The sequence below is a fragment of the Harpegnathos saltator genome, unplaced genomic scaffold (genome assembly GCF_003227715.2).
Source record: "Harpegnathos saltator strain DR-91 unplaced genomic scaffold, Hsal_v8.6 scaffold376, whole genome shotgun sequence".
Classification (NCBI taxonomy): Eukaryota; Metazoa; Arthropoda; class Insecta; order Hymenoptera; family Formicidae; genus Harpegnathos; species Harpegnathos saltator.
Window position 1 is genome coordinate 218,389 of NW_020230179.1, and position 144,179 is coordinate 362,567.

At 40.7% G+C, this 144,179-nt stretch overlaps 9 protein-coding genes across 23 annotated transcripts in view; 4 read left to right on the plus strand and 5 right to left on the minus strand.

Annotated features, from left to right (window-relative positions):
* Positions 1–19,512: 19,512 nt before the first annotated feature.
* Positions 19,513–31,255, minus strand: LOC105192098 (U8-agatoxin-Ao1a). 2 transcript variants are annotated; one of them, XM_011155978.3, is made up of 3 exons: positions 30,890–31,255; positions 22,618–22,699; positions 19,513–20,762 (listed from the first exon to the last, which is right to left on the minus strand). In XM_011155978.3, the coding sequence occupies exons 1-3, from the start codon at positions 30,972–30,974 to the stop codon at positions 20,600–20,602; spliced, it is 330 nt and encodes a 109-aa protein (XP_011154280.1). In that variant the 5' UTR covers positions 30,975–31,255; the 3' UTR covers positions 19,513–20,599. The 2 variants fall into 2 exon arrangements, with proteins under 2 accessions (XP_011154280.1, XP_011154281.1); XM_011155979.3 differs by having other exon boundaries at positions 19,513–20,735; positions 30,890–31,254.
* Positions 31,256–45,824: 14,569 nt separating this feature from the next.
* On the plus strand, positions 45,825–47,045 carry LOC105192105 (uncharacterized). Its single transcript, XM_025300555.1, has 3 exons — positions 45,825–46,046; positions 46,296–46,437; positions 46,626–47,045. Exons 1-3 carry the CDS (start codon positions 45,825–45,827, stop codon positions 47,042–47,044), a joined length of 783 nt encoding a protein of 260 aa, XP_025156340.1. The 3' UTR covers position 47,045.
* A 3,207-nt stretch (positions 47,046–50,252) lies between these two features.
* On the minus strand, positions 50,253–53,094 carry Nf-YA (nuclear factor Y-box A). Of its 3 annotated transcripts, none has more exons than XM_011155976.3 (5): positions 52,944–53,094; positions 51,773–52,076; positions 51,553–51,689; positions 51,161–51,334; positions 50,253–50,854 (listed from the first exon to the last, which is right to left on the minus strand). In XM_011155976.3, exons 2-5 carry the CDS (start codon positions 52,062–52,064, stop codon positions 50,759–50,761), a joined length of 699 nt encoding a protein of 232 aa, XP_011154278.1. In that variant the 5' UTR covers positions 52,065–52,076; positions 52,944–53,094; the 3' UTR covers positions 50,253–50,758. The 3 variants fall into 3 exon arrangements, with proteins under 3 accessions (XP_011154278.1, XP_011154277.1, XP_011154279.1); XM_011155975.3 differs by lacking the exon at positions 52,944–53,094 and adding an exon at positions 52,160–52,925; XM_011155977.3 differs by lacking the exon at positions 52,944–53,094 and adding an exon at positions 52,160–52,924 and having other exon boundaries at positions 50,255–50,854; positions 51,571–51,689.
* Positions 53,095–54,010: 916 nt separating this feature from the next.
* On the minus strand, positions 54,011–56,038 carry Lamtor1 (Late endosomal/lysosomal adaptor, MAPK and MTOR activator 1). Its single transcript, XM_011155974.3, has 5 exons — positions 55,834–56,038; positions 55,510–55,586; positions 55,241–55,330; positions 54,693–54,891; positions 54,011–54,592 (listed from the first exon to the last, which is right to left on the minus strand). Exons 1-5 carry the CDS (start codon positions 55,876–55,878, stop codon positions 54,503–54,505), a joined length of 501 nt encoding a protein of 166 aa, XP_011154276.1. The 5' UTR covers positions 55,879–56,038; the 3' UTR covers positions 54,011–54,502.
* A 108-nt stretch (positions 56,039–56,146) lies between these two features.
* On the plus strand, positions 56,147–58,242 carry LOC105192094 (vacuolar ATPase assembly integral membrane protein VMA21 homolog). 3 transcript variants are annotated; one of them, XM_011155971.3, is made up of 4 exons: positions 56,147–56,344; positions 56,429–56,517; positions 56,617–56,722; positions 56,883–58,242. In XM_011155971.3, the coding sequence occupies exons 2-4, from the start codon at positions 56,503–56,505 to the stop codon at positions 57,020–57,022; spliced, it is 261 nt and encodes an 86-aa protein (XP_011154273.1). In that variant the 5' UTR covers positions 56,147–56,344; positions 56,429–56,502; the 3' UTR covers positions 57,023–58,242. The 3 variants fall into 3 exon arrangements, with proteins under 3 accessions (XP_011154273.1, XP_011154274.1, XP_011154275.1); XM_011155972.3 differs by having other exon boundaries at positions 56,147–56,250; positions 56,426–56,517; XM_011155973.3 differs by having other exon boundaries at positions 56,147–56,250.
* Positions 57,048–66,524, minus strand: Hsc70Cb (heat shock protein 70Cb). 2 transcript variants are annotated; one of them, XM_019845521.2, is made up of 12 exons: positions 66,409–66,524; positions 64,732–64,930; positions 63,847–64,203; positions 63,431–63,752; positions 63,089–63,344; positions 62,882–63,012; positions 62,468–62,739; positions 62,127–62,234; positions 60,394–60,516; positions 60,017–60,256; positions 59,634–59,924; positions 57,048–59,541 (listed from the first exon to the last, which is right to left on the minus strand). In XM_019845521.2, exons 1-12 carry the CDS (start codon positions 66,522–66,524, stop codon positions 59,356–59,358), a joined length of 2,601 nt encoding a protein of 866 aa, XP_019701080.1. In that variant the 3' UTR covers positions 57,048–59,355. The 2 variants fall into 2 exon arrangements, with proteins under 2 accessions (XP_019701080.1, XP_011154271.1); XM_011155969.3 differs by lacking the exon at positions 62,127–62,234 and having other exon boundaries at positions 59,356–59,541.
* A 1,713-nt stretch (positions 66,525–68,237) lies between these two features.
* LOC105192092 (caseinolytic peptidase B protein homolog) lies at positions 68,238–71,736 on the plus strand. Its single transcript, XM_011155968.3, has 10 exons — positions 68,238–68,824; positions 68,929–68,981; positions 69,378–69,567; positions 69,814–70,061; positions 70,162–70,252; positions 70,341–70,548; positions 70,659–70,791; positions 70,868–71,080; positions 71,165–71,462; positions 71,537–71,736. The coding sequence occupies exons 1-10, from the start codon at positions 68,500–68,502 to the stop codon at positions 71,680–71,682; spliced, it is 1,905 nt and encodes a 634-aa protein (XP_011154270.1). The 5' UTR covers positions 68,238–68,499; the 3' UTR covers positions 71,683–71,736.
* Positions 71,737–74,077: 2,341 nt separating this feature from the next.
* Positions 74,078–112,084, minus strand: Sytbeta (Synaptotagmin beta). 5 transcript variants are annotated; one of them, XM_025300551.1, is made up of 10 exons: positions 111,708–112,084; positions 98,997–99,317; positions 80,808–80,862; positions 79,979–80,213; positions 78,800–79,054; positions 77,011–77,106; positions 76,610–76,883; positions 76,298–76,531; positions 76,015–76,182; positions 74,078–75,584 (listed from the first exon to the last, which is right to left on the minus strand). In XM_025300551.1, exons 2-10 carry the CDS (start codon positions 99,264–99,266, stop codon positions 75,414–75,416), a joined length of 1,758 nt encoding a protein of 585 aa, XP_025156336.1. In that variant the 5' UTR covers positions 99,267–99,317; positions 111,708–112,084; the 3' UTR covers positions 74,078–75,413. The 5 variants fall into 5 exon arrangements, with proteins under 5 accessions (XP_025156336.1, XP_011154268.1, XP_025156334.1 ...); XM_011155966.3 differs by having other exon boundaries at positions 74,079–75,584; positions 78,800–79,036; positions 111,708–112,082; XM_025300549.1 differs by having other exon boundaries at positions 74,079–75,584; positions 77,011–77,109; positions 111,708–112,078.
* A 4,220-nt stretch (positions 112,085–116,304) lies between these two features.
* Positions 116,305–144,179, plus strand: part of LOC105192090 (uncharacterized) — a 49,458-nt gene continuing 21,583 nt past the window's right edge. The window contains exon 1 of one of the 5 annotated variants that reach the window (XM_011155964.3): positions 116,305–116,814. The gene's annotated coding sequence lies outside the window, so the exon portion shown is untranslated. The other 4 variants (XM_025300556.1, XM_025300559.1, XM_025300558.1 and 1 more) reach the window with 4 other exon arrangements.

Sequence of the window (144,179 nt, forward strand, 5' to 3'; positions counted from 1 at the left end):
TACACACACACACACGAAGGACCGAATAGAATTTCCGCTCGGCTCGGCTCGGCTCGACTCTCGGTAATTCAGACTGCGGCGTACGTTGTACGCGAAGCGCGCATCGTGCAATTAGCAGCGGCGTGCCGCCACGCAGTAATCGACGAATCAATAAGTGCGCCCGCCTGTCACCGGAATAAACTGACGATCGCTTCGCGTCGGAAGCCACCTCGGAAAGTGCGCTCACTTCCGCACGAGGCGTTTTAATTAATGACTTCGGCGCCGCTGTCCGCGTCGCGTCGCAGAAGGCGTGGCGGCGCGGTACGCAGCCTCGTCGCGGTCCTCTGGTAATTATGATATCCGCGCCTCGGGCGGGGGGAAGGGGGGAGGGGTGAGGGGGGCAATAAACCGGCCTACGGTTACATCAAACATGACATTTTACTCCGCGACATGATAAGGTCCAAGTGCGCGATCCGGATCCAAAGTCGCTGCAAGAGAAGGAAAGTTATCGCGGGGAGAGAAATGGAGAGTCCGCGTGGGCGAGAGAGAAAGAGGCTGGCGAAGGGAGAGCGAAAGAGCGAAAGAGCACAAGAGAGCGAAATCGCAAAAACGAACGATCCGATGTCGCGATAAGTCGGCTGAATGAGCCGGGTGTGAAATTCGACGCGCCACTTTTTACCCGACCGAGCGCGGCGCGTTTTGCGGCGCGGCGAGCTGCCTTCGTGGCTAATTACGCGCGGGGGGATTATCCCTCCGCGGAAAGTAATTACCCGTTCCGCATTACGACAGAGTGCAGGTTTCGCGGGATTAAACGCGCGGTAATCCCTCTAGTTACATATGCGCGCGCGTGTGTAAGAGAGGGAGAGGGAGAGAGAGAGACAGAGAGAGAGAGAGAGAGAGAGAGAGAGAGAGAGAGAGAGAGAGAGAGAGAGAGAGAGAGAAAGAGAGAGGGCCGAGAGTCGTCGCAAAGGACGCGGTGCGCGATCACTCCGGAGGAGGCAAAAATTGTCACGCCTTTGAATTATATTCGCGTCGCTGTAATTAACAATGGCGAAGGGAACCTGTTCTTGCTCGGCCGCTCACTCGATACGGCGCGGTACTTGTCTCGCAATTACCGGCGCGCGTCGGGACGCTCGTGTATAGTAAGGTCTCGAAATAACCGCTACGTTATCGTCGTTGCGTTAATAAGCCTCAATTCAACGGCGATTAATGCCGTCGCGTGCGACTTCAGCGTCTTGCGGCTTTCTGCGGAGATTCCGGGTGGAAAAAGAAAGGTGAGAATGAGATAACAATGTAAGTAAGTAAGTCGAGGCGCGCGATTGTTGGGAACGCGAAGCCGGAATTGCAACGCCCAGGTGCGAGCGAGGATTGAAGTTTCCTAACGACGATCAAGCGTGCGCATCGTGCGCTTTTGAGAAACAGTTTTGAGAATGCGCGGCGCAGGATTTGCCGCGCGAAATTTTATCAAGCCTGTTACCGCGCATAACAATGTGTGTGTGTGTGTGTGCGCGCGTGCGCGCATGCCGGAGCACTTCCGGAACACGCTCGCCACTCGTGATACATCGCTCCCGGAAGTAGTCGCGATAATTCATGTTCACTACTCGCGATTTGTTCGTCAGGTGCGTTTTATCGATGGTTCCACGCGCGATGTGTCGTTTTTCGATAATCGAGGTCGACGACTGCCGCCTCTACGACGCCACAGGGCGTGGGCCTCCGATAACATCAAACCTAACCTAACGTTGCATTAGAAAACTTGCTGAAAAATATCGGCAAAATAATATAAAGGGAATCAACTGAAGTCACACAAAGGGTAAAAAAACTTTAGAATAGGGCCTTTTCCGAATTTTGACATATTTTTGCTACTTGCTGGATAAAAATCTTTGTTGTGACTACGACAATGATAATTAATGGAGGAACCCGAAAAAAATGTTGCCGATCTATTTTTTTCAAGTTTTTTCGGGTCTTATAAAACTCTGAAGGAAAAATGCACCAAATTTAAACTATTGAGTAAAAGTGTAAAAAACTCAATGAACTTTAACAAACCAAAGACATAAACTATTCTCCGCTATAATTTAGACTTTATAATATAAATTTGTGCTTTTCATTAAAGCAGAGCATGATTGTGAATAATGCTCTACTTTATTTTGCTTGTAATTTATGATACGTTCTATCTTGCGTAGGAGTCTTGCTAATCTTTTATCCGTTTTCATCAGTATTCATTTTTAGTATATCGTAGACTCGTCTGTTTAGTAAGACGAAAGATTCGAGTAATAACTATGAACGGTATTTAATCAATATAAAATCGATATTTATAATTTTATATATAATAAAATTTTCGTGTTTCTTTCCTATAAAGATCTTAGCTCCTCTTCCCCTCTCCCTTAATATATATGTAAAACTTTGTATACATGTTTTTTTACAGCTAATTTTGTAAATTACTGAACAAGAAAACATAATTTTTGGTATAATAGTACTTCTGAATATTCACCAAAAAAATTGTTCAAAAAATAAGTGCGTAACATTTTTTTCGGGCTCCCTCGATTGATTATCACCTGTCGGAGTCACAACAAAGATTTTTACCATGAGAGTAGCAAATAAATATCAAAATTCGGAAAAGGCCGTATTCTAAAGTTTTACCACACAAAGGAACTGTTAATACAACAAGACTGATTAATTCCGGGTCGCATTTGAAGAAGAAGCACAGGACTTGGGCCGATACGCGAAAACATCGATGTTGCCATCGACCTCAAATTAGATTTTGAGACTCATCGGGGAACATTGAATTTCCGACGATCGCCACGTGACACTTGAAACTCTGTTGACAATTCGAGAAATCGATTCTCGTCATATGTGAGAGTTTCAACAGATCATGCGCCGAGTGCTCAATTGTTCAGTATCTCAAGACCGGCAATTGAGCTAAAGAGAGAGAGAGAGAGCGAGGGAGGGGAGAGAGAGAGAGAGAGAGCGAGGGAGGGGAGAGAGAGAGAGAGAGAGAGAGAGAGAGAGAGAGAGAGGGAGAGAGAGAGAGAGAGAGAGAGAGAGAGAGAGAGAGAGAGAGAGAGAGAGAGAGAGAGAGAGAGAGAGAGAGAGAGAGAGAGAGAGAGAGAGAGAGAGAGAGAGAGAGAGAGAGAGAGAGGAGCACACGTGCACGTTACGATGGTATTATGCCTGTTTGAGTGGGAACAGCTGGCATTTTATCACGAGCTGTCACGAACCGAAACAGGCGTTTATCGCGGCATCGCCGGTGACGTGCGCTGTCACCGAGTTCCCATCTTCTCGTTCTTACACGGCGAGTGACGTCAGGACGTAGGCAGAGAGACACGGCGTCGTGTTTGCGCTCGTGGCCTGCTCTCAAGGTTACGAGCTGCACACCCGTGTAGTAATCCCACTTACGCAACGACGTACCGAGTCGTATCGGGGAACACGTAATACAGCCCGTGGACATTAGCGGACTGTAAACAGGGCTGGGCAAGCGTGAAAGTGTTTTCGTGGCCGTAAAAGAGCGCACTGTGTCGTTCGCGTTTTATGAAGAATACGTCCGAGTTTACCGTTTTATCGGATGTCTTTTGTCATTCGGATCCATGTCGATCTCGACAGCCCTTGCGCGAAACGAGTCTCACGTGAGGCACTCAGATCTGAAATTCAAGTTCGATCTGTGAGCTTTGCAATCTCGCGATAATCGTGAAATTATACTTGCATTTATGTTAGGAGTGTGATTTAGATTTGAGGATTTTGCAAGAAATGCCGCTAATATCAGTGTCGTCGAGGAGCTTCCAACAATTATTGTTTTTTAATGTTTTATGTATCCATGATATTTACTGACAATAGACGCAATAAAATTCGTGTTGATACCATCTTAAAGATGGAGTTTCTTAAAGAGCATTTTCGACACGCGTTGCTTTTGTTTTTTAATCAGAAGGAAACGGTGGTTAAAGGTCATCGAATTCTGATAGAAACTTATGGTAATACATTCAATACTCTCCGAGGAATCGATTTTTCCCTAAAAAAGGCACTTTTCAACTTTGATTTGTTATAAATATTCACAAATGAATAATTGGGTATAAAAACCTATTCAAGTATGTTGAACAACTATTCAGTTATCTGGAAAACTTAAATCCCCGACTAGTTCTTCAAAATTATGTGATTTACAACGCAAAATTGAATCAAGGAAAGGTGGGAAGTATATTTCCTGTCGCTGGGGATGAAAAATCGATCTATTTCGGTAATCCTAAACGAAAAAAATCATGGGTTGATCCAGGCCAACCATCCCCTTCGAGGCGCAATAATCATGGTTCAAAGGTATCGTTATTATATTTGATGGGATCAAGAAAATGTTGCGCACTATGAACTGTTAAATCCGAATGAAACTGTCATCGCTGGTCGTTATCGATAGCAATTATACAAGTTGAAGCGAGCATTGGACTATAAACGATCATTAAGGTAAATATCCCTATTTGTGACCATGTAAGGTTTTCGCATGAGTTAATAAGAAAAAAAAGTACTCTAGAGTGATGCAAAACAAGAAAATTATATCGAACTCAAGATTAATCATTTTTATACTGAAAAAATTGTTTCGGTCGAGTTTTAAACATAATCTAATAAATATCGAAAGAGAAATTGCAAACTATGTAAATGTACGTATTAGTGACCGCCTAATTGAAGTTTGGCCCTATTTGTGACCGTGGTCTGTCCCGGTTAGTGACCGGGTCATCATTTGAATGTAGTACCATTTAGTGACCGGCAGATTAATTTTCTCGCTACTTATGACGATTTTTGGCAATCATTTGGTATTTACCACTGGGTTAATTTGTAACAAACATTTAATATATGTATTAAATAAATACACGATGACCCAGTTAGTGACCTAACCTGACTAATAGCGGTGTCGCTAGTTTTCCCTCCAGCATATGTCAAACATTTCTTTGTTTATTCATATAAATGCAAATTACACTCATTTAAAAGTGTATGGAGATAGGTATTAATTATGTTTCCTTGGAAAAAAGCAGCGAAATTTACTATTATGACTAATTTTCTTGAGCCGGTCACAAATAGAGACATGCGTATTTAGTTGTACCTATTTGTAACTTTCATCTAAATACTCAAAACCACTAACCTTTTTCGCAATCTATAAACAGTATAACACTCGTCAATCCTTCATTGATATTTTTTGCGTAAAATTACTCTTTAACCTTTATTTCTGATAACGTAACCAGACTGTTATTGTGCCGTGACAAATGCCACATTTGCTAACGTGCCGACAAACATGCCGCTGATCAATCTGCCACTGATAGTGACACAAGCGCCTTATTTCACATTTTCACGAGTATTTGTTACTCAAATACCACTGAAACCGTGTATCAAACCATGCATCAAACCGTGGCTCATTAATCGCTAAACATAAAGAATATTTTTTTCGAAGGTAAATTACTTAAAATTTATGATTATTTTGAAATTGATGAAAATTTATGAAAATTTATGATTCATAAAAGTTCGCGAGTGGTCACAAATAGGGACATTTACCTTATTTGCGAACAAACGACGCAAAGTAATTCTTTTTCACGTTAATGCTCGACTTCATGTTGCATTATCAGTGAAGCAAACGTTACTGGAGCTGGAATGAAAAGTCTTACCACACCCCGCGTATTCTCCAGACATTGCTCCATTCGATCATCACTTGTTCCGGTCGATGCAACGTGCTCTAGAGGATACACACACTTCCATAACTTCGAACAAGTGCGAAAATTTGTTGAAAATTGAATCAACTCCAAAGAAGAATCTTTTTATCGTCGCGGAATCCGTCTCTTGCCAGAAAGATAGGAAGAGGTTGTAGAAAACGAAGGAAAATATTTTGATTGAGGTATTCGTTCATTATTTTGTTTAAGTAAATCAGTTCTTGAGAGAAGAAACTCTCAAAGCTAAATCGCGCTCCTGATATTTGTAATCGCGATTAGCCTCTGAAAAGCGAACACACACGCTCCATCTTCACACACGCTCAGATCTGTATATTTCACTTGAGGCAAGTTTTAAATAACGACCATTGATACGGACTTTCGATGATTCAAGTATCGTTTAGCAGAATGTGAGTCGCTAAGCGCGTAGAAAAGCTCCAACGACCAGGTGTTTACAGAAGCGATTACGATATCGAGTCTGAGGCAAGTCAAATCGATCGGCTTTCCATTCAGGTGCATTTACGCGAACAACAAACGCTTCACGTGGTGTCGCTACGCGAACACCACGAGCCTCGCTGGTTATTCGCCTATTCGCCGATTTTACGAGCGACTATCAGAGCGCTTCTGACGGTCGCTCGGCCGACCGGTTACTCGCTCTACCATTAAAGCACGTGCTGGACTCGGAGAGAACGATCCGCTCGTTCGATCAGCGATAACTGCTTGAGCCAATAAATAAATCGTTGCTGTTACGACGCCAGGACAAAGATCCGATTTGATACCGGTGCTGTGAACCGCAGCGACTGCACTAGCAGCCGTGGCAGCGGCGATAAGAGCGATAATGGCGGTGAAAAGGACGAGGTAGTCCTCGCGAGTAAACATAAATCACGACGGAAGCTGTCGTGAATCTGGGAGATCGAAAAACTAGCCGAGGAATTTTAAATCCCCTCAAACTTCTAATCGTAATCTTTGCGGACAATTCCGATTCTCGAAAATGGGAAGATGTAAAAAAATAGTCTGGGGAAGGGACATGGAGCAGGAATTTTAAACATCCTGCGACGAAGTAGATTAAATATCTCCATAATGGATTTAACGGCGCAATGTGATTGCTTAATTTTATTTTAAAGGTACATGAAATTTAATGATATAAATACGCAATTATTCGAAAGCTGAGATATTAAAATTTATTATTAAGAAATGAAAGATATAAAACCGCTTCAAAATTTTTTAAAAATAATCGAAATTCCAAAGGGCACAAATGCTCGAGCAATTATCCTGATTGCCAAACTTTGTCGATCCAACGTCCAGACATGATTATTATGCAAATAAAATCTTCATATTTATTGAATTTCCTTTTTATCGACTATTTGAATCCATCCTATGTTAGTCATTGTTTTGCTTATGAACATTTTATAAACTTTATGTCTCGTATAAAATTGTACATCTTATTTTAAATTATGGACTATATATATAGTTAAGCTTCTTAATTTCTCTTGCACCTTTTATCTTTCTATTAAATCTCTTTTTTTCTTCTAATAATTTCTTCTTTTCTGTTTGTTCTCTCGATGATTATTTTTTTGTATCTTTATGGCCAATTTCCGGTCAATCCGAAAGTTGAAAATCATTATTGGTCGTGAACATTTTCGGCATTTCCCTTTTATAAAATTTAGCTACAAATAATTTTTTTCTCTTAACTAAATGCATAACGTTCGTGAGATAGAAACAACAAAGTAAGTAAGAAATATCTCGACAAATATGTCAAACTTCTTAAGAAAATCGTCAAAAAGTATGTCCTGTGTTTAGTTACGTTATAATTTTCCTCTTCGTTGGATACTAATTTTTACAATACTTGAAACGACTCATAATGTAAATTTTTTCGAACACTGACAGACTTCAATTAATACTAAACACTAGAGAAAATATTCGAGATTAATAACAATAAGTTTCTGCACACATGTCCGGTAATTGGCAATTTTATCTTACGCGCGAGCAAGCGCAGATGCGCCACGACCGCCTTATTTTCTTGCAAACAGCTTCATTCAGGTTCAGTCAGCTCGCAACTTTCCGATGTAAGTGTGCAAATCACGCGATGGAAACGGCTCGATTTCCATGAAAGACCCGCTTATTGCAGCAAAGAGAGAGAGAGAGAGAGAGAGAGAGAGAGAGAGAGAGAGAGAGAGAGAGAGAGAGAGAGAGAGAGAGAGAGAGAGAGAGAGAGAGAGACTTCTCCGCGGACGCGGGTATTTGCAGTAAAGCACGGCGAAAACACGGCGCATCCGCGCACCGTCCTAATCTGCCTCGCCGTAGGATAATTAACCTGGCCGTTCTCCTCCTCCGGGGAGCCAGCGTCTTACATTTCTCGGCGTGACCCCTCGCGCGCGCGCGCGCGCGCGAGGGACGGCGGGACGCCTCGACGAGGATGGAAGCCGAAAAGTACGGCGGCGCTCGGCGCGAGATTCAAGTTCGTTGAACCGTCTTCTCGTGCAGAACGTGATCCGCAGATTATGGTTCCTCCTCCGATCGTGTCGTCGTCGAAATGCCCGACAGTGATTACGTGCTTTTGTAGTCCGGCCATGCTCGCGGCCGCTTCCCCTCTCCTCTGCTCTCCTCTCCTCTCCTCTCCTTTCACTCAGCGATATTTCGTCACCGGGGATGCTCGACCCTTTTTTTCTCCTCTTCTCTTCTCATCCTTTTTCTCTCTTCACCCTCTCTCCTACCAGACCTTCGCCCGTGTGCGTCTTAGACGGATTCTCTCTCGCTGTTCTTTCGAGACACGTCCCTACAGATAAACTGTTCTCGAGGGCCGGAATATTAATACCGTTGTTGGTACCGTTATTGATTCTTTTATTCCGACCGTGGTTAGGGCCGCGGAGATGCGCTCGTCGTCTAAACTCGGCTCCTTCGGCTAAGAAACTGAGCTTAGGTTCGGACGGGCACATTTCGCACTAAATGTGCAGCCCGACCACAGCCGCTCGTCGCTTCGTCGTAAAAGCGACAGATGATTTTCTAACGGGAATGCGCAAGTCTGCACAAAGCGCGCGCGTCCGCCGTATGTGACTCGATAGATTCGGCTTCACTTTGGATCCTCGCCATTATCCGTTCAGACGACGAGAGCAGACAGGAGAGTCGGTCGGTCCTGCATGAAATTTCCTTTGAGTAAGAATGATTGAGACGTCACCGATCACCGACATCGAATATTTCGATGTAGCGAGTGTTTCGAAAAATATTTCGGCAGGCCTGTCCGTCGTGCGTTAGGGGTTCGTCAGGAACTATCATCTTCGTTATCTCACATTACGCTAACGCATCGAGAAACGATATATTGAGTGTACAAATGAATAATTCAAACTTTTTTAAGCGGCTAAGAAATTACGTCTGAAATAATCAAATTTTCCCGCTCTTTTACGCGGTTATGTGGTGTTGACATGTAGCTATTCAAAATTACATTTAGCATGGCAGAAGGCTCACAACATAACCTCAAAAATTATTCAGTTCAGCACAGTCAAAAATGGCAATAGATAAGATGCATATCCGCTACACTGCATTTTTCACGAATTCCAACGAGGAAAAATGCTGCGAGAGCATGCGAATCGATTTGTTCCTTTCTCGGCGAAGGTGTTGTATCGTACGATGTGTGTGCATTTTGGTTTAGACGATTTAAAAACGGCGATTTCAGTCTGAATGATAAAGAACGTTCTGGAGGCCTTCGGAAGTGCGGCAACAATGATTTGGAACAACTGCTCGCTGAAAATTCAGCACAAACGCAAGAGAGCTTGTAGAGCAGTTAGGTGTAACGCAACAAACCATTTCCAAACGCCTACACGAAATGGAGAAGATTCAAAGAGAAGGACAATGGGGTTCCGTATGAACTCATTGAAACCAAAAAATCAACGAGTGACAGTGTGTCTTTCTCTTCTGAATCGAATGAAGCGATGTAGAAAGTCTTTTTTGTGGAAGATTGTTACGGGCAGTGAGAAGTGGATACCCTATGACAATCCGAAACGCAGAAAGTCATGGGTAAATCCCGGCGAACCATCAACATCGGTCGCAAAGCCAAAAACCTTCGGAAAGAAGTGTTTCCGCTCCGCATTCGGTGGGATATGAAGGACGTGATTTATCTCATTATGAGCTGTTAAAACCGAATGAAACAATTACTCCAGACCGCAACCAACACCAATTAATCCATTCGAGTCAAGGATTAGAACGAAAACGCTCGTGGCAAAGGAGAACGTCCTCTGAAACTGCTGCATAATAACGCTAGGTTACACATTGCTTCCATGACAAAAGACATCATAATGAGTCTCGATTGGGACGTCTTGCAGTACCTGACGTATTCACCAGACACCTCTCCTACCGATCACCATTTGTTCTGGTCGATGCAACATGCCTTGTCCGATACGCACTTCAAATCAGTGGATGAGACCCGGAAAGTGGCTTGACACGACTTTATCGTGTCCAGAGACACAACATTTTTCCGACATGGAATTCATCAGCCGCCTGAAAGACGGCTCAAAGTTACAGAAGACAACGGCGAATACTTTGATCGACAAATTTGCTTTGCTTTCTTTTCAAATGAACCTTAAATTTAGCCGAAAAATTTGGATTGCTCGTTTGTACACCTAATACCTCGGCGCCATGACGAATGTGAGTCATCGCCGGGCAAGTGATGCATTCTTGAGGCTGCGGCCGCGATAACGACGAGCAACCATCAGAGCTGGAATTGCGGCTCGAGGTGTCAAGCACGGGCCGTTTTATACCTTGTATAAATTGCGACACGCGCCACGTCCTGGAAAGTCAATTGACCCACGCGTGCCTAATAGAACGAGCGAACGTGCGTGCTGAAAAGCTTGCCCCGTTAGTCAGATAAGAATCCATCGGCGCTCGTGGTTGCATCACTGACACACATACGAGACACCTCTCATTACGGCTCATCGCCCCAGCCGTTTATAACGTCCGAGAGAGGGACCTGTGTCGCGCACGCGGCGAGCGGATTAGCGCGTCGCGCGAGCCGCGAGACTGCTAATAACATTAATAACGCCCGGGCGGGACGCGCAAAAGCCGCCCGTACGTTTCTCGCACGATTATTAGAATGGCAAGCGCGAGAGAGCGATATTAACTTTTAATGTCGGCCCTGTGTGACGTCCGCGCGCGTGTAATACGCGCGCTTCTTCAGCGAAGGGAGACCGCGGCTTTTAATAAGCGAGCGTTTAATAACACTGAAACGAGATATAAGGAGCGAGGAGAGCGGCGAACTTGACCCAGATTCTCTCTGAATTCTCCCTGAATGCGGTATCTCGCTGTGCGCGCGATCGTTTGAGCGTAAATCACCGACACAAGGGAGAAGCTTCTGAGCGTAAATCTCTCGATATGAGAGAGTAGATTTCTTCGGAGCAGATCTCTCTTTCTTTCTTTCAGGGAGACGTCGCCGTGCTGTCTTTCATAAATCGGCGTCTCAAACCGGCTGTGAGAACAATCGTTCGTCTTGTAGACGCGATCTCGCGGTGTTTGCTCTCGGATGTGTTCCCGCGGAGCGGAGCGCGCGTTTCCCGACGAAATCGACGCGTTGAGATATTTCAAGAATGTGTGCGAACGGGATGCCCATCGCGCATCACCGCCGAGAGATTATTTACGACATAGAGTCGACTCGGACCGAGGACGTGGGTCACCGAGGTTCCGCGGGGTTAACTCGTTTAACCTTCTTCTCCTCCCTCCCTCCCTCCCTCCCTCCCTCCCATCCTCCGACGTTCGATCGGGATTGCGATCGACTCGGTCTCAGATGTGTGCTTCGATTGTGCTCGTGGGCCCTGCGACACGGACGGACTGTCATTCGTCTCACGGCTGCTCGTCGATCTCGTGTCAGATATCGTGGCGATATCAGACGTCCATGAGATGAAGCGGGAATATATATATATATATATATATATAATATATAATATATACCAAGTTTTCCAAAAGTAACGGGTCCTCTCCTCCTATCTCAGAATCTATGCATTATAGGAAAAAATGATTCCCACAAAAGTTTTAGGGTTTATAAAGTTCTGTTTTCTTGTGACCTCAAATTTGACCTTGACCTCGACCTTGAAGGTCATTTGAAGGTTAACTTGCGTTTTTTAAATAGGAACCCCTATTTTTTATTACATTGTTTTTTTCTACCAATTAATTTGAACAACTTTTGTCTAAACTATTTTTTTATTTGCCTAATATTTTTTGAGATATTTGAGAAAAACTTGATAACTTTTTCAATATTTAACTTACGATATCTCACTAACTATTTGTCGGAAGAAAAAGTAGTACTGGACATTCTTGCTTTATTTAGTTTCAAGAATATATTATTACAATAGTGCCCTGATTTTTGTTAATTTGATGATTTTGAAATTTCCAAAAGTCGGTAAGTTAACAAAAGTCAGGGCGCTATTATAATAATATATTCTATAATATATATTATATAAAAACAGAACTTTATGAACCCTAAAACTTTTGTTGGGGTCATTTTTCCCTATAATGCATAGATTCTGAGGTAGGGGTCTTTTGGAAAATTTGGGTATTACACGTTACTTTTGGAAAATTTGGTATATATAATGCGTATATCTTCATATATCGAAATCTCATATATATAGAAAAATGAAGAAATTAAGGCTCTTTCGTTTCTACAGGCAGACATAAAAAGGTCATGCGCGTGCGCAGCTTTTGTGGGACAATTATTTATTTTTCATAACTTTCGTAATTTACATCGACTATGTAATGTTCAAACAAGCAATATTTTGCTTGTTCCATCAGGAGTGTGATCTAGTTTTGAGGATTTTGCAAGGAATATCAGTTTTGCCGAAGACAATCACAGCTATTGTTTCTTAATGCTGTGATGTTAATTCATGATGTTTAGTTATTTATTAACAATAAACGCGGTAAAAATCGCGTTAATACCTTAAAAATGGAGCTTCTTAAAAAGCATTTCCGACACGCGTTGCTTTTGTTCTTTAATCAGAAGAAACGGTGGCTGAAGGTCATAGAATTCTCATAGAAACTTTTGATGATGTTGCTCCATCAATTAAGACATGTGAATATTGGTTTAGACAATTCAAATATGGTGATTTCAATGTTAACGGCAAAGATTGCTCGGCACAACCAGAAAAGCTTGAAAATACAGATTTGCAAGCATTATTGGACGAAAATCCAACGCAATCTACTTCGGGACTTGCCAGAACATTAAATGTTGATCCTACAAGTTACTAAACGTTTGCACGATATGGAAAAGATTCACAAAGAACGAAAATGGACTCCATATTAATTATCGAAAGATGCCATTGCGAATCGGTTAAACATTTGCATTTCGTTGATCGCCAGACAAAAAATGAAGAGTTTTTGTATCGAATTGTTGCTGGGGATGAAAAATGTATCTATTTCGATAATCTCGAACGAAAAAAATCATGGATTGATCCAGGCCAATCAGCAACATTCACTTCGAGGTGCAATATTCAAAAGTATTGCTGTGTACTTGGTGGAATCAAGAAGGTATTGTGAACTATCCGATTGAAACTGTCCGATTCAAAAGTATTGCTGTGTACTTGGTGGAATCAAGAAGGTGTTGTGAACTATCCGATTGAAACTGTCAGCACTGATCGTTATCGACAATAATTATACAAATTGAAGCGAGCATTGGACCAAAAATGATCACCAATCGCGAGTAAATGACGCAAAGTGATCTTTCTTCAGGACAATGCTCGACCTCATGTTGCATCACCAGTGAAGCAAACATTATTGGAGCTAGAATGGGAAGTCTTACCGCACTCCGCGTATTCTCCAGACATTGCTCCATTCGACTATCACTTGTTCCGGTCGATGCACCGTGCTCTAGAGGATACACACTTTCATAACTTCGGACAAGCGTGAAAATTTGTTGAAAACTGGATCAGCTCCACAGAAGAATCTTTTTATCGTCGCGGAATCCGTCTCTTGCTAGAAATATGGGAAAAAGTTGTAGAAAACGAAGGAAAATATTTTCATTGAGGAATTCGTTCATTATTTTATTCAAATAAATCAGTTTTCGAAAAAAAAAAAAAACTCCAAATTAAGTCACACTCCTGATAATACGTATCCATATATCTCCACATATCGAAATCTATATCTCACGTAGAAAAATGGAGAAATTAAAGCTCTCTGGAGAAATATGCAAAGGGCCACGTGCGTGCTCGGCTTTTGTGGAGCAGTCATTTATTTCGCAACGTCAGTAACTTTTGTAATTTATTTCGACTGTGGTGTTGGAACATGCAACATTTTGCTTGTTTTATTATTACCGCGAAACTCGTGGGCTGTTACGGTTTATTCGTATATACGTGTGGATTTAACAAACGAATTGGAGGATTTACTATTATATTTCACATAAAATCTCATTATATCTCTCTTTTATACAACGGGCCCCGTTGCTTGTAATATAATATATATTATATTTATATTTATTTATATTGTATTTCTTATTTCAATCGACATGTTGAAAGAGGTTAATTAGGCTTTCTGCGATAAAACTACGTAGAAAGTCAGAAGAAAATCTTCCGGATTAATAAAGCGGCAAAGCTCGGCGTTTTATTAACTACCAGTCATTAATTTGCATTGTTCCGGAAATTGAGCAAGATGGAGAGTGTTCATTGTACACCCACGGCGTTTGCCGCGAGCGTATTCCGGCGATTGTAGGTATCTCGGAATACCGAACCGCGAGAAAAGCAACGTGTGCCGTTCGTTTCGATGTTGAGGCGTCAGGCTTCCGGGTCGTAAGTCATTATGAGTTATAGTTATAAGCCATTGTGCGACACTTGTTTTCCGCAAATTCTGCTCGCAAGATAATGCCGTGCATCAGCGGGCGCAAAGACCTCGACATCCGCGCCTCGTTCAATTTTACCCAGCACTTCATCGGCCGGATTTGCATTTACTTACGGCACGGAGGAAACAATTTATTCTCGTCGGTAGTGGGACAGGGGAGGATCGGGATCTGTAAATAATCGCGAGCCGGCCTGAGAATACGAGAGCGTGCGTGCGCGCGCGCGCGAGAGAGAGAGAGAGCGTGTCTATTATATTCCGGACAGTTTGAAGTCTCCGTAAGAATCACGAAGGCTGCACACAAGGCATAACCTGCCGGGTAATCTCTCGCCGCAAGAAAATCGCGTTGTGAGTTAAATCGTACGTCACGATCCAGTTACTTGACCCTGCAGGTCTAGCATGACGTTGCCTCGCCGGCCTGGCGGAGGGAAGAGGTCATCGTGACTCTGGAGGTTCTCAATTGGCTTCTCGGCGGATGGAGAGAAAAAAGAACCGTTCCTTCTTGCGCTCGTGTTTTTCCTGCGACTTGCGCACACACCTGCGCACACCTCGAGTTCACGCGCACCGTCGACAATCGGGGCCAGGTCGATGTCGAAGCGCGGCTCGGAGAATTAAGGGGAAATCATGGTTTCAGAAAATCGAAGAAATTTTTTTCGATTTTCTGAAACCATAATTTCCCCTTAATATATTCCCCTTAATATATTTTTATGGCACATCTTGAGAATATGTTAGTGCAGCGATTTTCCGAAATTCGAAGTATTAACAAAGTTATTTAGCGATTTAACATCCGACCGTTCAACGCCGTCCGATCGTTTGAAGCTGTCAGGGCAAGTGGGAATTTTTCGTTGTCGAAGGAACAAAGCAAACAAACAAACAAACAAACAAACAAACAGAATCTTCTACATATACGGTGGCCTTTATGTGTGTGTATATCCTCAACAAGATTGCAATCTCTAATGGTCATTCAAACTCAATTCTTTCTCGAATCTTGTTCATATTTTATATTATGCTGCAGGAATGTTTAACAAGGGTTACATTACCATTCTAGAAGTTATGGAAACGATTGGAATAATTATTGGTTAGCAATGTAAGTTGTTTGCTGATTACACGGATAAACGGCGACTTACACATCGCGGAATCAAGAATGCTGATACTACAAAAAAGTTCATATGACCAAAGCAATGTAGAGAAATTACACGATTTTTACGAAGGATCAGAAAGGGTTATTCTACGGAACAGGACTAGCAGCACCAGGCCGTTTGTCAACGGCAAATCGTGACAACACGCGTTGTTTCGTGCGAAATGACGCGTAACTCAGCCAAATCTAAATAAAATGCCTTGTGAAAATTTATATGTTTTCATTAAATATGTGTAAAACTTCCCCTAAAATTTCCATTTAATCGGAGTCATAGTTTCCTACACCGTAAGAAATGATGTGTTAAATTTAACATATTTCATGTGTCTCAAATCATCCACTCTCATTTATGTGTTAATTTAACATACGGCAAATATGTTAAAAAGTAACTCGCATAATATGTAAAAAATTGACACAAAAATTTAACATTCGAATGCCGTCAAGAAGATCACAGTTTGTGTCAAAAATTGACGTACAATGAATGTTACTTCAACATTTGGGAAAAGTAATGATCTATGATTTGATGAAATGAAAATGTCAGATTGACATAATCTATATGTTAAAAACCCAATCTTTATACAATATAACACATGATAACTGTTATAATGAGGAAATTAATACATTTTAGGTGTTGACTTTAACATATAAAATATGTCAGAACAAGAATTCATGCATTTACATATAAATTGTGTTATTTTAATATTTGAAAATGTTATTTTAACACTTGAAAATAGTTAATCTTAATTTAACACAAGAAAGTCTAAGTAACACAACAACGATATGTTAAATTAACGCACGATTGTGTAAAAAATTTAACACAAAACTTTCTACACACAAAAAATTTTAACAAAAATACGAAACGTTTTTAACTGTGTAGAAGAAAATTCCTAAATTTACCTTATTTTTGAGCGTTCCGACCATAATGTCCTCTTAACGCCCTTTAACGCCTATCTGGTAACTGTAGTTACCAGAAACGCATTTAAGAATCCATAACTTAGTCAAAAAAGAGATATTTTCGTTTTCTTTGCACCACTAAGAAGGTGAATTCTTCTTCTAAAAAATGGTATATAGATTATATGTAGATTCGGATTAGTCTATTTTTAGCTCAGTTTTAATGATAACATGTTTTGTCAAATTCCAAGTAGACATAGTTAGCACTGTTACTGACATCTAGAAATGTACTATAAACGAATAGATTGGTATCTGTTATAATTTCATATACTTGGAAGCTTTATCAGATGCAAAATGTGAAATTAAAAGAATACAGAAATTCAGAATGGCGAATCCAATATGGTGGACATGAAAATCAAGAAATCAACATATTTTCGTGAAATCTGGTGACCTACTGCGCCTTTTATGCGGCGAAAAATGAAGGGACGATTGACTATCTAAATGGTGATCTATAAGATATTCTTCTGAAATAGTAAGCTCGACGCTCGGAATAATAAACTTCACTCACAAATATAGTAAAGTTTCAGCTCAAAAATGTCAAGCTGACTATCAGAGTTATGTCGTATAGATTACTCTTCATTTTTCTCTGTATGTAGGTTGTTCATTTCGTATATGATTCTAGAATCCAAGTCATATTTACCAATAAATAAAAAACGAACGATAAAAAAACCAATATAAAATTCTGATATTTTTTTGGTTATCACTATTTATAGTCTCAGTTCAAAAAACTCAAATTTCATTCTTAAAACACTTATAAAAAAATCGAGCGTTAAAGGGTTAAGCAAGTCGCTCGAAACGTCGCTGTTGTCGCGCGCGAAGTTAACTCGGATGCGCGTCAATTTGCGTGCGAACTCGACAAACTCTCCCGAGGAGGCCATTTCGGGGAGGAGGGTCGCGTCGCTCGAAAAATTCCGAATTAACGGCGAATCAAGACGGAAACAAGGAGTTATTGAAGCGCTGAGCGATCTCATGGTCGCCCAAAACAAAAAAGAATACTCTTTCTCTCTCGGCGTATGTATATATACATATATAATATATATATATTATATTTCCATGATACATCGGTACGTGTACATCCACCTTCGAATACAATGCATAACATCTATTACTGTAATATTATTTTATAATTCGTATGCGTATATGTAGATATATACGTTTAAAATTTAAGAGCCGGTACGGAGAAATGTAGATTGCGGGCCGTCTGTGTCTATATGTATGCGCGCGTGTGTGCGCGTGTGCGTGTGCGTACCGCGTCCAAAGTGTATTCTCCCGTGTGTGTGTGTGTGTGTGTGTGTGTTGAGTAATTCGCCGTAGAGACACATATACATAACAATTATTAATTAGTCGACGACTATGCACATATTCTCACATTCCCTTACTCCGCGTACATATTTATTTCATCGTGTCCGTGCTCATTGTCGAAAAAGAGATATTTCCCTCTTTCTCTCTTTTCTTGTTCTCTTTCTGCCCCCCTCCCTCTCCCTCTCTCTCTCTCTCTCTCTCTCTCTCTCTCTCTCTCTCTCTCTCTCTTTCCGCACCGATCTCAAGTGATCCATCGACTCGTTCGCAATTGTCTTCGGCGGATGGACGGGAAGCTACCGGTGATCTGATTAGCGAAAGTGGCCGGAGAGGTATCTCCAATCAGAGGACGGTAATTTCCCCAAATTTGCCCACGCTCATCGCTCTCGTCGCTGATGTGCCAATTTTCCGTGCCGTCGCGCAGGACTGCGAGGAGCGCCTGCGGAGCGCAGGAGCGCGAAGAATCGAGCTCGACTCGTCGGGAGGGAGCCGCGTTTCTTTCCTGGAAGACGCCTCGACGTCCTTATCATTATCATTATTATCATTACGTGACGGAAAGTCGAGCTGCGATTCTCTGGACCGTTATGGATGCGGCGAGGTCGTCGAAGGCAGGCGACGCGGTGCGACGCGCGAGAATGCGAGACCGATCTCGCGCGCTCTCTCGGACGCTCGTCTCGATACAATTTTCCATGATGCGACGCGATGCGCCGCTGGTGTTTCATCGATGGATATCGCCAATTTGCTGTTTGTCGTCCGGGGTGGCGCGGCGGTGGTGAGGTGGCTGGATGGTTGGCTGACAAAGTCCCGAGGGAGAGTGTCGTTGTGAAGTAAACGCAACATGCGTGCTTTTATTACATTCACATTTATATTTTATATATATTTATATTAGAGATGTGCGAATTGCGAATCAAGAATTTTTATGTCGAATCGAATCGAATCGAATCTCATTTTTTAAATTCGAATTCGAATCATATCGAATCTATGAAATTTCACTCGAATTTGAATCGAATCGAATGAAATCGAATCGAATCATTAAGAAATTTAACATGACTATTAAACATGCAAATAATGATGGGAGATTTTAATATGAAAGGGAATATTGATACTGTAATATTATCTTAAAGTAAAATATATATTTAAATAATTAAAGTAATTTGGAATTAAGTTATTAATTATAATTGAAGTTAATTACAAGTTAAGGGTTCAAAGATACAGGCCCAGATGGCCCGTTTTGTAGCTGATGCACGCAAACGATAATGTATTTGATTCCTATTCGGATTATTCGGATTCGAATCATAGGGATTTGGATTCGAATCGAATCGAATTACATTAGATTCGATTCGAATTCGAATAGTTCGCACATCTCTAATATATATATATATATATATATATACTATCTGAACTTATACTCGGAGAAATCAGACGGAGAGACTCGTGCTCGCGCGCGCCGAGCACGAGTATCTCGCAACGCACTTCGCAGAGGGTCCCGTCGGTCTCGCGAAGGAGACGTCGAGACCTTCATGTCTCTCTCGCACGGTAGAGCGTTGCGGAAAAGGAACGCGTGGAGCGTGAAAAAAAATGATTACAATACGTTTCCACGGTTGCATTCTTCGCGCGTCTCGTCCGGAGGATCCGAGCCAGAGCCGCTGCAGCGAAGGGAACGATCGATCAGGTTGGATCGAGATCCTCCGAGCGCGCATACATGTGTGTATGTGTGTGTATGTATGTGTGTGTGTGTGTGTGTGTGTGTGCGTGTCTATGTGTGTGTTCGCCGTCTCCGGCTCCCGGCTCAACGACGACCTTCGTTGACGAAGATGAAACGACCCAGGGGAGAAAAAAACCCAAGAAGGCGCTCGAGGAGGGAAATGTCGGCAGGGGGGGGGGAGAAATAAAAGGATGTGGTAACGAACGTGACGGATCGCGCGAAAGCCTCGGCCGTTACATTTTGACGCGCGTGTTGAATAATCCCCGGCGAAAAATCGCCGTTCAATCAGCACGATGATCGGCCGCTGCACTCGGTAATCGCTCTAATCGACTGTTCACTTCCTCCCATCTCCTTCCCCCCTCCCTCCCGTAACCGGAGCTACGGGACCCAGGAAGGGACAGGATTCGTCGTCGGCCGGGTGCTAACCGAGTTGGTCGGTGCAGCGGATCCCGAATATCGAGTATCACGAGAGAGAGGTAGTAGTAGTCGTGAAGGATCGCGTCGAGAAACTGGAGTAAAGAGACTTCATCGCCGTTTAACGGGAGAAAAGGGGAACGAAAAAGGACGAGAGTCGCACACGGAGAGGTTTCTCTCGCCTTGCGAATAATAGACAAACAATCGACGAAAATCGATCGACGAAAAACGAGTAGTCTCTTAGCAGTATGTGTATACCCTCCCCCCTCTCTCCCTCTTCCTACCGAGGGAGGACTTGAGACACGCGCGAGGGGAGATTGTCGAAGCGTATTATCATCGAGGCCTTTGTCTTGAGTCGAGAATGCAAGTCGCAAGCGGCGGGAACGTCGTTGGTGTACCCACGGGACATAGATGCACCGGCTGAAGTCACACGGCAGGAACGTCCAAGTGCTCGAGGGAAGACATTCGTCGCAGGAGGAGGGAACGAGAAAGGAGAGGAGGGAGAGGGAAAGAGAGAGAGAGAGAGAGAGAGAGGGAGAGAGAGAGAGAAGTAAAAGACCAACAATCGAGGGTAGGATGACCAAGGAAAGAGAAGAAAAAGGGGACGAGGGCTGCAAGTCGGACGGGGGCTTAGTGGGACACGACTTAGCCCCACTTCTGGAAGAGACCCATCCGTTGACACCGACAATTGGAGCCCCAGAGGTTGCAGCGGCAGCTGGAGCTATAGCAGCAGTCCTTCGGCCGGTGGTCGCAGTTGCTGCCGCGTCTTATGCAGGCCCGCCTAAACAGGTATATCAACGAGGTACGTCTACTCGAGATTAGGGAAATCGAGAGAATGCCTTTTCGAGACATCGAGACATCGAGGCAGGGCGTACGCAGGCTTGACAGAGAGAAAGAGAGAGAGAGAGAGAGAGAGAGAGAGAGAGAGAGAGAGAGAGAGAGAGAGAGAGTGAGAGAGACCGGGGGAGACAGCGTGACGCCGCGACTCGCGAGGGTCGTTTGCGCGCATGCGCATTACACACCCACGCACATACATATCCGCCGCTCGCCGGAAGCGTTTTATCCGAGCGAATCGCGCGGATAAAAAAATGGTAAAACTTTAGAATAGGGCCTTTTCCGAATTTTGTTATATTTTTGCTACTTGCTAGATAAAAATTTTTGTTGTGACTACGACAATGATCATCAATGGAGGGAGCCCGAAAGAGATGTTACCGACCTAGTTTTTTTCGGATCTTATAAAACTCTGAAGGAAAAATGCATCAAATTTAAACTATTGAGTAAAAATCTCAATGAACTTTAATAAACCAAAGACATAAACTATTCTCCGCTATAATTTAGACTTTATAATATAAGTTTGTGCTTTTGATTCAAGCAGAGCATGATTGTGAATAATGCTCTATTTTTATTTTGCTTGTAATTTATGATACGTCCTACCTTGCGTAGAGGTCTTGCTAATCTTTTCAGTATTCATTTTTAGTATATCGTAGACTCGTCTGTTTAGTAAGGCGAAAGATTCGAGTAACAACTGTGAACGGTATTTAATCAGTATAAAATCGATATTTATAATTTTAAATATATGGGATAAAATTTTCGTGTTTTTTTTCCTATAAAGATCTTAGGCCCCCTCCACCCTCGCTTAATATATATGTAAAACTTTGTATACATGTTTTTTTACAGCTAGTTTTATAAATTACTGAACAAGAAAACGTGGTTTTTGGTATAATAGTACTTCTGAATATTTACCAAAAAAAATTGTTCAAAAAATAACTGGGTAACATTTTTTTCGGGCTACCCCGATTGATTATCACTGTCGGAGTCACGATAAAGATTTTTACCATAAGAGTAACAAATAAATATTAAAATTCGGAAAAGGCCTTATTCTAAAGTTTTATCAAAAAAATGCAAGCTGGATCGCTGCGTTTTGCGGCGTGTTGGAAACGAAACAGAGAGAGAGAGAGAGAGAGAGAGAGAGAGAGAGAGAGAGAGAGAGAGAGAGAGAGAGAGAGAGAGAGAGAGAGAGAGAGAGAGAGAGAGAGAGAGAGAGAGAGAGAGAGAGAGAGAGAGAGAGAGAGAGAGAGAGAGAGAGAGAGAGAGAGGGGCAAGAAACGTCACTGTGATCTCGCCGTTTGACGAGAGCCGCGAACGAGAGAGAACTGAGAGAGAATTCCGTGCCGTTTGCAGCCTCGCGTCGCGCTTCACTCCTCCCATTTTGCTAATTGCTTGTTCGCGGACGAGTTTCGACTTAAGCTTCTGTTTTTGTCGTTTCGGTCGTTTCGCGCGAATCGTTTGTTCGCCCCTGCAACGTGACGCTAATGACGAATCGCCCGGCGAGGTTTCGACAGCAGGAAAATTGCGGATAGAGAGAGAGAGAGAGAGAGAGAGAGAGAGAGAGAGAGAGAGAAAGAGAGAGAGTCGCGTTATTCCCTATCTTCCCACGTTCTTTTTGTGGAAGTAGCCGGATAGAGCGCGCTCCCCCGCATTGTCCTCGCGACATCCGTGAAATGTATACAATCTCGCGGAAGCCGGATAGCCGACGGGGGAAAAAGAATCAAGGGGGAAGAAACGGGAGAGGCCGCGTGTTTTCCGCGAGAAAGATCTCGAGAGAAAGGCAGTAAGGCGGGGAGAATGAAGCCGGGGATTGACAAGTAAGATAATCCACTCACTTTTGCTGCGCCGCGCGCATCAGATTCTCCAGATCGTTGTCTGTATAATCCGAGTCGCCGCCAGTCTGGAGACCGTCGTCCTCTGCAAAAATAAAGCGGGTCGCTTTTTAACGCGTCGCTTACGGGTATTGTTTCCCGACCTTGACTCGCTTCGACCGACGCTTCGATCTGTCACTCGCGGTCATGATTAGCGAGATATTCGGAGCGTTTTGCTTTCTAAATTATCTTCATTTCAATGCGTTGGACGCAAAAAGAAAAGTCGGTCGAGCAGAGCGAAGAACTGGCGGCTAAAGGCGAGGCGATGGACAACCGACCGTGGAAAAATCGAACAAACAGTTAAACGACGATAACAATGTGGTTTATCAATTTTTCAGCTTTTTCCCTTCCTGTCGATACTTAAATTTCCACTTATGTGATTTTTGTATTCCACGTAGGTTTCCACGTGCTTGACGTTATAACGTCGCAAGGATACCGCGAGTTCTGCCTCGCGATTGGACATTTTTTCGATCCGACGTGCGAGCACTCGAGTGAATAGCGATCTGTCGTCGCTCCTTTCGGCGAAACTGAATTTACCCAGAGTTTGCCGGTTCCATCTGATCGAACAACAGAATAATAATATTTCGAAGTGCGACCCCATTTTCCGTGTGAGCTCCGTGTGAACGACATTTCACGAGTCGAGACTCGTAACAAGTGTCGAAACAACTGTCGACGTGCGACGTGTCTTACAGAAGAATATACAGGGTGTCCGGGATGTTTGGAAACGAAAAATTGTGAAGATTAATTGGATGAAACTGAGAAGGAAAGTTATATACTATTTTGCAAAAATCGCAATATTAAGTTGTTAATGATTGAAAATAATTGCATCTAGAGGCTCTTTTAATATTTATTTGCAAAATGGTAAAGGATTCTTTTGCTCAGAATGGCTTAATCTACAATTACATGACGACTATTGTGTCTAGTGATAGATATGAGTACATTGAAATTTGAACCTTGAATCTTGAACCTGTCGCTAGACACAACAGCCGTCATATAACTGTAGATTAGGTCATTCCGAAGAAAAAAAGTCCTTTATAAAATATATATTTATAAAAAAATATAAAAATAAGTTCATCACAATTTTCGCTTCCAAATTAAATTTTATTTTGATTTTTTATTGATACTTTTATTATTCCTACTTAACTTGGAGCTCAAATAATTGCAAATACGCAAATTTTCAAGTTATCAATTAAAAGAGTTTCTATATGTGGTCATTTTCAATCATTAATAACTTGATAACTATTGCGATTTTTGTAAAAGGGTCCTTGATATTTCTTCTGAGTTTGATCCGATTAATCTTCACAATTTTTCCTTTCCAAAAGATTCGGACATCTTGTACAGACGCAAATCAATCGACAAATTTGACAAATTTACAGATTTTTAATGATTATTTCGATTGGCGGTAAAAATCTGTAAAGAAGATTCAGCAGAAAGCACGGTCGTTGCGCGACGTTCCTTTTTTCATGTATTTATATATCGATAGCTTCATCAAAACTCGCGGAATCTGGAAACTGTTTGAAACCAACTACGAGAGACGCACAATAAAAAACAAGGGGGAGGGAGAGGGTCGTATCTAACAGTCTCGTCGGAGTTTCACTCTTATTAATGCGCTCTACTTTGTTTCAGCCGCGGTCTCACGTGGAGGAAAATTGTGTCTCTGGGATTCATTAGAGTTATTACCGCAAATTTCGTTATATGTTTCTGGAATTTACACGGAGATCCACTCGTGGCGCAGAAACGCGCTGAAAGCGGGATGTGTCAGGGAGAACATCAAATGAAAATTCTTTTTCTTAGCGTTAGCGTTCTTTTTCTTAACGTCCCGCGTTATTCGCGAATGAGCTTACCGTAATATTGTACTCCGTATATCTTCCAACTTTTTTCTGTATACATACATTTCCGAAAGGCATCGAAGAAAAGACGTGACGACTTTGATCGCACCCATAGAAGTACTCCTTTTGAGGAAAAGTGTTTGCTTATAAACTTGTATCAGTCGTACTTTTACCTCTGAAGTAAAAACAGAATCGCTCGTCCACGAAAGAAGGACACGCGTTTATCTTTGTCTCGTGAATCTTGGCTTATCCTGATCCTTCTTTATCGAATTTATAGGAAAGGTCAGCCTCGTTTCTCCGCAGATCCCTCGAAAATTTCCAATCTATCGATTCATCTCCCGAAAAGAGACCTTAATCGCGGCAAGACGAGGTGATGACGCGGCGAGACGATTAGATTACGATCGCCTGATTGAATCGTGCGATCTTCGAGCGCCGGCGAATGAAATATGGCGAAAAGGAGGCCGAATAAAGAGAACGAACGGCCGGTCGTGGGTTCATTAATCGTCGCGACGTAATCCTGACGAAGCCGTTCCTGCCGAATCGTATCGCGGAACGCGCGCAATGACAATCCGCTATCCCTCTTCTTCCATTTCCCTCCTCGTCGGCATTCCCATCAGCGATCTGCGGGATTAAGGTAATCTAAAGACCGCGCCATCCTTTCGTCCTTTCGTCTCGTCGGCGTTCCAGTTCCTCTGCTTTGTGCGAATACCTCGGGGACGCCGCGGATGTTTCGAAATTCCTACGGTGTGCTGCGCCAGGAAATCGTGAAATTATCCGCGCTGCTGACCGACAACACGCTCGCCCTTTTATTGGCTAATCTTACGATTACGAGAGCTTGCGTATGGACGCGATATTAATTCCCCAAGCACGTCCGCTTTTATGGATCAATAACAGCGAGCCGCGTCCGTTTGATGAATCATTTGGAATTAAGAGCAACCGCAGTCGCAAATTCTATAAGTGAGGTGGGCCAAAAAATAGTTCTTGCGTTTCTTCGCTTTTGTCGAGCTAGTCGTGACTGTCGATTGTTTCCGTCTTCTTCGTTTATTTGTCCCTTGTGTATTTGTGAGCGTCACCCAAGAAAAAGTAATTAAATAAAAGAACAAGCGGAATCATTTAAATTTTAGAGGATTTTATTTTTTATTCTTATATACGGCCTTAAGAGGACTCCTCTAAGATTAAGAGGAAAATATTATAAACACGTTATTTTTAAAGTTAGAGGGATTATATATTATATGTATAATGCAAATCTTATTGATTTCAATATAAATTTTTTCTTACACAGAAGTTATTTAATTTTTTTTTTAAGAGGAAATTATTATTTATTTTTACTGGTTATTTTAGTTAATTTGAAAAAAATTATTGCGAAATATGCTAATGTATAGCGAAAAATAATATATATAGATGTACTTCTGGCTCCAGTTCTACAATAAGTAGGCACGAATGAAATAAGATCATCATAGCAAATAAATTTTCAATCAGTTTTGCTATGAACTTTACAGTTAACAAAGATGTTCATCATAACCAATTGTATGAAACATAGTTAAAAGAAAGAATATATTATTCAACTTCTTGCAGCAGATTATAAATGTGTACTTGACCAAATATGGATAAATTATTTTCGTTACATGTTATAAGCAACACGATAACTGTTTTTAAAAAGCGTTTCAAATATTCTGACCCATGAGAATATAGTTATTTTTTCGTTCATGTCTGAAGGTAGAACATGACAGAACAAAAGAAGATGACATTCAAATCAACATATTCCTCTTCATACAAGAGGGAAATTAATTGATATAAAAGGAAGTCCTCTTGAAATAAGAGGAAAACAGTTAGAATAATATCTAATGAATTTTAGATGAGTGGTTCACTTTAATCACTTTATCGAAAAGGCTTTGCTTAGAATATGAGACTATGGGAAAAATCACTTTACAAATACTTTTTTTTAGTGTGAACAGATCGTTCCGTGTTGTTCCTGCGAGAAGGTTACCGCTGAAAGAGATCCATCCCGTCGAGTTTGAAGCAACGAGCAAGCAGGAATTCGATTCCTGCAGCTGTCGCGGAAGGTCGTGCAAAGAGGGTCCGCTTTAGGAATTTTTTTCGAGCCACGATTTCATCAAATTGAATCACGGAGCGGATCTCTCGCTTCAATCCGACGTGACGTCGCGTGCCTCAAACCGTGTTATCGCGGGGCGCACGAGGAGTGCATCGTCGCATAAATATGATTCGGTTAAAATTCCACCGACGTGCTGGTAGTCATTTTAAAGGAACACGCCTTTTCGCCAGCGAAGGTCATGTTCCCCGCGTATTTTCTCCGTCGCTACTGTCAGCGATCTTATATTATCGCGTCGGTTCGCGGGCTACCGTCGTATCGAGCCGTGGCAAACGACAGTGGAATAAATTTTACTTTACGCTTCACGAAGTAAAACTGTATTTCAGCGTCTACCGCGTAAACCGCACAACTCGTATGCCGCGCGCGACGCAGTAACCCAATTATTATGCGACATTTCGCGATGTCCAAGTCGCCCCGGTGGGTAAAACGTTGCGAAAAACTTTTTCACGGGGAATAACGCGCAAACTCACGGACACGCAAATACGAGCCGTCCAAACGGAGAAGACTAAGCAATGTATACGCCGGGAATTACCTTGGCTGACTTGAGAAGCGCGAAGAGGCGCGCAAGGGAGAGAGCGACTTCCTGGCCGACCTTGCGACGCTACGAGAAATCGATTAACGATTCCAACGTACTTCGCAGGGAAGCCCCGAAAGCAATCAAACGCGCCCGTAATGAAATCGCCAGGAGTGATGACCCGCCCGGAGCCGATTACAGTTTCATTTCAACGTCGACTGTTCTTATACAATCATCATGATTTTCCACAGCATCCTCCGATCTCTGGAGGCGAACTTACGCAGGGCAGACGCGTGGAGCCGAATCAACGAGCGGGAGTATTTATTCATCAGCGCAAGGCCGCGCGATTCGTAGTTCGTAAATCAACACGCGTCCGTAAAATACTCGATTTATAAAAGCGATGGAAAGAGGAGGGACGACGCGAGGGAGCTCCGGCCAAGCTCGATATCCAGGAAATTGCAGCGCGCGTCATCAAAGAATTACACCCCACGCCAACGCGCGGCGATACGTAATTCATCTCGCGGGATAAAGCGGACGTTACTCGTCGAGAGCGCCGAATCGAAAAATAAATTCGCGCTCGGGTCCGGCTTTCGGTTCTCAGCGTTCTCGCGTGAAAGTGCGCTATTGGCGGCGCGCTCGTTGTTAATCGCGGGTAAAATTCGCGTCGCAGGCGGTAACAAGACGACCACAAGCCCGGCTTTGTAGGTGCCCGGATTGCCGATTCTGCGATGTCGAATTGCACGGGCACACGCGTTGAAACGCGCCGCGGCTTTAACGTAATTCAATCGGCCCGTCCGCCCATGCATTGACCCGCATCACTAGTCGTGGCGTTTGTCGCGATCCGACGCGACGCAAACGCCCGTCAACGCTCTCCCGTCGAGAATCGAGTCTCTCCCATCTCCCCATCGTCCTCTGTAAAAATCCTCGCTTATTGTCCCGTTCTACCGAGATATTTTTTATGTAACACTTTCAATGGCTCCTGACAGGTTTATTCATTGATTTGCGATGAACGTAGGTTTTCGATTTTTCATCGCACGCGATGTCTGATAATAATAATTCTCCCTTCCTCTCTCTCTCTCTCTCTAAGTCCTCTTATCTCGTATTCTCTTTTCTCTTTTGATAATTGCGAGTTCCTTAATTAAATACGCGGTCATTATTGAAAGTCGAAAGTAACGCTTTGACGGTTTACAGGCTTCGCGCACGAGAATTCCGAGATATTGCAACGTTGGTAAGTGAAGCCGGTAGACTCGCCATTTAACTCCGGCAACGTTAAATACATTATGATGCACTAATTAGGGGATTTCTTCGGGAAGCTTCGGGAAGCTTGTTACGTCTCTCAGCAAAAGTGTAATCGTCGTTATTGATAATTTTCGCTTATATCGATGTTTATTTAGATGAGATTTAGTTCTCGGCGGAGATGCGAGCTGAAGAAGGAAATCGGCAACGCCCGAGTGCGTTCAAAGCGATCTCAAATCGAGTGAAACAGATATTATACAGAATGTCCCATTTTAACTTTCGCATTAAAAAATCTCGAAAACTATGAAAGATATTAAAAAAAACTAAAACACGTTTTCCATAATTTCGAAGGGGAAATAGAATGGCATTATCACTTTTTTATTTGGAGGGCATTTTTAAGGTCAGTTGAAGGTCAACTTAATTTTTTAAAATAGAAATCTACAGTTTTTTATTATTTATATCTTCTTTTTCTACTAATTAATTTTAACAACTTTGTCGAATTGTCGAAAAACTTGGTAACTTTTTCAACCTTTAACTTACGATATCTCGCTAACTATTCGTCGAAAGAAAAAATAGTATGAGATCTTTTTACTTTATTTACTATCAAGAATATAATATTATAATAGTGCCCTAATTTTGGTTAATTTAATAATTTTGAAATTTCCAAAAGTCGATAAGTTAACAAAAGTTAAGGCACTATTATAGTAATATATTCTTGATAGTAAATAAAGTAAAAAAGTCTAATATTATTTTTTCTTTCGACGAATGGTTAACGAGATATTGTAAGTTAAATGTTGGAAAAGCTACCAAGTTTTCCTTAAATCTTTCAAAAAATTGGGCTTTCTATTTTAAAAAATTAAATTGACCTTCAACTAATCTTGAAAATACTCTCCAAATAAAAAACTGATAATGCCATTCTCTTTCCCCTTCGAAATCATGGAAAACGTGTTTTAGCTTTTCTTAATATCTTTTATAGTTTTCCAGATTTTTTAATGCGAAAGTTAAAATGGGATATCCTGTATAATTTCAGCAAAACTTTTTCCGCAAAACAGCATTTTAACAAATAGGATACTTTAGTCGCGCAAAATTACCATTCTCGTTGCTTCCTTTTCGCGGTCGCGTATATGTCGTGTACTTAAATAGAGAGATAAAAACAGGGAAAAAGAGAACGAGCGAGAGAGGGCGAGGAAGAAGGAGAGGAAGAGCGGGAGCATCTTCTTACGCAGAGAACGTTGTCTGACACGGAATAAATCTAAGGGAAATTTTCATGTGCGGGTATAGAAGTTTCAGAGAAGGCGTGAGTTTTGAATTCTGCGGAAATTGCATGAAACAAATTGCAGGAAGAAGTCGTCGAGAATTCTTCAGCGCGGTAAAACGCGTAAAAGAAAATTTATTTTCAGCGACTTTGACAATGTTGCGTAAAACACGAGCTATTTTTGTTGTATCGCGCACTGAGACAATAATATTTTAAAAAAGGGGAGGGAAACAAAACAAAAATAAAAGAAAATTCAAAATAAAAGAAAATTCGAAAATAAAAGAAATAAAAGAAATAAAAGAAAAATTCTCTTAAAAATACAATTCCTACGGAGAGAGAGAGAGAGAGAGAGAGAGAGAGAGAGGGAGAGAGAGAGAGAGAGAGAGAGAGAAAGAGAGAGAGAGAGAGAGAGAGCAATCGTTTTATATTTTCTTTTTCATCCGCGCTTATGGCGCAAAGGTGAAAAATTTTGTTGCAGCGAAATAATAATAGTCCTACAGCGAAATATGATGTCCTATAATTAATACGTCCCACGCGGAAAATTCCACGGCCGAACTGTCGTCGTCGGATCCGATACACAGGAAGCCGAGTCGAGTTTCTTAACAGGAGTTGCGCAAGAGCACCCCCTGCGACTTTCCTTTTAGCTTATACGGGCGCGCGTATTATTCCGACCTTCGACACGTTGACTGCCGCGCTAATCCCACTGACCGTTCCGATGCTCAGCTCAAGTTTCAATCACCAAAATAACGGCGGTGAATAACAGCAATTCGCGATACGAGTGTCTGATCGGCTCTCTACCGGCTGGATATTCAGTTTGCTGTGCACGCAGTTCATTCGTTGATTAGACATTATAACGTCACCCACCGGCGACCACCGTGGCAGTCAACGTGTCGACAAGACGGACGATCGGGACACCCGTCGGTTACCGGCGAAAAGGTAAGTACAGCCGCGCCAATGGAAGTCCTTCCACCCGGCATTCTCCAGCCCGCACAGGAAACGCGTTGCATCGCGCTCGCACCACATCGTCCACGAAATCGTCCGGAAAGACGATTTCCCGACCGGCTAAGCCGGAGAACGTAACGATCATTCCCGATTCATCGCGCACTACCGCAACCGCGAGCCGGAGGAACGCGAACGGTCGTCAGGAAAGAATTGCGAACTTGCCGAGTCACCTCGTCACGACGACTTCATCCCGTCGAGTACATCCCGCGGAACTCGGTTCTTTCGAGAGAGGTCGCGTCGCGTACAAGTTAGCACTCGAGAAAGAGGAATCGCTCAGGAACAGGACTCACCCTCGTCGAAGTAAGGGCTGGCGAAGCTCCTGTCGGCCAGGACGACCAACAGGAGGAGGGACAGCCACAGCAAGCAGGACCTCATGTTCACGACGCTGCTTGGTTCACTCGTATTTGCTTCACAGGTCCGGTGCGACAGGTGTGATGCGACAGGTCCTCGAGAGAAATAGATAAATAGGTAGACAGGTGAGAGGAAAAAGGGGGAGAGAGAGAGAGAGAGAGAGAGAATGAGAGAGAAAGAAAGAGATGACGGCGACAGAAAGAGAGAAAGAAAGCTCCTGCTCGTTCTCCGTTCGGCAAGCAATGCCACCCTCGACTACCACCGCTACTGGCTACTGGGGTGCGAGTGAGCTTTCCCCGTGGTCGTGGAGTTTATATAGACGCGGGAGGCGTGGCGACGCTCCCCCACGAGGATAGATGGAAGCAGAGCTTGAGCTTCGGGATCAGGCGCGACGTTCTCCACAAGCATTATCGCCCGCGTTGTCCAGCTCTCTCCTGTGCAGGAGATGACGGTATGTATCCTTGGACGCAGTAGGGGATGAGATCGTTTTCGGCGTAGCCTCGATCGCGATCGCAGATACTCTCGGAGAAGAGCAACTGGTTGCGAAGCAACTGGTACCTGAACTCTCTTTCTCTCTTTCTCCCTTTCCTCTCTCTCTCTCTCTCTCTCTCTCTCTCTCTCTCTCTCTCTCTCTCTCTCTCTCTCTTCCTATTGATCTCAGAGTCCTTTGGAATCTCTTGCGTAAGCTCGATCCTGCAAATGAGTCAGTTCAAATGTCAGGAGTGTCATGAAATCCGCAAAGCTTCGAGAGCATGAGGATACACGTAACGAAGAGCGAAAGTTTGAAACGGCAAATTGAAACTTTGCGACGCGCGACGTTATCGTTTTATCGTCGCTGCTAATTCGATCCGCACAGATCGATCGGACTTTGTCTTTCCCTTCCGCGTGCGCACTCAGCGATTTAACCCCTTCTGTGGCACGGACGCACCGGTGCGTCCAGTCAAAACCGTGCCGTAAATGGCACGGACGCACCGGTGCGTTCAGATCATTTTCGTGTTGTCGTATTGAATTTTAAGTGTAATAACTATTGTTGTAGAATTTTTATCAAGTATTTTTTGGGTCGCTGATTACGAATTTCAACTTAGTTTTTTATAATTTGTTAATAAAAAAAGACTATAATCAAATTAAAATGTCGGAAAATTGTAAATTTCTTTTTCACACACGGGATGTGTGAGAGTGAGAAAGGGTGAGAGGGAGAAACTGAGGAGAGACCGCGGCGTCCGATGGAGGGATCGGCGTCGTTTGACCGCAGCGTCTAAAGAAATCCGAGTGTTCGGTAGTACCAAAAAACAGAGGATGTACGACGAAGAGCGAGCAGCAAACGAGTCAGTTCGCAGCGAGCAGTAAGAGCGTTAAGAGCGATTTTATATAAAAATCGTTAATTTAGTGACTTGAGAAATGACCAATTACTTTTATTTATAATATTAAGCATTTCTAAACATTTTAGTCGCCATATTCGATCCGCCTTTTGGAATTTCTATATTTTGACCTCAAATTCGGCTTCAGCGACCAAAAAAACTGAAGTATACAAATTATTGAAAAAATCCGCCCCGTCATTTTTTTGGGGCGGTTTCAGTGCATTTTACTGAATTTTGCTCTACCACGGAAGGGGTTAATACGATTTATGCTGACTATTATTATTATACTATTATTATTATACTTGTTATTCGTATATATTTTTGCTTCTTTTATTTTACTTTATATTTTTGTTTTCCCACTTTTACCAATGTTTCAAGTATCTCCCGATGTCCAAGCTTCCATCGTGTTCTTGTTCTTTCGTCTGAAAAAGGAATCTTCGTAGAAATAACGAAAAATATTAATATAAGATGCATACAGGGTGTCCCATTGGGCACTCCGATTAACATCGCGGAAAGCGGTCGGATGAAAAAATATTTTAGACAAAAGTTGCTTAGTTTGAAGGGGGACATGAGACAGCGATATCATTTCGTTTGCAGATGGCGCCACTTTCGAGATATTCGCTAATCATTGCTTTTTTCAAATAGAAATCCCCATTTCTTATTGTATCATTCTTTTCTACTAATTATTTTGGACAACTTTTGTCTGAATCATTTTCTCATTTGCCTAATATTTTCTGAGATGTTTAAGGAAAACTTGACAACTTTTTCAAGATTTAGCTTGAATCTCGCTTATTCGCTAACTCTTTGTCGGAAGGAAAAGTGGTACCACACTTTTCTACTTTATTTGACCTCAAGAATACTAGAATAATAGTGTCCTAACTTGTTAACTTTTGGAAATTTCAAAATCGTTAGGTTAAACCGACCGAAGACACCCTGTATGTGATCGATTGAGCAACGCTCATAGTTACTGACTGTGCTCGACAGGATTTTTCACCTTGTTTTATTCACTCGGGAGAAAGTAGGATTCTCCGAAGCGATGAAAGCAGCAGAGGCTCTCGTTTCATAGTCTAGATAGTGGATGTAAACTGAAAATTTGGAAATGTGTAGGGGGACTGGTGGTTAACGAGACTCACATCGAGGACATCCATTTCAGTCGTTCTAGTTAATACAGGGCGGGGATGAATCAACAGACGTGTCTTCTCCTGCACTGTCAGGATAATTAGTCCAATCTCCTCGTCCTTCATACGCAATTTCGTAGATCACCGTATCACGTCTCCATTATACGTCATTGAATGCGAGGCTAATAAAATCTTGTTTACGCAATCCTCCGTCTCATCTGTCTCCAATTGGGATGATTGCAAACATCAGCGAACGTTGCTGCAATTCGCATTGAATGTGAGTGCTTGAAACTAAGACAAAATATCACGCGTACAGCTAGTCTCGAAGCTAGCGTGCAATACTTCACTGGCGCGCTTTGGTGTTTAAAGCTGAAAGTCTCGATGCAAAATTGCGATCGCCTTGGAATTATACAGGCGCTGAAATTTTGTGCCGTGAAAAAATCGCCAAATATTTCTGCGTTTCAACTGCAACGATCGTTACGGTCTACGCATCGGTTTTAGATCGAATCGCATCATACTTGCTGCGATCTACGAGGCAAACTTTAATGGTTTCATGCCGCCATGGAGCTTCCCTCACACTCGTGCGCCGTGAGTAATTCTCAACTAAAATTCCGCCGAAGTCATTTATGTATTCCCTCGAAACTTCATTCAAAGAGACCCGCGGATTTTCAGTATTTTTAGCAACTTCAATCAGCGTCTATCGCATTTTTATTGCATTATTATCTGCTGAAAATTGACGAAGTAAAATGGATAAAGCAGAATCGGAGGAAAAATAAACGTCTGCGTTATTACATACGTGTGTTATTATATTCATGTGTGTGTGTGTGTGTATGTGTGTATAGTAATTACACAGTTGTTTTTGCGCGAGAAATTCGTCGCAATCCTCGCGCGAGCGTAAACATATAATTTCTCGTTAACGACGCTCAAGAGTTGTTTATCGCGACTCTGACGTATACACGCTACTATTGTTCAGTCCGAATATGCAATTTAATTTATGCACGCAACAGTTGTGAGAGCGAGTTTGCTGTCGGTTGTGGTAGATGTGGATCGCTGCGAACTTGAAAGGCCACGATATTCCCGCGACAAGCCCGAATTCGTTTCGTCCGAATGGAGGCAAAATTTCCTGATACTGTGCATACACGGCAAAAACAAACAACGCGGCGATTTGGGTTGATATTTGGCTGAACATTTAGCGAAAGACTTTCGCCGCGAGATTACAGCGCGATTTGATGAAATAAGCGCGCGGAAACCCAGGAAAATCAAGATACAGGCAGTGAAATTAATTCTCTAACAATCCAGGAATGTCAGCGAGGGAATAACGAAGGAGAGAGAACCAAGGATGTATATCAGCCCACTTGTATGTAATACACTGTATCTCACGACTTGGGAATTACAACGAGAGAATTAAATTACATTTTTCAGGATCGCGATCGTCATAACTCATACATATAATATGAATTTCGTGCACATAAATAAATGTATGTATTAATACATTCATGAAATAAAGTTGACGACTAACTGCTGTAAAATACTTATGTGCACAAAATTCGTATTATATGTATGAATTATGAAATTATTACAAAACAAGAAGATATATTGCATTATTTACTTCCTTAACTATTACTCTTATTTACTCTGCTTAAATTCGTAATGTTTATTTCTCAGTTTCGCTTATTTAAACATTGTCTTTTAATTTGATGAGACTCAGCTATTATCATAAACGATCAACGAGTGACTTTCTCGGCAACCTCTGCATTATCATCCGAATGAGGGCAGACAACCCATCGTACTGATCTGTATGTTGATGTTACACCAGGGTCATTCGTTGATTTTATCGATAACGATATTATATTATATTATATTATATTATGATGAATGCAATTTATTATAATTTTGTACCCGAATCGTTTATGATAGGAGCCGAGCCTCATTGAAAACTCCTCACTAGAGTGTAGAATGTTCATATTCTGAACTCTTTTTATCGACAAAAGTGGCTCATGAGTCTTTTGATTTGCGTATAAGCTGCGAAAACTTTGAAAAACAAACGCTATTTTTAATAAAAGAGGCATCAAAATACGAGATCATGTACCGAAAATATATCGCTTAACAGTTATTATCGATCAAGTTGATCAATAATTTATGCTGCGTTTCCGGTCGATGCATATTTTTTGCAGAAGCGACCTATTCCAAAAGCGATGGAACACAGTATATAAGATCTCTAAATATTTCTGTACCATTTTCTCTAATCTCCAATTCCTATCAAATTTTCCAATGCAAGAAAGAAATTAAATTATACGAAACAAGAAAATATATTGCATTATTTACTCTCTTAACAAATTCATAATGTTTATTTCTCAGTTCGCTTTTTTAAACAATTTTTTTTTTCAATTTAATGAGACTCGGCTGCTATCATAAACGATCACGGTGCAAAATTAGTTGCACTCGTCATAACTGGAAGCACTTCAAATATCATTATCGACAAGATCAACGAGTGACTTTCTCGGCAACTCTTGCGTTATCGTCCGAATGACGGGTAGGCAACCCGTCGTACTGATTTATATGTTGATATTACTCCTTGCACAAGATCAATTTTCACGTCGATTATCTGATTCTACATATTCCGTGGCGTACGAGGAAAATTCAAATCGCCATCCTCTACGTTCCCGTACTCTCCTTCGGGGGTGAGAAAAGAAAGTTCGACGCGTTTATTTGCTAAAAGGATATCGGCGACGCAAATGCGAGTTAAAATAGCTCTGCTGTCGAATAGTTGGCCTTTGACGCCAAGTTTCTAAATTGCGTTGGGGAAGTTTGCGACACCGGGGGGGGGGGGAATGGCAAGGATGAGAAAGGGTGAGTTACAGGTTGTCGCTTAAGCCACGCACAGCGAAATATAATGAAATGTTCGCGTTCGGCAATATCCATTATTCAGAGCCCGACTTTGACGTTGTGGGCGCCTATACAACTGCTCGCGAACTTTCGACGTTTACCTAAGGACGCATCAGGATAGCAATTTCAGCTTCCGCTACATGAGTATCAGCGGAATCGACGGAACGTCCCCCGAACTATGCGACTTCCTCACGATATTAATACCAGGAAGACTCGAGTTACTCTGACGATACGAAATCGCTTAAGAGCGCAAATTCATCGCGCAAAATATTAGCCGCGAGGTATAGATGTCGTTTTTATTCGGAAAGTGCGTGATGCATCTTCCACTCGGAAACATTCAACATTCAGCGTTAATGAAATTTCCTTACGATCGAGTGAGTAACAGTCGCGTGTAATCGTAAATTTCTAAGAACTGCGTTTTTTTTTACGTTTTATATGTCTCTCGTAACATAATCAGTTTCGCAACTCGACACGAACTCAAACAAAGCTCGAGAAACAAAAGCGCGTTAACGAATGTTCCAGCAAGGGGCTGAGGCTTTTCCTGCGCGTAAAAGGGAGAGCCGGAGAGAAGGAAAGAGAGAGAGAGAGAGAGAGAGAAAGAGAGAGATAGAGGGGGGGGGAAAGAAGGGCGTGCAATTTGCGAACGAGGGTCTCACGTTCGTCCTTCAACGAGGGTTGCTGACGTAGACGGCAGGGATCGGTCGAGGCCGGTGTCGAGGTGGAAGTTACAAATTGCCGATCGCGAGTGATTTCGGGAGGAATTTGTACTCCCGACGCGACGGTCGCGCTTACAAGAGCACGATGTTTCTTCGTTGCTTCAGCTATCGCGTAAACCGCATTTACCGCAATGTCGGATAATTTGTGCTTCTCATCACCGTGCGGACGACTCGATAGTCCCGATTGCATCTCGCCGAGTCCGCGGCGTTGTGACTGCAATTTCGTTTAACGATATCGCATGTCCACACAGAGTTGTGCACTTTGTTGCGTGTATGCGACACTTCGTAAGGAAAACAATCTAATTCGAATATTTCTCTGGTTTCAATTATAGATCTAATTTAAGTAATATAATTTACTATATTAGACAGCAATTTTTAGATCTGATTCAAATTTAATTTAAGCAATACAATTTAATTCGAATAAAATATTCGATATTGACGTTATTTACATATACACGTAAACAACATAGTACATGTTATATTAAGATATTTGCTACAATATTTGCTGCATATAAAATTATATATTATATTTGATATTGTAGTTTCCACATTTTATATTGTACATTTTTATTATACATTGTTGTCATATACAGGATGTCCGGGATTTTTTTGGAAAATTGTGAAGATTAATCAGATGAACTGAGAAGAAAAGTCAAATACCATTTTGCAAAAATCGCGATAGTTATTAAGTTGGCTAATGATTGAAAATGATCACATTTAGAGGTTCTTTTAATTGATAATTTGAAAATTTGCGTATTTATTTGCTAAATGGTAAAAAACTTTTTTGGTTTAGAATAACCTAATCAACAATTATATGACGGCTATTGTGCCTAGCGACAGGTTCAAGATTCAGGGTTCAAAGTTCAATATATTCATATCTATCGCTACGCAAATTTTCAATTAAATTATCAATTAAAAGAACTTCTAGATGTGGTCATTTTCAATTAATAACTTAATAAATTTTCATTAATAACTTAATAATCATTGCGATTTATGCAAAATGACATATGACACATGACTTTTCTTCTCAGTTCGATCTGATTAATCTTCACAGTTTTTTTCATTTCCAAAAGATCCCGGACACCCTTCACATTATTATTGTACATTATTATTGTGTGTATAAATCATCGCATGAAATTGTCTTATTCTCATCCTGATAATTATTATTTATTTTCACCCTCGACCTTCGTCCCTATCGCCCACAGCGTTCCTTAGAAAGATGAGAGCAGAGAGAAAGAGAGGAAGAAAAGGCGCGTCTCGAGGTGGAGGCGCGCCCATAACCAGGAAATTCGATGTCGTATCCTAATTGGCGTTTACGGTACACGAGGGTGCCATGCGTCAGCCGGTATTATTATATCGCCTATGTAATGAGTTACCGGAGACCGCGCGGGCTTCATTATAGACGACGCAAGCGCGGTCTTAAGCCTCGTGTCGTGAGACGATTACTACACCCGAACTCGTGGACCCCTGGCTTTATCTGGCGAGAGCAGTTAGAACAAAGGTTACGAACTATCAGACGACTTCACAAGCAGAGTTGACGTATTAACGCCTACCGTTTCGCCTCATTTCACCGCTGTTAATTTACATCCGACCTTGTCTGCGCGATAGACGATAATGAATATGAATATGAAGATGAAATAGTATGCTTGATTTCCGAAAGTCTAATTTACATCTCGGCGAAATTGTAACGAGGAAACGAGCATTTTTGCAAATCATGCGAATTGCAAACGGGAATAACAAATACGTTGAGAATAAGAAATACAATTAAAATATTTTAATGAACTTTTAACAAGCAGACAAGCACACTCGACGATGCCATACATATGTTATACATTATTATTATTATTACAAGCAAAATTAATTACAAACAGAAATAAACGAGGAATAAGTAACATTTTAAAAATGAAAAGTAATTTTTTCGGATATTCCTGATGGAAGGAAAAATTCAAGGGTAAGTAAGTAAGGGTAAATAATGGCATTATAAGCATCCCGACGAATATTATCGAATGCAATACTAAAAGTTAATTAAAAAAGCTTGATTTAGAGACGGCTTAATTTCATAGAGACCGATAAATTTCTTCCGAAAGTCCAAAATATGGTTCGAGTCTTGGCTAAAAATTTGATTTTTACTTGAGATTTGAATAACAATTTTAAATAACGAAGAAAATTTACCGACCTCCTCCGAAATTTAAGCCGTCTCGAAACAAAAAGGATTTTGATGAATTTTTAAAATTGCATTCAGTAATGCTCGTCGAACTGCATGAGATTACACCATTTCCGAATTTTTCTCTCTACTAGAAATGTTTGAAAATCGGTATAACGTTTTGTATAACGAAAAAAAAACAATTTTTTCAGACGCTAGTGGAAGGAAAAATTCAAGAGTGGTGCCATCTTATGTGTCTCAATGAGTTCTATTAAATGCAGTTTTAAACGTTTACAAAGAACACCTGATTTAGAATTTGTTTAATTTCATAGAGGATGGTAAATTTTTTTCCGAGAGATCAAATTGTGGTTCGAGTCCTGACTAAAAATCAAACTTTTAGCCGAGACTCGAATCACTATTTCAGGTCGCGAAAAATTTACTAACCTCTATAAGATGAAGCAAATCCTAAACCAGCGTTTTTGTTTATTTTTAAAATTGCATTCGATAGTATTCATCGAGCTGAGCAAGACCATACCTCTCTCCCTAATTTTTTCCTTTATTTGAAATACTTGAAAATCTGTGTAATGTTTTGAAAAAGAAAAGGGCCCATATTCAGAATATAGTTACGCTTGTAACTATGTTAGCGCGCTGTTAACCAATGAAAAGCCATGCAATATGTCTTCTGATTAGTTAACAGCGCACTAACATAGTTATAAGCATGTTCTGAATATGGGTCAAACAATTTTTCTCAGTCACTTCTGATGGAGAAAAAAATTCAAAGGTGGTGCCATCTTACGCGTTTCGATGAGTACTATCGAATGCAATTCTAAAAATTCACCAAAAACGCCTCCAGAGATATCGCTAATAAACTGAAAAGCAGAGAGAAACCTATGCCTATGGCCGCGTTCAGTAGAACAAAGTGATCAGAGAGCGCTTAGTGATTATTGTCTGTGATTGGAGCATTCTTTTAGATTCTTCATAGACCCAAAAGTATTTACCAATCAGGAGCGAGATTCAATGGAAAATCTAGTAATGTTGTCCAACTGTTGAGTCTGCTGAATGCAGCCTATGAGTACTTACGATAACGAGAGTGAAACGAGTGAGATCTGGATCTGGAGGGAGCAGTACACACTTCCATCTACAACTATTATATTTCATGGCTGCCTAATCCTATTCCCTTGCTGTCTCATAGCAGAGAGGAACGTGAGAGCGGCCAACACGGCGTTTTCGATGACACCGACTTTCCGCACTGGAAAAGGGCGCCATCTGCATCCATTTTGAAAAGGGAACTACAATGCTACATCCACTTTCAGGTTTCGGCAGGTAACCTGCATGTGGTGGCAGTCCGTGCTACATCCACTTTCAGGCGGTTTATGTCTGTGCTACAACCATAATAGCGTACTTAACAAGCACGGTCTCGCACATTGTTACGCGTTTATATAACACTTGAACACTACGAGCGCGCGTTACGCGCGCGCCATTTTAGTTTATTCATGTTAAAGTTTAGAATAAATATTATAAATCATAAAAATAATTCCTGTAGTGTAATATAAATTTAATAATATCCGACGCCAACATACGATGTAACGCAGAGCTGGAAAACTTTACGAGACGTATTATTCAGAGGACAAAGGTTATCCGAGTATGTCACTTTCCCCATACTTATCCGTAAAAATGATCGTAATGCGGATTACGAAACAGTCGCGGGAGCAGCTACGGAAAGAAAATCCATGCGGTTTTTACGACCTCACCGACAGAGCAGGCTCTGATTTCTTCTTGTCTTTATCACCGACGAAAGAAGCGCCTATTTTAAAGAGCGATCATAAAATGCGCGACTACTTTGTCACGCTTATATCATCAACTCCCGCTTCAATCTCCCACCCTCGATAGAGTCTCAACGCACGATCAAGCGCGAGTTATGAAGATTCAGTTTCCGCGAAGAAATTAGTCGGGGGACGTTCGCAGCCGCGCTGGAATTTAACGCTCGCGTTCGCAAGGACCTAATATTCTACTCGCGAAGGGACGCCATCGGCCCTCTTTTCATAACGGTGCGGATGTTTAACTCCTTTCTTCCTTATTATCCGCGACAACGACACCGCGACGACGCCCTAACGAGGCAAGTTCACTTATAACCAGCATTTATGTCAAGAGCGTTTCTCGGGAACATTCCGCTCGAGGGGTTAGTCCGCGATAAAAAGTTTCCTGCGACCGGAGGCTGTTGTGGTTTAAAGTTAAATTGCAGCAAGAGCATTGTTATCGGGCAGCCCTGAGATGGGCTGCTGTCATTCGTCCGTGACGTCTGCCGCGCGCCTTTGCGATTATCGGCAAATTCAGTTTTCTTGATTGTTCGCGCGATTTCAAGTGGCCATAATATATGGCGATAATACATGGCAATATGTGGCAATAATATATGGCAATAATATACGGCAACAATATATGGCAATAATATATGGCAACAATATATGGCAATAATATATGGCAATAATATATGGCAATAATATATGGCCATAATATATGGTAATAATTCATGGAATATATTTTTCGTTACAAAAGTCAATGCAAATTTGCGGCATGCACAATGTAATAATAAAAGAGCTCTCTGCGAGCATTGAATCAAACGCTCACCGATGATGATATTGATGATGTCCTGTTGCATCTAACCAGATCCATCAATGTCCGTCCATGTCCGCTGCCGCTCTCCATGTCGCGCAGCATCCATCTTGCAGCGCGTCCCACGTTGATTGCTACACTTTCGCCACACTTCCGCGACGCGATCTATACTTGTATCAGAGCGGCGATATTTGCGTCAATTAACGAACGTTTTACGTCGACATCGACGGAAACTTTTTACGCGCTGCGAAACGGACTTTATAAACTCGATCGGCGAGGAGCAAGAAAATTTATCCACTCGTCCAATGGATTTTTACGGCGCTTTTCGCGATCGCGTCTGAAAAGTCGCGAAAATGCGGGAATATCGATATTTACGAGAATATTCGCGAATGCACGCGAGGAAGGATTAGACAATCAGAAACCGGTCACTCCGAGGGAGCGCAAAGAGAGAGAGAGAGAGAGAGCGGGGTAAAGTTTTCACGCATGATAGTTCCGTCACGACGTTCGCGATACTTTGGCGAAATGAGAATTTAAGCTTTCTTTGTTAGCGCGGTAAAAACGCGTATATTGATAACTGCGTCGCGATATTCAAAGGCACGCGAGCGAGGATACCTCAAGCTCGGCGTGCGCTGATGCTATTTCTGCGCGCATTATATTTATATTTATACGCTACTCGAGACAATAGGGATCGTGATAAATAGACAATATTGCCAAATAATTCTACAGCCTGTTTTGGAAATAAAAGAAAAGTAGCCAACGGTATCGGCATTTATGCGTATGAATATATTTTACACGGACAATTGAATATTGTCAAATAATTTCCGTTAAATAATTTTTCAGCCCGCTTGAAAAATGAAAATGAAGTAGCTGATGACGATATCGCGTTTGTAAATATGAATATCTCTTATTCAGATGACTGAACGTCAAAAGAAAATCATTCGGTATTTTAAATCTCGTATGTAATGCAGGCTATCGATGAAGTAATTCCCTGATTGTTTCGAGCAATGTATTTTATTCAACGTCACAAACACACATATGCAAGAATCTATTTGCAATTCGCATTGACTCGAACGATATTTTTTAGTCCCACATCCGTCATGCAGAATTTTGTTTCTCTTTTCATTTTGACTCACCGAAACGACTTGCAGTCAGAGCCGGCCACGTTCCGCTTCAACTCTGTAACAAAAAATTCACATTCGCTCATCAGATTTGACCAACGAGTACGGGCGAGTAAAAGAGTAGTTTACCCTCTGCGATCGTAATTCAATTCGAGCCGGAAATTATATCCCAGCTCTAGATCGCCAAGGATCAAACAGAGGACTATAATAAACTTGTAAACTTACCTTCAAGCCGACTCTGCTTGGCCCGAATCGGATCCTCCGATGCGGCATCCGCATCCGCCGGATTGCTGTTGCTTTCCGCAACAACTGAAACAGAAAAATAATTTTTCCGATTGATAACCTGCGGTAGAGAGAGAATATCTTTGATCGGGACGAATCGAAAATACGGAAACATTTTGATACGGAATTTTTATCTTTATATTGTTGTTCCAACATTGAAAATTTAAATGAGACTTTAAGCTTTCAAGAGAGCTGATGAAGAACAAGTTGCAAAGGCAAAGATCGTAAAGGGTTGAACACAGATGTGTAGGAAACTTGTAAACTTTACCTTTCGACCGACTCTCCTTGGCCCGAACCGGATCCTCCGGTACGGCATCCGCATTTGCCGGATTGTTGTTGCTTTCCGCAATAACTGAAACAGAAAAGTAGTTGTCCTAGTTGATAATCTGCGGTAGAGAGAGGATATCTTTGATCGAGACGAATCGAAAATACGGAAATATTTTGATATGGGATTTTTATCTTTAAAGTTTTGTTCCAACATTGGAAATTTAAATGAGACATGAAGCTTTCAAGAGAGCTGATGAGGAACAAGTTGCAAAGGCAAAGATCGTAAAGAGTTGAACACAGATGTGTAGGAAACTTGTAAACTTTACCTTCCGGCCGACCCTGCTCTGCCCGAACCGGATCCTCCGGTGCGCCATCCGCGTCCGCCGGACTTGCTTCTCACAACGTCTGGAACAAAAATTTAGCGTTCTTGGTTGGTAAGTTGCGGTAGAGAAGGAATGTTTGGTTGGGATAATATTCGCTACGGTTTTTTTTTCTTCATTGACATTGAAAGTCTAGATAGGACTTGGAGCTCTTGAAAGAGCTGACGAAAAAAAATGACAACAAGAAGCGGAGACAACAGTTGTGTGCTCTCGAAAATACTCTTTTACGAATGGACAGTTAAATTTAGATCCCCGTTACGTTAAATTTAGATCCCCGTGACAGTTAAATTTAGATCCCGTAACGAGAGTAAATAGACTTGAAAGAAGCGCTGACTGAAAACAAAAAAGGTCGCAGTCTAAGAAGCGGTATGACGTTGAATATTCTACACAAGACCGGTATACTCACACAATTGGGAATTATTCAGAATGTTTGATTGAGAACATGAATTAGAAATCCGCGCTCATGGACCGTTATCCGTCTCTGTCTGGATCAATATCTTTTGTATACAACAATGCAATAAATAGATAGACAGACAGAGATTGACGAGAGTAATTGCAAATTCATAAAGTGATGATTACTAGTCGGATGATGACGGATTGTGAGTGCCGAGCGCGAAATTCCGACTTCTTATTCTCGGAAAATTCGTCAAATGTCCGCTCTCGTTATGGGAGACTTCCCGCATAATAAATGATTCCACATACCTGGAAACGTGACTGGTATCGCTGCCGGCGTCCTGCTTCCCGGCTGCTGGAAATCCTCCGGATTTCACTCGCTCACATTTCTAATGTCGATACTCGCGATTCGACCGTGCGGTTAATCAACGCGATGCCGATTGAGTATCTCGAGGACCGACGAGATACATTTCTTTCAATTACACGAGACGGAAGTGACGAGCGCGTCGCGCACGGCTGCTGCTGATGGAATGAGATCGAGTACACGAGACGCGCTAAGATTAATACGAAGAGCAAAAAATGTCGTCGCTCGTGAGCCGATCAACACAATCGGCGCGATGTAAACATTGCGGGCCTCGGCGGCGGTTGAAGCAAGAGAGACTTGCCCTTGGGCGTCTCTTCTTTTCTCGAAGGTTCCGGAACGACGAGGGGAATGCGAGGAGACCTTTCAACTGTACGCGACATTGATGTACTTTTCTTTTTTCATTATTGAAAATAAAGAAAATTACTCTGTCGAAGCATCGGACATTTGTTAGCTTTATGTTAATTAAAGAGAAATGTGTACGATTAGAAAATATGTTAGCAACTAATTGTACAGAGTGTCAAAGTTGTTGTGACGCCGTTTTCGGAGAATAATTAAAAGTCATGGTAGCGTTAAAGAGTGGAATTTCATCCCATGCGAATTTTGTCTCGTTCTTATTAAATGTTAGATTATCCGCTACGGACAATAACTTTTCTACTTTTCATCTAATATTCAATGATGATAAATAACATTTAATTGCATTCGTTTGGCTTTTTTATTTCGAAAATAGAAAAATATATACCAGGGTTAGGACAAACTCGCTTTGCTTGTGTGCGTATATGTGAGATCTGAATTTGAAATTATTAACGAAAAAAAGGACCTTTTTGCAGGTGAGATTTCGAGATCTCCGTATTTCCTGCACCAATCTTGATCGGGCTTGTTGCAAAGTACGCGCGAGATAGACATTATATAAGAAAAATGTTATCAGACTTTTTATTATAATTTCCATGCTTGAGATATTTGACTCGGAAGACCAATCGATCCTGAAATTCCGGAAAAGCTACTACGATCGCTATTGTTTCATATGTACTCGGCGTCGCGCTGCGACCGCGATGCTTGATCGTGTTTTTCTTTTCTCTCACGACTTGGTTGACACGTCAAAGATTGAAAACGCACATGTCAATCATGAAATGATATCACACGAAATCGCAGTTCACAAACTACTCTAAGGAACGCTATTTTCTTTTCTACCGCTCGCTAAATTTTCCTGATAAATAGCCGAAACGATCGCATGTAACGGAAATGATCTTGGAGATCGACAAGGATACGCGAGACTTCTCGACCGTCTACAAAATAGATTACCGTGAGAAAAAGATCAAAAGGCCAAGCCAGCCGTTGCTGCGTTATCCATTATCCTTGAATGTTTTGAATGAACCATACAAACAGTATTTGAATACGCGACGGGAAAATGACTTACTACCTGAAAACGAACGAAGCGAAGACCCGGTAGACTATTTGAATAAGGTAAAATCTTTAACTCGGAAAGAAGTCTTTCCCTTTTAGTCTCGCTTTTTCTCGCTTTCCTTTATTTCTTTTGACCTTTTTCTTCATCTTTCATTTTCTGTTTAGAGAGTTTTGTCTTGGAAAATACGTATGCCATTTGTCACTCTTTTTTTCTTTATTTTTATCCTTTCCCTTCAGTTTTTACATTTTTTACTTGCACTTTGATGCTCCGAACTGATCCTCAACTGACCCTCTTAACAATCAAATGTTCTTGTGAAATTACAGCTGCGCGACAAGTTTCCTCATTTGAGTAACGCTTTACCTCGCGTCGTGCCGAATGAAGATTTGATCGAACGCGAGAAGGACAAATTAAGACGGAGCACGTACCAACTGGATTACTGGAAAGAACCTGGCAAGGACTGCTGTTCGATTGATCATTAATAATCTCCGTCATCGATTATATTCGCGCGGCAGTCTATATCGCGCTACCGAGAAAGATGTCGATTTGATTTCCCTGTTCGACCAAATCGCTTAATTCAATATTTAGATTTCTACTTTTCTGTGACGTTGAATAGTAACATCCCAATTAACACATCGCAGATAAATACCTGCGGTCGCGATTACACCTCGACAAAGGCGAAGAGTTACCGAAGGACTGGGTCGTAGTTGAAACGGTTTACAAACGGGCATACCGAGATCCGCAGGTAATCATGACGAGGAACTTGATGAGGCCGCTGAAGATGTCCCGACCGCGTAACAATCTGGCTCCTAATCTCAAAGAACGGGATATTCTTCGTGTTACGTACGTAAGAAGAACTCATCGAGACGGCCGCGTCGACTCTCCCGGATCAACGTTTCGTTACTCGCATAATTTTGAGAGTTTGAGACATCTTCCTCTTCTCCGCAGTACCGGGAATTCCGAGTATATCGACACAATCGGAAGTACAGGACGAAGAATTGCGTTACGGAGCCTCTCGGAGACGAGAGAATGCGTTGGATTAACACCCAAAAAAAAGTAATTTCAAAACAAGCGAAATCATCTAAATTTTAAAGGATTTTATTCTTATATATGGCCTCAAGAGGATTCCTCTAAGATTAAGAGAAAAATATTATAAACACATTATATTCTTAAAGTTAGGGAGATTATATGTTACATGTATAATGTAAATCATTGATTTTAACATAAATTTCCTCTTATATACAGATTATTTAATCTTTTTTTAAGAGGATTATTATTTATTTTTTCTGTATTTTATTCTCATTGGTTATACTAGTTAATTTGAAAATAATTGTTATAATGTATAGCGAAAAGTAATATATATATATATATATATATATAGATGTACTTCCGGCTCCAGTCAGTTTTGTTATAAACTTCGTAGCTACAAAGATGATCATCATAACCAATTGTATGAAACATAGTTAAAAGAAAGAATACGTTATTCAAGTTCTTGCAATAAATTATAAACTGTATTTGACCAAATATATAGCTAAGTTATCTTCGTTATATGGTACAGCAACACACATACCTTTTTTAAAAGACGTTCCAAATATTCTGAACTATGAGCATATGGTTATTTATTCGCTCATGTCTGAAGGTAGAGCATGACTGAACAAAAGAAGCCGACATTCAAATCAACATATTTCTCTTCATATAAGAGGAAAATTAATTGATATAAGAGGAAATCCTTATTTCAATAAGAAGAACACAGTTAGAATAATATCTAATAAATTTTAGATGAATGCTTCACTTTAATCGGTTTATTGAAAGAGGAATCCTTTTTCTGTAAAAGGCTTCGCTTAGAATATGAGACTATGGGAAAAATCACTTTACAAATAGAATACTTTTCTTTGAGTGTTACAAAGGTCGTCGAAGGATTCCAAGCTGGCCGAGTCGAATTGCTAACGGATATTAAGGCGGACTTCGCTTTACCGTCAAAGATAGAAAGTCAAAGGTTTTCTTGTCCTTTTTTCATCGTAATTTTACGTCACTCAATTACTAATCAGATCAAGGGACGTGGTCAAGGGACGTATTCACGCACATAGGGATGCAACGGAGTTGGTCGACGGTGAAATGAAATGTGCAGTACACGCATATTAGTAGAAAAGAGAATTTATGTTCTTTCATACACACATCATTCCGTTTCGCCACATTTTTTTTCCGCTGCAGGCGACATTAGTTATTCGCTAAATCGCTCAACCACGACTGTACAAATCTCTCATGTTCACACCACACGCATGTCTACGCCGAAACAGACGGCAACCGTGCTTACTTTCGTATAATTATTTACACATCCGATGTAGAATACAGACGCACGCATGCATGCACACACGCACTCATCCGCACTCACTTTAGAAAATATGCGCTAGCAAATATAAATACCTCAAATTTGATACGTAGGTACCCAGGAAAGTCTTAAATTTTCCAAAACTCTATATAACAATTCTTCCTAGCGATTTCTCGGGGAGTATTGGGAACACTAGACGTTAAGGCGTATTCCGCGATGAAGGCATGATTTTTTACCTAGACTTATTCGCGACCAAGTCGCAGACTGTGTATTGACTTGTAGTGTATTTTTATAGTTTTATCTATATATTGTTATATGTGTTTGTGTGTTTACGTCCAACCATATGCCGAGATCCTGCAAGTAGACGTTTCTTTAATTGTTTCCTCAGGTGCCTACATATGAGTAACAAATTTGCCTATATTAAATTGTTTATATTCATTAAATATCTCATGATACGCAAGATGATGAAACAAAGCAAAAGCTTTTGCACCATAAAACATTGCTTTCTTAAAGTACGTGTACATGCGTGGGAATTGCTTATCTGCCAAATATTTACGAAATTCCTCTGGTCACGAGAGATCATATACGTTGCTGCGCAAATATCCATTTTGTACCCTAACAGTATAATTATCATTTTACATAAAGTGATATAGACTCAATCAAATGACATCCGGTATAGCCGGAAGTAAAAAGATGCGGATACCTTTCTCGTTGAATTTTTCAAAATACAAGCGATAGTATAAAAAAAGAACTTTTATCATCTGGCTATCATCAAATAAATTTTTCTCTTGCATGAGAAAGATATGTCGTAACAAAAAACATTTTCCCAAAGATTCTCACCATTACAAAGTACTTTAAAGGCTAATTGATTGATAATCTTTTTTACTACATCTTTTTACTTCTGACTATTCTTAGAACGAAATGTTGTACATGGATTTAAGGCGCGTTACAACTTATATCTTTTAAAAAAAACAACTTGATGCAATTTATGGAACGAATTCCTCGCGTACGTAACTAATAATTTATAAATTATAATTTATAATTCAGTCTCTCACTTCACAGTATTGATAGCTGTATCTCCATTTTGTTAAATTCAACACGTTCTCGGTGACTAACCTTTGTGCATATATAAAATATGATCAGGTGTGTGATATAAATCATTTGTGTGATTTGCAATTTCTCCAGGTACAACTTAATTTTCCATTTGTTTAGTCAGAGTATATGTATTGCTTTAGTAAAGTAAAGCAAGTGTTATATGTCTATCAAACTACTATAAAACTATCATATGAATGTGTAAATACTGGGAGATTAATGATATCTATGTGTGTGTGTATATATATATATATATACATATATATATATATAAATATATATATATATGTATATGTATACAGAATGCTTCAGAAATATTGTGTTAAACTACAAATTTTCTCGCTAACTCAGAGACTGATAATTTTTTCTCAACAGAGAAATACCAACAGAGGTAGCCACTTTCATCATATTAAACCTATTGCCCTCTAATGTGTGTTTAATAATATATATTAATAATATATATATTATTATATTATAAAGTATATAATATAATATATATTAATAATATATACATATAAATTTATAATTTTGCGGTTAACTTCAAATAAGGATCCTATTACAATCTGCGTTTATTAAAAAATACAAATTTATTACTAAATTTTCTTTAAGTTTCCAAGTTTTTTTTTTAACATTCTGTATATAATATTGATATTTTTATAGTTCTGTATGCACGTACGTGTCACGTTTGGATAAAAATTATTTACAAAAAAAAAACTAGATACACAATATAATCACAATAACTAAACGACCAAACATTACATTTCTTTAACTATAAAGCACACAAATTTCTTAAATTTATTTCTCTTTCAATCTGATTTATATTTAATTATTTACAGTAAATAATTATTTGACAATATTGTCATCAGAGATCATATTTTGCAGGGAATTATTTCATTCCTTCAATAAATAATTAGAAATGGCAAATGCAACTTACTCTTCTGCAAAGTCAATACTGACAATATCAGTACCGACAATGGAAGAAAAATAGCTAATTAGAAATAATTATTTTGGTTAAATTGTAAGCAGCATTCGCTCAATATTACAAATACTTTAAAGTGTCAAATAAAGCAATTTGATTGGATCTATTTATTGTCTTAAAATATTTGTAACATTAAACAAATCCTACCCTATATCGATGCGAAGATCCCGATTGAGAGATCAGCATTGTAATTCGTGATATATATTTTAATTTCGATTGTTATTGCTGTAGATTGGTACTGACTGAAATCACAATATGCTTAGATAATTATGAAGTATGCACTTGCTCTGGCGAAACTCTGTGATGAAATAATTACATCCTTACGCAAAATTATGATCGAGAGACACAGCTTCTTTCTCATTTTTACAAGAGACTTACTTCCGCTTCTTCACTTGACCAGAATGGAAGCGGCCGCCCTCTCCGCGAATTCTATTCATCGCGTGCCGATGTCGGGATTCGTGAAGATATTTCTGTAAAATTGAAAATTTTTCTTCTTTACAATATAAATATTATTTATATAATTTATCGAATATTATATGTATATGTGATTATATCATTCCATTATATAAATATCTATATCGTGTGTGTGTGTGTATTATACACACACTCAAATACATATACACATATGACTTCACATCATGTATATGTTATAAAATTTATAACAGCAATAATTTTGAAGCTTCCACTTCCGCTTACGAATGTGTTCAATTAAATGGAAAAATCATCTTTTAAATATTCAAAGAGAAAAGAATTTGAGGAGATTTGAGAACACATACTGGTCTTTCTTTAGGTATCTTTCCTTCAGCTTCTAGCTTCGCACGCGCCTGCCGACGTTTCAGTATACGCCTGTATTGTTTAGCATTTACATATAGTGGTTCTTCTTCGAGAAACTCGGCATTCGGCAATGCCACTCTTTGAAACTGCGTTTGCCCACTATTTCCTGGTACCATCTACTTGTGGAAAAATATGTAATTAATTAATCGCAAACCTATTCTTCCAATCAAATAGCAATTATATGTACATCTTTCTATTGTAGTTATTGGAATAACCACACATCGAAATCAATCCATAACAAAGTGACTTTGATTTAGTACATCCTTTGAAGGTCATTTCGTGTTAGTATAATATGTATTTATATATTGATTGTACATATAACTTCCGCAATTACCATAACAACATTCCCTGCCTGTGAGACTGTTGCTGTAGGACTGGCCAGAGGTTGTACTGGAGATGTAGTAGCTGTGTTGGTGGTAGCTTGCGCTGTAGTTCCAGCGATTTGCATGAGATTGCCATTGATATTTATTACTGTAAATTCAAAATATATTCACGAATAAAGTCTTTTTTATACTAGGTCAGGAAACAAAAATACATATTCGATGTACACAAACCTGTCGGTTGTGCCTGTTGAACCTGTCCTTCCAATTGAACTGGCTGATAAATATAAGTCTGTCCATCAGGTGTCTGGATAATCTGAGGCGTTTGAGGCTGCTGAATGACTATCTGCTGACCCGTACTCGTCAGACTGGAGACTGGCACAACCTGGATCTGACCATTGGGAGCTGCTACCTGTATAGCCTGCGGCAGCATCATAGCCTGACCACCCTGACCCATCTGAACAACCTGTACTGTCCCTCCAGTACCACCCACCACAACTGCTTGGCCTTCGCTAAGCTGTTCCATGATGATGTCTCACTGCAACACAGTAAGTGATTAAATCTCACAGGTATAACAGTGAAAAGGATAAGTGTAAGGATATCTAGATATGACTCACGCACCGACAAAATCGTATTGTCCTCCCATTCATTATCTCTCTATGCGCTCGTGGCACGTGGATTTAACGTTAAGCGAAACATGCGGGAAGATCAAGACGCGCCTCCGGAAGACGAGTAGCGAGGTACCGAGGTCGATGTGTGTGTGTGTATGTGTATGTGTGTGTGAGGTGTTTGTGCGATTGGCGCCAACGTGGCGATAACAAGGTACAGTCTTCCGCGATCCACGTGCGACTCGCGTATCGAGGCCGTGCCGTGTGCCGACGAGCGATGAACTACAAACGAAGCCCACGGTCGAGAGGACGAGCGAGCCAACGAGCTAGCCAGCGAGCGGGTGAACGAGCGAGCGTGCGAGCAAGCGGACTAGTCTCGCGTCGAAACCGATACGCCGCCGGAGGCCAACGAGAGTACCGTTTCCCGTCGCCGTGGCTCGACTTCCTCAGCCGCGCTCCCGGGGACGCGAACCGCGCGACCCGACGTAATCGTCGGAAGCACGCGGCGGGACGCGGATGCACGACGACGCCGCTCGATCGAGCGCACACGTACGGGACGTCGTCGCGCGCGAATTCTCGCGCCATCGGGCGTCGCGGAAGCCCGTGCGAGAACGTGATATCGCCTTTCGACAAACATGGCCGTGCGGCGACGGCTTTTTCGTCGCCGAGAGAGAGGCGCGGGCTCGCGCGCGCGGCGAAGGCAGCGGTTACGCGGTCGCGAAATCGGGGTTAATCGCGGACGCGGGCGCGCGGTCATGCTGCGAGCCGGGCTGATGTTTGATAATTTGAGAACTTACATTGGATATTTTCGTAGGCACTTTCCCAATGATTGGTCGGCAAATTGAGGACCAATGGTCGGCGATAGAGAGTCTCCCGGCACTTGTGTATTGGTGGCACTGAACGGCAAGTTCTGCCAGTCCGATCGCTGCCTGACGCCAGAACGGTCGATGCCCCTCTGCGCCTCGACGCACATGGCCAATCAAGAAACCCGGCTCAACCCCACGCCGCTCCGACGTGGCGCGCGTTTCGAATTTGGTGATGCTCTCTGCGCAGCGCCTTTTATCCCGTAATTTATCCGTTTGTTTTCGAGCCCGAAGTCTCGTCCAAATCGAAGACACGGCTAATGACGACGGTCACGGTTATGTGAGAAACACAAATGTTCCTTCGACATTTTCTAAAAACTTTTTCAACTTTCTACCTGCGTTCTTATCCAACTGCCGTATTTTCTTCGAGACCTTCGAAACCTTTTTCTTACCCTTGAACATTCTGTCAAGATATTGACCTGAGCATTGTGTTTTGTTTTATGATAGATTACACTCGAGCCCAGGTACAGTATATACTGTAACCTGAGACAGAAAGTAAACAAAAAAACAGAACAGGAATTTCAGATAATATATTGTCGTGTCCGAGCCACAAGGTTTGTGGCAACGTCCGTTGTCTGTGAGCCTTAGGCATCTGATGCTGATTTTGACAACTGAACGAAGATTGTCTGGACGACGGAAAATCGATAAGAAAAAAACAACAACAGCTGACAGAGAGTCTCTGGCAAGCTGTCATCGTAGACAGACGCGAGAATTGTAGATCAGAGAATTATTCTTGTTTAAAGCTTGAGTGAGCTGCGCTGTATATAGTAAAGCTTGTTATTCTTACGCGAGTGTTTTCATTTACCTGAGTGCAAGCGCGAGTGCGAGAGTGAGCGCAACAATATGTTATAAACAAAAATGACATATAAATTCTTCTCGCGGGGTTCGGTCGGAACGAATCGAGACGTTCTATTTGGAATGCGACTACAAGGGTCTTTAGTCTCCGGAATTCCTCGGTGTCCTTCGGTGAGAGAATGACTCAGACTGCCAGAAAACTGCAGTTGTCTGTGACAATAGTATTTATTGAACAATGATAAAATAGTATTTTTCGCCTTTACGGATATATGTATGCCAATAAAGAATAACTACGGTAACAAAGTAATCTTTCACATAAAAACTGCACTATGAGAGATAATAAACTGTGCGAGAGATTTACGGCGCACTTCTTAATCCTAAGTTTCAAGAGTAAAAGAGAGAGGTACCTACCCACGATCAGACAAAGCCATGGTTTACAGCAAGTATAGTAATATATATATATTGTAATATATATATATATATATAGTGTAATATGTATATTGTAACATTTTGTATAATATACTACATCTTAATCATTACAATGGATTCCTTCTCTTAACAAAGGCTAAAATTGCAATTTGGCCTTAGGCCGATTTATATTTTTTCTGAGAGATATATACTCTTTAATGCAGCGCGACGTTGAAGCTCCAGTCAGATGAGAGATGAGATTATAAGTGAATATCAGAGATAATTATCGATCACGAGAGAAATGGGACTACTAAGTCCTCCTTATGTTCAACTTTTACTTCGTTTAGTGCTGTCACAGCCTTGTTGAGCATTTCTGTAATCTGCAAGCACAATTTGTTTCATCGTATCAAAATTGCATCTGTGCTCTGAGATCTGTTGTGACAACATTGAAAAAGTATGTAATTTGTTCATATTCCTTACCAGTTCTTGATCTCCACTAGTGAGGGGCTCAGCCGCTAATATTCGCTCTGGCGCTGGTATGTCCTTGAGGAAGAAGGATGAGACTTCAGGAAGCATAATTCTTCCTGACTCTATTCTCTTTGAATATGCGCGTGCCCTATCCATATATTCATGTTGTTCTAAATTATGTGAATCTAACGCTCCCACATCTATGACATTGCTGCAAGAAAAAAGATATCGGATGAGTAGAGGTTTTAAGAGAACAAGATTTGTCACATTAACAAGTTTGCTACTGTAGGATTTAAAAACTCTTGTTACAATAATTGCCTTTTGAAATGTTTATGCAACATAGTGCACACATATTTTTTTAATTATATGCAAAGAAAATATTTTAGGAAAGTTAATTGATACATGTAACATTGATAGCAAACATGTTAAATTATAACTTTGATTATATAAAATATGGTTTAATGAAAAAAAAAGAAAAACTTGTGTAAAAAATTAAAATACCAACAAAAATATATGACATAAATCAAGAAATTTTGCATCAGTATGAAAAAACTACTTACGCTGCAGTTTCATGTAAAATTCTATTTAATGCACTTTGTTCATCTGTCTTCTTAGGCACAGAGCTTGCATACTGGTTGACATAGTCATCACTAAAATAAAAGTAAGTTTCATTTGACCTTACCTATATATGTGTGTGTGTGTGTTCAAAATAGAATAATAATAATGTTACAATATAGAATTGTAAGAGTGCAAAGTAAGATATGTATGGTCAATAAGGCAAGATATGTTTGGTATGATAAGATATGCTTAGTAAATAAGTAGGGCTCACCTCTGTACTCTGGGTATATTTGTGTTATTACTAACAGGATCTACCAGCAAATGTGTTCTTTCGTTTGCCTCTCCACCCTGAATAAGACAATATAAGTACAAAAGTGCGACAAAAGCGTCTCTGCTTTTGTATCGTCATCATTGTCATTACATGTCCTCATATAAGAAACTCGCATATACACAATAAAAATCGCTAATAAAAAAAAAGTAGGCGTGTTGCCCGCGATTATTCACGCGGTTGTCGCGCGAGAGGCTGTATGTGTAACGTCAGTGATAAGACGAGAAATATGAGCAGGAAATACGATTTTGCCTTGCGGCTGATTACCTGCGGACCGCTGTCCTCTTTACAGAAACTGTAGCAACATCCCATATTTGAAGAGAATAACGTAGCTTCTTCGGTTAACGAGGTGCAACCGCTATTGTAAACGAACGTTCATTTTTCTTCTGGTAAATAATCACATGGATCAGCTGTCGTTGCCGTCGCAGAACTCTGCGCCTTAAAATGTTGCACACATACACGCAATGAGATTTCTCAAAATACGAACGCTAAGCCAGTGCATATAATTACTGTTAGATATGAAAATCGAAGACACCGCGGTACGGAGCGCATGCAGCGTCTCTGCCGGAGTCGTTGACAATCACAAGATATAACCTCAATTTCTCGTAACCGACAAGTAATTGTCATGGTTAGGGGTCATGGTAGGGGAATACTACCGAAACTTTATCGGAATTATGTAGTTGTGTACGTATAGTCGTGTATATACTGAATTATTTGGCGAATATTGCTAGTCAACGATTTGTAACAGAGAGATACATCGTATTGTAAAGAAATAAACGTGTGCATTTGACAAATATCTAGTCGAGAGATACGTTTCTTATATAGAATTAATATTAAATTCTGTACATCTCTTTCTCAGCAGGATTTATTGCGAAAATATTTACATTGACCTTGGTGTAACTTTCTATCTCATATTTTGATATAGTAATTGCAATCATGTCAAACACAAAGGTAAGCTTGATATTAATATTAACGATTCAACATCTATATTTACTCACATGTATCAGCTTGTTAAGTAAAGCATATAAACTTGGGTTATTTTTATTTTAGGAGTTGACAGAACTACAAGTATTCAAGACAGTTTTATATCATTGTGTGATAATAATTGCATTACCTGTTATATCATTCTTTACAAGCAAGATCTTCTTCTTCGATGGTATGGAATATACACAAAAAAGATCTTAAACTTATACAAATTATTACATAATTACTAAGAAAAGAGTCATATTTCTATATTTTCTTCAAGGCAAAATTTTGTTTTGAGGAATTCTAATTTTAAGTAATTGACTAAAGAAACTTCTGTAACTTATCTTTAGGTATATTGGGACTCAACAATGTACCAAGCAATGTGTACTCTGCCGGTGTTGCAGTTATAGTGTTACACATTGCTTTAGGAGCTTTTATATACAGAGCGTACTTTGATGATCGGTCCAGGACATCAGTTAAGAGAGATTAATTCTTTATTAAGTACACCTTGGTGATCATTTATGACATAATCACAGTCAATACATTTATTTTCGACATTGTTCATCAGAAACTTCAAGAGTCGCTGTATATAAACAGCATTTATTGATATATTTTGCCTTATTTTTACTTTAGCCAAGAAGTCAGATAACAGCTAGTTGCAATTTCACAAAAGTAACAGATACAACATGGTTTATGCTATACAATTATGTGGAAAATAATTATCAAAGTAACTTATTAAAATAACTCACATTCCAAAATTTATTCAAGCATGTGAAGTTTGCAATATATACTTCAGTATGCCATTTGATGTTTGTGTAATTGTACTACAATTTCCATATAACAGAAATACAATAAAGTAGTGCAGTGCACTTACTAAATATGGTATTTTTCTACCAAAAGCACAGATTATTATGGTCCATCTATCTTTGTGCACAATAAATGACAAAATAATTGGGGCAATGTAAAATTTTTACAATATAAATTCATAGGTTGATAAGATTGGTATGATTTATGAGGATAAGATAGGTGTCCATATTTCACCTTCCAACAGTTTTTATTTTGGAAATTATTGTTCAAGTTTATATTTATAAAAAGCAAGTTTTAAAATGTTTATCATATTTGTCCAAAACATAAGCATATAGCTTTGACACATTAAGTTATACTATTCTAAAATTCTTCATATAAGAAATTCACGTTTAACTTTAAAATAATATAACTTCGTATATTATGCCAATCTATATGCAACATACTTGAACAAAAAATCTAAATCTAAACAAGAAAATATAGTATAAATATAACATAGATTAATGAGAAATGTTTAATAAATGGGAATATTAAACAGCTATATAAAGGAAAAGAAAAACATTAACTAGGCAATATATATTATTTTTAAATTCATTTTTTTTATAACCGTTTATCTCTTTTTAAATTGACAAGAACTTAAATATCTGACACTGGAAGCTATTAATTAGTATTTAATTCCAAAACATCGATGAAAAATACATCTATTGGATAAATGTCGGGTCTCTAGCAGAAATGTCTTAAAAATAAATATAATGGTCTGTACGCTGTAAATTTATCTTGGGATATACAGAATTGCAAAATGCGCTAGAATAATTTGTATATTTATGTAGAATTTAAAATAAAAAAAGAAAAAAGACTTATGTTGGAAATTTTTATCGCTCAATAAAATAAAGTGTCTAAACCATCTCTTACATTTTGTCTATCTAACAAATTTTTTTACATTTTGCTAATGTAGCTACATTATACATATATAATGATTAAATCTTGACACTTAGGTGCTAAAAGCAAAGTTAGGCACAAGAGTGAAATATGGACTTTCTATTCTTGTGTATTCTAGGAACAACTAAATTTCCAATATGACTTCCTGTATGTTGTGACGAGTAGCATAGCAATATAAATATGATTGGGATAAAGAAATATACTGTCATTATGTAGATGTCTACAAGTTATGTACAATGGTATATCTAGATAAAATTTCACTTTTCGCTTAGAAAATGACTTTTGCTAGAGAAAAATAATTCGAATCGCAACAATCTCGGAACTGAACAATTGCAGTCAATTTTTCTAATATCTTCATCGATGCTCAAACGTTTTAAATGTCAAAGCAAATTTAGTGATTTCAATCGGTGAAATGTTCATTTATTTAATTACTGTAAATGTAAAAAAAAAGACTGCTGTCAGCCATGAAAAAATGTTGGAATGAACAACTGTAATATTAAATACAATCGCCAGCGACATTACCTAGTCTCATAATTTTAGTCATTAGAAATTTAACTTAATATTCGAGCATTATGTGAGTAGCAATGTGAAAGTCGCAACGTATTAATTATTCCTATTGGCAATAGCTTTAAGTATCTTTTTCTAGTATTCGTCCAAAACAGATCTAATTACTTAGAAAAGTATTGAAAACTTGGAAAAAAAATCAAAGACTTTTAAAAGAAAGCTTAATTTGGCCTCTCAAGATGTTATGCTTGTCCAAATAACAATTGTTATCACGTGTGTCGGAAAAAGCTGCATTCAAACAAAAATAGATTTTGTGACGCATATCCTTCCGTAAATACTTTAACTTTCGATACATTTACTTGCGTGGTAATATAAGTTATGAAACAAGCATTATAGAAGAGAAAAAGAGGAAAGAGACACGTTGACATAATCATGTGTGTGCAAGAATTCCGAATATATGCAGGCGCTTTTGTGACACGGTAAACACAGTTACCCAAATGAAATATTCACTATTTTTGCGAATTATGGTAGATTTAATAATATTAAAACATCAACATAACATAAGCTATGGTGACGTTACTCAACGTCCATCTTTTCCTCTTGCTCTGTCTGTTGATTGGTGTGGTTGTGAGCATTAGCTTGGCTATTTTGATTATTCATCTTCTGTTCGTCAGCATCCTTGTCTTTTGGTTTCTCTTCTTTTGGTGGTTCTGCTTTAGGTTTAGGCTTGTTGAGGATAGGTAGTACCACATTGTCCAATGCCTGCGTAGCAACAAATAGGGAAGATGAGAAGATAAGGTACATTTGAGAAAAATGTTTACAAAAAGAAAAATCGATTTTTCCTCGACGCTTACTTGTTTCTCGGCCCGAATCTGTGCCACGGTGACCGGTGGTTGTTGCGTGCGTGATGTACCCGCGAGCAGTATACGCTTATCTTCCAACCACGTCCACTTCTCTTGCACCGCTTTCTCAATTTTCTTCACTTCCTCTTCCGTCAAGTGAGAATATTTATCATCCTTCGGATTCGCCAATTTGATCTGATCCAAACCCTTCTTAGCTAGTTGCAATGCTCCTCCTAATTCCTCCAATGCATACGATCGCCCCTCAAACTCTGATCTCCTTTCCTTTATCGGCTCACCTTGAGACTAATAAGAAAAAGCAGCAGCTTGAGAAGAAACATTCAGCGCGCATAAACCATTGAATTATATCAGCAACGAACTCATTTTGAACAACATACTTTCAAGCGCGTTAGTCGCTCGGAATAGACCTGTCGCTGACAATCCTCTCCTTCCTCGTAGAGCCAAATTTCAGTATCGTCTAACGTACGACAAAGAGCCTCCTTATCTGCTTCCGTGATAAATGTAGCTAATTGATCTTCTTCAGATAGTTTAGAACGTAGATCATAAACGTACTCTTCCAAAGCATTACGCACGTCAACACGTTCTTTTTCTTGTCTATCTTCCGCGATCATTTTGCCCTGTTTGTAAAATGTATGAAATTATGTAACGATCTGATATACCTTGAGAAGTTTTTCTTATTGCTTCAATTGAAGAAAAACAGGTAATTTGCGCGTTATGTAATATTCGAGCTGCGCACGCTGAATGATTACTTTACCTCTTTTTCCATCGCGGCGTCAAGATCTCGCAGTGAAAGCCCACAAATATTAGTCTCAATAGGTAAATCAATCGTACGAACAGAAACCTTTTTCTTGCCCTTTTCATCGCCTTTATCGTCACCCTGAAACAAAAGATTTATCAAACATTAACCGACATATTCCTCGATATTGTTTTGTACAAGTTTATAAAAAAAAGTTCGTTTACAGGAAAGTTTATTATTTCGTCATATTGTCGGTCTATTTTCAATTTGCTTGGTGTAGTGACACATTTTTCACCTTTTACCTTCTTTTCACATGCAAATCGGTCTTCCACATTGTGCAATATATTTCCTACAAAAAGGGACCTTTTTCATCTCACAAACACTTACCTTGCTCCAATACTTTCTTTCCTCTAGTCCCTAATAATTTTATAACCACTTTCAGATGCGCGATTTTATAACACCGACATTTAACTAGATCTTTTTCTTTAACGCTAGAAATATTCTAAACCAAGTTTATACAAAGAGAAGAATTGGAATTCTTCAGGTGATGACAAAGATGAGGCAAAAAAGATAATGGGGTATACACTTTTGTGTGTACAGTTTTCAATTCGTATTACACATTACATCGTCACACACGTAACAGATAAAATAACAATGTTATAAACTAAATTTTGCAATCTACACTTGCACGTATATAACACGACAAGTACATATTGTTACGTATTCTTCCATACGAATGGAAAACTGCTCAGCGTGCCTGCCTTTACAGCTTAGGAATATTCATCTATGCTGCTGGATAAAAATACTATCTTTCTATGAAATATCACTGTCTCTTTTCCTTCTGCGACTCAGTGAGTAGAATAGCAGAGCAAAGACAGACAGCACGGCGTGACACAGCTGTTCTTGGACCCATATGCATTTATAGCAAAACGATTGTTACGGAATCAAACAATATCATAGACTATCATACGAATCTATCGTATACTGCGATCTTACATTATGTCTCATAAAAAAGCAAGCCGATCTTTATCTACATTTTTATAATGCCGCTGGATAGCCGAGTTTGCAGAAGAAATCGACACAGGGTTTAAACTCTACGTTTAACCAAACGTCATGCATTCAATAGAACTGATAATCACAATACTCTACGGGCTTCTAATTTACCTCACAATAAAACAGCTTGCAGTACATCTACTCGTATCTTAAGAAAAATTAATATACATGAGATGATGATAATGCAATTTTATAAGTCCTAAAATATGAAAGAATTGCGTGAAATATGAATTGGCGTTACGAAGAGGGGTGAATGAAGGTATAGTATTGAAGGCAATATCTGTTAAAAAAATGTTATCGAGAACGGCCCCGGAAGCGGAAGAAGACCAATAGAAGAGCGAGAGATGTCAATGAAATTAAAAGGCTAGAAATAAAATGTGAAGATGTGTTTAGTGTACTAAACCGACGACGATGAGTGTGTGTCATTTGCGTTATGTAAGGCGGTTGCGATTATTGTGCACTCATTGTTGCATGAGGATTGCGTCAGATTGATTTCCGCTTCAAGGTGAACGACAAAGCTTAGCGTGGTAAAAGGGAGAGAATACTTAAATCATCATGGCCCTAAACATGAGAGAGATGCTCACGATAATTGTTGCAAGGTAACAACGATGCAACGATTAAGCTTAGAATTTAGCGCAAAATATGCGTCAATCTCAACATATGCGTATGGGTCCAAGTAGAGATAGTATGCCCCATACCGAGCTGAACCAAGAGAGAATCCTGGAGGAGTAAGAAGGGGCAGAACCCCTAGCGCCTCTTCCACCGTCATCAGCATCTGAGTTCCTTCGTGTTTTATCCATGCTCACCTAAACCATAACAAACTTATAATCATGCACCTGAACGCTGTACTAGTATACATGTTGCACCAGCATAGAGAAAATTTCATATCAAATTTATATATATATATATATATATATATATGTATCATATTAACGATGCATGATAATATTCAATCAAAATCGGTGTTATATGTAATATTACATGATATCTGTCACATGAGCCATAATCAAGAATATATCACATCGATATTGTTACAAACCTCTGTTGCTGGTGGTTCATTTGCCTGCGCATCTTGATCGAGTTTGTCCTTTCTCTCCTGCTGCTGATCAATGTCCATGTTATTCTGTTGCTGCTGCTGCTGCTGCTGTTGGGCATCCTCCTCTTCTTTCTCTTGTTGAGTAGGTTCACGCTTCTCGATAAGCGATGCCGACGAGATCGTCAAGATGCCGTTCAGATTTACCCTCACTTTCACCTTAACTTTCGCTGACTCGCCCTCCGGCGTAGCTTTTATATTCTTTATCATGAACGTTCCTACATGAAACACAAATTATAGAATACAGAAGACAAGTGAAACGCACGGAGGCGTTTATTTTTAAATACTGATCTATCATTTCCATAATTTGTTAAAAAGTAATTTACGAGAGAAATTCCTTAGAATAAAACATTTGCGTACCAATTCGTGTTTGTGGATAATAAGGAGGCGGTAAACTGTAACTGGCGGTAAGCACAAACGGATTCGAACGATAGAACGTCAACATTTTTGAGAACGGTACAGGATGGTTGTGTCCAAATACTTCCATCTCCCTGAGATATAAAGTAGAAAATGTCAAAAATGGACAAGAAACAAAATTTCAATGACAAAAATTAATGAAAAACGTACCCTTCTTCACCTTGATTAGCATCCCATGTCAATTTTAGGGAATATGGTTGTATATCTGTAACTGAAAATTCGCGAACACGCACAGCAGGACTAAGCATAGCGCACTGCAATGCACAACCACGAGCAACCGACTCATCTTGATTCAAGGTGGTTGATACTGGCCGACCGAAAATTTCCTCTACTAAACGTTTGATGGCAGGGACGCGGCTCGATCCTCCTGCCACCTCGACTGCATGAATGTCCTCGAGTTTCAATTCTGAAGAATTATACGTAGTACATCATTAGCGCATGAAGAGAGCATGTATCTTTTGACGAGATGCGAATTTACTCTCGTGAACTTACTTGAATCAACCAAGCATTGGACAAACGTTGCCTCGACACGTTTAATCAGATGGCTACACAAATCTTCCATCTCGGTACGCTTTATCTCAGCGTGCACATCTTTCTCGTCCATAAAGCATTCGATATTTAGAGGAAGAGTCGTCGAATTAACAGACATCTGTTTCTTCAGTTTTTCCACCTCCGAGAGTAATCTTAAGTACGCCCGTGGATTGGTATGTACATCAATATTGTAACGCTTTTTAAACACCTGGCAAAAGTGTTCCGCCAAAATACTGTCGATATTCCTACCACCCAATTGACTATCAGCAGCACTTGACAGCATCTTTAATGGTAAACAGAATTAAGCACTTTCGAGTAGAATATACAATACAAAATGTTAATATTTTCGTATTAATGAACAATCAAATAATACTGACCTTAAGTTTGCCCTTATGAAAGGCACAAATGCTCACTTGCAAGCCAGCTTGGCCACAATCCACGAAAACGATATTCCTTGGAGACGCATCTGTTGCTGGCAAATCCTGTTTATAAATACCATAACAAAGTGCAGTGGCGGTGGTTTCGTTAAATAATCTTAAAACATTAAGGCCTGCAATTTTAGCAGCATCAAGTAGAGCTTGACGCTCAGCTTGAGTAAAGTATGAAGGAACTGATATAACACAATCATTAACAGCAGTTTGCAGCGCTGTTTCAGAAATATCTTTCAGTTTTGTAAAAAGCATAGCGGTAATTTGTTCCGGCGAAAAGACATGTTCTTCTCCCAGATATTGTACCTGAAACAGAAATAAACATTTGGACGAGTGTTCAACAATACAGAGAAGTAAGATCATGAGAAATAATTTGTCATTATTATTGTGTCATTTAAATGTGCTTTTCAGCAGTACACTCTTGATTCTACATGGTGCAAGTGACGTTAATGTATCTCTAGTATGTGTCACAGCATTCTAAAAAGATATAAATAAGATATGAGTCTCCAGAAATCAGAGAGTCCTGGCAAAATGCCTAAATTACTTTCAATTCTTGAATTATGCGGAAAATAGCTACGGTTGAAATATTACACAAATTTTCTTTCAATTTCAACATTCAGAGGATATTAAAAATTACCACTAAATAATTTTCTTATATATACATATACACACATATATAATACAAGTGAAGATTTTTATGTAGGAAATAATTATACTTTTACATTCTTTATTGTGATAATAAACATGATATCATATCTTCATCATATTTCCTTCACTATTATGGAAATAATTTACAAATTCATTCTCTCTTTTACTCAACAACACCATACTTACATGTATGCCAATACTTCCATCACTTTGTTGAGTCATTTTAAAAGGTAGAGTTTGTCGCTCACATTGAACTTGTGGATCATTATATTTTCTACCCAGTAGCCTTTTGAAATCATAAATGGTATTTTTCATGTTAGTCACCATCTGGTTCTTGGCTGCTACACCAAGAATTCGATTTTTTCCACTGAATGCAACACATGACCTGGGAATTAATATACATATATAATGAAATTGTTTATTCTTCTTGATGATATTTGAGTTTTCATAATTCTGCAGCAGGTAAGATGACCTAATTCATGTAGTTACTTGTATACTTTTTGCTTGTCTGACATTTATGATACAATTACTTTATCATGCTTTTATACACACACACACACACACACACACATCCACACACAAACACACACACACATACACACAAACACACACACACACACACATATATATATATATACTTGTAGATCTAGATTTCATTGACTCAATCTATGTTTAGATAAGTAAAAACTACATCATATATATATATGTATATATATATATATTTATTTATTCACTTATCCAAACTAAAGTATAAATTATTTCATTACAACATGAATATTTAATATATATTTAAAGACTTACAGAAATATACAAATTAAAAGAAACAATCACAAATTTTGATGTATAAGAAATATATGTAATATATAGAAATAATATATATATATATAATTCACATATGTAAGTATATAATATTAAATACCAAAAACATTAGAAATTGCTTAGAAATTAATTACAAAATTCCCAGAGCGTTTGTATAAATGTCTCAAATTCCCAATTTTTTTAAGAAATGCTCATGTAGCCTGAAGAATTTTAATAAGCGAGAATAGTTCCACAGGTGCATTGTGGATGATTTAATTAATTGCTAACGCAAAGGAAAAACATCATCGGTCACAATGGCTACGGAGGATAAAAATATAAGCGCAACTGCATCCTAAAGAGAAAGCAAAGAAACAGGCAGAAACGCGCGCAAGCGAAGCGGGACTTTTTAGGGATACATCCGAAAACACGTGAACATGCGTGTGACAGCGGTATTGGCAATGAGATGCCTGTAAATGGCAATGTGACCGACGTTCCCTCGAGTATGATAATCTGCGCGCATATTCGCACGCGAACATCCGTCGTTATGCTACGTTATGCACCATTGATATTTCATTGAAATAACGAAAGAAACGTGCCGTTGGATCAATTGTGTCGAGACTCGCGCGACAATGGCACGCGAAAATGATCTTTATGTCGGTACGCGATGGCCTAGCACATTCCGTAGCAAAAATAAAATTTTTTTCTCCCCATTCGGCACAATGAAGGGTATGGTATTTCCGGTCAAAATTGTTTCCGAAAAAATCGAAAAACTCGAAATAACCGCAAGATTACATCGGCGACGATTCGGTCATACAGGATCGCCGTCACCAACGACGACGGTGCTCTCGCTGGATCATACGCCGACACGCCAGCAGCAGAAGCGTAAGCGGAAAAAAGGGAGAAAGGATTAGCCAAATTCAGGTTAGAGGTGATTCATGTTCGCGGCTACGGGACATAAAATCGCAAAGCGAAGGCCGCGGCGAAGGTTCGCCGGTTAGGCCCGAGACGAAGGAATATCGACGGACCGTCGATACGACGGACTTGGCCAGTGAGGTTGCAACTTACGGCGTATTGCGAAGGCTATAGTCGTTCGTTACAGTCTCAATGCCACCCGCGCGTGCTACGGCCACATAGCAGTTGTCGTTCCCGAAGTCGATTCCGATCACAGACATCGCAGCCATGGCTGATGTGTGTTGGGGCCGAATCGACACTTCCTCTGTGGCACCGGGCTGGATTTCTGGCTGTTCTCGTCAAGAGAGGCGCCTGCCCGTCTCACTTAGACGTGAATCTTACGCGGTAGCGGAGTACCGTGCTGGAGGGAGCAGCAGGATTACGTTGAAACGATGCGATTAATTTCGCCGCGACTCGCAATCACGAGTGAGAGTCAGCGATGATACGCTCGCACGCGATGCCTCGAAAGAAATGATCTCGTCAGCGCAAGCACTACCTTCTGCTGAGGTCGCTTCAAAACTGACCAATCATGGCGCGGCTGGCGGCCGCGCTGATTGGTGCATCGCGCGATCTGGAATATTCTGGAAATTCGCGAGATTGGCCAATTCCACTAGATCCGCATCCGGACGCGCGCTTTCTCGAAATATCGAACTGTCGACCCGCCGCCACCGTATTCACGCCGTAGGGCTTCTCGCGCGCGCCAAACAATTTGCAATTCACGTTTCGACGAACAGATTGCAATCTAGCAAAGCGCGAAATTAATACGCCCGTAAAGCCGCGCGACGGGTTGAATTTAAACGAACCTTACTCGGATAAAAGCTTCATGCACGAATGACGAAAAATCGAGTGTCGGGAACGTTCCCGAAAGTTGCGCTTTCGCCGATGATCGACGCGAGACATTGCAAATTTTATCAATTTTACCAATTTCTCCATCTCCCTCTCTCTCTCTCTCTCTCTCCCTCTCTCTCTCTCTCTCTCTCTCTCTCTCTTTTCTTTTTATAATGACCTTTTTGTGTTAATCTTTTGCTATATCTATGTACTAATCGTATCTTAGGGCCGATTGTTCCAACTTCTTTGTAAGTTAACTGATAATTAAATCATATGTCTGTCTTTGTCTAAATTGAGAGAAAAACCAGAGATAAATATATGATTTAACTATCAGTTAACTTACCAAGAAGTTACCAAGAAGTTGGAAGAAGCCGGCCCTTATAGAAATATATTAGAAAAGGAAATAAAGGTTACATTAGAAGTTGTGCAATATCAATGACACTTTGATAGGTGGATATAAATAAAATTCAATGAAGACATGCATCTCCAATGGGTATTTATCAAATTACATCTGTTTTAAAACGCATCACCCTGTGATATGCCACGTGCAAGCCGCTTGTTTATTTATTTATTTATTAATAACATACGGGTCTGACCTCTTTGGTATACAAAATTGATACAGTAATAAACGAGTAAGAAAATTTTCATACAATAAAAAGTGAAAAAAACAGTACAAAAGCTTGTATTGTTTGCAAGAAAGACAACCTGGACGATTTTGAACGATGCCATCTAGCTTCTAAACTTTCTGACGAATTTTCGCAATACTTTTCGTCATGCTAAACGCCTTATATATATGATAGGCCCGGGTTTGTTTTCTTTTGAAGAAGAAGAACTGAATTAATGCATACGCAATTAATACAAACTGAATTAATGCACGTTAGTACAATATAAGGTTAGATTGAAAGAAAATATATTTATTTCGCACTAACTTATTGCACTAATTTCAAAAGTCCTTCGAAAAAGGACAAAGCTAGGGTGCGTTCCGTTTCACGCATATGCGCGCATTGTTTATAGTATACGTGACATAAACTATAGATAAATGCGCGCCTATGCGTGAAACGGAATGCATTCCTAATCACTAGCGAAAAACGACTTTGAAGCGAAATGTTTCGATTCGAACTCCGAGTAGCGAGTAACATCGATCGAATGTTGTGTCGACGTTTTTACATAAATATAAGTCAACGGGAAATAAAGCGCGTTGTTATAGCAACTATCTGTTATATCTGATCATTGAATCTTATAGTAGTGAGAAAATCGATCCGCGCTCACACACACACACACATTTACAGTGGTTCTTCGCGTGTCGCTCACGCTTCACGTCTCGCAACAATCGGCCTGTAACATAACCTCGCGGAGGTTCGTGAACTGCTGTGCAAAATGTCACGCTTGTGCAGTTTGAAATTATATTCAATACTGAATAGCACAAAAACATCGGCCGCGCTTTCTAGTAAATTATATTTCACAAATAGATTAAAAAATACGCCTCATACAAGTCGTGCCTGCATGTGCACTTATCCGCTAAATGGATTATTGAATAGAATATTTCCTACTCATCCACTAACAGTAGCAACAATCGCAAGAGAAAAATATGTGACATTAAGATGTGGCATTAAGTCTAATAAAAAACGTTTCAAATATCTTCAAATGCTTTTGGGTAGTTTTGGGCTCATAGCGGTGTCTTGTGATTATTCACCTTATAAAGGTATATGTATATATATTTATTATTATGTATTATGTATAAAATATAAATATATAGTTCTTTATATATCCATCTGTGAGTAAATATAACTGTATGACTCATTACAGAGGAAAAATTTCTGCATGCTGCCCAATATGGTAATGTTCTGGAACTGAAGAAAGTAAGTTTTCTATAAGAATAAGTTTTCTATGAAATAACATCAAAATATAAACAATTTAAAACTGTCATATATATATATATTGATGTTCACAAAATTAATTCAAAATTATAATTTCCACAGTTAATTTTTGGTTTATTATTTACTCAGATAAGAAGTAATATTAGTATCATTGGATTCAGTACTATAATTAGTCATTAAATATTTAGACTTTTTGGATCTGACTGGTTTATATTTTTAGATCTTGGTCAAATCTGAAAGTATATATCAACTAAATTCAAAAATTAACTGAGTCATCTAGTAGTATTGAAAATGTACATATTATTTTAATTAAAAAAGAATATATAAATATATCATTATAAAAATAAAGTAATATCACAATAATGCTATATATTTCAGGCTATAGCGAATGGCGTCAATGTAAATAGCAGGCATTCATTGGGTTGGACAGCATTGCAGGTTGCTGCTATAAATGGACAAGCTGAGATTCTAAAAATTCTGTTGGATAATGGTGCTGATATAAATGCAGGAGATGAATTTACTAATGTGAATAGACTTTCTACGAAGAAAGGCATGAATTTTATGGAAGGTATTACTTATATCCAATATAAAAACTAATATATATTAAAGTAACTAGCAACATACAATACATTATTTAAGAATATAGGACATCCTAATGCTACTATGACATTTACTAAAGTTAGATTTTTGAAAATATTTTGAGATAAAAATCTAAATATTACAAGGTATGTTTTTAAACAGTAATATGGGACTGTGTAAATTTTTAAATATAGAGTTTAGGTTATTAAATAATAATTTTTTATTTTAATTTTAGTTCTTATGAAGAGAGAAGAAGAATTTTCCAGCAGACTAAACAATGCAGCTACTTTTCAAGGTTTCACAGCATTACACTACGCTGTGCTGGCTGATTCAAAAGCATGTGTGAAGATATTGTTGGATAAAGGAATAGACCCAACAATAGAGAATGAAGCAGGACATCGAGCGATTGAATATGCTAAAGAAGAAATCAAAGAAATGCTTACTGAGTATACTATTAAATATGATGAATTGTTGAAAGAAAAAGTATATACTACTACTTGGTTTTTTCTATATATATGCAACATGCATGTAAAATGGAAGAAAAAAGAAGGTAATTACCTATACTTTGAAATGTCTCACCTAGGAAGCAGAGGAACGACGTAGATTTCCACTGGAGCAACGTTTGAAGCAGCATATTGTAGGACAAGAAGGACCAATTTCTATTGTTGCTTCTAGTAAGATGATTTCGTTATATTTATTATGAGATAATGTAATTGAAAACATGTAACGAGATAATGTAATTGAAAATATTGTTATTATTAGCTATCAGAAGGAAAGAAAATGGTTGGATAGATGAAGAGCATCCACTAGTATTCCTCTTCTTGGGTTCATCAGGCATTGGTAAGACGGAATTGGCTAAGCAGTTAGCAGCTTATATTCACAAAAATAAAACAAATAGTTTTATTCGATTGGACATGTCTGAATATCAGGAGAAGCATGAAGCTGCAAAATTAATTGGCGCACCGCCGGGGTATAAATCTTTTACTTGCTATTACGGTTTCATTTCAATTTCAGGATTTTTATATTTTTATATGCAAAATTCAATATTAAGTAGTATTAATAGTTAAACTTGTTACCTAGATATATAGGACATGATAGTGGTGGCCAGTTGACGAAACTTCTAAAACAATGTCCTACTGCCGTGGTATTATTCGATGAGGTTGACAAAGCGCATCCCGACGTTTTAACTGTGTTGTTACAACTTTTTGATGAGGTATTTATTTATCGCCTGCATCACTCGTCCTGTCTTGGCAGCTTCTAATTATGCAGAGCATTGTTTCGCTTTAAAGGGAAGGCTGACCGATGGTAAAGGAAAAACGATCGAATGTAAAGAGGCTATTTTCATAATGACATCAAATTTAGGAAACAAAGAAATTGCTGAGCATGCAATACAACTCAGAGCAGAATCTGCAAAACTGTTAAAACATAGATTAGAAAACACTTCTGATGAAGATCAGGAGCCAGAACGTATTGAAATCTCTCGCAAATTTAAGGATCAAGTGGTATGAGAAATGGAAACAAATATTTTTTATGTATACTTTAGAATCACACATGCAGTACAACAGTATAATAAAATCTCTTCACAGGTACGTCCAATATTGAAAGCGCATTTTCGAAGGGACGAATTTCTAGGAAGAATAAATGAGATTGTATATTTTCTGCCATTTTCTCGGGCGGAATTATTAAAATTAGTCACACGAGAATTGGAGGCTTGGGCTACACGTGCCAAAGAGAGACACATGATTGAATTGAAGTGGGACAGAGAGGTACTATCAGTATTAGCGGATGGATACGATGTTCATTATGGCGCTCGATCCATCAAGTATGAAGTAGAAAGGCGTGTTGTTAATCAATTAGCTGCAGCTCATGAACGAGGACTAATTAGTATGCATTCTTTATAATTCTATAATCTAATTTAAGTATTACGCATTCACCATTTTAATACAAATTCCTTGCAGGTAAAGGTTGCTGTGTATTATTGAAAACCCAGTGGCACGAGAATGTTGCGAGTATAACTCTTTCTGTTCGACAAAAAGATTTAAAAAATTTTGTTGATATCGCAGTAGTGGATGATTTAATAAAAAATATAAAGTTAAAATTTTAACAACAGAGTCTCCATAAAACGCAAAATTTTGGCATATTTGTATTCTTTCTTTCTTTAGTTTAAGATATATTTATTCAAAACTAATTACTTGTAGTTAATTAATTACACTACAGTTAACTGCAGTACATTAAAGTTAATAAACAATTCTTCCGATTAGCGATCACCAATTAATAGTTTGAAAGTATAACATTTTCATACCATTGTCCTGCTTACAATGATTATAGATTCATTTTTACATTTTTTTGCATATGTATGAGAGATTATCTGAAATGACCTGAAATTGAAAATTTGTCACCGTCAATATGCTTTGGTATTCTGATCAGAGAAAAGTGTTTCTAAGTAATAATTTCATAAAATAATTTCATATCTTTGATATTATAACATATAGTGATTGTGGTACAATGTGATATTAAGTATAGATATAATAAAGAAAGAAAAAGAATTTCGATCAGATAAAAAACATCGAGTTACTGATGTAAATAAGTTGCTCTTTATTTTATTAATTAAATTATGATTGGATCGAGAGTACATTACAAGAAAAATATTGATTACATGTCACATTTAGAATACATTATTTACTTTTTACGATGAACGAGGAGACGGGAGGTTTATCTTTGAAAACTTCTCGAAATCTGTTACACAGGAAAACATTCCATTCATCTTATTTTAAAATTACAAGTAAAGTAAACTCCCTATCCGATATTGGCAGGACGAATGTGGCCTTTTGCACTTTTAGATCTCTTGATAATAAAGATATTAAGTGAGGCTCTTCTTGGTTATAATCGTATGATGCAAGGCAAATTCAGGTCCATCAATAGGTGTGTCTGTTGATTAAAGAGAATTGTAACGAGTTTTTTGTACACATAAAAACATAACAACAGTTAACTGTTGCATGAGTTGTTACTTAAAATGACCGAAAGTTTCTCTTCTCTGAAGAGTTCAATTTCTGGCATAAACGTCAAATAAGTCAGGTCGGTTTTCATTTTATAAATGTAATCTGACATAAGCTTCGAAAAATTGAGCTTCTTATGTATATGATAAGAATTTGTGACAGTATATCTTATAAAGAACTTTTCCTTCACTTTCGCACAGTAGAGTACAGTAATATCGAAAGTACATTTTCAGCAGACACTCAGGATGATTGTACAACGGTAAACATATAAGGACATTTTTCTTAAATATATATTTATATAATACAGTACGGCTGAAAAAGTGAGAATAGTAGTGATGTAATTTCGATGGAAAGTGACAGAGACGATTATCCATTCATGACGATTTTATTTATATCGTAATCCGATTTAAAGGATTAGAACCGAACGTCAATGAAGAAACAAGATGTTGAACTTTATTTTTCGTGCATCTTTTATTTATCCGAAAATAATAATTTCCTTTAATTACGAAATTTATTTTTCACATTCCTTATGTTGCTATAAAAACTTGACTTCAAATTTGTCGAAGTTTTTAAAGCATACATCTCCCTATTACTAATGCTCACTTTTGCGGTTGCAGCCTGTATTCAACGTTTTTAACTTTATCATATTTTTCGTGGTATATAGAATAATAGAAATACCGTAAATACGTATAAGTTAAGCGTACGATTCAGAGATTACGCTTCCATGTGTGAAGCGTTTCTTTTCATCTATAGATCTTTAGATTTTCTCTTTATATTTTATGTATATATATATATATTTATTTATACTTATATATTTTTATTATATAATATTTATATTTCATATATACTTTTAATGTTTATTAACATTTAATTCTTTTTTTTCAACAAGGATTACGACATTGCAATTTCGGCTGATGAATCGAAAACATTTAAAACGTAATACTGTACAATGTATGCACGACTAGATGTTTCAAAGCCGACAGGCTTGTTATTTTGATATTTAAATGAAGTAAAAATGGACTTGCAAATTGTAATTCATTAGTATGACATGATGGATTTTGGTCGGATACAGTTTCACATTTATATATAATTCTCAATTTGTGTAAATATTAATGACAAAATAATGACAAGAAATTAGGATAATTTAGAAACATTTTGACATGTAGAAGAAGACCTCGACATTTTTATCATCGATATAATTATTGTGATATTTTTAATTATTGTGAGCTAAAAACAATTGTATTTAAATAACATAATCTATGATAATATTTTTGTATCAATATAATAGTTATATATCTGAAAATATTTTACTACTCAGTTTCACACGAAGTCTCAAACAAGTGTTCAGATTTCTCTCAATTTGATAAAAAGGAACTAATTTACTTTTACAATTATAGATTAACGTTGCATCTATATATCTGTATTGCGTAATTTAACATAACATAAACATTTAACTGTTTAATATAGAAGGTCAAAAGTATTTATCTGAATCGACGAAACTTGAAAGTATTGAAAGAACTAGTTATATTTTGGAGCTATTTTTTTTATTAGCATGTCGAAGTATCTCTGAATTATACCCTAAATATAAATATCGTTGAATATTTATATCGTTAGATATCATTAATCGTGTTCGACAAAGATCAATGCGCGACAAATAAGTTATGATCGTGCAAGAGCGGATAAACGAGCAAAGACGACGTACCTCGATGCTCGATTTCGTTACATTCACACATTATGCTCCGGATTTTTCTTAGTGTATGAAATTATACACTCGACAGTATGGCGATAAATAACAGTCAATACTCGATTAGCATATTCGTTCGCAGGGAGTAACATTAGGCCTTCCATTAACTTGCAAGCTATATATACATAGCACACTTTGAACTCTTCCAGGCCACATTTGTCACACAAAGACGGACTTAAGCGTTCGACGACACATGTAGTAACATGCCTATTCCCCTTTTTCTTTTCTTTTCTCCTCTTCGGTTTTTCTCTCTGTTTCTCATAGAGATTGTACAATTATAAGAGAAATAAGGGGGCAATCTTATAAACCTGAGAGAAAATAGTTCACGTCACCTGAAGTGACAGATTCGATCAACGTATTTAGAATTTACTCAGTAATCCGTCTCCTTGGAATGCACCTGTCTCGCCTTAAAATATTACTTTGTACGTTTAATTATTGATCTGTATCAAGCGAAACGCGAGATCGGTCTCTTCTTTTGCTCCGCAGATTGAGATCACGTTTCCCTCGTGATAATGCTCGTGGAGCTTGCTGCGTCAGGTGTGTGCGTCAGTCGTCTCAAAAATACATCTCTAAAATCTTTCAAGTATCCAAAAACTTAAGAAATATACATTCGGAGTTACGAGCAGTGTTAAGTACCGTGCAATAAACGAAAACGTGAGTGCTCTGTGTTCTGTTTACTTGCGTGGGCACACGAAGAATATTCACACGACATACGACCGTATCTTTGTTTTTTCTATTTTTCTTTTTTCTTTTACTCTCGCACATTGGCATTCCGGACGATATGCGTCCGGACGGACGTCCTTTTTAATGACCATTGATATACCTATAAAAGTGCAGAAGAGAGAGAACAGTTTTTCTCAGTGGGACGCTTCTCCTTATCTTCTCTTCGCCTGTTTCTTTTTCTTTTCCTTTTAGGGAACATATTCTTTCTCGCTTTTACATGTAATACCGCTACATGTCTCGTTATGTATATATGGTCGTCCACCTATTCGTTTACGATAGGATTGTATTTCGTCCTCGCTCTTCGAGCGAGAACGCCAAGTACTCCGCGTTAAATCAGAAACGTCGATCAGAAACTCGATCGTGATGATCGAGCTAATGTAGTGTGTGCCATTCCGCGATTTGCTTCCTCGGCGACAGCGTCATTTGGAGCCAATGTTCTCGTCCTTGATTATTACTGTTGTCGCCTGTCGCGGGTCCGATGATGCATGATCCAATCACGGCGTTTCCGCCCATCAGTTCGCTGCTCGAATCCAGTACACGCACCTTGCACAAACGTAATTATTCATTTTTCGTTCTTATGCAACGCCTGCCGGTATTATGTCTCTGTCAAAAATTCTAACGAGTGTCTGTTACAAAATAATCTTGCCTTCTGTGATCGTTTCAATTCGTTACCTTTCACACGGGACAGGATTCGCAGGAAATATACACAGCGATAAATTTGAACCTTCAAAGGTCAAAGCATCGAGTGCGAGCATATGATACTCTACATTTGATTAAGAGTAATCACGTGCAGTGGAAAAATCTACCAAACGTAAATCTAACAATTAAAACTCCCTTTTTTTCTCTTTTTCGTCAGAGTGCGGAATTTAATTTAACTCGCTGAAGTCAAAAGAACTTACTTTCTTGGGTTCTTGATGGGTTGATATTCTCAATAGTAATTGAATTTACTGTTAATATCGAGGAACAATCATACCTCTATAGCCGACGATGCAAGCGACGAAGCGGGTATATTAAATGACATCGCTTCGTTCCAGACGGGATTCATCGTTGCCCTTCTAACGGCTGTCTTCTTTTTCTTCTTGATTCTTCTCTCGCCGCAGAGGAGGCTAACCTTCGCGAACGGATCTAAGCTCTCCTTGTCCTGCATCAATGTTAATTAAATAACACTGAGGTTGCTTATGATAACTATCACAAATGAAGAGCGGAATATTGTGTTTGCAGACTAAAGTTTAAATGCTGTTATTGAATTAGCCTACCTGCTGAGGAAACAGATTTCTGGCTTTCATCATGAGCACGGTGAGCCTCTCGGCGCTTGGTAAGTAGGACAAGGAGACCAAAATTTCTTGGATTTCTTCCGGCGGTTTGCGCTCCCTCGCTATTTCTCCCCAGACGTCCGTCCAGGAAGTGGAAGAGACTGGATCGAGGCTGTCCATCGCCATTCTCAGCGAGCCCACCACGTCGTTTCTCGAGAAACGATCGTAATCGAACACCTAGCGCGTTGTAATATGAAATGTTATCTCAGGCTTCGAACAATCGCGCGCGATCCGATAACAGCATGACAGAATTACCTGCAAAACCAAGGTCTTCTCCTGCAGCTCTTCGTAGCTAACGGGGAACTTGAAGTGCTGATTGAAACTCGGATTCGGATTGTTCCGGTGGATCTGCGTCTGCCTCTTCCTGGTGTCCACTTCCGGGCTGAGGGTCAACTTCACGTAGGGATCGTTGAAGCCGCCCTGGTCGCTACCAGCGAGATCTTTCGCCTCGATCAAGTGCACATGCAGGTCCGATCTGTCGAAGTCGTATTTCAAGCGCAGGTGAAGCTCGCCCAAGTGTTTCCCTGTCCTGCGAGCATCATACGATCATTATCTCCGTTACTTTTATCGCCAATCATGCGTTTTCCCTTTCTCTAGCAAAAGAGGGATAATAATTTCAGGTCCGCGGTTTCAGTCAGTCAAGTTTTATCAAGTACCTGCGGGCGCTGAGAAAGACTTTGCTGTCTTGTTTTTGGTAGAGATCCGGTTGTAGGGAACCAAGCGGAGAAGCGGGTGGTATGGGGCCACCATTGCTGCTGTCGAGGGAAACACCAAGATTTCTTTGAAAAACAGCACGTCCCGACGATGAAAACGCAATAAAAAATTTAAATATTGGGTTGTTCGGAAAGTAATTTCGACTTTTTGCATATAAAAATGAAAGACCGTATTTTTAATAGAAAGAAAAGTTTTATTCCGTTAAGTATTGACCCCATTTTGTTCCAACCCCTTTTGCCATCTTTGAGGTAATAATATGACGCCACGCTCGTACAACTTCTGTTCCTTATTGGCTGAAAACTGAATTAAGTGGTTTTTTTGACACCTTCATTTGAATCGAAATTTTTATCATCCAAAGAATTTTGCAATGACCGAAACAAGTGTGATAATCGGATGGTGCCAGATCAGGTGAATATGGTGGATGCGGTAGCAAATCCCATCCAAGCGCTAACAACTTCTGACGAGTCATTAAACTTGTGTGAGGTCTGGCGTTGTCATGATGAAACACAATACCTTTTCTGTTCGCTAATTCTACTCTTTTCTGCTCGATGGAATCATTCAATTTGTCCAATTGATGACAATATACATTCGAATCAATCGTTTGCTTGTTTGGTAGCAGCTCAAAAAAACCATTCCTTTACAATCCCACCAAACAGAGAGCATCACCTTCTTTTGATGGATATCAGCTTTCGATGTGTTTTGAGCTGGTTCATCATGTTTGCATGATCTTTTGCGTTTAATACTGTTGTACACAATTTATTTTTCATCTCCATTCCAGTTATGAGTCGTTTCAGAAATGCATCGCTTTCCTCACTTGCTGCTTCAACAGCAAACCGCAGATGATAATGCGACGAGTTAAATCGCTTTCTATGAGAACATGTGAAACCCAAATATCGAACTTTGAAACGAAACCAAGTTGTTTCAGATGCTCGTGCACGATCGAATTCGATAAATTCAATCTCTCAACAACTTCTCGTGTTGTTAAATGACAATTTGCGTGCACCAATGTCTTTATTTGGCCTTCATCAGACTCAATTGGCCTTTCAGAACATGGTGCACCTTTTGAGATCGAAATTTCCAGAACAAAATTTTGAAAACCAATTCTGACACGTGTTCGGTCGACACATCCTCTCCACGGCACACCGTTTTTTTTTGCTTGCGCTGCATTTTGCCTTTACGGAATAAAAAAGCAAAATATGACGAAAATGCTCACGTTGTTTTTCTATTTTTCTATTTTCTATTTGTGGTATGACGCCAAACAAAAACAGCTTGACAGATTCCAAAACAACTTTCTTGCAAATGAAGCTCGAAATGTGCGTGGTAAAAACGTAAAATAATTTTCTGGTTTAAAATGAGGTTAAAACTGCTTAAGAAAGTAATTAACACCATCTATTTGCAAAAACTGAAATTACTTTCCGAACAACCCAATAATTCGGCGAGTGAATAATTCGAAGAATCTCCGCGAGGAACACGCTCGAATTGGTCTCATAATTGCAACAGATAAATATTTTGGGATTTAATATTGGTTTATTAATAATAGCATCTGAGAGCGCGACAACAATGTTTGTACGTTTTCGAAAATTTTAACATTTTTATTCATTTCAATTCATTTAAATTTTATTATTTACCTTCGCGAGAATATTAAATACGTTTATGAGAATTTTAATAATTCTGCCACGCTTACGAGAAGTTTATTATTGACTTTTATGTGAGTATGTTATTGATATTTACCTTATGGAAGCACGTGGCGGCGGGATGAGAAGAGGCGACAAGCAACGACTGGCTTGTCTCGAAGTGCCTTGAACGGCATTTATTGGCGAACATACGCACGTAGAGCTCACGCCCGTTGCTACTGATGACAAAGAGGTCTGCGAAGGCGACGCATTTCCACTATGCAGGCTGCTCGAGTAACTGGCAGGACTTCCACAACGTGCATCCAAGGACGCCGCCCTAGCTGGTGAGGGAGACCTGTGGCAAGTTCCGAAGCTGCAAGTCCACGCACAAGAGAAGAGAGGAATTCAAGAGTTTATGTATTGAACGAGATCGATCGCGCATTACTTCCCCATTTGGAGACTTACGCGAAAAGATTACATCTTACGTAAATGTATTTACTTGAAAAGTTACACAAACGAAAATGACACGAACAAGGATCGTCCCGAGATCAAACAAACAGACGTTCAACTTAATGTGTTATTATTGCACAGTATGTAGACACGAATGATTAATTAATTATACGCAATTGTAAGCCTGGCCACGGTAAATCGCCCGGTTTAATTTTAAACAAAGCAAACCCCAATCTGCGCAATCTGTGGAACTGATTCAACAAAGCGCATATTTTAGAGATTGTGAGAAAAAAGAAAATAATCGACTTCACAAAGATCTTAAATTTCACGAGCGAAGATAGGTGCAATCCACCGGGACGGAGCTTTTGCAATTAAGAGAATAAATGATTACTGTGTTGTTTAAATCAATCAAGAGGGCTTTGAAAATGTGGGGCAACGAGCACTATTATAAATATACACCCGTCATGTGTTCACATCTCGAATCATCGATCAATTTGTTAATTTCCGCGAGCAATATTTTTCATCGTACTTCCGTGTGCCGCTCTCGAGAGACAAGTTTCACACAAAATCGTTCGACATTATTTAAATAAAAAAAAAATAAATAAATAAAGGAAACAGAATATATTACAGGAAAAGAATATATTACCAATTTTCGACCTTCAAAGCTGATTCTCTCAGAGTCTGCCGCAAGGGAAATTCATTCGACATTTTGCCCAGCCGGATTCTCTTTTTCCGAATAAAATCACCCTCTTTTCAGCACATTGTGATTTCTCCCGCTTGTTTACTCCGTATATATTACGTAAAGGCGAACAATGAATACATGCGTCACATATTTTTTTCCATCAACCTCGAGTTCCTGCTGGGTGGATACGAAGAGGCGGCGTGTAAGGGATCGTGTCGAACATGATGTCGTCCGTCTGGACCGAACGCCCTGATTTGAGGCGATGATCCGCGATGACTCGAGGAGCAGGATGCACCCTCCAGTGAGCTTTGAGAGCTGACAGATGAGTTTCTCGCCAATGTTCGACCGCCACTTCCGCCGCTACCGCCGCCAGGGTAACTGCGACTTTGATGAGGCAACCCTCCAAGCGGAAAAGGGATTACGTGTGAAATTAGATGAGATGACAAATTATCATGCTAATAACGGCCGGATAGACTTTCTGAGAAAGAGTCTTTCAGTCGCGCGCAATGATAGCTCGTAAATTTCCTCGTAATCTAATTCCGGGGAGAGGATAAGCGACGGCGAGCGAGGCGTGAATCGACACCTCAAAGAGGAGTCCTTTGTGTGTGACCGGTAACAAATGATACCATTTTGAAACTCAGCGACGATTGTGGGAAACAATTTCAGAGGCGATCTTTGATTTCAAATTGTTTGTATGTATGTGCAATTTTCACGGAAGCGAAACTAATGTATACGCGTACCCATAGGCAGCATTCCCGTAGGCATTAATTAAAGTTAACTGGATGTAATTTCGCAGAAACTACCTTGAAGGGAGAATCTCTCCACCTCTTTCTCTCTCTCTCTCTCTCTCTCTCTCTCTCTCTCTCTCTCTCTCTCTCTCTCTCTCTCTCTCTCTCTCTCTCTCTCTCTATCTATCTCTCCCTTTATACATATTACGTGTAACTTCAACTAGCGTTTGCGGGGACGGTCCTATATGAAAACAATTTATAGTTACCCGATTCAGATGTCGACGGCTGCACGGCATGCTGCTCCTTTGCAATGTTAAATTCCTGAAACAGAAAATCAAAGCATAGAGTTTCAACAGCCTCGGTGCGGCGCATGCTGGGTTTATTGAATCCGAGCGTGTTACACGCTAAACGGTCGTATAGATTTTTAATTAAGTGTTTGGCAACGCGTTCGCACATCTCCCACTACGAACGAAAAAGAAAAAGAAATAAACAGAGATAACGCATCGGAGGAATTTCCGACAGATTTTCTTCGAATGGAAAATTCTGTTAAAATTATTTTCACAGAGTATTTCCGCGAATGGCTCGATTGCATGCACTATAGATATCGTAAATCGTTGCGTAAATATGTTTGACTTGTTTTCGTATCTGGTTATCGTCGTGTTTATTACATTGAAACAACAAGAATTCGTCATACCACCGCGCGCATCGTAAGTATAGTGAGCCGGCAGTGATACCGTCAAACAAAAATATCGAAAGAAGGGAAAATTTGCAGAGAATATGACGAAAAGACGTGGACGAGAAAAATAAAGTCTCGCGAAAATACAGAAAATTAAATTCTCTCTCCAAGATCTTCCCATTCCGCGAAATTACTTTCGGTTATATATTTATTAAACTGCACGAAGGGAACGTTCTTTAATTCTCGACTCGCGTTGTGTGATAAAACATGCATTCTGGAGATTATCACGTTTTTATAATTTCAATTAAAAACAAAAGATATAAAAAGAGAAAAACAATTCCATAATAAAACACAAGTGTTTGGTTCGAATAAATCTGGTCAATTTCGTCCATTCGTCGATCGACGAGCTGACATAAAATATTTTGGACAACGTAGACGTCAATTCTTTTTTAATATGGTGGATCAATTAAAAGCACGGTATTGTTGATTGATAAAGAGATTTATACTAGAATTATCGAAGCGCACAAAGTGACCGGTAATTTCTTGCAGAAATCACTTGAATTTATTTAACGACGCATCTCATATCTTTGACGGACACTGAACAAAACTAAAATGAATAAATAAATAAATAAACTTTCCTGCCCGGCTATTTTTCTAAAACTTTGTCATTTCGATTGCTCCGGTGGAAATAAGGTCGCGCCGATCGCCGGTAGTTTCAGTGTCAATCGATGAAAGGTCCTTCCTCCGTAATCTCGCCTTGCCGATCCAATCTGCTGATCACGCGTTTCCTATTGACGCGATCGCGCGGCGCCGATATTTATTTTCCAGGCACACACGAAACGTGCGTGCACGCGTACGCTGGCAGGGTTACATATTAATTAACGCTTCACACACCGATGCTTTCATACTCATCTCGGGCGTGTATGTGCGTCCGATGTGTACACGATGCTCTCGCATTGCCGCCGATATGTAACATTAATTAGACCCCGCCTCGCCCCGCGCTTAATTTCACCCACCTTCGCCTTTGACGCTGCGATGACGAGAATCGCATCAATATTTTCACATCGGTGTCCGCGTTCGTTACACGCACGAGCCGCCGGCTGCTTTCACACACTGCACCGTGCAGAAACAAAAATGGGATGTTGATGCGTTTTAACAATTTCCACGTGACTCGCGTCGCGTCAGCTCAACTGTCGACAAAGTTGCCTTTTAATTAAAATACAGACAGCTTGCTTGGCCGTTGCGAAAAATGTCCTGCTTTGCGCGTAGAAGCGAGTTCATCCTCTCCACCATTCGCGTGCAAAATCGCGTGCACGCTTTGTGTGAAAAAATACGGGATCGGGATTTTGCGCGGGGCAGTTTCACGAAATGTCTTCTCCGGGTCGCGCAATCTCTCCGCCTGACAGGTTGCCTTGGCCGTTCTCTGCCGTCCGTATCTCCCGGGGGAGGATCGAACGGTGGCTTTTTGAAACGGAGAGCCCTTTGGAAATTAGCCGGGGAGCTCGCATAACGGACGTAGTGTACGGAGCACAAGCAAACGTGCTCATCGCGAGGAAGGTTCTCCAGAACGTAAGAGAGGAAAAGAGCCGGAGACGCCAAGTTCGAGTTTCAACGTTGTGACGAAAGGGTAGATGGCAGTTAGGGGCGAGGTCGCTGGAGGCTGCCTTTGACGGGTCGATACTTGGAGCAGCGCGAGCAGAATCCACGCGGTTCCGCCCATCGAGCCAAAACACCGAAATCTCCGCGCTCCGTCCTTTTTTCCGTCTGCCGCGCGTTCACGCACGAAGTGCATGCGGGGTCTCTCTCTCTCTCTCTCTCTCTCTCTCTCTCTCTCTCTCTCTCTCTCTCTCTCTCTCTCTCTCTCGCGATCTCAAATCTGCATAACGATCCGAGAGCGGTCACGATCGGCGGAACAGCCCGTGAGGGCCGGCGAGCGCGACGACGACGACGGCCGTGTCGGCTGTTTATGTTGGGCGTTTCATTCGCCGGGCGGCGTGTTCATATACCGTACTTATGCCGTTATGCAAATTTATACAGGTCCCTTTCTCGACAGACGAGAACACCTGCGTGTGCGCGCGCGTCCGTGCAAAGGTCCGTGCCCGTGGGAGGCTTCTGTGACAGGGTGACTTCCTCCAAATCCTGATTAAGCCGACCGACGATTGACTCGACCGGAGTCGCCATTTTTTGCTTCAAAATTCTCTAGAGACCTGAATTTCCAACCGATCATCGACACCAATGGATGAGGGGTTGATCCTGATCCTAAATTCCAAAGAGATCTGTCTAGCCGAAATTTTGAAGAAATTATCGGTCCAGGGTTCATAGGTTCATGGGTTTAGGGTTTGTCTGAAAAGTTTATCGTTTAAAGTACAGTGTCTTGGGTTCGACCTCAATGGGTTCGAGCCTATGGATATTAAATGCGAGACCCCAGAACTTATAATCACCTTTTAGAAAACTCAGAATTTCAAAGCTCATCATTTTGGCCCACATTAAGAAAGAATTAAACCATGGATCCAATAAGTAAAAACATGGAGAACATTGGCATTCAGCATTTCTAGGCTCGGACTTGATGTTTTATAACTGAATATTCAACGTCGAGTATTATTAGGTTCTCGAGCTATGGCTACATTGCGTTCTTTGGATTATTTGGGGCTCTTAATATACAGGGTGTCCCATTTTAACTTTCGCATTAAAAAATCTCGAAAACTATGAAAGATATTAAAAAACGCTAAAACACGTTTTTCATGATTTCGAAGGGGAAAGAGAATGGCTTTATCAGTTTTTTATTTGGAGGGCATTTTCAAGGTCAGTTGAAGGTCAATTTAATTTTTTTAAATAGAAAGCCCAATTTTTTATTATATCTCCTTTTTTTACCAATTAATTTTAACAACTTTCGTCTGAAACATTTTTTTATTTGCCTAATATTTTTTGAAATATTTCAGGAAAACTTGGTAACTTTTTCAACATTTAACTTACGATATCTCGTTAACTATTCGTCGAAAGAAAAAATAGTATTAAACGTTTTTACTTTATTTACTATCAAGAATATATTACTATAATAGTGCCCTAACTTTTGTTGACTTATCGATCTTTGAAAATTCCAAAATTATTAAAAGTTAAAATGGGACACCTTGTATACGGCTTCATGCATCCACGAGCTAAAAAGTTCTCGGATTGATTCCTAGATTGATGGGCTTAAGAGTCAAAATCCTTCGGTTTTGTGCTTAACGGGTCTATATTTGATATTTTTATATTTTGGGCATATGAGTTTTGGTTTAATGAGTTTCTGGTTCAAGATCGATAAATTTCGAGGTGTCTGTTGATTGGTTTCATAGTTTCAATCCGTTGAATACGCTATTAGATAGAAATAAGTGTCGAATAATGAGTATTTCACAAGTTTCTCGCGTTTAACGATAATTTTTCTCTTTTGGGGCTAGTAATCCGAGAAGGAAATGTTTTTTTCAATTTTGGCAAGACAGATCTCTTCGGAATTTATTCAGGAACAACCTCACCCATTGGCGTCGATGATCGGTTGAAAATTCAGGCCTCTAGAGAATTTTGAACCAAAGAATGTCATCTGGCCCCACTGTGCAACGGCGTGGAAAACTTTACCGGAGCTTGGCTCCGGTAAAATGTATGAGAAAATTCTCGCGTTTTATTATAGCCGATACTATCAACATTTTATTAATGATATCATCAACGTTTTGCTTATTATCAGAGGACGCATCGCGCAAGAGGAAATTATTATCGGCGACTCTGCCGGTTAATCATCGATCGCTTTAATTGGAACTTGACCCGAAAGCCACTTTGAGTGAAGGCGCAGCTGCGCGAAATGGATAAGGCATTACCGGGAGACATATCGAGAAATGGACGGTATTGTTTCTTTTTTTTTTTTTATTTATAATATATTTTATTTATATTCACTTCAGATGGGGTGCTCATCAGTTTTAACACTCAAGCGAAATGTGCAGATCCTCTGGCTGAGATACAAGGGGTCGATCATGAGTCTTTTTCTCCGGCGTAAACTCATGAAGAGTGAAAACTTCCAAGTATTCTCGAGTTCGGAAATTTTCACCTTACGCCGGAGGAAAAGGGCTTCGCGCGATACGTACTTCGAGATGAACGCTAAACAATAGAAAGCACTTCGGGCTTCCTCGCTTTCTCGGGGATAACAGACGCGACGATATTTATCGTTAAGTGTTTAAGCGGCACACGAGAACATGATGTTAATAGCGCACACACGCGCGCAAGCACCTGCACGGAGCTCGTTTAAATATTAAAACGGTCAGGTCTTAAAAAGAAAGAAAAAATGCCAACACGACCGACTTAATTAAAATCGCCGTAATGACGAGATCTTTTGGCGGATCAAAGGCTCGGGGGCGACACGTGCGCCGAGACGGGACGGCGTAAAACCGCAAAGCGACGATATCAAAAATCCATACACGTGCGATATAAATTTCTTCCTTCCTTTTTCCGCCGTCCAAGTTATTTCTTTTTTTTCCCCATCGTGACGCGGTGCCGGCGCGACTTTAATTCTCGCGTCGGTGCGGGAAGAAATTAACGTGCTTTATCATGCAGATTTTCGCGCGGATACACGGCGGCGATCTTCGCGCAGCGGACTGGGACGAAATTCCGTGTGGTTGATAAAGCATTTTGCGTTCATCGAGCTGCTGCCCCTGCGCGACGAAATATTCGAGGACGCGGGCGACAGCGGACGAGGAGCCCGACGGGGGCGAGATATATTCGCTCAGAAAATATACTGTTATCGACCATGCATAACAAGCACTGACGGCAGATTTTTAGTCCCGATTGAAAGGAATGACCCACCTCCCGTCGTCCATCGGAGCGCGCACGGAAGATACAACACGCGAATACGCCCCCGCATAAACTGTCTCCCGAGACACGAGAAACGAGACTTCCGAGATCTCTCGGCTCTCTCTTGTCGAGCAGCCACCAACAATCGATGACGGGCACTTAAAAAATATATCTCTCCTTCCACATATTAAACAAAAAGAAAAAAAAAACATTTACGAAGTGAAAAGAGACGCGTCTCCTGCTTTCGAAACGTATCTTGTTTTTCCCCGTCTCTTCTCATTAATTCGCACTGATTCGCCACATATTTTCCGTTTCCTTTTACGCTCGGGTCTGCAAAAGCAACGCGCGTACAGCTGCATCGGATTTAAATGAAACTGGAACAGTCGCTGGCGAATGGCAGTAGAAAATTCTATCAACTTCTATGACTCCAAATTAATATCGAAATGGAAAGCTGTTACGTTTCGTATTTTTGTTATCCCGTCGCTGCAGCAGAACGGCGGGCGCGTTCACGTTCAGTGTTCAGGTCTCTCTGAAAGCCGAAAGCGAAGCGTTATATTTATTATACATTCAGCCGTGCGACGCGCGCGCGAGAAAGAAAAACTTCGCCGTTCGTCAGTCGTGAGAGAAAAACGTAGGCGGTCGAAAAAGCTCATCCGCGGATGCGCGGACACGCAGGAAACATCGAGGACGAATCGATATGTAAATGACAGCTTATTCGATATACACCTTTGACTATTCACACTGGCGCGTTTCACACTCGATTTGCTCGAGGGAATTAATTGGAAATTACTCGTGACAATAGGAGGCATTATAATCGCGCCGATTAAATTGGAAAAAAATCGGGGTACAACCGATTGCGTTTGCAGCAGTGATGATGCTCTTTCGGCGACGCGGAAGCCGAAGAAATATTATTCACACACGTGTCGACAGTCATTGATCAAACTCCGCGATCAAACGCGGAGACTCCGCTAACGATAAAGAGGCCTTAACACGCGATGTAACTGGGTTATTAGGATGTCCCAACCATGTACGTATTATTGATTTATTATCTATTGATTACTCGTCGAAGCGGGGACGGACAATGTGTCGAATCGGTAATCCGTCGCCGTGATAATTCCGCCATTAATATTCCGGTGTCCTGTACAAGAGTGTGCACGTCTGTATGTACGTACGTCGGCTGTGTGGAATATCGGTAATTAATATCAACGTCAATACCAACATCGCGACACTAAATCGGAGATAAACGTGATGGTATTAACAAATCAGGTAATTACCAATATTAATACTAATAATCGCCTACGACTACCTATTGTGTTGAGTTTACTGCGCGTCGGTCAGTCCGCAAAATCCGCCTCCCGCTGAGAGAATTTCCTCGCCCGGCAAGACGGGTTTGCAGGTTTCGAAAGCAGAGGGGCAAAGAAAAGCGGGCAATCTCTCCGTCCGCGATTGTGCATTATAATAGACCGAAGAATCGGATAAAGAGATACGCTTTGCTCCTCTCTCAGTTAAAGAATCAGTGGAGAGACGAATAAAATGCGCCGATATGCGGCGGACGTTTTTGGAACGCCGAAAAATTGTGCATAATCGAACGGCGCGCAATGAGGATTGCTTTCTCGTCTTGAGGATCTAATGAGCAAGTATGAGCGACGTGAGCGACGAATCTACCGGGATTATTACTGGGAAATAGCTCTGACGCGCGCGCGCGCGTTCGCGCGCGTAACGCAGTAATGCGGTGTCACGCGAGTAACGCGAGTAACGCGAGTAACGCGAATAAAGCGGTATACGAAATTTCGCATACACAGGGCTCTACATAATTCCCATTCGAAGAAAACGGCGTAAACAGCTTTGTATTCGCGCACCTAGACAACTCCCTCGGTGAATGAGTGCGCGCATTCGCGCGAAACCCGCCAGCTCTCGGTGCGTCGTCTCTCGCGCCGTTCGGAATAGCGCTATAAATTGCGTAATTTGCATAATTGCGTCGGGGAATGTATCCCATTTAGGTTGAAAGCGTTGAAAGCATCGCTCCTATCGAGACTCTCGGTCGATTTGTAATTATACGAACGTCACCGCGCTACATTTCGCGTCCGATTCCGGCTCGATTGAACGCACGACATTTTTCAGTGTGCTCCTCGCGAAATCACAACCTGAGCAAAAATCGTTAAGGCCATCCTCATGAAGCATAAGGCCCCGATAAGGTTGAAAGTAGGATATTCTAAAAAGGGATGCTTCATTATTACCACAGGCCCCGAGATGGATCTTTTTGAAGTGCCTTAGATTTTACGAAATAAGGCTTTGATAAGGAAAACTGATGAGGGCCTTAGAAGGATTTATTAGGAGTATCTTAGATTTAATAAATAATGGATAACTTTGATAGGGAAAACTGAGAAGAATCTTAAGATCTTTTAAGGGTGCCTAAGATATAATAAATAAGGCTTTGATAAAGAAAGCTAAGAAAGGCCTTGGAAAGATTTATTAGGGATGCCTTAGATTTTACGAAATACCGCTTTAACATGGAAAACTGATATGGGTGTTGGAAGGATTTATTAGGGGTACCTTAAATTTAATAAATAAGGAATAACTTTGATGAGGAAAACTGAGAGGAATCTTAGAATATTTTAGAAGATGTCTTAGATCTAATAAATAAGGCTTTGATAAAGAAAGCTGAGAAAGGCCTATTAAGAGAGCCTTAGAAAGATTTATTATTAAGGATATCTTAGATTTTACGAAATAACGCTTTAACATGGAAAACTGATGTGGGCCTTAAAAGGATCTCTTAAGGATGCTTTAGATATACAAAATCAAGTTTTGTTATACAAAATTAATAAGCTCTGAGGTAAAATTAACCCATTAAGGCCCATGCTTAAACCAGTAGAGACATGAAAAAAGTAACTATTGAGTTTCTGGCATGGCTCCTAGCAATGATTATTGGTGTTTCAAATTGGTTGAAAAAAAATTTTTGTAAACAAATTGTTGTAAACAAATTAAGAGAAATTAACTTTTCCGGAAAACTGACCACGCCAATCGATTCTACGGGAAAAATCACTAAAGAAACATGTATTACATTTTCGATTTTCCGCTTCATTTGTTGTTAAAAAATTACACAAACAATTTCTATATGGATGTACTCGCTCAAGCTCATGCCTAAACCAATAGAGATATGAAAAAAGTAACTACTGGGTTTCTGACATGATGGGTTGTAGCAATGATTATTGGTGCTTCAAATTGGTTGAAAAAAATTGGTTGAAAAATTGTTTACAACAATTTGTTTACAAAAATTTTTTTTCAACCAATTTGGACCACCAATAATCATTGCTACTAGGACCCATGGTAGAAACTCAATAGTTACTTTTTTCATATCTCTACTGGTCTAGGCATGGGCTGGAGCGAGTACATTTATATAAAGATTGTTTGTAATTTTTTAACAACAAATGAAGTAGAAAATCGAAAATGTAACACATGTTTCTTTAGTGATTTTTCTCTAGAATAGATTGGCGCGGTTAGTTTATCTGTAAAATTAATTTTTCTTAATTTGTTTACAATTTGTTTACAAAAATTTTTTTTCAACCAATTTGAAGCACTAATAATAATCATTGCTAGGACTCATGACAGAAACCCAATAGTTACTTTTTTCATATCTCTACTGGTTTAAGCATGGGCCTTAATGGGTTAATAAGATCTGAAGCGTGTAATAAAATTGTTATATTTTACTATTGTTTTGGTAGGTACGCCTCTATCTGGTTCTTTTAAAGATTTTTTAATACCGCAATTAAAAACAAATTTTATTAGTTTTATTAGTTGCCATATTCATTAGTCTCTTTCATTTCTCTAAAATTGCCTTTATTTTGAAATGCAGCAAACTTTAATAATAGTAAGAACTTTAATAAAAACAGTAACAGAATTTTTACGTATAAAGAATGCTATATTTTATTGTAAAGTATGCTATATTTTAAAAATAAAAAATTCTTGTTGTATACTAACAAGGTTATAAAGAAATTACAGTCTAAATTTTTTGGAATGAAAAGAACGAATATTTTTACTCAAGTAATAATAAAAATATTTCCTTATAAGGCCCTGTGGTGGATTCAATAAACATGCCTCGATAAAGACAGCCGCCTGGCGATGTAAGCCACGCGCCTCTACACGCTATCAAAGCACAACACTAAACGCTCGCCCAAAGGCCCTATTAATATTACCTTATAAGGCTCTGTTGATATTGTCTTATGAAGCTCTCATAATATTGCCTTATAAGGACTCGTTAAACCATTTGTTAGACATCTTGTAAGGCCCTTGTCTTTCCATCCCTACTAGGGTCCGAGAATATTAGAGAAAAATAATCAGGCCCTTATCAGAACCCTATTAATTTTTCTACTCGGGAAAGTGTGAGGGAAAAGAAAGGGCGATGTTGTTCCCGACTCGACAAGAACGACGATAAATTACGTCTCGTTTGCGGAAACGAACGCTTTGGGGGTCAGACACGGACGTGATGGTGCCGATTAAGCGCTCCTCGTCTCTTTACGGAAGGCATCGATTCGAAAACGCGCCGTCATCGAATCTCACGGTTCAACTGTCCAAGGGAAGAATCTCGATGTACCGAATACGAATTTCGGATAAAAGCGCGGCTCGTGAGAGATCACGTCTCTGATATTTGACAATGCTGCCGCCGAACCCTTTCGGACTTTCATCCCGATTTCTTGTGCGCCACGAGGAGTGTACGCGAGAAGATTAGTTTCCGCTTGCTCGTCGAGTAGCGAGTCGCGACGTCCTTGCGATCGACTTAATTTCCATTTAATTAGTTGTCACAGTGGCGCAATCGAGCGCCGATTGAAATCCCACATCTTATCAGCGAGCGAACGTTCTCAGGACGACGCGGAGTAGACGATGGCGGGGCGCGGCTGTAGGAGATTCCTTTCGCTTCTAGTGCTTCCCGTTGGCGCTTTCAACATCGATATGAGGATCACAGGAGATCCTAATGAGCGAGGTACACACGACGTCTGACATTTACGCCGCACGACTGCCACGTCGGGTTGAAGAACCCCGAACAAAGTGGCGCGTACAACGGGGAAGAAGGCCGCGTCAGAAACGGCGCAACAAGTGCATTTGGATTCGCGGTGCTGAAAGTGCAGTACGTTCGTGAGTGTATATTAAAGTTTCCGAGAGTATTTCGCGAATATTTCTCAGCGAGACTACGCGAGATCCCGCGCTGGGCGAGGAAAGCGACTAAAAGCCGTCGTTAAAAACGGCCCCAACTTAGCGACGTGCTCGAGATGTCTCTCCCGAATAGTTTTCTAGACTCTCTCGCCTTGTCCTCGCGAGTGGACTAGTCGTACTTATCGCGATTCCCGGAAACCCTTTATGCACTCTTATGCCGAAGTTAATCGCATGTTGGTTTTCCCGCGAGTTCAACGAGGCGTCTAGCGGACCATTAGTTCTTCCTCGGAAATCCGCGAAAGTATTTGGAAATGATGGAAAGCCTCTCCTTTTTCGGGTACGCTTCTTGTGACGCGACGGTTAGTTATCTCTCCCCCTCACAGAAGGCGAATCAAATAAAACGACACGAAACGCTGATGAGAGGCAACTTTCTCTCTGCACGGAGAGAATTTTGTTCAATAATATAGCACGCCGCATCTCGCGTAACTGGGATAAATTCATACTCAAGCCCATTTCACATTTTGCAACATTGTTAATTAATAGCTTACTCGGATATCTCTCTCTCTCTCTCTCTCTCTCTCTCTCTCTCTCTCTCTCTCTCTCTCTCTCTCTCTCTCTCTCTCTACTTTGTAACACAGAAATGGCAGAAATATCATGCATAAAATAGTTTCTCATATTGCCGTCAAATATACCACTCCGGAATAATATGAGAGTATCCTAGTCGGGCTCAAGCGAGTTCTTTTTTAATGTATGAAAATGTAAAGATTTTTCAGATAAATTCTAAATTCTCCCCCTGTGAGGAATTTGCGTATTGTTTACCTCCGAACTGGTCGAAGTCGTACTGTCGGCACTATCGGTATTGGCGATGGAGGAAAGGGGCGACCTCGTGCTCCGCTGGGCCCATCTACCCCTGATTATCGCCACCCCCGTCACCACGCTGATTTTCGTGGCCACGCTCGACGTCCTGTCCCCGGCCGCCCCGCTGCCGCCCCCGCTGGCCCCGCTACCGCCACTTCCGCCTCCGGCGCATAGCTCCAGGACATCGCCCAGAACTTCCGACAATTTGTCCGGCACTTTGACGAACGTGTGCACAACAACTGTTCGAGTTCCAAGGTCACGAGGGCCCGCGACGGGGCCGGGAGCTCGCGAGGGTTTAGCGCCCGGGCGTTATTGTTTCAACGCGCGACGACGCACGTGGCGGCGCGGCGGTGCGCGCTCGCTATCTGCGGAAATCTACATGAGGAAATTAACGAAAACGAATCAAGTAGGCTCCCACGCGATTATTTCCCGCTTCACCCGCCCCGCCTGTATCTGTAATTGAAAAACTTCGGTCGCCGCCCGCGCGACACTCCGGACGATCGGCACGAATCGCTCTTAACGATCTTCATCTCGCGTGACTGTCGAGCGAGCCCGGAACTTTACGTTCCTCTATCAAGACTATTTGGAAAGTGACGCAGTTCCGCGAGCGAATGGGGGGGGGGAGAGAGAGACAATTACGAGTTCCCGTTCCGACCGACGGGAAATCTTGATCGCACGATAGCGCGTTTATTCGCGCATACATGGGACTTTGTTGCAACAGCAAGGACATCGTGGGTCTGGATTTGATTTCGTGCTTTTAGAGACGCAAAGAGACGTAAACGTTTTGAGCGATGACATTTCTGATGCGTCGCGTCCCATCGTTTATTATTCGTGGACGTGGACTATATCGATTAAATCTGTCAACGGGGTGACGTTTGAGGTGAAGATACATTTGCCCGGAGTGTAATTCGCTTTCGTCAAATCAATCGTTCGTACAGCGATACATCGCTGTACGCCCGGGGCCGATTAATTATCTCATCACGTTACTTGGTCCGATCCGGATATGGACTCGGTGACGCTATTGGAGAGTGTATGTGTGTGTTTCGTCGTGCGCGAGATACATTTGTCCCGTATATTTCTTCTCTTCAACGGACTGCTTCGCGCTTTCGCGGTTGATTAAAAATCAATACCAGATTATCGAGACAATAGTTCCGCGTTACGGTTCCGCGTCAAGTGCTATTGTATTGTGTTCGGAGGCCAATATCATCGACTTTTTATATACGCGTGTCTAAATTTCATGAGATAATGCATTTGGAGTGAAGCGCGGCCGTCTGATTTTCGCGAGCAAAAAATCCGACATGTCGTTTCCAGATTGATAATCGGGCTCTCGTTCCGCTCATGATCCACTTTGTTTCCCCCGACGAGCCACCTACTACCACCCGTATCCGGTATCGCGTCAACGTTATCAGAGCTCTCCTACGCTTTCCTGATTTTTCCGGATCCTACATACATCACGGAGGATTATTATGGTATATAAGACGTTCAACCGCGAGGGGGAACACGCTAGATCGCGTTTCAGTAAGTGTCGTGGAGACGGTGGTAGGCAGTGCTGATCCGAGCATCAGCTAGAGAAATCGATATCTATTCTGATTGACGTCTACTTAAGTTCTCACCGATATTACGCTACAGTCGCCTAACCGCAGAGTATACTTTTCTTTTCGCGCGCGATCGATCGCTTAGCCCTTCTTCTCTTTACAAATCTATCTGCCCGGAAAGTTTTACATATCTGTCCCTTCGCTACGCACTCTCTCCCTCTCTCTCTCTTCTCTCCGCACCATCACCACCCTCTGTTAATCACATACAAAGCTGTACAGGAAGGCTTTTGATTTCATTACGGTTCACCGGTCGGACATAACCGCAGCTCATTACTCCACCGTGACCTGATCCAATTAATCTTGCGTCATTGACGTCTTCCGTTCTCCCCCGCCCCTCCCACCCTCTTAATACACACACTCTCGTGACGCGCGGAGAGAGAGAGAGAGAGAGAGAGAGAGAGAGAGAGAGAGAGAGAGAGAGAGAGAGAGAGAGAGAGAGAGAGAGAGAGAGAGAGAGAGAGAGAGAGAGAGAGAGAGAGAGAAAGAGAAAGAGGGAAAGAGGGAAAGAGGGAAAGAGGGAAAGAGGGAAAGAGGGAAAGAGGGAAAGAGGAAAAGAGAGAAAGAGAGAAAGACAGAAAGACAAACGTCTGAAGTGTCGAGGTCACAACTACTCGGACGCCACGCCGACCCGAGTCGTCATCGGTCGTATAAGCGGACAGAGCGAGCGAGGTTGGCTTTGGACAAAGTAGATCTCGCGACACCAGAACGTCACGATAATCAATTACACTTGTTTCTCGGACTCTCGTTACTACCTCGCTGGTCAGTTAGCCAGCCAACTACCTCTAGCCCGTCGCGATCGTTCGCGGCGAGTCACAAGATTAATTTCAAGCCCGCACTCGCGCCGATCGTGACTGCAGGAGATGATAAGGCGAATAAGCGCGACACGACGGTTCTCTCGATCCCTCTCGAACGATCGCGCTCTCCCGACTGTACGCGCGGATGTGTGTCACCCAGGTAGTGTCCGCGGTGTCGCGGGTGCTGGGGCCAGCCCGACTGACTTCGCTCCGCACCGTGTACGCGCCCGACCAGAGCCAAGGCTCGTGCACCACCAGAAAACGGCGATTCGCCGAGCATAGCTGGCTGGCTGGAGGTGGTGGCTGGTGCCGTCCGAGGGGCGGCGGGGAGATTGCCACCCTCAGCCAGAAGGGTGGCGAAAGGCGGAAGAGGAGATGGATATCGGCTGCGAGAGGGAGAGACGGAGAATGTTGCGTGCGCCGCAACAGGTTACACCTCAGGGACGAGAACGATCGCGGGGCGGGAGATATCGATAGCACTTTCATCTCGGTGGATACTTATACTTCTGATATCACGCGCGTCAACGTCGCCGGAATAACTAACGGCGTCGAGTGGCTCGCTAATTAATTATTAATCGGCTCGCGCATTTTGCGTGCCTGACGCGCGACATGTAATTGCCACATGCGGGCGTGCAATTGGAGAGAGAGAGAGAGAGAGAGAGAGAGCTGCTCTCTTTATCTTGTGTTTTTATTTTATGTTTATTCTGTGATTATACGTATGTATCCCGGCGACGTTCGACGATAAACGTTGATTGAGTCGCGACTGAATTCAACTTCCGCTCTCAGAAGTAGGAGCTTAAACTTTTAATCCGCTGAAATCTTAAGTGGTAATTCCGTGAAACTACTAGCGTAACTATTCGCGCAAGAATTTGCGTCGAGATGCTTACCAAAGTGGTTTGCATCGGGCTCGTTTTAACCGGGGGAAGCGTGAAAACAACTGACGCTTTTTCTAATTCGATTCATAAAAGTTACGGCCGCGCGATTTGTATGTCGCTCTTTAACCGCAAAAATGTCGTGCGTAGCGCGGGGACGTTTAACGTAATACGAGGACAATCTGCATCGCGGATTATCGCACAATAGCCTAACGCGTTAAAACAGGAACATTAAAAAATTTTTAATTCAGATTAAAAAAAAATGTATGTTGTTTGCTATATATTCTGTTGTTCTCTTTCTCTCTTCCTCTCGGTGTATTTTTCAGCTTCTTCGCGATCACAATAACGAACATAAAGAATGCAAACTGCCGTATCAATTTGAGACGCGAAATCGTTCCTCTTACGCCGCCTTATAATCGCGCGAAGAGATCTCGACGGCGAATTCGCTCTTCCGTAGCCCATTCAATAAAATTGTACAAATAAAAAAAGCAAAAAAGAAAACACTGTACGCACAATGCGTGTACAATTTGTTCGAGAAACTGCGAAATGAGATTGCCCGTGTGTGTAACGACGGCGATGTCTAAATTGAAGAATGTCTAAGAGCCTCGGAAGGCAATCTCGTATTAAGAATAACGTCGTGGTGTACGGTACATTAACCTAATTACGATGTGTCTTCGATGTACTTTGCATAAAACGGGAGTTCACTATCTCGCAAATTGATCCGTGCGGCAAGCTGGAACACATCAGACGCTTTATACGCGAGCGTTTACAAATACGCGTTACAATACATGCGAATATGCGCTACGTGTGAGCGAAAATGCGATATAAAATTCATCGAAACTTCCAGTGGTCTCAGTCGCTCGCTCTGAGAAATCGCGAGGAATTTAGCCCGGGCTTAATCTTCCGCACAGCTTAAATGTCGCAAGTTTCGCAAGAGCGTGAAAAGGATCGTCGTCGCGCTAAATTTCCCGACATCAAGTTGTATATCAAATTATAACTCCGAGGCGGACCTATTTTGCATATTCCGTCAGCCCGTCCAACGCGTAAAACGGAAGGGTGTTATGGGATATTTAGCTTATTATAAACAATAAGAAAAAAATTAATCCGGAAAAGCAGGCGTGTATCGGAGCAGTAAACGTGGCACTTTTAATTCCGGCTCGTTTGAAGTTAGTAATGGATTTCTACGATGAATAAGTTATAAATATTAGTACACATCAACGAACGTTAAAAGCGAGATCAAAGAGTGACTCGGCTTCGTAAAAATATCGTCGCGCCATGATGCACCTCGCACGAGCTGTGTCTGTGAAAACGCGGCGATACCCGTGACGATTACGAGCTCCGTCCGTATCGATCCAAATTTCAGATTCTGTGGTCTTGTTCGGCGCGGATTATGCGCGGAGGCACGACAATCGAGATAATATAAACCGTAAATTTATTTAATCCCATTTTCATTGAATTCACAGCCTCGGCCGCATTTGCGAGGAACAAGAATTTTATTTCGCTCGACGAACTTTTGCGCGCGCGCGAACGCGTGTAATGCATAATCGCATTCGGCTGACCTCTCGTCGCGGTTTGAATTTCGAAAAGTGGGCCGAAAAGATGTGGGTCACACACCGATCGAGTTAACCTTTGACATTAAATCGATTTGTTTACTTCGCGTTTCGCTTTACGTAAGAAAATTGCTTCCTCGCGTGCAATGTATACTTGACGCGAGTAAATATCATGTAAAAGAACGGCGAACGAAAGAAAGCTCCTGTGTTTCTCAAAGTGTATTCTCGAGTTCTTCTCGATGAGCGTACGATTATTAAAATTCATTTAACCAACAAGTGTTAACAAACACGAATGTGTATTTGATCCCTCTACAAATTAAACGTCAAGCTTGCTGCTGCGAAATCTTGAATGCAATTTCGCTTTTAATCCTGTGTATTCGTCGAAGATTACTTTCGCTGTAACTTATAATTAAAAAAATTTAATTTGTCATCTTTGCTTCAATACAGTTCAATTTCAATGAACAGTTTATCGCATGTTGCATGTAACAGCAATTTATCGATTGCTACTTTATCAAAAATTTCGTAAATAAAAAGACGCCCCCGCGATAGTAATAAGCGAATAGTTGCGTTGTGAATGTGTGTGTATGGTGTTAATTTTTCATCGACGTTATTTTGATCAAACAACTCTCTTTGCCACCGACGAGATAAGAATAAAGATCGCCGGCTCAATTCCGCTGTTTGATAACCTCTCGTCGGTAAATTTCGCCTCTCAGGATACATGATAAGCGCAAAAATGTAATTTTGCAGTAATACACAGTACACGTCGTTGCAAAATTGCAAAATATTGAAATAAATATAGATTGTAAGATTAATACTTTGTTATACCCTAAATGTCTGGATATTTATATCGGACGACTAAAGATGGTCGATAATGTTATCATTCTTTTATTATTATTATTATTAACTCCAAATTCACACCGCGGGTATATAAAAATGTTTCCAAAATTTTTTCTTACCGGCGTATTGTCGGCAGGTATAAGTGCGAACCAGAGCTAATCGTTTACCTCGGCGGTGCTTCCGCCGCACATCGATAATATCGAAGATAATATCGACAATTGCAGTGTCCTTCGGGTACATGCGACTCGTATCCTACCGACGTAACAGCGCCGAGTGTAAACGTTATCCTTTGGCGCTCAAAGGACCAAACCCAGCAGGATGCTGTGTCACTTTATCGACTCCCGACCAATGCTTTTTCGTTTTCCTCTGCCAGTGCAATATTTATGCATTGATAATAAAGATAGACAATTAAAAAAAAAGAGAGAGAAAGGGAAGAAAACCAATCTACCAATAAGCGTGGATAAAAGGCGCCTCAAAGACGTCCGAAATAGAACTAAAGTCAAACAGTGCTAAATAACTCAGAGGAAAAAAGTGCCTCTACGAATTAAGGAATCAATAAAATCAATAACATCGAAACAATAGTCATCCACTGATATTCGGAGGACGATGCTCTCATCGAACATTTCACGAAATATTCAGTTTTATACAATACATATTATCTATTTTGTAACACACGTATATAGAGTGTATAAAAACGGACGGAGAAATATCTCGAAAACTAAGCATTTTAGAAAGAAATGTTTTGAGGCAAAAGTCATTAAAATTAATTAATTGGCAGAAAAAGATGATATGATAAAAAATTGGGGTTTCCATTTAAGAAAAGTAACGATCAGTGAGTCATCTCGAAAGTGGCGCCATCTGTAAACAAAATGATACACTTGTTTTATGTCCCCTTTGAAACCATACAACTTTTGTCTGGAACATTTCTTTCTAAAATGCTTAGTTTTCGAGATATTTCGGCCCATCCCGGTACTTTTTGTACACCCTGTGTGTGTAGAATTGTCCAAGTGAAATGTTAGAGATATCGACACCGTCAAACTTGGTACTTGAGGAAAAATCGGACATTTCATACTTGATCATATCCAAACTTTTCACTCGAAATCGAACATTTCGTATTTAATGACCTAATGTACCCCGTGTTCTAAAAAACACTGCTCTTATATATTTTCGTTGGCCCTGTGAATATGGGATAACAAAAGTGAATACGGTTCAACAAAAGTCAGAATTCTGTGTTTTGAAAGAAAGGCAGGAGAAGCACCTTTAGTGGATGACTCTTGCATTCAATCAGACGGCAAATTAATGATTCTACTGACCCCGGTTTGCACGGCGTAATAACTCTTCTGAGGCTTTCTCCAACAGTCCAGCACGTGAGACGCCGATGCCGTGTGGCTGTGGTGGTGATGAAGCTGGCCATCGGTGATGCTGTTCCTGATGGTCGGTGGATCGGGCCAGCGATCTAGGTTGCTCCAATTCCACTTTCCCTTCTGCTTCACAGCGTAGTACCGATAGACTACAATCGTCATGGCCACCACCAGGGCTAATCCCGTGCCGGCTGCAGCGCCGAATATCGCGGACGAAACCATTATCTTGTGCTTGCACGTGTGGTATTCTCGATCGGATATCTGTTGTTTAATCTGTGAGAGAAATAATGAGTCATTATGATGAGCCGTATAATGTGCGCACAGATATTTAAATGACGTGGCGCCGAGAGATTTGCGGGATCCATTTTACCTTTCGCACAGTTTCTGGCAGAATTATTCTAAAAAATCATTTTTGGGAGACGAACCGCTCGCTCTGCTTGGGAGTTGAAAGATTAAAGAAAATTGTACAAATATGCCAAGCTGAAAGGATTTATAAATTACAAGAGAAGTACTTTCCTGTTACTTTTAATGCAATTCTCTCGCATAATAGACTTTGTACAAATCCCTAACGTGATAAAACGCAATAATATACTGACATAAAACTGAAGCTATACTGAATAATAAATTTATTAAACCATGAACATGAAAACCGATTTTATGCACGATCACACAAGAATACAAGCGAATAGAAATGAAGAGAGGGAAAGAAACTTATGTTTATTAAAATGAACCATATTGGACACTCACTAATCTGCGGTTGTTAATGAAACCCTGTTTATAATTAGAAATTATCGATAATCGTGTTGCCGCCAAGCTGCGGGGTCGAAATCGATAGCAATAACTGTTTGGCTGCTAACGAAGTTGTGCAGCATTAAACACGAAAACGGTTGAATGAAAAAGCGTAAATAGGTGAAAAAAAGCGAGCTGCGCTTCTTAAAACCACGACCACGGCGGATTTGTGTCGTAAAATGAATAACAATTTGAGACCTGAATGGGCGACGGTAAAAGCACGAAGCTTTTTTCAGACCGAAAGAGAGAGAGAGAGAGAGAGGGGGAGAGAGAGAGAGAGAGAGAGAGAGAGAGAGAGAGAGAGAGAGAGAGAGAGAGAGAGAGAGAGAGAGAGAGAGAGAGTTGTGTTCTTCGTTTATCAAATGAATTGTGACTCGTGTAATTAACATAGGCAATGAATTACTTCCTCCGCTCGCTGTTGCAACTTTGCCGTATCTATCTACTCGCTACTCCACCCCTTGTTTATAGAAGTTCCATGTTTCATAGTTAGGTAGTGAATTATAAGCCAACTGTACTCCTGTTTATACATAAAAAAAACTTGAATAATTTTGCACGAAGAATACAGTTTATGCAATGTTACTCATAAATAATTGGTGGGTTCTCAATCAAAGATCACACAGTTGTATCGTGTAAATTTCAACGAAATAAAAATTTCAACAGAGACTTCGGATGAAGAAAGAGTTGCAACGTTAAATATTTATAGCTCTGCCAAAAATATTATTTTTATTACATATTATTTACATTTGTATCATCGTATATTCTACCTAATACTTAAGATATAATCCAAATGAGAAGAAAGGAGAGAGAGAGAAAAGACTTGTATAAATCAACTCAATAATAAATCTAAGTAAATCGTTTTCGACATATTCATCTCTTTTATCTCATACCTTTCACAGAATCCCACTCCTTCGTTCCAATCTACAATTACAACGATGATCTCATCTTGCTATGATAAAAGGAACGAATCCAAGAACGAAGGAAAGAATTCAACATTATGTCGAATATTCTCCGATTTAAATCATCGTGGAATTTGACCGTGATCGTCCTTCGCGCCGACAATAAGGGAGCAGTACGCGTACTGAGAAAATTGCTTTTGTCTCGTATTTCTATATCAAAGGTCTCATTGTCAGACACGTGGTACACGTGCCGCAATGTGACCCGCGGAGATTTAAAGGTCGGTGATCCCGAATAGCACGAAATGTCTCGAGATCATCTTGGACGTGTTCAATACGTCTTAGGACACTCTCTCGGGCATTTTGGACATATTCAGGATGATCCTGGGACATTTCATAGCCGAGATATAATTTTTCGACGAAAATAGATAGTTTCGAATAAATGAAGTTTCCATTTCTCAAGAAATCATGTTAATCTCTAAATGTGCGGAAAAGCGCATGGGTAATTATGCAGTGTAGGGGATGCATCTTCAATGACTTTGACCTTGACATATGTTATCAAGGTTATCACTCTGAATAATGTGCAAAAGATTTCAGGTGACGTTGTTTGTTAAAAAGTTATTAATAAAAAAAGTTTCATCAATCGAGCGTAATTTTTCGACACTGTGTACATTTAGGTAAACTTTACACATGTGAGCTGAGAAGAGGCTCAACTGCATAATTATATTGAAAATACAAAACAAGTTTCATAAATACGATCTTTCGTCTTACTAAATTAATGAGTCTACTGTCTACTATATACTAAAATAACAGATTCTTAGCAAAGGCCCTTACACAAGTTGGGCACAAATAAATTACTTAAATGCGAACCTTGCGTAAGGGTCTTTGCTAATCTTCTCAGAATCTGTTATTTTAGTATACGGTAGACTTATCAGTTTAGAAAGACGAAAGATTTAAGTACCAAAACTTATGTATATAAAAACGAACGCAATTGGTACTCAGAATTGATAATTCGTTTTGATGGTTTTGAATACCATTCAAAAAGTTCAAATTTTCGGTCATTGTTTATTACAAACGGTGAATACAAATTACGTTCATTTTGTTGAACTTCTTTCGTTGATAATTTTTTAACAAACAACGAGCGCCGCCTAAAATCTTTTACACAGATGACTTTGACAACATATGTCAAGGTCATTGAAGGTGCATCCCCTATACCGCATAATTACCAGCGCATGTAAGAAGATGCACGTCTCTTGTTTCTAGTTGATTTATCACACATATCAAGTCGATGAAAATTAGAATAAAATACATGCGCACGCTTTCCTTCGAAATTTCTGACTTACGTCAATTCGTTTGCGAATCTTTCAATGAATTATGAATCCTCCGAGCTTCGACTGATGTTCGATATCGGCAAATGAAACACCTAGTACAACCTACACATGTACATTGACGCACAAAGTGTACTGACCTGAGATGCTTTAGACGCACACGAGTGCAATCTAACGGCCGCGTGACGTATTAGGAGTGGGGACAAGGCCGTACTAACGAAAGAGGTTACCCACTCACCCCGCCCGATAAGATTTTCTAGAATCACGTCTGTGGAACGCAGCTACGGAATGTAACGGTGCTTCTACCCCCGCATGACGTAATGCCGCAGGTGGCCGTTGAGGTAGTTATTTATATTTAAATAGCGCGGATCGGGAGCGCAGCGATCAATATGATTATCGATGTATTCATTTCTGAAAATCGGCTTGAAATAAAATTGTTGGAAAAACTGAAACTGCTTTCTAATCGACATGGAATTGTTTTTCCTTAATATGGAAAACAATTGATAACATTAGATTATCTTGATTAAAAACATTATCTATAATTTGTAGCAAAAATTAGTCCTAGTTGGAAGATGGGAAACTTTGGAAAAATGTCAAATCTCTATTTAATATATATACAATGTGCTATTATAAAGAACAATAATAAGTTTTTCCTAACTTCAATGGTGAGCTTCAAATAATTTTCTTCAGTTAATAATTAGCTAATTTGCTACGAACGAATCTTTTGTTTCATTGAATAATTTAATTCAATTTGTTCAATTGTGTAGGAAAAGTAACATTTAAATAATATAGATATGTATATATTTCATGCAAATTATTGACAACCTAAATTTTGAAGTATCAGTTCACATTTTGTACGTTCTTTTTTTAATTTTAACTTGTTATTTAACTACAATTTTGAAAGACTTTCTATTCTGATAAAAAATTCGACTTTAAATTATTTGCAGAAAAAATATACCGCACAACATCGATATCTACTAGCTTTTAAGGACCGCTTCACCTTTTCGTGCGACTGCCGTGACGAGATACGCGAGGAGGATAAAAGTTCCGCGAGAAGCTTATATTTCTTCGGGAGAGTTCGCGAGAAGAATTGCAACAACGTCGTGAAGTCGACCCAAGTCAATTCTCATTGTTTTGTTTCGCAAACGTTAATGTGCCATTTATACCCGCTTTATTCGGGAAACATGACGCTGGCGCGGATACACATTTCCACAAAAGTTTCCGACATGTAGATTGCCGCGCTTTCTTCGATTCCGTCAAGTTCGAGCTACCTTTGAAAAATGTAACGGACTCCCTCGCGGGAACGAGGCCGTTCCTAAGGGGAATTATGTGACATAATGTGGTTCTTTGAACGAGTTATTTGTGTTAAGCAAACGTGCGTCGGCTGACCTCTGTCGGATGTACGATTGCTCGTAGGAAGGTACGCGCTGACGGACGGATTTAACGTCAACATAAACAAGCACGCAGGATGCATTTTGCGTGTCGCCTTTGATGACTGATGGAGATAATTCCGTGTTTCGGATTTTGGCCGAAATTTGCAGTTCGCAACGCCATTAGCGAGTTCAAAGCCGCAGAAGCGCGGGAATGTATAATCGCATCAGCGATACTGTCCAAAACGCACCATTGTTCCATCAGAAACTCGCAAAATCTATTAATAACACGATCGCAAGTTTTTATTTTAAACTACTTGAAATTTCGGTTCCACATTAAACCTGCAAATTCTGTTGAACTTGTACTGCTAAGGACTGGAGGGTTCCGAAATAACGTTACACGAGTCACTTGTCCTACCTCGTTGATACAAATAATTACCGCCTTCTACCTATGTTGGATCTTAAATGCAGATTCACTTCAATATTATTTAACATTATTCTTTTACATACATTTTACGTACATTTAATTTTTCTTCCCAATTAAACCTATTCATTATACGTAGTTTATTTATGTGGAAAAAGTACAAGTACAGAGAGATTAACCGACAGAGAGATTCACACCAAGCTGCAACTTAATATCAGACAATGACAGACTGTGAATGCGAGTCTAAATTTCAACTCGGAATGTCCCTTCATTCTCGGGAGGTTTTCCAAGCGTTCGTTGAAAGAGAAAAGCATCGTGTATGACAAATGATTTCACACACCTGAAAATATATGATGTGCTCACTGTCCACGTCCCGAATTCTCCATTCCACTTAGATGCAGCATCCTGCTCTTCGTTTCCGCTCCGTCGTGGCAGCCTGAGTATTCGCTCTTGGCACCGACGCTCGCGCGGACACGGCGATTCGATCGCAGAAACGATTGTTAATTATTGCGATGCCGACGACAGCTCGATTCGATGTTTCAAGAGACAAAAACCAGCCGTTTTGTCAGCCGACGCGATTCGTATAACCAACACGCCGCACGCGTCGCGGCGATACGTGCGTCGCGCTCGTCGACTCGAGACATAATGACTCGGTTCACGGAAAAGCGCGCGTCGCGGTCGCACCAGAGTACCAAAACGATTCTGCGTCAATCGTCGATTGTCGTCGCCCGCCATCGGACCGCAGGTGATTGACGCGATAATTAACTCTCTTTCAAAACATCGTAGGCCTTTTCGAAGCGGCCAAACTTGCTCTCTCGTTTTCCGCATGTTTTCCGCATCCTTCTATATTGCGTCGCAGCATGATGAGCGACGAGCATACGATCGATGACACAGTCGATGTGTCGGCGCGTATCATTTTCGATGGTTGGTCTGGAACACTTCACCATTTTGAAAGAGTTCAATCGCATTCTCCGCGGCTACGCGTCGCGTTAATTACCAAATACGTGTTTTCCCGACAGAATCGTCGTATGCAAGCGAATGTCAGTGCCATGAGTATCCGGAATGCCATGACGGAACAGCCGGCAGCAGCCAGGAGCAGTCGAGAGCCAGGACGAAGGAAGCGGCGCACCGAGACACGAGCAGTGATGCATAAATTTTCAGGTATGCCGAATCATTGATTGTACGTACACAAAAAAGGCATAATAGCCTTAATATTCAATGCAAAGTTACTAGTATTTTCTAATCATACGAGTTCTTTCTAGACATTAACATAAAATCATCACTGTGACGAATATACTGCTTTGACAGGAATCTCGTTCCTCCTGTTTTGAATAATAAATAAATAATAAATAATAAATAATAAAAAATAAATAATAAATCAATATTGCGTAGAATTAAAACATTCTAAATTTAATTGCACAAAATTTTAAGGCTGTTATGCTGGTCACTGCACGAGATAAAGAAATACTCGAGTCGAAATTTAGACTGGCATTCATAATTTGTCATCAATGGATTATTTATTGTTCGATAATTATAGCTTCGTGAATTTCTGGTCATTTGTTAATCCGTACCTGCACTAATTGTATATAATAAAATAAATCAATCCCCAGCTTGCTGAAATGCGATCCATGAATATATCTGCAATTAATTATGCTCTTAATGAAAGATTATAAATAATTATGAATGCCAGCCTCAGAGTCTGTGGTAAATATCGCAAATGCTCTCGCAAATGCAAATATCTTTATCTTTATAATTTTTCTTGAACTGTGAGGCGTTCCATCTCGATTTCGCTAATGCTTTCTCATTTCTGTTTATTCTTGCTATTATGAACTAATACAAGTTTAAATCTTTATTAATGAACACCGCTACTGAAGGCGCAATTGCTACTATTATCTTCATAATTCTTTTTTATTTCTTTTAAATCTTTGAATCCTATTGAAATTTCCAACCACAGCCAAAGAAAATAAGAAAAGTGAGAATTTCTCTGTGAGAATCACAGAGAAAATTGGAGAGAAATACATGATAAATCTTTAATATACATTTATTTCACATATTCTATCTAAAGGGTGTTCCAAAATTCACGCAAGAAGTAATTTTGATAGAAAACACAGGTTTATAACGTTTTTACCTTCGTAAAAATTGTAAATTTTCTATTGATTCATAAAGTATACAGTATAGGGTTATGTATGGAATAGCATATCGGGTAAACGGCCACAGCGATGAGAGTTCGTTGAATGGATTATGGAACAACAAGTGGATGCTGATTTTTCGAACAAAATCATCTTCAGCGATGATGCTCATTTTCATCTTGATGGCTTGGTTAATCGACAAAATTGTCGCATTTGGTGTTCAGAAAATCCACGAGTGATTGTTGAGAAACAAATGCATCCACAACGTGTCATTGTTTGGTGCGGATTTTGGGCTGAAGGTATCATCGGATCATTCTTCTTCGAAAATGCGGCTGGTCAGGCAATAACAGTTAATGGTGCTCGCTATCGCGACATGATAAACCAGTTTTTTGTGCCTAAATTGCAAGATATGAATGTGGACGACATGTGGTTTCAACAAGACGGTGCCACATGCCATACAGCCCGAGAAACAATTCAATTACTGCATGAGCCATTTCCTGGTCGTGTAATTTTCCGTTTTGGTGATCAGATTTGGCCGCCCAGATCATGCGATTTAACGTCGTTGGACTTTTTTCTTTGGGGTTTTTTGAAGTCTAAGGTTTATGCCAACAAGCCCACAACCATCCACGACTACCTACGCCTTGAAGGAGGAAATTGAGCTCTGTATCAAATTCAGCCACATTTATGCAAAACGGTCATGGAAAATTTCAACAAAGGAGTGCATATGTGCCAGCAAAGCCGTGGAGGCCACTTACCCGATATGCTATTCCATACATAACCCTATACTGTATACTTTATGAATCAATAAAAAATTTACAATTTTTAATTATAAACCTGTGTTTTCTATCAAAATTACTTCTTGCGTGAGTTTTGGGATACCCTTTATAACCAAGCAGATTACGCAATTAATGCATATATTGAGTAAAATTTTTGATAGAGGTGAAATGCAGGAGAACTATTGAAATAACAGAATATTAAATAATATTCTGAGAATATATCTTGTCCTAATATTCAAGTGACAGTAACAACTGAAAGTAAGACAGTACAGTCTATATAACTTAGATATTCTTCATTGAGATTCTTCAGATAGAAGAGAATTCGCAAGATTAATTTAAAATAAAAATTCTGATTCAGGTTGTTTGCTTCGTATTAATGCACAGATGCGAAAGGTCGCCTCTACGCGACGGTTTATAAATATTTAATCAGCTTACGTGTCAACTATTTGTAAAGTCAATACATACGAAACTTTCTGGAATTTTTTAAGCTTGTACGCCCGACGGTATTTGGTTCTAGAAACGGGTCAAGAGGGTGAGATATCGGGAGGATGGGTGAAGAATTTTTCTGTCGCACCGCGACGCAAATTTAATCAGCGATTGAATTGCAATTTGACACACGGATTGTAATTTAACAGCGAGTTACATGAGATTCTGCTTCGGGGAATTATGCGATTCCTATTACGTGCGCGAAAAATTTACTAGCTGGCAGTAGGAGAGAAAAGTCCGAAACCCGCGGAAAACTAATTTAATCAGATCAAGAAAACGATTTCGTGTCTTCGGGCTTTTCATCGGTCTTTTATAAATTTCCGGCAAATCTCTCTAATTCTCTAACAATATAACAATATTCACGGAGGTGTATCTTTTATCGATTTACACGGATTTTCAAAGCCTATGCGAAGTGAGGCTCTGCGACGAACACGTGGGCGTGAATGGCACATTGCGGACTGCGATTCTTGAATAATAATGAGTAGCCACTGAGTAAACAACTGTCTTCTAGCGGGGTGGGTGATGGGAAAGCAATTTACGACTCACTCGGATTACTCGATGACGAGGGTAAAAACAGTCACGTACTCTTGAGAATTTTCTATTCGGATGCAATGATTTGTAGTTTAAATTGTTCTTGCAAATTATACGGCTGCCATCCAAAAGCCGCTTTGTCGCGAAGCAATCAGTAAAAAAAAAGTAAATCCACGTCATGTACAGGACGGAGAATAAAATGGAGGACGAAATCGATTTTTTAATCTTTTACAAGCCTCCTACTTGCCCTTGTCGGTGTCCTTGTCGAGAAAAATATTGTGTATTCTACTTCAAATCTTTCTATCTGGAAATAACTCTCGAAATAACTCGGGAATTCATCAGTTGTCGGCCAATTCAAGTGAATATATTAATATTAATAAAAAAAAAATCACAATTGATATTAAAATTAGTATCAATATTAAAATCGATTAATTGATACACAATTAGTATTAAAATACACAATTGATATTGAAAAGAAAAAATAGATATTACCTTAATACGATAATGTTATGTACGAGAAAGACAAAAATAACGACAACAGCGAGATATCGATGCAATACGAAGCGAAAGGTATCATTCATGTCCGAAACTTGGAGACTTCATCTTATCGGAGAATTTTTCTAGAGGCACGTACAATCCATATCAGTCCCTCCTGCTTTATTATGTCTCCCCGATGAAACATTGATAGGAATTGAAAAGAGGCAGCGAAAGGAAGAGACATAAATTTCAGGGTGGAAGTTTTAATGGATTGTGAATGTTAATTAACGACAGTGTTAGTTGTCGGAAGAGATTGTTCTGGGAACGTGGAAACGAGTGATATTTCATATCCGAGTGATAATAATAGATAATACAATATGTGGAAGTATCACGCGGCCATTAAAGTAATCGATCCGTCGTCTGCAGTATCTGAAGAGAGAAAGAACAATGAACGCGGGTCATATAACGAGTCCTAGCGCGATGATTGATTCGTAATAAGTGCACGAAAAATATCGATGAACAAGGTGAACCTCTACATTGTCTGTCACATTATAATATATGATCGTTGAGTAATGTAAATTTTAATTTTATATTATCTCTCTCTCTCTCTCTCTCTTTCTCTCTCTCTCTCTCTCTCTCTCTCTCTCTCTCTCTCTAACTCGTCATAAATTTAAATATTTTATACGCATTTTAGCGTTGCGTAATTTTTCCCGACTGTCTCCGACGTAAGATTTTTCGCGAGATAACGAATTGTAGCGACGTTTATCGTTCATCTTTTTCATTGCGAAATTGTCTCACGCAATATTAAGATTCATAAGTGAGGTAAAAAGCCGAGCCGCTCATTATGTATAATTCTGGAAAATCCGTGAACAGCAATTAATGCTGTTAAAGTAATTATCTGTCAGCAGATTTCGTTCCCGTCGCTGAAATCGCGACGATCCCCCGAGCGGATTAATACGATAATTATATTTAATAACTCAGCGGGAGACACAGACACTCATAGGTCTTTCGTAATGTTAAACGACCGTCGCGCGGAATCAATTATTTGCTCCTGGCGTTTGAGAGAACTGAAGTAATTTATATTACGCTCAGATATTTCGTTTGTGAGCGGACATGGAAACATTTTTATCACATGACACATGATGAGAGACAATGGGGTGTATTAAATTTCAATATATGAGTGAAATGTGAAACAAGATCTTTAGTTTCCTCGCGCAATAAACCGGAATAATTTTGTCGATTCTGTCGGAATTACACGGCATTACTTCTTCGAAAGTTAATGGGGGAATTATCGAGATACGAGTGGAGAAAATTAGCGCATGTGTGTGCATGTGTGTGTGTGTGTCGAAGTCAGAATTTCGTATTTGTGCTGCCTAACAGGATTTTGCCATATCACGTTCGCGGCAGTACACGTGCTTATTTTATACAATGGCATCGTGTGCCCGCACAATGCACGCATTCCGGATATTCTTCCGGATATTCTCGGGCAGAAAACAAGGTCGGGGACAATAAACAGATCCGATTATGCGCGATATATCATCACGTCGACGTTATGAATCCCCAGTATCGTTTCTCGCGGAATCGTTAAATTCGCTATCGTTAAATTCGCGGAAGAAATTATATGCCTCGTGCGACAATTTAAGGAATCCGTTTATCTTGCTTAAAGCTTTACTTAAAACTCATAATTATGCGCCACTATGCGCACACTCAGCTTCTCGCTGTGCGATTGTTCATTTTTTCCGCGAGATTAAGCCCGGATTATTGTCGTATCATGACGACAAGCGGCAAGGAAAATTGCTTCGCTTAAATGTATTCTTGACTCCTTGGTTCTCAGCGTGCAATTTATTTCGCGATTGTTATATACGTGAAGTGAATGAACGGGTATTATATTTAGTTTGCGCTTTTCTTTTAGTGAAAGCTATAATTTTATTCGTATAGCTGAAAGCTTTTGACGTCTAACAGCTTGCTGCGTCTGTCGACTTCGCTCGTTTAAATATTGTTGAAATTAGAGACAGAAAATGTACCATCGCTTTCGGTATATTTCTATTTATAATAAGTAAATTGAGTATCTTTTTATTGATGAGCAGGATAGACGATCGGTGTAGCTGACAGTCTCGCTTCACGATACATCATTCTCTAGTAAATCCCGGCATTTTCTGTTTACGACGACTGTTCTTTGAGATTCCGTAAATCAATATATTCGATTTTCTCGTGCAAAACAAGAGCCTCTGTAACTTCCTTCACCATAACAACGTTAGCTTTATTGCATTCTCGATGTCTTTTTTTTCATATTACGCGAAAATTGTGATTTTTTAAAAAAGATGATATATCGACACGGTTGTTCATTTTTGGTATAAACCGTGCATTTAATAAATATCTACAGAGAGAAATATCTACAATAAATATCTAACAGAGATAAAATATTTATTAAAATATTTATTTGCAAAAGTATAGTTTTCTGTCCATTGATATAGCAGCGAAGGGGATCGAATCGTTTGTTTAGAAAACAAATCCTTTTACGATTTTTACAAAATATTAAATGTGATATAAATTGCGTATCATCCGACTGTGGTAACATCAAAATAATCACGAAATTCACCGTTGTACAAAAATATGAACGAAAATATGAACGAAACGATTGACAACATGCATGTAGTTCGACAATATTACGTTCCATTGTATAAACATTTGATCTTATAACATAGGAGATGTGTAGAATGGTTTAAAGTTACAAAAAAAAGAATCAAACATTGAAATATTTTTCCGCAATTTTATATTGCGCGTACATCTGCTTTGCAATCGATTCTTGTAAACAATCGCTTACAAAAACATCCAATAAACAGGTAACGCTATATGTCTGTAAAATTTTTCGTGCAATTTATTATCGTAATCTCGTCCTCTCGAATCAGCTGATTCGCCTAGTAAATCGACATCGAACACCCGAATTCGTCCACGTCATCGCCTCGCACGATTTCGTCGTGTGACCTTAACGAGTCGAATATTATTAAATCGAGAAGTTATAATATTTTCATGTAAAATAATATGATGTAAAACTGATCGTACAAATTCAGCTTTTACGATAAGACTAAAGACTCTTTCTCTTTCTCCGTAATTCCATTCTCCGATTCCTGTAAACAATTGCTTACATATGACACTCACAATAAACAAGTAACGCGCTATGCCTGTAAAATTTTTCGTGCAATTTATTATCGTAATCTCGTCCTTTCGGAAATCAGCTGATCTCCCAGTAAATTGACGTACTTAATATCACAGAGCAACAAATTTCTCTCATAATCTATATAGGAAGAAATGTTGGGACAATTTTAAAGGTGAAAAGTGTACGCGATCTTAAAACACAGTTATCAAATAGAGAATACATCGCTCGATACATCGTCAATAGAAAAAGAGAAACGATGCAAATAAAACAAGGAAATGACATCAGGTAATAACGTCTCCTTACCTTTGTGATAGAACGCGAAATTCCACATCGGAAATCTATACGCGACCTGACGAGGTTTACAAGTGGAATATTCAGTCGTAGTCAGACACGGGTTTCCAGTAGAAACGACCAGTGTCGCGTTTGTTCATTCAGTAGATATACCGACGATACGGTCCGCCCGGCACGAACATAATCTGCGTACCGATTGTTTATCCTCCGTAAGTTTCCGCTCTGATTGCGAAATACCGATGCGTAAACAATTCGATATTCATCGTTTCCGTCGCAATTGTAGTTTGCGATCAAACGCGATCGAAATGCTCGCTCGAGCACACCGTCGAGGAATCGCGAGAAACGGCGCGAGCGTCAGAGATCGACCGGCCGGTTACCTCGATGTCTCTCTCTTTCTCTCTCTCTCTCTCTCTCTCTCTCTCTCTTTCTCTCGTTGATTTCTAACAAAATTAAGTAAATTCACACGGTAGTTGCTTGTGCCACGGCGCGTCAACGACTGAACCTCTCTACCAGGTTTAGCCAGATACGCTCTTGGATAGGGAGAAGGGAGAGCGCGAGGGAGAAAAAGAGAGGGAGCGAGCGAGAGAGAAGCCAGGGAGAAAAAGGGAGACGTACGCGAGCGTAGGTGGCAAAAGGTAGATACGAAGGGGAGGGGGAGAGAATAAGAGGCTGAGAGGGATAGATGAAGGCAGACGAAGAAGAATCCAATCTAGACAGAGCACGGATCAAGGATGGATGGTACAGAGGGTTGACACAGAGGGAGATCAGATGGAGTAAACGGAAAGTAAAGAGTGTGTATGTGTGTGCACTGTTGATCGCATAAACGAGAGAAACAAAGGGAGAAATAGGAAACGGGCAGCGAAGTAAAAACACTGTAAGACACGACAGAATAAAGAGAGAGAGTAACCGGATAATGGCTCGTGCACATATCTCGCTGATATCCAGTTTTTATCTTCGAGGATTTATCGGCTGGCTTTTATCAGTAGCGGTTAATAAGCATATACGGTGACTTGATTTTTCGTTGTCGAACGTGGAGAATGGACAGAACACGCGCGCGCGCGCGCGATGAGAAATATGAAAAATATGAAAAATATTGGAGATATGCCATTTGCGCGAATAGCAGTTATTAACGAAGATCGTACCTGCATTTGGATGATCTCTAATATCGTGATACCGAACGAGAGTGCTGCAGTATATAAGCGGGTTTCGTACTCTATTTTTTTGTAATTGACTGCGAATGAAAAGGTTAATAGTTCAGAAGTACGCTTAAAACGTGCGATACAAAAGAACCGATGGAGGAGGGGGGGGGGGGCGATGCGAGCGACTGAAATTACATTTTCTTTCGTGGATTACTTATATTCTTCCATGTGCGAGAGACAAAATAACGAACGCGGGACGAAGCGAAAAACACTATTGTACCAATATTATCCCTCGCTTCTTATTGCAGTGCAAACGTTTTATATCGGACAGATATGTTATCGTGTATTGGATTGACCGCGCGATCGATAAAAGAGACACTGCGGAAAATTCGAAGGCAAAGTGTGGACGCGTGTAAAGTGGAAATGTAAAAACTTTGTGGGAAGAAGAGGCGTTTGGCACTTGGCTGGAATGCATAAGAACTCAGCTGCATTTGCATGCAATTGCTGTCGCCGGGTTCGTCTCGCAGTGAAGATATAGATATAGCTGCCGAAGGAGATGAAACTCTAAAAGGAATCTCGCCCCGATGATGCGACCTTGACCTTGACATATGTATGACCGTATGTATGAGTAATTTTTGGCGAAACTTCCGAAAGCGGCCATGCTCCGATTTCAACCAAACTTGCCGAAAAGCTATGTTATAGGTTAGAATGGAAGGTTATAAAAGGATTTTTGGCGACGCAAACGTTAAGTAATTTTTAAACAATTTTAAGTTGATCGGTACTTTTATCATATTTTATGTCCGCGCATGAAAACTTAAACACGTTTAACGCAATCGGCGGCAACAAATAAAAAAATACCAAAAAGATTTTTTACAACTCAATATATTGGCGGAGGCAGAAAGGAGACATTGAAAGTAAGAGAGGGTACGCGTAGCGCGCCGTGCTAACGCACTTGCAACTTACGCATTTACGAAACTTTTGTGGTCAGTGCAGCACGCATCTGATCTAACACGTAAGTTCCAAGTACGTTTAACAGGGTGCGCTACGCGCGCCCCCCCCCGCCCACCTACCCTTCACCCCACAACCGCCCGCCCACCCTCGTCACAAGTATGCACAGCGCACGAATGCACATACTAATATAGTGAATAGCACTACGCACGCGATTGTTGACTATGCTTCATAAACTTTGAATCATAAAAATAGATATAAGATATGATATAAAATAGATATAAAATATGATAAAAATACTGCTCAACTTAAAATTGTTAAAAAAAAATCACTTAACGTTTGAGTCGCCAAAAATCCTTTTATAACCTTCCATTCTAACCTGTAACATAGCTTTTCACCAAGTTTGGTTGAAATCGGAGCATGACCGCTTTCGGAATAACAGCCTAATTTTTAAAGGTCTCTGAAGGTTTCAGCTATCACTTGTCGTTTGTTGTAAAAAGATTATCAACAAAGCGAGACGTTCGCACAAACGAATGTTGGATGGGACGTACGTTGGTCGACGTTAATGTGATTTTCGCTCACGTTGAAATTACAAATTCAAATCTGTAGGGAAGCGATGTGTTGAAGTTGGCGATGTAAATACGTGTTACCCGTTGAGAGAATTCCATCGGACATATCCGGTCTTTATGGGTCTTGTTTGTAAATTTACAGTTATTGCAAACTTCATCGCCGCTCTACATATCGCGTTGTTTGCATTTCCCGTTTACGCGTCAGGTCTACGCGTTCCCTGTTTTTCCAGAGGTCGATACGTCAAGTTCTATCTTACGGATGGCGAGTAATATAGAGCGTCTGTTTCTCATTCATCAATTACTTGTCTAATCGCTGATATTTTCATATGTCGTGTGCATTTCGCATTACTTCAATGTTAAAAAATGAAGAGATTTGTGCCTTTCTGCAAAAATACATTATAAGTTTTGTTTCTTATGACGGTGTCTTCTTATCTCGTAAAATTGTGAGAAATACAGAGAAATATTTTCCACATCTATTTATCGATTGACGCAAAAATCAATAGTAGCATCAGTCAATAACAGTATCAACAGCTTCATCGAGATGAAGCTTATGCAATTCGCTGAAAAGAGAGGCTCATCGGAGGCATAAAAATAACTGCATCCTGCGCCCTTGGGGCGAATGTTATAATTTTAATAAACATAAAAATATCAGTAATATCAGTCCCTGAGTTCCCTCGCGAGATTCCGCTTGTGCTAATTTGGACAATCAACTAAGTAATTAAATATTGATACGCAAAAACGGGTAGACACATCACATTCTTTGATGAATTGCCGCACGACAAGGTGATCTATCCGCACATGAAGGATACGGAATGACGCAGCGATTGAATTAAACGCGGTTAGGCGAGGACGACGAGGGGGCGCGTGAACGCTGGTCTCGAAGGAGTTACAGGTGGTTGCCCCACGAAGAAAGACGCGAGAAAAAAGGCTCTTACAAGAGCCGCGAGGAGAAAGAATGTGATGTGAGGAAACCGGCAATAAGCACAGTACGGCCAAGGCCCAATTTGTACTTGAATAATAGAGCAAGTCAATTTCATAGACAGATGAGAGAACTGACGTAAGTTGAGTGCGCCATTCATCGAGTCTGCATTGACAGTCGTCGAACGAGTGGGTGTGCGTGTGACCTCCGAGTGTTGCGAGGTACAGTTAGGTAAACAACATCGTGACAAAATGATCTCGATAAAACATCTCTCTCTCCCTCTCCCCCTCCTTCTCCCTCTCCCTCTCCTGGGGAGGGATAACGCGTTTGTGCTTTATCACAAGTCTCGACGTGTACACAAGGCAGGGTATACGCATATACATATCGTGAGCTAACTTCTGCTCTTCGAAACTAGACTAGAACTAACCGGCACGCCTGACTTGGCAGGGATTTATCGTAGACCGGCCTGGTGCGATAGCCGCGGCCTGCGTACGTGCCGCGTAACGATGCCGCGCACCCCCCACGCAATCACACCTTATTAGCCGCGACATCGACACAGCGGCTTATAAATCACTCCCTGAGCGAGCCGCGTTTGCGTCTGACATTTATCGCATGACAGTAGCACGGGCGTAACGCGCATCATGCTGAGGGATTTTTCCCTCTCGCCCCTCACTCCCCCCCTCCTCTCTCTCTCTCTCTCTCTCTCTCTCGGACGTTAGATGTTACAAGAAGAAAACGCCATATCGACAGAAGTGTCAGAAGCGAGCGGGAATGTCACGCGTGAAATATCAAGCGTCTGAGAAGCGCGGCCGCTTGGTCGCGCGGCCCGGCCGGTGTGATTTCTTCACCGCGCGCGCGCGCGCGAGTCAGCCTCGAGGAAACGCACGAAAATCCCTCGGCGAGTTTTCAGGCGGTTGCGATTGAACGGGTCTGCAAGTTTCACGCTGTGCGCCATCCCGATACAGCCGCCTGCGCGCGTGGCGCACACCCGGCGCGGAGAGAGGGAATCTGGCGACGGGGTAGTTTCTCCCCGCGCTCGTGGCGCCGCTCTTCGCTGTGCCACGGCGGAGGCAAGGGTGGCAGGCGAGCCCTGATACCAGGCCTCGGTTAGTCGTGCGAGGGTCGCGCAAGCTCGTAAAACTCCCTCGGCGCCGCGGTGCTCGCGATCCCGACTGACCGATCCGAGCCACGGAGGACGGCCGCTTCGTCTTCCGCAGCATCTGATCCGACGACGACTACGACGACAACACGAAGACACATCGGTGTTTGCACGTTCATCCGACCGGACGGCCGAGTCGCGAGAGGAGAAGGACGAGAAGGAGGAGGAGGAGGAGGAGAGATACAGAGAGAGGAGAGAGGAGAGAGAGAGAGAGAGAGAGAGAGAGAACTCCAGGGAGAGAGAACGAGAGGCGGCGGGAGATGACGATGCCGGTGGACGAAGACGCGCGGTCGAATTCTCGGTATGCGAGATAGTGGAGGACAACCGATGGGTAGTGGCGATAGTGGCCAGTGATTGCGGCGTGATTAGCAGCTTAATTGATCAGGTGCGGTATTCTGCTGATTCGACTGCATCGCGTCCGCATACACCGACGCTCGCTTCACCCTCGTGAACGCTGCTTTCTCCTCTGTCTCTTCACCGCTCTGCCCTTCCCGCCCCTTCTTTCGCCCTTTTTTTCTCTCTCTCTCTCTCTCTCTCTCTCTCTCTGTCTGTTTTTGTCTCTCGACTAGCACCCCTCCAGCACGCTACCTCGTACACTTGTTCCGCCGTGTCGGCTGATTAACGATAAAAGTGGCTAATTAAGAAGCCTGGCACGTAGCGGTGAGCGTCACGTCTCCTTGACGTAGCTGTTGTCACAGCGGTATCAGTCCGCGAATGCTTTCGGTCGGTCCGGCGCCGACGTGTGTCGCATATCACACATCTCACCCTTAAAACGAGTACAATTCGGTACGTCTTATAGAGCGATTCAGTTAGATATATCGTGGATGAACTTATAAATAGATCATTCCGGTGGCTCTTACTCTCTCTCTCTCTCTCTCTCTCTCTCTCGCTCTCCCTCTCTTTTTCCCTCTTTCTCACCCCCTTTCTCCTTCTTTCTCCTCTCTCGGCACCCCCCGCTCTCTCCGCCTATCTTATCGCACGTAGTATTATTTCCATCTCAGATTCTCCGTTCAAAATTCTCATCGCCGCGATCAATGAACTTAGAAGCCGCGAGCCGAAAGATAAACACTCGTCTTGCGGAATACCCGAGTTTATAGCTCGTCGGTATAGCGTGGATTGGATCGATATTTATGGGCAAAAAAAAATTGAGAGAAAAAAAATGAGAAAAACGAGAAAAACGTGGACGGAAATCTTGGCGCTCTTGCGGTAATTGGAGCTCACGCGACATAAATGTGTGCGTCATCGGCGCACTTCGGTTTTGTCTATTTCTCGTCGCAATAGCGCGCGAAATACCGCCGCATATTTCTCGCGAATTATCACGGCGTGCCGACGCTCCGTTAATTCGATAACGGCAGTGCACCGTCTTTTCCCCTCGTCGATGTGAGACGCGAATAAGAATTCCTCCGGTTTTTTATGCTCTCTCAATTACTCAGCGCGCGGTCTCCTTCATAATTTCCGGATAATTATGCGCGCGCGACCCCGTGCGCTTTAGCCCATGGCCGTGTTTCAAATTTCACAACGGAGAATATGTAGACACGACCCATTTGGGCCGGGTCATTGAAAAGCACGTTGTATTTACATACAGAGAATATGTATCCGAGCTTGGGAGAAATATTCCGCTCATCTCAAGGATGAAAAATGTCGTGCGAACACGCGGAGGGGTTCTTCCCTCCCCAGATGCAAATGTTTCTTTTCTCTTTTTTACTTACGATATAATGTTTCGAGGATACTTTACTGCAAAAGTCGCTCGGAATAAGTAGCTTCTCTCTGTAAACTCCCATTAAAGTTTAACCGCCTATTTCGTATCCAGTCGCATCCTGTATATATTAATCAGAAAACCAGCCGAACTAATTTCTATCATTCTGCAATTGCAATTGTGTCTAACGCAAGCTTGGGAGAGCTCTCTGCTTAAAGGTAACTCGCGTTTTTCCCTACCATTATTCGTTACCGCGACTGCGAGTACTCGTTTGGAAAAATATCACGTTTACCATTTTTGTCGTGTTTCCCATGAATTTTTGAGGACCCTCTTTCAGAAATTTATATTTCATCTCTGTCGTAATAACCGGACATTGCCGTCCTTCTCGCGCGTGCAAAAAAGATCGCGGCGACAAATATATTTGACATGTTATATTCATCTCCGTTACTACGAAATTTCAATGGAGTTACGTCTATCTCATTACTAATGGAAAGAATGCCATTATCGGTGAGGTTGCTTAAAAGGAGTAGCTCGCAACTCGCAACGTGTTATAAGAAGAGCAGGACAAAGGAAATATGGAAGATAAATCATTTATTTGAGCAACGCTCCGGCACCTTCAGCGCTGAGTAAAAAATTTCTTTCTTTCCAAAGACTCTAATGTAAAATAAATTCACGTACAAAGTATCCTTGTTAAAAACGAACGAATAGAATGTGATCAAAGTTAACAGGAGCGGACGTAATGTCGAAAGAGAGAGAGAGAGAGAGAGAGAGAGAGAGAAAGAGATAATAAGTATGACGATTAAGCTAAAAAATTAAAATTCTAATTCAATTCAATGAATGAGCGTAGTAACCAGCCTGGTTTGTAATTTGCTTTTGCACTCGGGTTACCAGTTGCCGCGATCTTTCGTTTGTTGCACGCGGTTCGGAAGCTACATTTCGTAGGAACATACGTTTCAAGCACGCATGGCATCAAGTCGCGTCGCGATATCCAATTTCAATGCAGAGCAATTATAGTCGAGAGCGTATCCTCGATATATCCGTTAGATCTCAAACGCCATCGAATTTGCTGCAAAGCCGATTTCAGTATTTCGACGTCGCGTTTTTTTTTTCTTCTTTTACCTTTTTATTTATTTTACACGTCTGCCTCGCACACGCGTGTCGAGCGGATCGACGAATGTTCGAGTTGAAGGGTCGTTTGTGCTTTGCAGTCTATACCTCGTCATCATGAGTGCTCTAGCTTCGCTATCGAGGCGTGACCTAAATGATTTTAAAAGAGAGACAGAGAGAGAAAGAGAGAGAGAGAAAGAGAGAGAGAGAGAGAGAGAGAGAGAGAGAGAGAGAGAGAGAGAGAGAGAGAGAGAGAGATAATCGACGTAGAATTTTCCGATATATATAGCGCGCGTTTAATACGATGCGTCAGTCCTTGGGTTTACTGGAAAAATTGGTTTCGAGAGAAATGGCTAAAATTAAATGCCGCAAAATGGAGGGCGCACTCGCTCTCTTCGCGAGAGATTAGTTTGAAAATGCTTAGACACGTTCCTTTCTTCAGCCGCTCATTTTTAACCCACTAAAGTGTTCTTTCTTTTTTCCGCGGTGATTACGCATGTTGAAAGGACAGGTCACCCGTGACCTTAACCTGCACACACGCTGCCAAGGTTGTTACTCCGCGCAACCTTCGGAAGTTTTTAACGGGCGCATATTGTGTACTGAAAAAGTTATTAATAACAAAAGGTTCAATAAAACAAGCGGTCGGGAGAATTTTTTTAATAACATGTGAAACGCTACGGATGCATCGGATTCTGCAGTTCTTGAGTTCCACCAAATATGAAATGTACATTATTTCGGCATTCGGAATGTGTAATATCTTTTTTAGTATACACATATTGCTTCCATTTCTGCTTGTAAATATTCACCTCTTCATGCTTGATTCACGCTCGCTTCTATATACTTGTGCAAAGTATCCAAGATCCACCGATCCGCGACCGGCGCGAAGTTCACCTCGTGCCAACACGTGACGAAGCGTCCAAGAAATAACTCATTGAACGCTCAAGTTCGATCACTTGGCGAGTTTTCTTCCCCGTGAAAAGTACAGTGTCGTGCGCTACTAAAAACAAGCTTTTTGTTCGTTTTATTTGTAGCTTATCGCTGATAATCGTGCGACGCAGCTCAACGAGGTCTAACGAGAGCTACGAGTCTCACTTTGACACATTGACGTATATGCAAGATTCTCATAAAAACTGCGACTTTTTTAATATTGGTCGCCGAACACAAACTTACGTCGCGCCGGAGTCGCTCTCACGTCGCACTAATTAATGAAAGTGATCATTTAATGTCCCGTCTGGAAAACGAGAGGCACGGATTAAAGATGGGAGCGACGTCGCGCGCGACGAGACGAGCGTGTAAAGGAAATCCGGCGAATCGGGTAATATCTGGGCGTAAAATGCAGCGTAAAAGAGAGAGAGAGAGAGAGAGAGAGAGAGAGAGAGAGAGAAAAAAGCGTGGAACACTGATGAAGTCTGATTTTTAGATTTTAAACGTTTTCTTTCTCCGTACATGATTCGTTAAAGTTTAACAAACAGTATTTCATATCTCTCTTTTAACCAGACAAATGGAATATCTGCGAGATATTCGCATCTCCAATCTTGATGAAACTTGACATATTTCCAGAGTGACCAAATTAAAAAAAAAGATATGTACCTCTTTTTTATCAAGCAAGATGCAAGCTCAGAGGGCGAAACTATCCCGCAAAGTTTCATTCTTCTTGTGCTTGTATCTCGGGATTATTGGAGATACAAAGAAACTTTTTAGATGAGTGTTTCTTTTTTAGTGGTTTTTCTTTTTATGCGGAGTGCAATGGTCTATATGCTGTACGGAGAAAGAAGCGTTCTGAACGATCGATAAAATCGCAAGCAGCTGCCAGGCTCGTACTAGAGTTTTCTTTAATCAAAGATTAACCTTTTCCGAAAGCCTCTCTGAAGCCAAGGTCGCAAAGACGGAATTGAGAAGTTTTTATTAAGAAGGTCGCGCTAACGAACGATGCGGCAAAGTGACTGCTTTCGTCTATGTTGCAGCGCGAACTGCCGCATAAAGCGAATCGCGTTCTTCTTTGCAATCAAACGACTTTATAGCTCGTGTATCATCGAGCAAACAAACAAGGTGCACTAAACTCTGTGTATTTCCGCGAGATTGCAACGTACATACGGGAGCCGGAGAATTACGGAGCACGAGCGGCCCTTTCTTTGCGCAAAGTCCCATTTGAAGAAAAGCGTGCAGGTCATACGACTGCAGCTGCCGCTGAAAGGAATCCAATTTGACGCGAGGGATGCGATGTCGGCCGATGCGAAAGTCATTAGAGCCGCTGGAGGATGTAAACGTTTTGAGAAACACATTACGTTGCAAAATCGCCCAACTTTAACCTGCGAAGAAAAAACGAAGCGTTATATGTATATATATATATATATATATACAGGGTGCTAAATTTCAAACGTAACAGGTAATCGCAACAGGTCAAAATCTCAAAAACTATGAAAGATATTAAAAAAGCTAAAACACGTGTTCTACGATTTCGAAGGGGGAAGAGAATGGCATTATCAGTTTTTTATTTGGAGGGCATTTTCAAGGTCAGTTGAAGGTCGACTTAATTTTTTAAAATAGAAAGCCCAATTTTTTATTATATCTTCCTTTTCTAGCAATTAATTTTAACAACTTTTGTCGGAAACAAAGTTGTAAAAATTAATTGGTGGAGAAAGAGCAATTGGTGGAAAAAGACAAAAAGTTGTTAAAATTAATTGATGGAAAAAGAAGATATAATAAAAAAAATTGGGCTTTCTATTTAGAAAAATTAAGTTGACCTTCAACTGACCTTGAAAATGCCCTCCGAATAAAAAACTGATAATGCCATCATTCTCTTTCCCCTTCGGAGTCATGGAACATGTGTTTTAGCTTTCTTTAATATCTTTCACAGTTTTCGAGATTTTTTACCTGTTACGTTTGAAATTTAGCACCCTGTATGTATATATTTTCCTTTTTGCATACTTTTATTTAATATTGTTCTCGAGGCGAATGCACCTACTAAATCTCGCACGCGAACTGGTTTCTTCGCAAAGGAGAGAATAAAAGCGCGTTCGCGGGACCGAACGTAAGTTCGAATAAATCGATGCAAAACGCAAGACGCAGATGAGGAGAGGGGGGAAGAGGATGGTGTAAAACACGCGTGAGACTCGCTATCGGTCTCGCATATATAATCCATCTGAGCGCGCTAGTGGGATCGCCGCTCGTATGCCTATCGGTACGAAATAGCGTCGTCGGAAACGTAACGGTGATATCAAACCGGTGCGCGGCGCAACGTAGCCTCGTTCACGCGAAATCGAGTATCGAGAATTTACTTTAAAGCCGGACAGTCGATCTAAATCACCGCCATCGTGCCTGAAACACGCATGACAGACGCGGATTAAACTCCGCTGTCTATAAGCGATATCGAGCCGTCCGACTTGGCGTTAAACTTGACCGTGCGTGTACGTGTGTGTGTGTGTGTGTGTGTGTCAGCGGCGAAATTCCGCAGTAGAATATGGAGCACGTTTCGTTTTGCGCGATAAAAAATAGATTACGAAAAATACGACACTTTTCAGAAGAAGCAGGTGTTCATGCGAACGCAAATGCGCGCGATGTACAACACAACGTTTCGCGCCCGTCGCGGACTGAACGAAACTCCGCTGAAGCTCCGCATTGTGTTCTCCCTCGTGTACGCGTATCATGTTTCTTTTCTTCTCCCTTTTCTCTTTTGCAGTCCCAGGGCTATCTTATGTCCGTCTATCATTGATCGACTTGTCCGCGAGCATTGTCGTTGGTGCACGGCTAATAATTTCCAAAGATACTCACAGGATTGCAAATTGCAATCGACGTATATTAACAATACGGCGAATTCAATATCCCTCCTCTTTCATCTTCCATTCTGTCTTTACGAACGCGCGCTCGCGCGAACGCTTTACGCTTTACGCAAAGAGCCACGGGTAAAGAGAGAAAAACGTTCCTCTGAAAATATTCTCACAAGATATTAGCATTATTGCGAGATGTTACGAGTATATCCTAACAGTTTCGCAATTTCAGCACTGTTACATGTACATGGTTCTTGAACCTTGAGAACTACCTTGAAAACTGCAAAGAAAATGGCTGAATTCTCATCCCGATATATATCTTTTAATTTTAGAAATAAGAAAAGTCAAACAAATGCAATTAAATGTTTCATTATTATCAGTGAACATTGGGTGAAAGGTAGAGAGAAGTTCTTGTTTGCAGCGCATAATTTAACACTTAATAAGAACAACAAACGAAACAAAATTCATATAGGGTGAAATTTCACTCACGGTAGCCTTTAAGGGCTAAATTGCCAATTTCGACCTTCTATATAATTCTTTTTTATTAGATATGCGCTTTTTTATTCATATTCATATGAATCCTCTCCTCCTTTTTTAACAATTAATTTTCTTGAAAATAAGCGATCGCCACCTCCAATTAGTGGCAATCAGGTTTGGTCCCACCGTGTGTATTACAGAGGGCTATAATCGCTATGATCGCTAATGTATAGTTAATTAAACCCGACGATCGGACCCGACGGCAACCTACCCAGTGCTCTCGACCCAGTTTTAATCTTGCGCCAGTAAATCGAAGAAAAGTAGGCGTGCTACGTGTTCCTTCTTTAATGAGAATCAAAATTATGTGTGTGTCCACTTTTAATTAAATTCGCGTGCCTCTAATGGTCACTGCAGCTAATCATCGAAAGTGCACGAAACCTCAAGTTCGATGAAACACGAGCGAAGAATGTCGCGGTTTATGAGAAAAGGGGAGGAACTCCCCGCACGATATGAACCCAGCTCGCGGTATGGATGCCGGAGGCCGATTCGAGACTTTGGAGGTTGCGCGAAACAAACTTTCCTTCTCTCAATAGCTAATCTGTTAGTCGGATCGGGCGGAAGGGAGAGAGGCGAATCTTACGCGAATAGATCTTGCGCGTAACTCGAACCGGCGCGTGCTCCTCGTCGTGCTATCGACTCGCGCAGGATCCCCTGCAGCTTTTGGATCTCGCATACGTCAATTTTCAGCTGCGCGAAACGATAGCTGTCGCATTATAGCGACTCGCAATGCAGTCACAGCGATTGCAGCGGCAAGAACGGTTACGACATTATCTCATCGCTGCAGCCAATCCAGAAATCCTCTCGACAGTATGCTCGTCCCTATGCGGATTCACTCAACGCGCGTGCGGTTTCGCGTGTAAATTACATGTGGTTTCAGTTGTCGTTCACTCGTTATCGACCATTACACTCTGTCGCGCGAGACTGTCTTCGAACTGTCGGCTCTGTGAGCACTAAATAGAGCGCTCCCGCTTCGATTTCGCCCTTCAAATCGCGATGCGAAAGCAACGTAATAAAATTCGCAAGATTTGCCACCGCCGTCCGGCTAATGACAAAATCGTACTTCGCGAACCTCATGTGAGAAATCTGAAAAATCTACAAGCAGAGATGCGAGTCGTGAAATGGAATCATCCGCGATGACGGACAATATTTCGCGCGTAAAACCCGTTATAAATGCCCAAATGCCGCCCAATGCGGTATAAGATTGTGTCCGAGCTGCTGCAATTTTTTATTCCATGTTCCCTCTTTTGTTTCCTTTTTTCTTTTTTTCGGCAAAAAGCCAGATTCGCACATTTCGATAGCCCGAGTGTCCGCGAGTCGTTACATCGGATTTCTCTAGTGTCCGGTCCAATAAGCAGCGGCCTATTTTTCCACCGGATAGAAAAGACTATAAATTTCCATTTCCAACGCCGGTAGCAACGGTGCGACGAGAGAGTGAGCGGGAGGGAGGGTGAGGGAGAGAGAGAGAGAGAGAGAAGAAGAGAGAGAGAGAGAAGGAGAAAGAGAGATTCGCCAGATGCGAATTAACCGCGAATGGAAATCCTTTGTGCGATCGCATGCGAAAATACAAAGTGAACGGCCGAGCGGCTCGATGGGCTGCCGCATCGAAATTCTTCGCGTTCGCTTGCGTCGCTTCACGCGAAACTACTCGCGCGCAATGCAGAGGGCTGAGGGCCGAAGACGCCCCCCGAGAACGCGCGCACGGTGCGGAGATGACGTTATTATTTTTTTATACCCGCTTGTTTCTGGATCCTCCTAACAGCGTAGGGAACAATACCTGTGCGCGGCGCTTCTCTCGCGAACCTGGGCGTGGGAGGGTAGGGGGGGAAGAAGCGGGATGCATGCCGATACTCGGCGAAATGAAATGTTGCGCGGTAACAAAGAGGCATACAGGTGGAGAGAGAATCGGCGAGAGAGAACGATCGACGCGAAGTCCTCGGCTGAAGAGAATGGTGGGATTGACCGAATGTGTGACACGTGCACGATGGTACACGTGGGCGCTGGCTGGCTATAAAAGTGCACGTCGCGACCGCGCGCGCAATGATTTTTCTCCGTTGCTGCTGCTGCCGGCTATGGAAATTTCGTTCGTTACCTATACCTATACACGATGGCCGTATATAAATAGCGAGCGAGTGAAGCTTTCGCGTATTACGCTACTACACTACAATCGATAATGCGGACGTTACCAGCAGGTGCGTTTTATTGCTCGGCGGTAGCCGTTGGGCCGTTGTTGGGAGGCCTAAAAATTTTGCGAGGTTTTTAATTCGGCAAAAATTGCTCCGTTTGATTTTCTTTCTCTTTTTTCTGTTGTTTGTTCTCCCTCTCTTTCTCTCTCTCTCTCTCTCTCTCTTATTCTTCTCTGATTTATGGCATTTTTTTTTTAATTCGCTGAAATTCGACAAACGCGATGTAGATACCAACCGTCACTATCGCGGTATCGCGTTTTACGATAGACGCTTTCTAATTATACAAACATATTTATAAACGTGAACACTAAGTAATCATTTAATAGGGTTTTGCGATTTTTTCTGATTACGAGACACGAAGTTCTATATTACAATTGACATTTATTTACGATGGATTATTAAGGGGTGGGTTTATGTTTGTTAATTAGTGTATATTTGGGATCTCGATATTTGGGTAAATATCCGTTATTCAGCAAATTAGTCGTCTGATTATTGATGGTTACACAGGGTGTCCCATTTTAATTGGTCGGATGAAAAACTGTTTCAAATAAAAGTTGTTTGGTTTAAAGAAGGACATAAGACAGAGAGAGAGAGAGAGAGAGAGAGAGAGAGAGAGAGAGAAAGAGAGAGAGAGAGAGTAATATAATTTTCTCTATAAATGGTGCCATTTTCGAGATATTCACTGATCATAACTTTTCTTAAATGAAAACTCCAATTTTTTATCTTATATAACTTGGTAACTTTTTCAAGATTTAGCTTACGATATCTCGGTAAATATTTAATGATACTAGACCTTTTTACTCTATTTGGTCTCAAGAATATACTGTTATAATAATGCCCTAACTTTTGTCAACTTGGTGATTTTGAAATTCCCAAAGGTTAAAAAGCCAGGTAAAAAAGTTTAATATCATTTTCTTCCAACAAATAGTTACCGAAAAATATTGTAACTCAAATCTTGGAAAAACTTCCAAGTTTTCCTTAAATATCTTAAAAAAATATTTAACGATTAGGTTGACCATACAGTTAATTAGTAAATGAAAGAAAGAGAAATTCAATAATTCAATTGGAAAAAGCCATTAATAATGCAGTGGTTAAAATGGATAATATTTTGTTCAATAGCACTTTTGTATAAAGCATGACGTTTTGAAGCTAATTCAAGCAACAGGCGTGCAGTATCTAAAAAAATATTAAACAAATCAAAAAATGGTTTAAACAAAAATTTTTCTATATTAATTGATAGAAAAAAATAATGATCAGTGAACATCTCGAAAGTAGCGCCATTCAACAATGATATCGGTGTTTTATGCCTCCTTCGATCCAAACAACTTTTATCTAAAACGTTTTCTTATCCGACCACTCTCTGCTGTGTTAATCGGGGTGCACGATTAAAATGGCATACCCTGTATACAATAATGTGTACTGATTAGTAATTACGTTATTTCCTCGGTATTGTCTATATCTTAAAGCCGATGCTTTATCTGCGTCATGAGTAGGTCCGATCGCAGAAGCATTATCGACAGGTAGCGTTGCATGATTATTGCTATAGATATACAACTAATTTAGAAGACCTCATTATGCCCCGGCAAACCTAGCATCTCGTAATTACCATTAAGCGTTGTCCAATTTCGTCTGACATTTGACGTATATGTATGAAGTGTGATACCTACGTCAGTCCCGGATATATTACCTTTGTTTGCGTATACGTATACATACATGTGCATCATGCATATACAGGGTGTCCGGGATCTTTTGGAAATGAGAAATTGTGAAGATTAATCAGATCAAACTGAGGAGAAAAGTCAAATACCATTTTGCAAAAATCGCAATAGTTATTAAGTCATTGATGATTGAAAATGGCCGTATCTAGGAGCTCTTTTAATTGATGACTTGAAAATTTGCGTTAACTTATTTGCAAAACGGTACATAACTTTTCTTCTCAGTTTAATTTGACTAATTCTTACAACTTTTTCGTTTCCAAAAAATCCTCTGTAGAAAAGAACATCCTGTGTGTATAAAAAGTAATATTAAAAAAAAAATCGATGGAACTGCAACACGCTTGTTGATACAAAAATAGTACGAAAATCAAGGGGTATCGAGAGAAGAGGGGAAGAGAATTTAACGGATTTTGAATTTGCTATTTCTGTCTCAAACTGACTGTTTCTAATTGAAATTTTCATGTCGACCATTAAATTTAACGATTACGTTGCGCATACAGCTGATTAATAATGAAAGAAAGAGAAATTCAATAATTCAATTGAAAATTTGAAGCCACTAATAATTCAGTGATTAAAATGGATAATATTTTGTTCAATGGCGCTTTTGCATAAAGCATGAGCAATTTTGAAGCTAATCCTAGAAACAGGAGTGCAGATCCCGGATGAATTCATGCACGTTATTTTCCTGCCGAATTTGCCGACTTGGCTTCACTTCGAAGGATCTGGCGATATAAGCTTGCTCGGTGGAAAACGTGTTGCGCTAAACGTACTTAGTTGTCGGACATTTTCCGTAAGAACCGGACCTGTTCGAGCACGCTTGAAAGAGAAACTACAAAGTCACATCGTATCAGTCTGTCTTGCAACTATGCGCTAGGCAAGCGCAAGACTTCGTCTTCGGCACAAAGGAGGATACTTTGACGTATTTTGAATGTCTTGGCGCAGCTTCGCAATGAATGGGGTTTTGGTGAGCTTCGAGCTACAGAGGCGGCTTATAATAATATCGATTTATACGACTTTATATCGCATTTTCTCTTGCGTCTTGTCGGGCAAACCAACCAGGGCCAGGAGGGGGGGAGGGCGGAGGGTCGATGCGCACAGCGAAGTGCTTATAACATCGGAATTCCTATATGGTTTGAAATTATTCGTCTAAAACCAAGAGTCTAAAACCACGATACGGATAAAAATGTACAGATTGTTCCGCTACACTCGCGACCTTAGTCTTCATAATACATGTACCGACGAATTTAGAATTAATCTTTTCTTAGCGCGGTCCGACGTTGAGGGGAAGAGTTCCTGATTCGCGATAATTTTTCAGAGGTTTCATTCTACACTAAACTCAACCTTCATCTTTTCTTCTCCTCCAATTCGAGAATCCAATTTCTCGCCATCAATTTGTCACGTCAACAGTTCAGTTTGCAAAATATGATTGTTTCTAGCTCCAAAGCATCAGCAATTTCTCGACATTCTCATTCGTGGAAAACAATCGGTTCCAAATTTACCGAAGAATCGATCGTTATTAAAATAACCATAACAGAATCTCCACTCGCCGTGTCCATTTTCTGTCGGGACTGCGAATAGTCTTCGAAAATAATGAGATTCGCTTCCGAACATTTCCGTGATAAGAACATTTCCTTCTCTTGTCTCGTCAAGGCAAGAGCAATTTCTTCGAAACGTTCGAACGCGAAGTCGCAGGCGCTGCGTCGACATCGATCGAGGTGCCCGGACTTCCGGCCTTTCGTGTTAATCTTTGCAGCGAATTGTCGCATCGTTCGTACTTTCGTACTTGGCGCTATGTCCCCGCCTCGCGTTTGGCGCATAGTTTTCGCCGTGGAACGCATCAAATGCGACGCGTGTAACCCTGCACAGGCAGGCACAGGCACAGGTAGAGCGCAGCGCTTCGCATTTCGTACCTCTCGCGCCGTACTCCGCGCACGTAACGTCATAAAATTACCGGCGGCAAATTGCGTTTGCACGCCGTACTACCGAAAAGTTCCCCGATAAAACCATCACGTCCGAGAAAAGCCCACCCTTGTATTCGATTTTCGGGTAAACCGTTTTCTGACGCAGCGGATACCCTCGACGAGCCTCCCGGGCACCAGCCAGTCAGCCAGCCAACCAGCCTTCCCATTGTTTCCCTTCGTGATAATAGCGAGCTCTCTTTGGATACATCCTGGAATATTCTTGGAATATTCTTTACGTTTACACAAGAGCCGCTCGATAACGGACGCGATGCGAATCACGGCGGGGAATTGATTTCGATATTTTTAAGCGACGTCGAGGTAAAATGTCCTCTAGACGGATTAAAATTGTATAAGGGGAGGCGAGGGGATTCTCGGTACCGAGAGGAATGTGTAATTTGAAAGAAATTTGCAAAAAAAAGAGAGCTCCTGAAAAGAGCTTCTGTGAAAAGGGAATAATATTACGTAAATTCGTAGTCGCGCGATGAAAAGAATTGTCCATGTAAATTCGCGTCATCATGCAATTTACGTGATGCAGTTAATAAAAAATAAAACGGCTGATTTGATTTTCACGTAATGAGTCACGTAATGGATGTCCAACTAAAATTTTACCGGCCGCTTTCAATTGCCGCTGCTAATTGAGCGTATCGCACTCGCCGCGCAACCGAGCCTTCCGATTTTAGCGGGGAGCATTTTAGCATGATACAATGTACGCTAAAATGCACTCTCTTTCGTAAGTGGATTATGAATTATTTGATTTTCCATGCGAGAGAGAAAAAGAGAATGAGACAGACGGAAAAGGCAGCAGCAGGACGTTGCTCGCGCGGGCACGCATGCTCGCGGAGAGACTCGAATAAATGAAACTGAAGATAAAAATGTATGGATCGCATTGCGTGCACGTCAAAGTACGTCGATGGAGCGTGACGTTTGTCTTACTTTGTCACGCGCGTCATATCGAAGAGCAGACACGAACATGCCGACGAAGGATTTTATTGCGGTGTCGGTGTGATTACGATGTGAAATTATGCAGCCGCGTGCCATCACACACATACACACACACACACAGTAGAAGTCGGATAAATAAAAATGTACGAGGGTAGTCCCAGAAGTACCTGACCTAACAAAGAAAACACAAAAAATTTGGGAAAAAATATCTTTATTTCTCTACATAGTCTCCTCATAGCTCAATACACTTTTCCCAGCGATGTTCAATAGCTTCGATATCCTGTTTATAGTGGGAATCGTCGAGCTCCTCAAAATAGCCATCAAGCCACCTTGGTCCATTGTTTTGACTGTTCCTTCGTTTTAGGTATGAAGTGATGGACCCATGTTTCATCCATGGTTATGAATCGGCTTTACTGCTGCGAAACTTCGCCAAACACTCGATTGAAACATCCTCACGACGCTGTTTTTGTTCCAATCGCGGCACCCATCTTGCGCACTCAGCTTTCTCATGTCCAAATTTTCAGTCAATATGCGATGTACAGCACTTTCTGAAGTGTCTACCATGTCTGCTAACTCGCGCACTTTCAGTCGACGGTCATCCAATACCATTTGGTGGATTTTCTTCGCCATTTCTGGCGTAGTCACCTCATTTGGTCGATCACTGCGATGTTCGTCTTGGCAGCTCGTACGACCTCGTTTAAACTCTGCCACTCAATATTTTACTGTTGTAAACGAAGGAGCAGACTCCCCCAGAGTAGAATCTAGCTCCGCTTTGATGTTGGTTGGACTGAGGCCTTTCAAATGAAAGTATTGTATCACATAACGATGACCAATTTTTTCCATGTTTACAAATTTACTGAGAGCGTTTACTATTGATGGCTACCAAATAAATACTAAACAACGTAGCGTCGTCAAACTTCAAACTTAAGCTTTATAAGGTTGGTACTTTCTACCATAGTCATTCTTTTCAAACAACAACCGCTATCTATATGTCAAGTCAGGTACTTCTGGGACTACCCTCGTAATTAAACACAGATCGCACGTTACGTCCAAGTGTCAAAGCGCATGTGGCATTTTTCTTTTTTTCCCTTTTCTTTTTTTCGCTTTGCATTCGTATTGCACCAGGGAGTAGACATATGCTGATGAATGTGCGATTTTACCGCGCCGATCTGATTGCAGACGGCATGACGAGCAATTGTACGGCATCCAGGACATTGTTCATCCATAATTCGTGCCGCTTCACCTCTTGCGCGCGCGCTTTATCGGCGTAGCGTGAAGAGGACCAGTCAAAGAAACACGCAGCCCAAGTTGAAATCGAGTGTTTTACTTATCTGCTTATATTCCAAAGAGCAGCGCACTTGTATGGCGGGATTTTCGGATTTGTCTCTCTCTCTCTCTCTCTCTCTCTCTCTCTCTCTCTCTCTCTCTCTCTCTCTCTCTCTCTCTCTCTCTCTCACTCTCTCTCTCTCTCTCTTGTTGCGCACAATGCATAGAATTACAGACAGAGCCGCCATTACCTCGCCAGCAGTCCTTTCGAATTGAGCTCGCCTTTGTCCTCGACAGGAAACTTGAAATTGAATCCGTTGAAGGACGAGTAACTTATCTCGCAGGAGCACGCAATGCGAGCTTTTATGGTATTATCTTTACACCTCCAATCAATATTGTGCTCGTGAGGCAAGCCAACCCAACTTTGGACAATGACGCGCACCGTGCCGACTAATGACAATTAACAAACAATTGTATAAAACGAAATTCTATCGGTATCGATTCGCTCCACGCGCTATGCAATATCCTTGTGCCGCTTCGTAGCACTTCGGAGTGACGCAGGTACGACTTCAATTTCATTCTTCTGCAATTCTCTTGTTTTTACATGTTACATAAATTATTTTTAGACTCAGTCCAAGCATATAAACTCCGTATTATTCCTCTTTCTTATAGAAAATAAAACTAAAAACAGCAGTATATTATATCATTTTAACGATATTGGATTTGTTGTTTTATAAATGAGATATTTATAGGGAGAATCCTTTATGTAGTTTTCTATATATCTTGTACAGATCTCTTTTATATACTTTTTTTGTATAACATACAGCGCGCGAAGTTTTTACTGTTTTTTTTTCTATTATGATAATATAGCAAGATTTATGCTATGAAAAACTAAAGAAAATTAAAGAAAAATTAAACAAAATTGCAATTATAAAAGAGACTGTAATTTAGGAATATGGTTTTCGACGACCGAAAATTTGGTGATTTGACAATAAAAATTCGAGATTTTATGTATTATTTACACGTCTTAAAAAAAAAAATAAAGTCCCAAGACGTGCCATCGCGAATCAAAAAATCGCCCGTTGGTAATATAAAATATCTTTACGTTTCTTGTTCGTCGTTTTGGGACCTGTGCGCGTCGTGTGCCTTTCCATGATCGAGTTTCATATTATACGTATTTGCAGGAAATATTTCGCCGGCCTTTTGAAATATTTAATTGGGCTCTCATCGACATCATGTTAATTAGTGTGCATCGCGCGAAATTCGATTTGAGCTGAAATCTGCCCGCTTCTAAGGTATGTGGCGCAAAACCGAATTACTTGGTATCGCAGGTTTTCCACGACGTAAAACAAATGCTAGAGAATAATCTGCATTCGCAGAGAATAATGCATTCCGAGAAAATGAGCTTGTGACATGAAATACCGAGAAAATCCAGCTTCGCGCTGCGAATTGTACCTCTCTTTTTTCCCGGCGAATTCGAACCTAGCGCAAATATGATCCGCGAGTAGACACGATTTGATTTCCTGGTTTTTCAGGCAAAGTCGCTCACGCGCGATTCTCGGAATTGATACGTCGTGCGACACGTAAGATGAAAATTTCCCTTATAATCAATAGAACTCAAGTGTATCGAACAAGATAAATATTATACTTAAAAGATACATGTTTTATGCAATACAACTTGGTAAAAATTATAATGCAATTAGTATTACTAATTATCACAGCTCGTAATGTTTATAAAACTCCTTATGTAACAGAACGTATTAAATCAACTCGTCCTAACTGACAATTGACTCGACTCGGTTGCGTCGGTACGTAGCTACGATTGTCGCGTGAAATTTGGCGTCTCCGTAAACTGCTTCACGGTTCACTTTGCAAATTCTGGCAGTGAGAACCACATTCCTTGTTAAGGGGCCGGGTGGCTTCGTCTGAGCTTCTCTATAAACCGGATACTACATAGCGAATATAATCAAGACGCTAGTCATCTTTGTGCGGACTTATTGTCTTATTGGTTCGCCACGAAATCCATTTAGGAGGGTAAACGCCGCTAGACAATGGCTTACATTCAACAAGTAATGAAGCTAAGCGATCGGTAGACCTTCTAGCTGCCGACCGAACTAACTGAATTAGCAATCTCGGCTTCTTATTTGAAGTGTAAATTTTCATCCGACTCTCTAAACAGAACAGTCGACGATGTAACTAACGATGAAAGCGAACACCGTTAATATGTACAGCTTTTGTTCGAACATTTGGCGCAAGAAAATGCGTCGATGCCCTCTCGGCTCCGCGCAGCACTTTCATAGTCGTGTATTTTTACGACCTTTCTTCAAGGCACTCAAACGATTAAAAAGTCAAGCGAGCAGCCCGTACTAAATTCTCAGCCATTTGCGAACAATCGCGGTTATGAAATTAAAATTGTCGCAAGTCTCCTCTTTTTCTCTCCTTCTCTCTCTCTTTCTCTCTCTCTCTCTCTCTCTCTCTCTCTCTCTCTCTCTCTCTCTCTCTCTTTATTTTATATTTACTATTATGCATATTTTTTATTTATTCGTTCTCGGGAAAATCCTGTTTTGCATTCGCTAAAATTTGTCAAGACGTTTCTACCTCGCGACAAATCGTAAAAATATAATCGCTCAGATTTTCGCCGAGAGAGAGAGAGAGAGAGAGAGAGAGAGAGAGGCAGCCAAGAGAAACTTTCGCATCTTCACTCGTTATCTTTTCCTCTCGACGAGCACGTTGAATGGAAGAAGAAAGTGCGAGAAACGGATAAAGCGAGAAAAAAGTTTAAGAGACTGACTGAAAAAAATAAAACTGAATAGCGTAAGAGGAAGATTCTGTTAAAAGCTGGATGTAGGTCGTTCTTTCCGACGGCTTCCTTCTGTTCGTTGATTCCGCCTCTCATTGGCGTACATTATTTATCACTTCCCTTCGACTACATGTGAAAGACACCGATAAAAGAAACATAATAGTCGGAGGCAATCGATACGGCGAATGATCGGATATTGCGCCGACATCGTCTGTACATTAACACACGGTATGACTTTCGAGACTGACTGTTTTTCCGATAATGCATTGCGAAAAATCAGACCGCAAACGATTTTCAGAGACGATCTGGATCGTCCGCGTTCCCTCCCTCTGTCCGAATCTCTACGGTTTACGGCAGAAACTAACGCAAATAACCATACACGTACACATATTCGGTTTAGTTCTACATATTTTTTCGAACAATGCCCCTCGTGTAATGGGTAACTGGGGAACGTCGTATTTGCTAACAGAGAGAACGTGCAAAAATGAGTCGAGCGAAAATAGAGATTCCCGGTGAAACTGTGACGGGGGATATAACGTTCGAGAGGTGCCGGAGGATTGCGAGCTATTTTATGTAACCCATGATTACGAGAGAAATCTCAAGCGACCGCTTCGGTAATAGCGATGTCAGGAAATTAATTGTCTCACGGAAGAATTCACGTGAGATTTTCTCATTTTCGTGGAAATTTTCTCCGCGATTCTACTTTCGTTTGTCTGTCAGTCAGTACGGTCATTCATTCTGCTCGATGTCCACCGCAATCCAGTCGTCTATTCGTCGCGTTCCTTCTTCGCTCTCTTTTTTTTTTCTTTTTTGGAAACCAGAGAGAGAGAGAGAGAGAGAGAGAGAGTGAGAGAGAGAGAGAGAGAGAGAGAGAGAGAGAGAGAGAGAGAAGGAGGGAGAAAGGGAGAGAAGACAGACAACCAGCAGGTGCAGCTTTAATGAGTTTCCCCGTTCATTCAGATAGCGCTGGACAACGGGAAGAAAATATGAGAGGAGGGATGACTCGAGGGCGGTGAACTAAGAAAGACGTGTTGGCGTGAACAGAGGGAACAGAAGGAGGGCGAGAGAGAGAGAGAGAGAGGGGGGGGAAGAGGGGAAAGAGTGAGAGAGAGATAGAGAAGAATCCAATAGTCCAATACCCGGCTAGAGCTAAAGGCTCTTTGTCTCTCCGCCGGATGCCGGGATGCCAATAGCTGACGTGCCTCGGGCTATGTTTCTGCGTACCACGATAGATCGTACTAGTACGGCCGTACTAGTACACTGTGCCTGTAGTCTGCGCAACGTTACCGTGTGCAGGGACCACCGTAACCAGTCAGAATTTGTGAAATAAATATCGTCACTCTGCCGGAGTAAACTCGCTCGTCGCGGCTTCGCATATCGTCTCGGCCTTCCGGGGATGTAACGATTCTACTATGCTTGACCCCTCCTCCTCTCTCTCTCTCTCTCTCTCTCTCTCTCTCTCTCTCTCTCTCTCTCTCTCTCTCTCTCTCTCTCTCTCTCCCTCTACCACGCACAGAGAGAGAGAGAGAGAGAATGTATTAATAGAGCAGATCGGTACGTATTGTACGCGCAATATAGTGCCTATTGTTAGCTGGGTCCGCTTTTAATTGAGCACGCGAATGTTTACACACCGGCGCGAACTACAGTAGTGTGAATGAGATCTGCCGTGTACGCCAACGCGTTACACGGACATAAACTAATAATCATGTTTTAACATGCTATTGTTCCGATGCTCTGTTCGGATATGAGCCATTATCGTGGCTCGCGAGAACCTTACCTGGAGAGAGAGAGAGAGAGAGAGAGAGAGAGAGAGAGAGAGAGAGAGGGGGGGGGAGAGAGATAGAGAGAGAGAAAGAGACCCGTACAATTGGTGGACATTCCGTTAAAAAGTAAAAGAGGCAGGGAAATGCGAGAAAGAGACGAGGAAGCACATATCCGTGTCAAGTGCTGTCAAACTGTTTTGCACGTTCAAGCGTGAGCGAGACATGACACCATATACGGTCTATTGTTGATGCAAATTGTATAGATGTACAGCAGCGCGCGAGGTGCTTCGCAAGCAGCGGCTGCAGTTTCCCGCTTGTGTAATTTAAGTAACAACGTATTGCGAAATCGGTTGCCAAGCCGACGAGTGTGACGTCGCTATACGCAGAGTCCGCGGTGAAAATGTTGCTTGATCGATGTGTGGTTGCATTAACGGCGTTAAATTATCTCTTTTAGCTTAACGCTCGACATTAGAGTGAATAGCTCGACCTACATCTACGCCGGGGCGATCGAAGTGGCAAGTTTTTGGAAAAATACGTGTCGCGCAGGGGCGAGGGTTCTTATCTCCCGTAGTTTATTCAACGTCCGTTGAAGGTGTCAAACGCGTCGTTATACAAATTTAAATAATCTTGACAAGAAACACCGGGCTCGTTTGCAGACCGGTCACTCGTGACCGCTCGGTATTTTTAGTATTAATTAACACACACTGATCGCGGGGCAACTAGCGCATTCCACGCGCTGATTTTGAGCAAAATTAAAGCGCGGAGTAAAATTCGCCGGCGCCTCCCTCTCATCCGTGATAATTCGACGCGCTCGCTAAAACGACGCGCAAGCTTTGAGAATCACTGGATCAGGTGGCCGATGTACATAATTGCGTGAGATATTTAGACGGCCGAGCGAAGTGTCGCAATTAAGTTCATCGATCCGATAATATGTAACGGCCATGCGATGCTTCGAAAATAGAACCATGTCGATAGTCGACCGAAAAGTCCTGCGGTCTCGTGCGATTGCACGTTACACATACGCCGCGCACAAATCGCGCGTGCCTTCGCCATTGCGCCGGTCTGCGCGGATCTGGAACTGTTGATCAGCGGATTTGTCCAATTATCGGGATGTGTGAAATTCGTACGTCACGAGCGAGCAACGCGTCCGGAATTCGCCGGAGATATGGATTTTCCTCTTCGGCCTTGTAACGCAGTCTTCGTCCTCATAAGCGCCGCGTTATAGCGCGCCGAAGTAATGAGTGACAAAATCAATAAGTGTTATAAATGTGCAGCTAGCCATGTGGCCGTTATTTACACGTTGCCAACACAAATCACGCCTCTTCGTCGCGCACGAGTGTGTTCTATTCTGTCGGACATCGGCGGCTGATTCGCAGGAGCGCATTTGCGCGTCTCGAATATAATCGCTTCGTTCCTATTAATAAATCCTAAAACGAGCAATCCTTTCGTTTTTAATCTCATAAAATGTCACGCTCATTATCAACGCGTTGTTACAAAACACGTAGCATCTCGGCTTATAAATTTCTCGCTCCACGAGGATTATTAATTAACTTTATCGATAAGTGCTTTTACATATACACACACACACACACACACACACACATATATATGTACAGGGTGCTAAATTTCAAACGTAACAGGTAAAACGTAACAGGTAAAAAATCTCGAAAACTATGAAAGATATTAAAAAAGGCTAAAACACGTGTTCCATGGTTTTGAAGAGAAAAGAGAATGGCATTATTAGTTTTTTATTTGGAGGGCATTTTCAAGGTCAGTTGAAGGTCAACTTAATTTTTTTAAATAGAAAGCCCAATTTTTTATTATATCTTCTTTTTCTATCAATTAATTTTAACAACTTTTGTCTGAAACATTTTTTTATTTGCCTAATATTTTTTTGAAATATTTAAGGGAACTTAGTAAATTTTTCAACATTTAACTTACTATATCTCGCTAACTATTCGTCGAAAGAAAAAATAGTATTAGGCTTTTTTACTTTATTTACTATCAAGAATATATTACTATAAGAGTGCCCTAACTTTTATTAACTTATCGACTTTTGGAAATTTCAAAATTATTAAATTAACAGTACTCAATAAAAAATACTTTATCATAGCGTTTTGGAAAGATCTTGAAGTCAACTATAAGAATATGGTATGAAAAATAGGGGGTTCCATTTGAAAAAGTTAGGTTGATCCTCAGACCTTAAGTAGATATCCCAAACCGAGGTCACTATTGTACGTCCCCCTTAACATCATACAACTTTTATTTAAAAAGCTTTTTTCTAAAATTGCATATTTTCGAAATATTTGCCCGTTAAGATTAAAAATACTCACCCTGTATGTATAGCGGTGAAGTATTAATTTTACACCGCGACAAATGACAAGATATGGATAACATTTGGCGGGAAATTAAAATATTGTTGCGCTCGCTCATACACTACGTTGCGTCACGCACTCGGGAAAATGAGAACACTCGCGTTAGAATAAGAAGCTTTACTATTTAGAGCGCAGCTCGCTCAAGCTTTTTACAGGAATAATTTTCTATTTGACAATTCTCGCGTCTGTCCTCGATGACAACTTGCCGGAGACTCTCTGTCAGCTATTGTTGTTTTCCTCTTTCGAGTTTCCGTCGTCCAAACAATCTTCCTTCAGTTGTCAAAATCAACATCAGGTGCCTAAGGCTCGCGGACAACGGACGCTGCCACAAACCTTGTGGCTCGGACACAACAATATCTTCGCCGTGGGAACAGCTGGTTCCACGATTTCACGACTAGTCTGACGGTGTCTCGTGGTTTCTCGCGGTACAATTAGCTACTTCACACTACACTACAGTGGAGTAGACGAAATATGCTCGGCCGCTTGAAGGACACAGCATTTGTGCTCGCACTCGATAAATGAACATGATACGTTGACACCAAACTCGTTAGAGTATTTGTCGGAGGAAGGAGGAAACGAGATTATTCGTCGATTGACTAATTACACTGCTTTATATACGACGTAATATACTCTCATTATATATTTTGACATTTTCTAATATATTGGGCTGTTCGGAATTTCGGTTTTTTCAAGTAAATGGTGTTAGTTGCCTTCTTAAGCAGTTAACTTTATTCTAAACCAGAAAATCATTATATATTTTTTCAACGCACATTTCAAGCTTCATTTAAAAAAAAAGTTGTTTTTGTTTGGTGTTGCATCAAAAATGGAAAACCAATATGAGCATTTTCGTCACATTTTGCTTTTTATTACAGTAAAGGCAAAAATGCAGCGCAAGGAAGAAAAGAATTGTGTGCCGTGTATGGATAGGATGTGTTGACTGAAGAAAGCCAGTGTCAGAATTGGTTTTCGAAATTTCGTTCTGGGAATTTCGACCTCAAAGATGCATCACGTTCTGAAAGGTCAGCCGAGGCTGATGGAGACCGAATAAGGGCACTGGTGGACGCAAATCGTCATTTAACAACACGAGAAGTTGTTGAGATATTGAATTTATCGAATTCGACAATGCGTGAGCATTTGAAACAACTTGGTTTTGTTTCAAAACTCGAAATTTGAGTTCCACATGTTCTCAAAGAAAGATATTTGATTCGTCGCATTACCATCTGCGGTTTGCTGTTGAAACGTGAGGAAAACGATTCATTTCTGAAGCGACTTGTAACTGGAGATGAAAAATAGATTGTGTACAACGATATTAAACGCAAAAGATTATGGAGCTGATGAACCAACTCAAAGCACGTCGAAAGCTGATATCCGTCAAAAAAAGGTGATGCTCTCTATTCGGATTGTCGGGATTGGAAAGGAATGGTTTTTTCTTTAGTTGCTACCAAACAAGCAAACGATTGATTCGAATGTGTATTGTCATCAGTTGGCTAAATTGAATGATTCCATCGAGCAGAAGTGACCAGGATTGGCGAACAAAGAAAGGGTTGTGTTTCATCATGACAACACCGGACCTCACACAAGTTTAATGACTCGCCAGAAGCTGTTAGCGCTTGGATGAGATTTGCTATCGCATTCATCATATTCACTTGATCTGGCACCATCCGATTATTATTTGTTTCGGTCACTGCAAAATTCTTTGGATAGCAAAAATTTCGATTCAAATGAAGGTGTCAAAAACCACTTAATTCAGTTTTCAGCCAATGAGGACTAGAAGTTCTAGGAGCGTGGAATCATGTTATTATTTCAAAGATGGCAAAAGGTGTTATAACAAAATGGCCAATACTTGACAGAATAAAACTTTTTTTTCTATTAAAAATATCGTCTTTCATTTTCATGAAAAAAGAACCGAAATTGCTATTCAAACAATCCAATAATTATACTGAGAATTCGCGCGCACACACACACACACACACAGACATAAGTTATACTTTATGGGCATATTTCTCCTTTGTGCTCGGATTCCTCGTGGAATCGTAGGATTTCTATTAGTGCAAACTCTATTAGTCTTAATCAGCTAAGCGTCGGTGATTAATATTTCAGAAATCGTGACAAGCTTAAAGCGCATCCCCAAGGATCGCATTGTTCTTTTGTAATAGAACAAAGTAATTGCTTCCGCGATATTCCTGTTTTAAACCGGCCACGGCGAAAACCGTAATTGAAGTAAACTGCGATAAATCACTAAACACTTGTTAACGTCCGCATTTCATATTCACGTTTTACATTCAATCCGATTCTCGTGTATCCTTGCCTTCGATACTGAAAGTGGACACCGTTGTGAGAAAATTTCCCGAAACTACTCGTGCGTCGAAGAATCGGTCAGACGCGCGCAATGTACGTATCAAGTTTTGTCGAACATAAATTACAAATTAAGCTCTACCGCTCTCAAAAAGACTTCTTGTGTCGTTCTTGCTTTCGCAAGAGTATTCACGATCGATCAATAAAGCGCAGTGCCGAAGTCATCGGAAGCATCGACGCCAAATTTGTTGTTGACTCATCGACCCTTGGAAATTTCAAAATTATTAAATTAACAAAAGTTAGGGCACTATTATAGTAATATATTTTTGATAGTAAATAAAGTAAAAAAGTCTAATACTATTTTTTCTTTCGACAAATAGTTAGCGAGATATCGTAAGTTTAATGTTGAAAAAGTTTTCCTTAAATATTTCAAAAAATATTAGGCAAATAAAGAAATGTTTCAGACAAAAGTTGTTAAAATTAATTGGTAGAAAAAGAAGATATAATAAAAATTGGGCTTTCTATTTAAAAAAATTAAGTTGACCTTCAACTGACCTTGAAAATGCCCTCCAAATAAAAAACTGATAATGCCACTCTCTTTCCCCTTCGGAGTCATGGAACATGTGTTTTAGCTTTTTTTTAATATCTTTCACAGTTTTCGAGATATTTTACTTGTTACGTTTGAAATTTAGTACCCTGTACAATAATTAACAGAGCAAGATGAGGTCATGCACATTTTATCGCCGATGCGAGCGGCTAAATAGCGCGCCGTCATACCCGATTCAAAGCCGGAATAAAATTATTGTCTCAAAGGGCGTCGAACCGCTAAGACCCCCCCCCCCCCCGACTACTGTTGCTCGCCGCGAGTGACGATGCATCGGAGTGCGTTATTAACGTTCAAGAAGGTGGCTATCTACCTTCCGGTCTCCACCCAGCTTTTAAGGTAATTAAATGGACAGTCGGGGCCGACGGACTGCGAAAATGAGAGAGCTTCAACACGGCGCGAAGGAAGCCGCATTTCACTTACACTCGCGGTCGTGCGTTTCCCATGATGTATCTAGGGCGTAAATAACACGGGGAACTCGATCATTCGCGCGGACGTGAAAGATGGAACAAGATACGTACATCCTTACTTCTCAAGGATGAGACACAGCGCCGTAGCTCGGAGCTTTCGCAACGAATCAAGAATTAGTCGAACGAGGCCTTCTTTCCGGCAGCTCGGAGTTCCATATCGAGGTGATGCATATCGTCGCGCGGTAATAACGTTATTTTTTCGCCACATCCACACATACCCACACGTATCACGTATGCATGGGCATTTTCAAGCGAAGGTGAATGCGTGGGTCGATATTTCAAGTTGGCCTAATCCAGCCGGCTCATGGCGTAAGATCACGCCAAAGAAGTCGAGTTACATAATCTGTCATGCGCGTCTCTCACGAGATCGTATTTCTCGTCGGACGACATGCGCCTCTTGTTATCCCATTAAAAGTCCCGCGAATAATTCAGACGCGACCGCGCCAGCGTAATACGCTCTTCGGCTTTGCGCGTTGTTTCGCTGCGGATGTTCGTGTACGAAGCGTATTCGCCCGCCTCCTGATGTAACCACATTTCGCGACCGCTCGGTGAAATGAAAAATAGACGGTGTCCAGGGCGAGATGTATAGGAATATTGAGAGAGTCAGGGAATGAAAGGGGGGGAGGGGGAGACGGGGGCGAGGGGAGAAGGAGCGAGAAAGATAGGACGGATAGAGACGCTGTAGTGCGCGCTGATGGAAACCATCGCTCTCTTGCAAATCTGATTACGCTCCTCCGCCAGCTCTTCCACCATAGTCATTCCCCGCTGCTCTTTGACAGGACACACGGATAGCACGTGTCCGTGTACGTCGCATGGCTCACCAGACCCCGATGAACCGCGACCATCTCGAAAATCGAATAGGGGTTTGTCCCAGCCATTGATTTCCGCCTCGTTTGCCGTCTCGGCTCGAGGAGAATGCATGGGAAGGGAGAATTTCGAGTATTTACGGGCCAGGCCTGTCCGTCGGAAGCGACGGAATGAGAAAACAACGAAACTGTCGAAAATTAATCGAGCCGAGTCGGCTGTTGCTGCTGGTCGGGAGGGAGATGTAAGGCGGACAATTTTCCAGACGCGAGAGGGGAGCGACTCCTGCGACGACGCAACCCGCTATTACTCAGGCTAAAACCGTAATCCGAATAATTACTCGCTCGCGACGTTTCGTACGTAATACGACCCCGAGCAAAAAATTATTAGGGCCATCCTCGTGAAGCACAAGGCCCCGATAAGACTGAAAGTAGGATGCCCTAAAAAGGGATGCCTCATAATTACCGCTTCAGGCCCTGAGATGGATCTTTTAGGGATACCTTAGATTTTACGAAGGCTTTGATAAGGAAAACTAACGAGGGCCTTAGAAGGATTTATTAAGGTTCGCCTTAAATTTAATAAATAAGGCTTTGATAGGCAAAATTGATAAGGGCCTTAAAAGAATTTTTTAGGGATGCCTTAGATTTTATGAAATATAAACATTTTAACATGGAAAACTGATTTGGGCCTTGGAAGGATCTTTTAAGGATGCTTTAGATATACAAAATTAAGCTTTGCTATAGAAAATTAATAAGATCCGAAGCGTAATAAAATTGTCATAGTTTAATATTGTTTTAGTAGGTATGTTCTATCTGGTTCTTTTAAAGATTTTTTAATTATACCGCAATTAAAAACAAATGTTATTAGTTTTATTAGTTGCCATATTCATTAGTCTCTTCCAAGGACTTTTCTACTGTTGCCTTCATTTTGAAATGCAGCAAACTTTAATAAAAACAGTAGCAGGATTTTAATGTATGTGTAAAGAATGCTATATTTTATTATAAAGTATGTTTATGTGTAAAGAATGCTATATTTTATTATAAAGTATGTTATATTTTTAAAATAAAAAATTCTTGTTGTATACTAACAAGATTGTAGAAAAATAAAGAAATTACGGTCTTTCTTGAAATGAAAAGAACAAATATTTTTGCTCAAGCAATAATAAAAATATTTCCTTATAAGGCTCTATTAATATTGCCGCATAAGGACCTCTTCGTTTGCGGGGGTGTGTGTATTTTCGTAAATATTTGATTGTAACACACGTAGCGTAGCAGTGTGCAAAATTTGCCCGTTAAACCATTTGTTACTCATCTTGTAGGACCCTTGACTTTCTATCCCTACCAGGGCCCGATTAATGCTAGGGAAAAGTAATCAGGTCCTTACCAGAGCCTTATTAATTTTTCTACTCGGGATGTTTGCCGGAAATCAAGTCCTCCAATTCACACGCGAGGTTCATATTCGCGAT

Coding starts and splice junctions, on each gene's coding strand:
- LOC105192098 (XM_011155978.3), bottom strand. CDS start 30,974: ATGAGGTCCTGCTTGCTGTGGCTGTCCCTCCTCCTGTTGGTCGTCCTG. Junction 22,700..30,889: donor CAGCCCTTACTTCGACGAGG/GTGAGTCCTGTT, acceptor TTATTTTTGCAG/AGGACGACGGTCTCCAGACT. Junction 20,763..22,617: donor ATGCGCGCGGCGCAGCAAAA/GTGAGTGGATTA, acceptor AATCTCGAGTAG/ACGTACCTCGTTGATATACC.
- Lamtor1 (XM_011155974.3), bottom strand. CDS start 55,878: ATGGGATGTTGCTACAGTTTCTGTAAAGAGGACAGCGGTCCGCAG. Junction 55,587..55,833: donor AAGAGGACAGCGGTCCGCAG/GTAATCAGCCGC, acceptor TGTCTTATTCAG/GGTGGAGAGGCAAACGAAAG. Junction 54,892..55,240: donor ATTTTACATGAAACTGCAGC/GTAAGTAGTTTT, acceptor TTTTTCTTGCAG/CAATGTCATAGATGTGGGAG.
- LOC105192092 (XM_011155968.3), top strand. CDS start 68,500: ATGTCACGCTTGTGCAGTTTGAAATTATATTCAATACTGAATAGCACA. Junction 68,982..69,377: donor ATGTTCTGGAACTGAAGAAA/GTAAGTTTTCTA, acceptor TATATATTTCAG/GCTATAGCGAATGGCGTCAA. Junction 70,253..70,340: donor AATTTCTATTGTTGCTTCTA/GTAAGATGATTT, acceptor TGTTATTATTAG/CTATCAGAAGGAAAGAAAAT.
- Hsc70Cb (XM_019845521.2), bottom strand. CDS start 66,524: ATGGCTGCGATGTCTGTGATCGGAATCGACTTCGGGAACGACAACTGC. Junction 62,235..62,467: donor ATGAACCACCAGCAACAGAG/GTTTGTAACAAT, acceptor GTTATGGTTTAG/GTGAGCATGGATAAAACACG. Junction 60,517..62,126: donor TTCTCTCTTGGTTCAGCTCG/GTATGGGGCATA, acceptor CTTTTGTTTCAG/GGTGACGATAAAGGCGATGA.
- LOC105192105 (XM_025300555.1), top strand. CDS start 45,825: ATGATCTTGGAGATCGACAAGGATACGCGAGACTTCTCGACCGTCTAC. Junction 46,047..46,295: donor CGGTAGACTATTTGAATAAG/GTAAAATCTTTA, acceptor CAATCAAATGTT/CTTGTGAAATTACAGCTGCG. Junction 46,438..46,625: donor GGATTACTGGAAAGAACCTG/GCAAGGACTGCT, acceptor AACACATCGCAG/ATAAATACCTGCGGTCGCGA.
- Sytbeta (XM_025300549.1), bottom strand. CDS start 99,266: ATGGTTTCGTCCGCGATATTCGGCGCTGCAGCCGGCACGGGATTAGCC. Junction 79,055..79,978: donor CCACCCAGCAGGAACTCGAG/GTTGATGGAAAA, acceptor GTGGACTTGCAG/CTTCGGAACTTGCCACAGGT. Junction 77,110..78,799: donor CCGCCACGTGCTTCCATAAG/GTAAATATCAAT, acceptor TTCCCTCGACAG/CAGCAATGGTGGCCCCATAC.
- LOC105192094 (XM_011155971.3), top strand. Junction 56,723..56,882: donor CAAGATCTTCTTCTTCGATG/GTATGGAATATA, acceptor ACTTATCTTTAG/GTATATTGGGACTCAACAAT.
- Nf-YA (XM_011155976.3), bottom strand. CDS start 52,064: ATGGAACAGCTTAGCGAAGGCCAAGCAGTTGTGGTGGGTGGTACTGGA. Junction 51,335..51,552: donor AGGCAGGGAATGTTGTTATG/GTAATTGCGGAA, acceptor TTCCACAAGTAG/ATGGTACCAGGAAATAGTGG. Junction 50,855..51,160: donor AGATACCTAAAGAAAGACCA/GTATGTGTTCTC, acceptor TCAATTTTACAG/AAATATCTTCACGAATCCCG.